This window comes from Fundulus heteroclitus, chromosome 14 (genome assembly GCF_011125445.2).
Source record: "Fundulus heteroclitus isolate FHET01 chromosome 14, MU-UCD_Fhet_4.1, whole genome shotgun sequence".
NCBI lineage: Eukaryota > Metazoa > Chordata > Actinopteri > Cyprinodontiformes > Fundulidae > Fundulus > Fundulus heteroclitus.
This window is the reverse complement of record NC_046374.1, coordinates 31,001,488-31,145,666: the sequence shown is the minus strand read 5'-3', so window position 1 is coordinate 31,145,666 and position 144,179 is coordinate 31,001,488. Positions and strand designations below refer to the sequence as shown.

Sequence of the window (144,179 nt, the reverse complement as noted above, 5' to 3'; positions counted from 1 at the left end):
GGATGGTGAGGAAGTAAAGCTCAGTGAGATATCATGGAGCTCCATCTACGTATTCTGGGTATCTGCAATGAAGAGAAGGTAATGCCTGAAAACTACGTACTTTACAACAAGACAAGGCAAGTTTATTTGTAAAGCACATTTCAGTAACAAGACAATTCACAGTTGTGACGGGATTCTTCTATGCTTGGTCAAACATAAATGACTGGCCAAGGCCGGAGATCACTTTAGTGGAATTTATTCAGTTTTTCTTTCAGGTGAGCCAAAGATGGCAGGTGCAGAATATATACAAGAACATCCAGGCAGGTTAAATAAACAAAAAACAAAAAAACAGTACCTTCCATGTTACAGTCATTCACCCTCCGTGTGAATTCTCTGGAGTCTAACCACAGACTGCCTCCATGTGGAGCAGAGCCCTGCTTTTAAAGCCACAGGCTCCGCCCACAGGAAGTCCAAACAAGCAAACAAACAAACAAACTAGAACAACTAAGCAATTACTTCTAACTCAAATAAATTAAAGTATACAAAATAATAATGAGTAAAATTAAATAAACTTACAATCAAAAATACAGTACCCAATTTAACAAAACACTCAGTACTTCTGATGACATCACGTCATCATGTGACTCCTTCCCAGCACACCACAGTCCAGCAATAAGCCTGCTTGAAAACAGAACGGGGAAAATGTTTGAAACTGAAAATAAAAGGTTAGGATGAATGCTAACTGAAGCAGGAACACCGTGTGTGCACCCACGATGAACCGCATTAGTTTAGCTGCAACAAAAGGTAAGTTAGAGATGGTGTATGTGCCTATGTATATGTGTGTGCAGGTGTGCTCGCATGCTGACGCGGACTTATAACTACGTCCCGGCTCGTGACGGCTCCTCCGTCACAACAGTGCTGGACATGAACAGAACATAAGAAAAGAAAACACACAGAGGAAAGCGCATGGCAGTGGAATAGCAGCAGTAGGTCAAGATAGGTTGCACTACAGACTTAATCTAAGGGAGTTTCAGTGAACTACACCAGGCAACCCTAAACAAATAAGTTGTAAACCTTCATAAAGAACTCGGGTAGAATTCTGGGAGTTTGCTCCAGAAAAGTGGAGCATAAAACCTAAATGCTGCTTCTCCATGTTTGGTTCTGGTTCTGGGTATGCAGAGTAGACCAGAGCCAGAAGTCTACTCAGTTGAAGTGCCAAACTGGCTTTTACAGCTGGTCTATCACCTGTTTCTAGTAGCATTACCCTACTGCTCATGATCCCAGCAGGCCACTCAGGACCTTCAAGGATCAAGAAATGTTAGTTTTGAACTCCTGCAGGAACAATGACAATGAGTGGCGTCTTCTCTCTAGGGATCTGGGCTGTGTGCCAAAGATAAACCAGTTGTTACATTAGTCATCCAGGTTATTTAAAACAAAACAAAAAAAAATTTAAATGTCACTATGCCTGAAATCATCATTTCTGGGAGTGATCTATGAACTAGAAAACTGTAAAACATGTTTTATTATTATTGTTATTACAACAGTTTTACAAGAAACTGAAGATATTTGCTGCTTTTCTTTATATAGATCATCTATATGGTTAGTGTATCAATACACAGGGCACTCCAGTGCATTTTTGTCTTTACTGTTTATTTAATTATTAACACATAATCAGTGCCATCAATCACGGTGACAGCCACCTATTGTCAGCCTGGCTGTCACGCTGCACCACTGCTGGAGTGCATGTATGTGTGCGTTTGCAAGGGGAGTATAAACAACAAAAAAAGAGAGAGGAAGCAAGAAGATCTCATTAATAAAACTGGAACAAAAAAACAGCAGCGTGACGACAGAAGATGAAGCGAACGGATTAAGGAAGAAAAAGAGATGTCTCAAGGAACGGACATAGTGTCGGTAAAATTTGGCATTTTAGAAGGAGTGGTGTCAAACTGAGGCCCTGCGTCGTGTTTTTATGTAATAAGGATCATCATGCTGGTGAGAGGCAACGGTGGCGCAAGAGTTAGGGAGTTGGTCCTGTAACTGGGGAGTTGCTGGTTTGAGCCCCCGTTCCGACCGTCTTGGTCATTGTGTCCTTGGGCAAGAACCTTCGCCCGGTGGCGCCGATGTACAGCAGCCTCGCCTCTGGCTCCAGGGCAGCTGTGGCTGATAACATAGCTCACCACCGTCAGGGTGTGAATGGGTGAATGACTGAACGTAGTGTAAAGCGCTTTGGGGTCGTCAGACTTGATAGGTAAAAGCCGTTAACCGTCACGGATTTGGTGAAACTGAAATCTCGGAGGCCACTGAAAGCAAGTTTTTACCTTTCCTTAGACATTTTCCTATAAAGAAGAACATTTCTATGCGCAACTCTCACAGTTCTTCCTCTAAATGTGTCCTCTGACAAAGATTTTGATGCCAACCTATAATCTTCTTAGTGATGAATAAAACCAGTGGAGGAAAAAAAGCTGGAACTCCGGATGAAAGCTAGAACTCGAACTACAAACTGGGTTTTGATGTCCGCCTTTGACTCTAGAAGTGAGGCTGAATCAATGTAAGATTTACTTTAATTAAAGCTGAACACAAAGCAGTTAGAACAAGTTGGAAATGTGTGGCAAGAGAGAATTCACTGTTTAAAATACTTCAGTGTAAGATGACAATATCACATAATGGATATTGGAACAATAGAATTGCTCTATTTAAACAACAGAAAGCTTTAGGATACACTGGACTATTTTTTTGTCGGTTTATTTGGCAGGGAAAATGCACAAAATACATTATTCTTTTAAAAAAAAGATGCTTTGTACCAGATTTAGCTATTGCTAGTTTACATCTGGAGTCCCTGCGCAGGTTTATGACATTAAAAAAACACATTACATTATAAAAATGACATTTAAAATATTATACATTATATCTGTACAACATGACTAACATGTCTAAGTTAAAAGGAGATCATGATTTGTAAAATAAATAAATAGATAACAGTACTTGTAGTTAAGTACATAAATATTATTTGCCTGGATGGATGCAGACAGAATGGTTTTTCACTTAAATATTTCTGTAAGTTTTTAGAAAAAGTTTTTAGAAAAAGGTTTCTAGTCAGCAGACAGCTTCACACTGACTGGGAGCTGATTCCACTGTTTGATGGCTATATATGACGTCTGAGTCGTCTGTTCAGGATAAAGTTTAACAAATATATTTCATTTTACATTCATCAACTCTGTGTGGCAACAGAAACGATTGCCTGCATTGGAGCTCCACTCGACTCCTTTCACTTAAAGGCCCTCTTAGTGCAGCGAAGGCTCCACGACTGGAGTCCTGCCGCGTGGGAACATTTTTGTGTCTTTAGGTCTTGATTTATTCACATTTTGGCCCAACACCCGCTGCTTTTTCTAATACGGATGTGCCGGTTTAGACACTGTTGCCTGTTTTTTAGCCGCTACAGGAAGTGTCAACAGTCGTGAAACCTTTTATTTCTCATTGATCCCATTTATATAAACTCTGTTTGAACCAGGAATCAGACTTTTATTTGGACTTACACCCGATGTTACGGGAAGCGAAGCCCACTTTTGTAAAAGTTCCACTTCTGCCTTGGTAGTCCAGTGAATCCCTCCATCCATCCATTACCATAACCCTCTTATCCATGCAGGGTTGGGGTTGGGGGGGGGGGGGGGGGGCACAATCGAGCTCTGATTCGGACCGAAAAAGCGAAACCCTAGGTCTCGGCTCGGTCTAACTGAACTCGGCAGCGGTTCGGATACATATGTGAATGCCAAGCGGACCAGAGGCCGCTTCACAGTATACAGCTTCCGTGTATATATCCTTTTTCTTCTTATTTCACTGTATTCTTATTTTTTGTCTGCACCATCACTACCAAAGTCAAATTCCTTGTAAGTGCAAACCTACTTGGCGATTAAACTTGATTCTGATTCTCATTCTGATTCAAAAACAGGAAGCGAACTACAGCGCAGGGCAACCTGGGTAACTGCGAATATGATTGAGCAAAAATGCTAATGAAGTAATTCATACATTCTAAATACCTCGCTGGACTTTTCTGTAAGCGTTACATCAGCTCAATGAAGCCGTATGCCCTCCTGCTGTCACACAGAGCCGTCTCACCTGCCTCGTTCTGTGGTGTTTTATCACCTCCAGTGGTCGGTGCTCTGTTGGAATCATTTTGGCCGTCTCTGGGACGGTTTTCCATCTGCTCTCTACTTGTGGACATAATTTCTCTCTGCTGTTTGCTGGAGTCACAAAGCCTTGGACGTGGTTCTGTTCTAGATGTTGGGACTTCCTACAGATTGGAACCACATATGTTGCTCCTTGAGACCTTTTGGCCTACTTCGTGTCGTCAGAGAGGATCCTGTGAGATGATTCATTGTTGTTGTTTTTTCACACTGGTTTGGGCTGGATTTTAGTCGGGTCATTTTTTTGTCTAATATTTATTCTAAGTGCCACAAAACACCAGATAGTGTGTGGGCCAGACACTTTTTCACAACTCCAAATAATTTATCAGAAGGAAGTAAGGAACAGAAAGCTTTCAAAAATAAATAAATGTTTGTTTGAAGAAATCGCCCTTGAGTGCAGCATTCAACCTTGTAGATACGCAGTAAAACCATTGATGCCAAACTGGGAACACTGTAAAAAAAAAAAAAAAAAAAAAAGAAGCAAAGGAAAACTACCTTCAGCGGAATAAATCAAAACCAAAGCTGGCTCGCTGGGATCAGGTGGGGGTCACTTTGGGCCCCCAGGAGGGGGGCTGCTGTTTTCATTTCCTCAAAACTACAATAATTAAATTAATAAAAACTCAATGGGGGACAGGGAAATGGCAAAGGAAGAAGGAAAGCATCTGGACCGAAGCTCCGATTACGGATTCGCCTCGGAAAACCGTATTGATCCGAGTGCCAAACAGAATTATGGAAACGAACGGGGGGGGGGGGGAGCTTTGAAGAGAAGTTTCTCTGTCGTTATCGTAAGCTGCTATAATCCATCATATCTGGGAATCAAATTAACATATATTTACATGAGCATACACACACACACACACACACACACACTGTTTTAATGCTCACACGTAATTTCTCCGTCTCTTTGGCGCGCGCCGCCACACACAAACACAGGGGCCAAATCATTACTGTAGGTTAATTAGTGTTATAATTAATAACCCAGCCGACGCGCACGCGCGTGTGTGTTTGGTGTGTGTGTGTGTGTGTGTAAGGAGGGGTCGGGAGTTAAATCATATTAATTTCAACATTGATTAAGCAATAAAAAAAAAAAAGACTTTTAACTAGCAGGGGTGTATATCACTACGCCACGCAGGCATCGCGGTTTAAATCTATGTATTAATTAAAACGTGCGTGAGTGTGTGTGAGAGTGTGTGTGTGTTTCGCATAAGCTTGACGCTGTGGTTCCTGGAGCAAAAAGGGATCAACACTCTTTAACTGAGATAAAGCAGATTTGAGGGGTAGTGACAGCAAATTGTGGATCTGATTCAGAGAGAGGGAGGAAAGAGCGGGATGTAAGAAGGAACGAGGAAGAGGAGGAGGAGGGGAGTGGGATCGAGGGAAAGCGTGAGAGGTAGAGATAAATTGGGGGGGAAAAAGGAACAAAAAGGAGGGAGAGAGAAGCTGACTGCTGTGTGATTGGATAAGCAACAGTGACTCTTTGAAAGTGCGATCTCCTCAGATAATGCAGTTCAACATATAGCTTAACTTTTCCCATATAGATAACGGCCTCGTTAGCCGTAAAACTTCGTTAGCCCGTTGCCGACTTGAAAGCGTTTTGCGGCTTTAATCGCCAAGACAGGAGCTGGGAGGGGGGATTGATCAGCGGAGAGGAGGTTTTTAAGCCGCTGAAAGTTGGCGCTCGCGTGGCAGAGACTCTGAGGTTTCCTCCGGCGCTGCTGGGGACGCAACCGAGGCAGAAAATAATTGAGTCTTAACGGCGTTGCTGGAGAGCCGCGGTGAGTTATTGGCTGTGTTAGGCTGCCAAGGCTTCCCCGAAGGCCCTGCCGGGCCTCTCTGAAGGTGAGCTCCATAAAACACAGCGGCCTGGAAAGCCGCACCTGCGGCAGGTGAGATTTCTAGACGGGAGGCGTCCTTGTTTCACCAGCTCGAATCACAAAGACTGCAGACGGGACAGGCTTTGATCCCCGTTTACAAAGCTGCGCTAACTTTAAACGGGGAGAAATATACTCTCAAAGGAGCGAGCGATTCAAACGGTGCCAAAAACGTCAAAGCAAGCTGAGAACCAGCTAAACCGAGAGCAGAAGGTGGAGAAACTCTTAGAGACGACACTGATAGTGGCATAGTGGCGCCCGGTTGGTGTCGCCCATGTCCTGCTGCCGTTCAAAGAAGGCCGCACCCTTCAAGGTCGTTGAAAAGTCTCCGAACAAAGATCCTCTGCTCCTCTTTTTTCGCTGACAGAAGCTGCTGAAGGTACCAGAGAAACTTCAGCACCAAACCCAGAAGGGTGAGCATGCAGAGAGCACACTTGGTCAAATGTTTGGTCAACCAAACATTTCATCGTGTTTTATGGCAATTTCAGGTGACAGACCCACAGAAAAGTGCTGCGTAGTTCTGAGATGGGAAGTAATGGATCCTTGTTTTATTTTCCTAATATAAAATCTTAAATGTCCAATGTGGATTTATATCCCGTCAACATTTTTGTAAAGCTACCTTTTCACTGCAATTACAGGAGATCTCGCCACATATTCTTATCGGTTTCTAGGTCTGGACCTTGGACTTTTACATTAGCTCTGTCTGGCTGTTTCTGGTGGTTGTTCTGCTGGGAAGGCAACCTTCACCTCAGTCTCAGTTCACTACCAGATTGTCTTCCAGTTTTTGCCCTGAATTTAGCTCCAACATTTGCCCAACAGCTCTGACCGGGTTCCTCCTCTGGTCTGAATACGAGCCTCCCTGAAGCATCGAGCTTACACCGTGATCCACGGCTGGACAAGGATGTGAAGGGTTAGAGTTCTGCCACATATAGCAATGAAACCCTACACAGATAAGCAGGTATACAGGTGATGAATAAATGTCTTTTTATATTTTGCGCACCATACAGGTCCACAGTCTTCCATTTACTTTACTGCAAAAACAGAACTAAAATAAGTTAAAAATTTCTTGAAATGAGTGTATTTGTACTGTGTTTGAGCAGGTAAAGCAGATAATCTGCCAATGAAATAATATTTTTGCACTTAAAATAGGAACAACTCATCTCCATCAACTTATTTCAAGTGAATTATATCTAATTATCTTATTTTAGGGGTAAAAATTACTCTCTCCATTGGCAGATAATCATGTTTACCTGCTCAAATCAAAGACAAATGCACTAATTTCAAGAACATTTTTACTTATTTTTAGTTCTATTTAGAGAGACTTAGACTTAGACTTTCTTTATTGTCATTTTGTATACACAGAGTGCATACAGAACGAAATTTCGTTTTTCACACAGCTCAGAAATATTGCAGTAACTTTACAGGATACCTTGCAGTGAATTACAGTACAGGAAAAGTGCAGTGATCAATCGCAGTCACTTACAGGATAAATTTCAATTTACTTCCGGATAAAGTGCAGCAGTGAACAGTAGGCAGTTGAAATGTAAACAATGTAAACCAAATGTAGACAAATATGCAGTAGGGTGCAGCAGTGATTTAAAAGTAGACAGTTGCATTGTACACGGTTTTGCGGTACGTTTCCGGTTAAGGTGCAGCATCAATTTTGCAGAATACGATACAATGTGCAAATGTGCAAATCAGCGAATCTACTGTGGTACACTTTTATACTTCAGCAGTTCAACAGTCTGATGGCAGCAGGGAAAAAGCTTTTGCAGAACCTAGTGGACCTGCAGCGGATGCTGCGGAACCTCTTTCCAGAGGGCAGCAGGGAGAATTTCTGCAGTGTTTAGACGACTTTGACTTAGGTCAGGCTCAGGTCAGGTCAACTTAGGTCAGTTTTCTCATTAAACATGGTTATGCTTTTGTTAGTATGATTTTTGCATTTTATTTTGATTGCATTGTAACTAATTCATGGGGTATGTGACTTATTGCTGTTTTCCTGGTTATTTCATTCCAGTTAGTGTGGCATTTAACTTCCCTCCATCCATTTTCTATACCCACTTAGGGGGGATGGCGGGGGGGGGGGGGGGCACCTTGGACAGCTCACCAGCAGCCCATCGCAGGGCATCTTCCTAAATACTGGAGACTGCTTGTTAGCCCTTCATCCAACAAAATCTTCCTTTTCAGGGGGACAAAAATGCTGCCAAGGCCCGGAAAAGGTCAAAAACGTGTCGCTACGCGCTCATCTAGGAGGATCGAATGCAGCAAGTCAACGTCTGAGTGCAATCTGCTGGGTTTCCTTCTATAGAAAGCTTTTAAACCATCAGTAATCAGTCTGTATGATTTGATAGAATTGACCTTGTAAAGTGTCTCCAGACGACGCGTGTCGTGAACTGGCCCCAGATAAATAAAGGTGAACTGAACTGGAAAACCGTACAGAGCCAAGCCTGCCTTTTCCGTATTTTAATCACGGTATTATCACAGACGAGCACGTTTAAGCGGCGAGAACGCCAACATTTTCAGGTGACACGGAAAGTAAAAGGGAGGTTTGAGGACGCACAAACACGTGCGGATCCCTCACTTTTCCGTGGCGTTTACACAAACAGTCACTGCGGGGTGTTGAAGGGAAAACTGATGAGAAGATCAATCATCTGCCGTCAACAGCAGCTAATAGAGTATGAGAACAACATATTAACAATATTGGTTGGATTAACACACACACACACACTTGCATACATACTTGAAATCATCGAAATACCAATTAAAGGGTTGATTATTGATTAATAATCAACTATTAGCTATTAATAGTTTAATAGATTGATTGGATTAAGCGACGATACAGTTTTGCAGCAAAAAGCAGAAAGAAACAGAAAGTCAGGGCGTTATCCCCTTGTTTTTAGTGGTAAACAGATTGTTCTCCATGGTGAGAGACTGGCACCACTGCAGGGTTTCCTTAACTTGCATATCAGTAACAGAAAAAACATCTGATTTTTTAGGGTGTTTTGGTTTTACTGGTAATTTTAACACAGGAATCGAGAAAAAGCCCATTGGTGGAAACAGTGAAGGCTCAGAGCAAAGAAAGCGGACTATAAATGTAGTTAGTAGTTAAGGAGATCTCTACCAGCGCTCTTGGACAACTCCTTGGACCATGACCCAGAAGTTCTGTTCACTTCTGGGTCATGGCTCCAGCGTCGCTCTCTGGAATATCCAGAAGTTTAAGAAAGGTAGCCATAAACAATGTAAAACTTTTGTGCAACATTAACTTTGTTTTACTAATCGTACCAATTCTTTTGTTGAATAAAAATTTTTCAGGGCCCGTCATTTAACATTAAACCAGCTAATATTGATTTGCACATTTTTATCCCTTTTGCACATCCTATTCTACTTTTATATTAATCAATTTAGCAACATTTGTTCACTGTTTCACTCCATAATTTTCATCCACAGCTTAATTTTTGGACCGTTTTTCTTTGATGTCTTGGGATGTGTGGATTAATTGGACTGTTGTCGGCAACTGGTGTAAATTTCATGTCAAATTGAAAAATTGGCAACATATTTACAGAAAACAGCGTACCCACTAAGTATTTAACCTTTCAGTACCACTATTACATCATAATATATAAGTATTAGCAGAACTTCATATCATAAACTGGGTGGATAAACTGAACAGTGTAGCTTTTATCTCCATTGGAATCAAGTTAGCAAAAACATGAACTAGACCACTAGTGGATAGTCACAGGAGGACACTATTGTTTTTGTCTCAATCCCGTGGAATTGTTCTGTTTGCAACTTATTTATTATGTCCTGGGATCATGCTTTCTTGTTTTTTCATCCTTTAGTGTTTGTTTACTCTTATTCTAGTAATATTAGTTAGCAGATGCTGTTAAGGATTATGTAATCACAGAGGCTGGAGTTGTAAAAGGCGGTTAACAGTAAATCAGCAGATTACTCACAGACGCCAAGGACTTCACAGATGTGGCACGCATAAACAAATGAACAGTTATCTCTGGGCAGAATGAACACGTGGATTTCCCTGGAACCAGGCTCTATCAGGCTAGCAGTGATACGTATCCCAAAGGCAACATGGGAAGAATGGACCAATCCTGGAGCAGGTCTTTGCTGATCTGTATAAACTGACGTAACCCCTCTCGCTTCCGTATGTCTACCGTCTCGCATTGTTGTGTATGTGAGTCCAGTAATGGAGCTGTAAACATCCCTCTGCCTTGTTAGATTAAATATGTTAAAGTATAGTTTCTGGTTCAAGACTCTTTTTTATTACTACAGAAGTCTATAATAGAGAAAACCACTTTTTACAGGTGAAAAACCTGGGAGAACCGCAACAGGGTGCGGTTAATTCATAACAATGGCGTTAGTTTGTAACTTGTTTCTGTTAGAGTTCTGCGTTTCGTCCCTGTCTGTCTATCATTCTACCTCAGTTCGTTACCTTCATCGCTCTCACCTTAATGTCCCATAATAATCTGATTCCCTCCACCTGCTTCCCACGCCCTGTTTCCCTCTCTCCTCCTTGGTGTTTAAGCAGTCGAAGTTTGTTACCCTGGCTCTGCTGCGCGCTGTAAGTCGTATTTCTCTTTCATCAAAGATAAAGATGCACTTCACCTCTACTGCGGTCTGTTCTGGTCCTCCTTCACACAACATCACCCCCCCCCCCAAATACACGTCTCGAACAACAGCTAATGATCTGTTTCTGCAAAATATTATTTGAAATGATTCAGCGCTTTCTGTTTGGCTTTTATCATGCTGGCCTTTTCTCTAGGGTATGAAAGAGGATTAGGGCCACTCAAAAAAAGTCTACTAAATTCTGACTTTTTTTCTCAGAATTCTGAGATTAAAGTCACCAGAATTCTGAGAAAAAAGTCAGAATTGAGTAGACTTTCTTTTTTTTGAGTGGCCCTAATCCTCTTCCTTACCAGGGAGTTTGTTGCTCTACATCATCTTGTGTATTTTCAGGCGGACTTTTGTATTTTTACGCCAAGGGACTGGCAAGATGGAAGCTAGCCTTGGGCTATAGTCTGGCACACTTACAAACACTGTGTTTTTGTTCAATAATTTGCAGGGCCTATCCCTCTTTAAGACAAAATAATCTAATAAACTAACAATTTTTTATTCTTATAACATAGGAAAACATACATGAGGGGTATTGATCAAAGGAGCAGTGGTGCATTTGTGTTTTACCCCTAGTGTTGTCTAATCCAGGTTAGACACTGACTATTGATAAAAACTCCACCAAACCATGCTTCAAGCTACGCCTTTAAGTTAAAAATGTAGTTCAGTTGTACAGAAACTGAGCATTGACATTTGACTGATCACCAGCTGCTTCTTTCCTGTCAAGGTTGTTAGAAGAGTAGCAATTATTAGACGTCATGTCCTCATTTTCTTCCAGGCTCCAGCTCTCTCGCAAATAAATATAAACTTGGACGTCCAAGTTGGCGGTGCGCGGGGAAACTAGTTTTAATGAAGAATAAATAAATAAACAAATAAGAAGGCTAAAAATACGACTGGTTGTTCGACGGGGAAACTAAGGCAGATCTCCTTTCTTTGACCTCCTTAATGATCCACCGTGGGCGTGTGTGAGTGTGTGTGTGTGTAGGTGTGTGTGTGCTGACCTTTTCCCAGTGTTAGCCAGTCTGAGCCATCACAGGAGGTATTAATGGACTAATCACATTAAACAGAGAATCATTAATCATCTCCCCTCAGCGCTGTCACTTCCACGCAACGCCTAATCAACTCTATTGTTTACACGCACACACACACACACACACACACAAGCTGGCATACGCCTGGCACACACACACACGCACACACACACAAACACAGGAAAACGAGTGTGTGCAGCTGTGCATGCAAGACATAAAAAGCAGCTGCTTAAAAAAAAGCATCCAAAGTTCCAAATTTTACTCCTTTTCTTTGCGGTTGATTATATTTTCTCATTGATTTTATCTTCTCCTTATATCCTGTCCATCTCTGCGTCCGGCTCTCCTCCTTCCATCACCCTGGCTCTTTTTTTTTTTTTTTTTTTTGCTTATTCAGCAGGGGCGTCATTAGGATGCGGGCTAAAAGGCAGAGATGCACACACTTTGCATCTTTAATGATCAAACACATGGCTGGAAGTGACACGGTGCTGAACCAAGCTAAAAAACCCTTCCGTCGTAATCCCTCCTCAAAAAGCGCCTCCTTTGACTTGCTTTTTTAATCAGGCGTCCAGCGGCGTTACTTATCGGCTGTCACGGGCCTGAAGGGCCCCTGTTGTCCTGAAAGCACATCGTCAGAGATGTTTGACGAACGCACACTGATCGGGCTGCTGCCGTTTGACCGGCTGTAGTTTTTTTTAGGAAAGTTTCACCCCAAACACGACACCTTCAATGTTTTATCTCAATGCAACCACAGATGCCTCGTCATGACAAGGTCAGCACAAAATTTTCATTTCTTAAAAGAAATCCTCAATCGTGAGGCTTTCCCCAGTTTAACTGAAAGACAACGTAATGAACAAAGATGAAGAATGTGGTTTAGATGAAACAACGCTCTTTGAAGCAGAAAGGTTTTGGTGTTTTACATGTTTTCTTTTCTTTCTGTGTAAAGCACTTTGAGTTGAGTTTGAGTGATGCTGTGTAATATTGTTTAAATACTGTAAAATGTAATTACAGCAAATATGGATAATTGAGACAAGATGGATATAAATGCTGTGAAAAAGTAACAGAATTGATGCACAATTATTGCAAGATAAGTTAAGGGGCAGATATCATAATATTGCTCTTCTCTCTGCTCCTTTTCATTCAAGATGCATTGATTTGCTAGTGTTGTGTGTGTGAATTTTAAAGCTATTTTTGAGTGAATTAAATAAATAATAAAAAAAAAAATTGTTTTTGTTTTTCTCGTTGGCTTTTCTGTGAGGGCTCCTCTGATTGGTCGACAGCGTCTTCCCTGAAGCAGACCTCTGTCCTGACTTGGTCAAGAACCATGAAAAGAACCAGAACCAGAAGCAGCAGCAGCAGAAACAGGAAACAGGCCGGATCAGATTTTCTACATCTGAGTAATTTAATGTCAAATACCTGTTAGTTTTCGTTTCACTGCTCCTTCCTATGATCCAGTTCCAAATCTTACTGGAGGAGACCAAACCGAACCAGAACCAACTGGGTTCCCGTCTCTGACCGATCCTCCAGCTGAAGCCGCGGCTGCTGTGCTGAGAAACGGGAGCTGCGTGACACCAAACCACCATAAGGCGCTCAGCTTTCCCCTTAAAGACGGTTCTGGAAACTGATTTTGAAACTTTGACTCCCTCACTGATTGTCCCACATCTAATGTTAGGGACCAAAGCATGGATTTCCCTGCCGTAAAAACAACTTCTTTTTTTAATTCCTGACAGAGCAAAAAAAAATGTTTGATAATAGTTAGACTTTCAATCAGCTCAGATAATGATTTGAATGTTTTTTTATTTGGCAACAGTGGCCTTTATTTGACAGTTAGCTGAAAGGAAATGAAACGTGGGACAGGAAATTATCCCTTTTTATAGTAAAAATATCTGGGAAGCCTAAAGTCAGTCCCATTCTTGTATAGACGTGTCTTTTTTTACGTTGCTTTAGTATCAGATGAACTGTGCGCCATATGGAGGCTTACGGTTGTTTGCTTGTTTCGATGTACAGCACATTTATTTCATAAGCCTCTAAAGTTCTCTATTATTTAGTTTGTCGCTTACCTAAGCAAAGCAACAAGAGGCGTAGTTATGTATTTACAGCTATTTGAATAATCAGAAACAACGTTATCGGGAGACGGCGGAGCTCCCTGTCAGAAAGCCTCTGATCAGGATGCATCAGAGCAGCAGAGGCCTGAAGGAGGCCCAGCGTGTGAACAGCGCCCTCTTCCTGTCGCTCCCTGCAGTCCCGCTGACCTCAAGGCCCAGCCTGGCCAGTGAAATATCAGTGGACGGCTTTAAACAGGGTTTCCTGGCTTCACATATTACAGCAGGAAACACAGCACACAGAGGTTTTAAATCTGCTTTTGGATTGTAAGGAAGCTCCGTCCCTCTCTCTCTCCCCTTCAGTCTCTGAGGAGGTGCTTTACACGGTTAGCACAGCTCAGATAGTTTTCCGCTACCTGTTTTTTTTTTTTTTTCCTCACATCACCCAATCTCAACCATCAAAGTCCTGGAAAGCGAGCGTGAAAGATTAGACGTGGAGGAGGGAAATTCCTCGGCTGCAGATGTGAAGTGGTTGCCCCGACCTACGGAGATGAAAAAAAATAATTAAAAAAAATGATCCAAAGAGAGATGTAACGAAACGGGAGGCGGGAAGGAACGGAGCAGGAGGTCCGAGGAGAAGAAGGGCAGTCAGTGGAAACACAACAAAAGCATAGAAATTAAAGAAGAAAGGGTGACTAGAGCCCCAATGGGATTTAGGAAAACTAAAAAACATGAACAAATGAGCCCAATGTAAGATATTTAACTTTTTTAAAATAAGTCATGGCCTGTTTAGAGAGTAACACGCTGACATTTTGAAACAATTTCCCACACAATATATCCCTAATTTAGAAGACTTAAGCCATACAAAGTCGCCCTGTGAAAGTCCCACTCAGCTGAAAGTGACTTTTTAAATCTCTCTTTCTATTCCCTCCCTCTGTTATGCTTAAAAACGTTGAGGTCACGCTTAGGAGCAAACACGACATCCAGATGATCATACTTCAGTACATTTGTAATAAAAAAATAAAGAGTAATACCTGGAATCTGCAAAATTAAACTTTTCTGCTTCTACAAATAAAGTCTCATATGCTTTAGCTGCATAAAAACTAACATTATGTAAAGCTAAAAGTCATTCAGCCTGATTTGGACAATACTGGTTATTTCAAATATCAAATGAAAAGAAGCAACACGTATTGACTGAGCATATTTCTAAGGTTGAATATTTATTATAGCTGGTCGGGTTTTTTGATCTTTGATCCGTTCGGAATAGGAATAAATAAACTGTCACACCAAACAAAATGCAGTTAAACACGACCGCAGCCGTCAGTCCAATTAAAAAGTGTTGTTTAGTCCATCTGAAGTTGTAATCATAATAAAATATTACTGTCGTGCTAACGCCGCATCAAAAGGTTATTCAAGCCCCACTCTACCTTTTTTTTCAATATTTAATCACATTAGAGCCTCAAACTTCTACATATTTTATTGTGCTTTTATGTCATAATGCAAGAAACTGTGGAATGCAAACACATCTAACCCCCTTTTAACCCAATGCTGTTAATAAAATCCCAAAACAACTTCACAAATTACCTAATTAGTAAAGCGAGTTAACTTCAGCGATCTTAAATACAGATCTTCTGCCTAGGTTTGTTCGACAACATCTGGGAGCATCGGGAAGACCAAGCAGGCCGTTCAGGGATAAAATCTATCGGAAAGACTGCGAGGCAACTACAAACCTGCAGAGATAGCCCTGTCCCCCTGAACGAGTAGGGAGTAATCCTGGGGGAGCTGCTGAGTTCCGCGGCTCGGGTGGGGAAAGTGTGGCAAGTTGAAAACCATCAGAAGTCCTGTTTGCTTGTAGATGACACGGCAGACAGGCGGGAGGAGGCGCTCTGCTCAGACAAGATCAAAATGTACGTTTTTGGCCCGCATGCCAAACACCATCACCCTGAGCACACCACCCCAGCAGTGGAGATTTAAGACCTGGGGGGAGGTTCCCCTTCCAGCACGATACACTATGGGATGGTTTAGATCAGGGATTCTTAAACTTTTAAAGCCTGCGACCTCCAAAATTATTTTTTTTCTTGTTTTGGAAATGATGAGAATAAAGTAATATTTGTGTAGGAACTCCTACAGAAAGCTGCAGCCTTTCCCCTGCAATAAAACGAGGAATGCGGAGTTAGTAATACTTTGATCGGTTTCACAATTAAGTAAATACAAAATCTTCGTGTGCACATCAGCATCAAAATCATCCTGAACCCCAAGAGATGTCTCATGACCCCCCCATCCCCCCACCCCTCCGAGGGGTTCCCGACCCCCACTTTGGAACCCATTATTTAGATCAAAGCATATTCATGTGCAAAAATGGCCCAGTCAAAGTCCAGACCTAAATCTAATTGAGAATCTAAGACATCGATGATTTCCATCTAGTCTAGTTTCCAATTAGGGATGGTCAAAAACGTCTCCAGACGTGCAAAGCTAGCAGTGACATGCACAGCTCTGTGCTAAAAGAGGACCATGACCATCAAATGTGAAATCACCATGAATATCATGTCCCAACAGGTCCAGGGTTCAGTTTTCTTCCTTTAATTTAGACACTAAAACAGCACAAACTGAACGTATCCATTGACGCTCTCGCTAAAGGTCTGAGAGATGAAACAAGCCGCTTAGCGAAGAAACAAAGCCAAAGGCAGAGCGAGGAGCGAAGAGAAAGGAGGAAGAAACCGGCGGGAAGGAGCGGATCAAAGTGTATTAATAGCCGCCGTGTCCTTATAGCTAACGTCTAATTTGTAAGATGAGAGACAGAGAGCTAACCAAGTGGAAAACACCATCTAGAAAACTATGATTAAACCCATCCACGGTAATAATGAGATGTGCTCCAATCCTTTTAACACATCCTTCACACACACGCTTGAATCCAAGGTTTTTTTAAACCATGGAAATTTAAGGTCAGATGTATAATTTGTGTCAGTTTTTAGTGTTTTAATCACTTCGTAGGTTTTTAGAGAGTGTGTAAGAGTATTACTCAAGACGTGACACAATGGCAGAGGGGCCGGGGGGGGGGGGGGGGGGGGGGGGGGGGGGGGGGGGTGACAGCCTAAGACGTGATATTAAATCATGGGCACTTCAGGAAAGGAGACGTAGATTTCTATACAGAAACTGATCAGAGGGACAGTTCTGACAACAAAGACAATTAAAATCAGTGAATGTACTGGATTAGATTTACTAAATTAATATAAAAAAAGAGCTGAAGAAACCAAAACTGTTTGGTTAAGACCGTTAATCTACCCACAGTATTGTTAGGTGATCTAAATTAAACCCTAACGATCAAAAGCTAGATACTAGTGCTGCCAATTGGGTGTTAGCAATTTATTACATTTTCTGACTCTGGATATAGATATAGGTAAAAAAAAAAAAAAAAAGGCAATATGTTTTTTTACCTGTTTTATTACATTTAAATTTGAACCTTATTTTATTTGATTGTATCTGCCAAAAATAGTCTAAGTAGATAGGTATCCGCCCACATCGCTGTGAAATTCCCATGTATGGAGGAAGGCGTTCAGGTCAGATGAGACTAAAATGGAACTTTTTGGTACCAAGAAAAACAAAATCTAACCAGTCGCATCCCATCATCCTATGAACACCATTATGGTGGTGGCAGCATCATGCTGTGGGGGTGTCTTTCAGCAGTGGGGACAGAAAAACTGGTCCGCTTTGAGGGACAGATGGACGATGCTATGAATGCAGGGATGTGTTCTGGAGCAGAGCCTGTGTCAGTCCGCCTGTGATTTGGGACTGGGACAGAGGTTCAGCTTCCAGCAGGACAATGACCCAAAGCATACTGAAAGCAGCATTCTGATGGTTTAAGGATAAACTGTTAAATGTGTTGAAATGGCCTAGTCAAAGTCCAGACCTCAATCCGACTGAGAATCTGTGGCTAGATTTGAAGATTGCTGTTCACAGGTGAAAATCATCCAACATGGAGGAGCTGGAGCAGTTTAGTCATGAGCCATGGGTAAAAATCCTAGCGGCAAGATGTGGCTCATACGGACTTAAAGGGGCAGCGGTGGCTCAAAAGCCAGGAGTTCATCCTGTATATGGTGGGCTGACGGTCATTGAATGTTGTTTACATCACTTTGGAGTTGTCAGACTTCATAAAGAGCTGTACAAGCCCTTTACTATTCATCCAAAGCCACTTGCAGCTGGAATTGCTGCAAACTGTGACTCTACAAAGTTCTGACTTCAGGGGGGTGAACAGTCATGCAAGCTGAAGTTTTTTTGTCATATGGCGGGACATACAGCTATGCTTCTTGCTTTCATTCGTCCCAGATGAAAGCAAGAAGCATGGTGCCGAGCCAAAATAAACCTGGCAGCGCAGGTTTGTGAAAAGGGCACAGGAGCGCCTGTACTTCCTGCGGAGGATGAGGACAGCCCACCTACCCCCGCCCATCCTCACGACCTTCTACAGAAGCACCATAGAGAGTATTCTGACCAGCTGTCTCTTGGTGTGGGGTGGAAGCTGCAGCGCCTCCGACTGGAAGAACGTGAGGAGAGTGGTGAGGAAAGCAGAATGGATCATCGGGGCTCCATTTCGTCCCAGCGCTGCGTGTCTTGAGCCCATAACATCATCAGAGACCCCTCACATCCCCACCATGGACTGTTCTCCCTGCTGCCTTCTGGGAAGAGATTCCGCAGCATCTGCTGCAGGTCCACCAGGTTCTGCAAAAGCTTTCTCCCTGTTGCCATCAGACTGTTGAACTGCTGAACTATAAACTGGACTCTGCACCACATTTGCACATTTGCATCACTGCATCTCTATCCAGCATTACAAATGCTGCCGAACTTTTAGTCTCTAAATGCATTTTTGCACATACAAATGGTTTAAATCTGCTCCTGTACACTATGATCGCACACTGTTTCTTTCTCCTGCATTGTTTACATTTGAATTGTTTACTTTTTAATCACTGCTGCACTTTATACTGTAATTTACAAGCTGTATGCAACGAAATTCCATTCTGTATGCACTCTGTACATGCAAAATGACAAATAAAGTTGTCTAAGTCTAAGGAGGACGCACGGTAGCTGCTGCTATCACATCTGTTGTCGGAATCCACGGTCGTCACAAGCGTCACCACCCAAACAAGCACTCCTTGACCAGCGTAACTTGCTGTGGTATCAAATGGCAGCTGCAGCTTACGATATTGTCATTTGATACCGTGATTGGCTAAAAGCAACCTTTGGTAGGCGGGCTCTAGGTGTTGCTTTGCACAATCAGCTTGGCAAATTCTGCTGAATGTCCCTCCTTTCCCCAAGCGGATTTAAAGGGAGCAGACCCAGATTGATAATGCGCAGAATAGAGAGTGCTACACATACCAGGTTAAGGGTCTAAAATCCCTCACGAGAGGCGTGTAAACTTGGTGACCAACCTTGGAATCCTGCATCGGTTTGGGAGAGTCTGGATCAAATCTGAGAGCTCAAAAGGTCACGCTCAAAACAAATTCCTAAAACTTTGCATTAAACATACGGACGCATCAACAAGGCATTGTCAGACAAGGTTTTGTTCTCTACATGGACATGTAAATTTATTGCATTCTGCTCTACCTCGACATGTCCAACAAGCAAACTACCAAGAAGTCTGGATCCTTAAACGCTTGTTAACACTAGCATTACCAGGGTTTTCGACCTCCCCCCTGAAGTCCTGAAAGAGGGTCAAAAGACCCTGAGTCCAAACTGACGACTCTGGTGGCTCAAATTAGCATCCCTTGTTCAATTGTAAATAGGGCCATTGCCTGAGGAATCAGCAAGGGGGGAGGAGAGCCGAACTCACAAAAGCTTTCCGCACTTCTGTACTGTCAGGCCAGAAGGTACGTGTGAATAGTCCATGTTGGGGGTGGGTGCGATCTATGATGGAGGCAGCTCTACAGTAGAAAACTAACCAAATTAGCAACACGGGTTGGCATTCAAAGTTACTGCAGGACTATCATTGGATGGGGTTAAATAATAATAATAAAAAAAGACACATTTTACTGTAGGCAACCCGTGTTTACCTTACAAGTTTTCCTTGAAAATTAAGGAGCTGTTTGCTGATTTCATACATCAGAACACCCAAGAAAACAACTTTTATTTCATTAGATTATAATTGCACTGCATTTAACAAGGTCCCCTTTTTTTACTCTGACCAGTTTCCCCGTATCTAGTGAATATAGCATCCCCCAAAGAATAAAAGCAACCAACACTATCACTTTACAACTATTACCCTGCAGTGTGGATAAAACTAAATACTATAATAATAAACAATTGTTTGTTATTAGCAAAGTGCAGCATTTTTGGGATACAAAATCTCTAAAACCATCGTGTATGGTTTATTATGTATGTATGTTATATTATAAATCAACTAGCTGCTTGGGAGTCAGGGTAGAAAAATAAGCCTACTCTGTGCTACCATCACAAACAAGGTAGTTCTGAAAATTATTTTAAAGAAGGAGATGTTTGTCTGAGTGATACCCTGTCAGTTTAGGCTGATGACCATGTCCTGGTCATGTCTAAGTATGCCCCTCTCTTTCCGATTTCAATCGAACAATAACAAGCTTATTGTTTCAATCGAACAGTAAGTTTTGTGTTGACTAGAATTTAGTAATTAAGCAATTTTTTTTTAATCTAGGATTGTCAGGCCCTGAATACAAATGCAGTCCACACTTTTTCAGATTTGCCTTTGAAAACCACTTTTTAAACCACAGATCCTTTTCTATTCACATTACAATTATGCACTAATTTGTACGAGTCAATGTCATAAAATACCAATGAAATACACTGATGTTTGTAATCATAATTTAACAAAATGCAAAACAGTTCAAGTAGTACGAATACCAAATTGTCCAAATTGCCATTGCCTCTTATACCTTTGTCTATTTCTCATGCTGGAATTTCAGTCCTCTTGACTTAGACACAAATACTTCTGGTCATTGCTCACAGCTGTACCTGGCAGTTAGTAGGGAGTTAAGCTTCCCCCTTCCTTTGGTGCACCAGTAATGGCCTTATTTACAGAACAAAAGCACCGGTTCACAACTGCTTATAGGATGCTAATTAAAATCCTTCAGGTCAGTCGACCCGTCTCTGGGCTCCAAAGGTAGAAATGTTAAATGACCCTTCTCTGGTAATTCTAGTGTTAAAGCTGAATATTGGGCGGGAAAAATAAGGTACTTTCAATCGGGGCCCAAAAGAGCCAACAAGAGACAATGAGAACAGCTTGTGTGAAATCTGACATTATTCTGCACATCAAAGCTAAATGTCTTGAAGAAGTCTCATTTCCTCGGTGTGAAATCGTCCGTTTGATTCCTCTAACTGGCTTAAAGATTAGTCTTTGGTGTCTCTTCTTGTCAGCTTCCAAAGAAAAGGAGAATAATCTCTGTGGCAATGAGTAAATTGAATCAAGTGTTGTGCAGACATAATTAGGCTTTTTTCCCGTCTAATCTTTCCATTCTGTTGTGATTGTGGCTCTATTTCCTCAGTGTGAAATAAGCGGTTTTAAAATCCTAACTGGCTTATGACTGCTCTCCTCTGACTCAAAGGCAAATCCTGTTTTCTGCCTTTAAAATTAAAGAAAAGGATTCCACCTCCCAAAGTAATGTCAGTTTTTGTCCTTTCTGCTGCTGCTGTTTCAAACACACTGCAGGGCTTCACTTTTTCAGGTTAATTTCATGGCTCAATTACACATTAGTTTGTTGGGATAAAATGTTCCAAGCGTTCTGATGAGACAACATTCATCAAAGTTAAAACTTGAGTTATTTTTACTTTGTGCAGCCCTCGTCATTTCACTCGAGACTGTTTTGCTATTATTGTTCTTAGGGTTTATCTAAACTTCAGTTTTGCTGGTTCAGCGATCTTGATGCAAATCGGCAGTGATTAGGCCAATTGCAAATCTGACGACATAAAGTAAACTCTAGACTGCCCTTGGTTTCCTTACAAGAATGACAAACACTAATTGGTGCTTACTCAAGAGAAGGGATGATGGTAGAGAAGTTTAGAAATGCTCAAAACAGAATCTGGGAAGGCCATTTCAACAGGCCTGATGCTTTTATGCGCTGCAATTTGAATCCTTGTCTTGTTGGGACACCCGGTTGGGTCCAAGATTCAACCTTGGGAGCCAAACTGTCAGACTAAGGCATGGGAAGTATATTTGTGTAGCATGTTTCAGTAACAAGACCATTCAAAGTGCTGTACATGAACAGAACATAAGAAAACATTACAGAGGAAAGCCCATTGCAGTGAAATAGTAACAATAGGTCAAGATAGGTTGTACTACAGACTTAATTTAAGGAAGTTTCAGTGAACAACAGCTGGAATTGAACATTAACATTTAAAGGCAACTCTAAACAAATGTATTTTTAACCTTGATTTAAAGGAACTCAGGGTTTCAGCACGTTTACAGTCTCCTGGGAGTTTGTTCCAGAAAAGTGCAGCATAAGAACCAAATGCTGCTTCTCCATGTTTGGTTCTGATTCTGGTTCTGGGTGTAGACTTGAACCAGAAGACCTTAGTGGCCTGATCAGTGGTTACTAGCTAAAGGACATCCAAAAAAATGTCACTGTGTGTGTGCTGGCTGTTTAACATGTTGAGTAAAGCCAAAATTTCTAAGTGTGTGACACAGTTCTTTGCACATCTGTCTTCAGGACTGTCAGCGTGAATGTTTAAGTCTCCCATAATGATTAAACAGTCGTAATCAACACATATCATGGACAGGAGGTAAGCCTTTAAAAAGTTCGCTTTGGACTTTGGGGGCATGTAAACATTCCAGGGCATAGTTTGTACTGGTCTCTTTACCTGGAGAGACTAAGATAAAACGCAGTTGCTTAAGCTCCTATCACAATGTTAATTTTGCCATTTATGTTGGCATAGGTGGCAAAACAAACAAAAAACATTATTAAATGGGTCTAAATGTGAGGAAACGAGGTGCATTGTGTTAAATGTCATGTCTAATCAGTTTAGTGACCTGCACACAGCCTATAAGTTCCCCCAACTGTAATCAATCAAGGTTTGGACCCAGTAATTTTGCTGAGACACAAGGAGCAATTTAAGAGTTTTATCAAAGCAACAGGTGTAGATGGGCTGGAAACCGGCTGACACGTACACAGGAACCACTAGAAGGAAAAGGAAGAGGTTAGCGGCTGCAGGACACAGAATGGATGGTTGTGTACACTGAGAAAGCCAATAACATTTCTTCTATCCTGGAGGTGGCGTTGAATACAAGTTGTGGGTCCGAGCAGCTTACTGGATGGAGTAGCAGTGAGCCAGTGACAGTTGGCAGTTTGAGGGTTATCCAGAAAACAGTCCAGGGTCATACACAGGAGAACAGAGGCAGGCTGAGGTACCACAGGGGCAATCCAAGGGTCTTTATCCAGAAACAGTCCTAGTTTGTGATCCACAAAGATGCACTCACAGACAGAGGTCACAGGGGGTTAGGCAGAGACAGGAGTGAGGCACACAGGCAGGAATCCACCGAGCAATCTCAGATCTTTCGAGAATCTGGCGGTTACACACTGGGAGAGACGGGATTATATAGAGCTCCTCCCTGGTGCAGCAGCTCTCAGTAATAAAAGGTGCCGCAGATGTAGGCACCCAGAACTACTTGCCAGTTTGTCACAGGGAGCAGGGAGTGAAGTCCTGCAAACAGCAGCAGAGAGACCAAAACAAACAGCCTCAGGCTGTTACAGTTCACCAAGTAATGGTATATCAGCTAAATTAACCAGAAACAAGTCCTACTGTGATGAAGTGAGAAGATGTTCATCAGTGCAAACAGATCATTTTTGTAGCGTGGCATAAGATTACGTAGCAGTAATATTGAGTCGTTCTGTCAGACTGGGTGCATATAGCACTCCAGTGTTGTAGTACTCGAGTCCGAGACTCGAACTCGAGTCCGAGTCATTAGCTAAATTTAAAGACTCGTGACTTGACTTGGACTTGAGCACTGATGACTCGAACTTGGACTCGGACTCCTACATTCAGATCATTCTGACTCGGAGATTGAGAAAAAGACTCGACTTTTTTTAATATCATTAGGCTATAATTTTAATATGTCATTAGAATATTATTTGATGTATGATTTTAATATCTAAATGTCGTACCGCGCACGTGACGTCACCATCTCATGAGCAACGCCCCTTGCCGCTAAGGTTGGGCAAACAGTGTGAGAGCACTCGTAGCAACCAGCCGTTACACATGCAACAGATAAAACTATATGACCGACTTTACAGCTGTTAAACTTTCACAAGAGGATGTCCAGGCGCCTATTTTACTGGTAGAACTGTGGAACAACATACCAGCGTTCAGCTCAAACGATGGCTTGAGTGTCGAGGGAAACGGGAAAGACTGGGAAACGGGCCGAGTTGATAGAAAGGTAAGTCGATGTTTTTCTCCTGCTCGGCCATCATTGCGTCATCGGCCGTTTTTTTTTCTGTTTGTAGTCACCGTCCAGGAATCGGTATAAATTTTCCGGCCCGCCGAACAATTTAGTCCGGTCCGGTGGCGAAATGCATTATCATTATCCAACGGCTGTATCTCCTCGCTGCATCGACCGATCTTCTCCAGATTTGTTGTGAGTAATGGGGGAACGCTGCCGAACGCGTTTGTGGGAATCGCCCGGTGGACGGGCGAGGAAAATGCGTAACAGCATCTGCGGTGGCGGGCGGCCGGCGGTGCGCGAACCCAGCCGGCCGGCCGGAGCCGCGGCGGTGCGCGAACCCCGCCCGCCGGCCGGAGCCGCGGCGGTGTCCCGCACCGCCGGCCGGAGCCGCGGCGGAGCGCGAACACCGCCCGCCGGCCGGAGCCGCGGCGGTGTCCCGCACCGCCGGCCGGAGCCGCGGCGGAGCGCGAACACCGCCCGCCGGCCGGAGCCGCGGCGGTGTCCCGCACCGCCGGCCGGAGCCGCGGCGGAGCGCGAACACCGCCCGCCGGCCGGCACCGCGGCGGTGGCCAATAGGCCGGAGTGCGCTTGGCTGCGAGGGCCGATCGACGCCGCTTGCGGCTTTAACATCCTTCATATGTGGCCTATCAGCGTACCTCGAGTCGCTGTTGCACGTTCCATAACAACAATATTTAAAAACCATGGTTAGGAGACGTCTTAGACTTGGAAAAAGCGGTAGTTTTACCGAGTAAAACCAAGGGTAACTACAGCGAAAGAGTTATTAGTGCAATGGAATGTTACTGCTTCATGTCATACATCACACGTCACGGCAAGTTCCTACAACGAACTTGGATCAATAGTGACTCGACTCGGACTCGACTCGGATGAGTAGTGGACTCGACTCGGACTCGACTCGGATTTTTTTTTTAATGACTTGGACTTGACTCGGACTTGAACACTGGTGACTCGAACCTGGACTCGGACTCGAGGCATAGTGACTTGACTACAACACTGTAGCACTCAGACGTTGAAAGACGTAACCTCCATGTCCTGATCGAAAGATGTATGTTTCAGTGTCAGATCTATAGAAAGGCATTGTCGGATTGTCATTTATTTATTTATACACATATTGTTTTTGTGTGTGAAACCCATAGCAGACACACAATAGTGTAATGGGGTATGGCTCAAGTCTGCCATGCATGCCATGAGGTTTACGTCGCTGTGATTGGAGAGCCTTCTTTCCCCCCAAAGGACCACTCTCATGCCTTCAGGAAAACAAAAATTTTACAGAAAAAGACTGAGCTGTATTTACGTTTGAAGGACTCAACCAGAGGCTTGTAAAGCTAGTAAAGCTAGGAACACTGTACCAGTTGTGAAGCAGCATCATTTAACCATTTTGCAAAGTAAGTACTTTAGCGACAGCTACCACGTCAAGATGGTTAGAGTCTTACTTGAAGGGCTGATCCCGTGTTGGGGTGATGGTGCTGTATCTCAATCGTGAGCCCATGTGGACCGTCCTGCTTCAAACTCTCAGTGGCCACGTCATGCCATTATTTGTGGGCCGCAAATCATGAACACAACCCCACCTTTTCACCCGGCGAAGTTAACTCGCCATGTGCAAACCTCTGCCCAGGACCGTGACATGCCAACACAAAATAATAAACCAGCTGAACGTTTTTGGAACCTCAGAAAACTCCCGTACGCCATCTTAGGGGACCTTAACAATGTGCAAGAACAAGGTTTTTCCAGCACAGCTGCAAAGGCTGAGTTCCTGCGGCCATAGTAGGGTCATGTCCAGTTTAGTTGTAGCATGGTGTGCAGAAAAAAAAAAGTACACCATGGCTCTCAGTAAAATGGATCTGAAGATAAGTCTGGAATAGAGAGATGTAGTATTATCTCAGGTGCACACAGTAACTTAGCCGATCATTTGATGTTATTTAGAGTGATAGTGAAATGTTTAAACATTTACTTACAGCAGTTTACTGTACTCCACTAAACATGCACTACTCACTAAATCTCATAGAAAATGGAAACATGATTATTTCTGAGGTTTCCACACAAACTTTGTCACGAGTGAATTCTCAGCAGCAGTTTTTTTTTTTTTTGTCATGACTAACAAAAACTACAAGTGCACATCACAGTAGATTTAAATGCGGTGCGTCTATGGGGATGGACGTTCTTCTTTAAAACTTAAGAAAAAAAAAAACTGGCTGTTTATCTATTTTAATTACAGGGAAACTGGGCCAGTTGGACAAAAAAACAGCAGCCGAGCCTGCCAGCGCTGCTCGTACTGTATCTGCCTTCGCAACCCACACGGACAACAGAGAGCTGGTACTTTTCGATGGGAGCCTGAAGGTTTGACAATCACACAGTAATCAGGAAGCTCTCCTTTCTGTTTGTACCTCAACAGCAAACAGACATTCTCACAACAAGCTCCGCTCTCTGCCGAGTTAAAACCTGTCCCTTTTAATCTCTGTTGTTGTCAGAGTGAAGCCTTTTAACTAATGTCTAACACCCACTTTCATTTCCTCAGCGTGAAACGGGCCCTGCAGTCGTCTTAACTGGCTTACAGACGTCCTCCTCTCTTTCTGACATAAATCCCATTTTCAGCCCTCGTCAGTCAAGAGCAGACACAAGGACGACTCTGTTCCACTGACTCGTTTAGGATAGCAAGCCATTCCCACACCGAGTTAAACACATTTTCTCAAATTAGTAACATTAATACTGAGCAATATCAGACATTTTAAAGTAAGTGGCTATATTGTTCCATAATCTATGTATCCAGGCACCCCACAACCCCGTTAGGGCTTTGAGGTCCAGTGATCAAGACCTGCTGGAGGTCCCCCACGCTAACTTGAAGACCAAGGGGGCTAGAGCTCTGAGATCAGCAGGTTCAGTGGTTTCTATTAGAAAACATTCCTTTTTAAATCAGCTTTCGTTTAACCTTGTCATAAATAAAGTTTTTCTTACTTAATGTCTATGGCTGCTTAAACTGTTTTATTCATCCGTCCGTCCGTCCGTCCGTCTTCTTCTGCTTATCCGGGGTCGGGTCGCGGGGGTAGCAGCTTCAGTAGGGAGGCCCAGACGTCCCTCTCCCCAGCCACTTGGGCCAGCTCCTCAGGAGGAATCCCAAGGCGTTCCCTGCAGAGAGACATAGTCCCTCCAGCGTGTCCTGGGTCTTCCCCTGGGTCTCCTCCCGGTGGGATGTGCCCGGAACACCTCACCAGGGAGGCGTCCAGGAGGCATCCTGACCAGATGCCCGAGCCACCTCAACTGGCTCCTCTCGACGTGGAGGAGCAGCGGCTCTACTCTGAGTCCTCCCCGGATGACTGAGCTCCGGACTTTATTCATTAAAAAGAAAAATTAAACCAGCCAAATCTCAAGTCAATCCTATATTTTCCACATTTTAAGTGAAATCACAAAATCAAACAGTTCAGAAAATTAAATCTGAGTGTGTGTAGGTGTGTATAACTCATCACATACGGCAGCAGCATCACCAACCTACTCCCAGCATGCATTATGGGAAGGAAGGAAGGAAGGAAGGAAGGAAGGAAGGAAGGAAGGAAGGAAGGAAGGAAGGAAGCGAAGGTAAGGAACCGCGACAGGACGGAAGGAAGGAAGGAAGGAAGGAAGGAAGGAAGGAAGGAAGGAAGGAAGGAAGGAAGGAAGGAAGGAAGGAAGGAAGAGGAAGGAAGGAAGGAAGGAAGGAAGGAAGGAAGGAAGGAAGGAAGGAAGGAAGGAAGGAAGGAAGGAAGGAAGGAAGGAGAGGAAGGAAGGAAGGAAGGAAGGAAGGAAGGAAGGAAGGAAAGAAAGGAAGGAAGGAAGGAAGGAAGGAAGGAAGGAAGGCGGGAGGGAAGAAGGAGGGAGGGATTGAAGAAGAAAGGAAGGAAGGAAGGAAGGAGAGACTGAAGGAAGGAAAGAGGGAGGCAGGGACTGAAGGAGGGAGGGACTGAAGAAGGAAGGAAGGAAGGAAGGAAGGAGGGAGGGATTGAAGAAGAAAGCAAGGAAGGAAGGAAGGAAGGAGGGAAGGAAGGAGGGAGGGACTGAAGAAGAAAGCAAGGAAGGAAGGAAGGAGGGAAGGAAGGAGGGAGGGACTGAAGAAGGAAGCAAGGAAGAAAGGAGGGATTAGGGAAAGAAAGAAAGAAAGAAAGAAAGAACCTGAGTTTTAAATCTGAAAACAAGTCATTAAATACAACAAATCAATAAATGAAAACCAAAGATGCTTCAACAACTGAACACAAAACATAATTAATATGTTGCTAACTAACAAAGATGTGTGAATTCTTTATCAACGTAAAAACTCCATCCCACATAAACATTGAGTCATTCCTTGATACCCATAATGCAAGCTTTGCATTCAGGAAAGAAAAAGTAGAAAAGAAACAGAGGGAACAGTAGTTCTGTTTTTCCCAGAAGATAGAATCTCGTTCATCAGCTTCCTCCCTCTTTTTCCACATCAGATCCAACGTGCAGCACATTACAATCAGACCTCGATTATCTTCCATTAACCAGCCTGGAAACTCTGACTTTCTCCCCACCTTCTCCAGCCACTAACGGCTCAGTCTGACGCCTCTTACAAGCATGTGACATAATCCCAGATATGTTTTAGAAACCAACTTCGTCCATTCCCATTCAGAGCAGGAAATGATTCAGACTCATCCATCACTGTCACAGAAAAACATCCAATCACAGCGAGATTAGTTTCTGGGACGGCAGTCGCATTAAGTCTATGAACTGCGAGTCATTCTCTAGTGGTCATTTAATGTCCCGTACAACTTTCAGCAGCTTTTAAAGCTGCCTTTGTCCAAAGAATAATAAAAAAAACAGAGATAAAATATATAAAGTGATTTTCTTGTTGTTGACAACGTTTATTAACCGTAGGATGAAGGAAACTCAACTCTAAATATCAGTCCACAGTCCAGTTCCCAGACTGAGCTGATATAAAGTTCAATTTTATAATTTACTTTCTAATAACAACTAGGGATGTCATGATAGTAAAATCTTAAAGCAATACAATGAAAACTACTCAACACCCAATACCATTGAGTGTTGAGTAGTTTACCCATTGGCTATTTCTGGTTAAGAGGAAAAAATATGATTAATCATTACGATATGACAAACTTAACTTTGACTTCCTTAATTAGGACAAAACCAATAAGTAGGGGACCATCTGGCCTCGTTTAGAAGTGTCACTTCCTTCTTTGGATAAAACATTAGACCCGATTAGCACTTATTGGTGCTAAGTGTCCTTTAAAGATTCACTCATGTGATTCTTTTATTTTATTAGAATTGCTTTGATGTGGCAACATGTGCTTCCAGTTGTCTGTCAATTTGCTGATGACACATGTTACTCGTAAGGGGCAGATACAGAATTATTCTATATTAATTAATTTAATTCAATTCAATTTCATTTATATAGCGCCAATTCATGAAACATGTCATCTCAAGACATTGATCCAGGAATCCTTTCTATGTTAAGAGGGTAATAGTTGATGATCTGTCTTCCCTAGATTATGTCACAGCTAACAGAACGCCAGACCAGGTGTACCTTCTATGAAGAGAAAACAGAAAGAGAAAAAAAGTTAAAAGACGAAATGACAACAATCAATGCAGCTCAGCAGAGTGAGCGAAATAGAGTTAAATTGTTTGCCAAAACAAAAATTAATCTGTTGCATCCAAAGCATATTTTTACAATGTAAACAAAGACCTGGCCCATGCAAAATATACCCAGCAGCAGAAGACCTGTACAATTTCTGTCTTTTTTGGTAACTCTGCATTATATTTTCTTTAGCGATCAACTACAGCAGGAGGGTAGGTTGCAACTTCTGTTTGCCCCAATGCCGGCTTCAATCCGGTTTATCCATAACCTGTGTTATTATTAGCCACATTAGCCTAGGCACATTAGTGCCTATAAGACTAATGGAGATGGGGGGCACCGGTTCGTTTTGCTGCTTCACCTTTCATTAGCTGACTGAACCATCAGCTGACTGAAATCTTTCCTGTGTTTATACCGCATGATGGAGAGGAAGCGTATCTCGATGGAGCTCAGATCGACAGGGCACAGTCACCGAGCTGTCAGCGTCCATGAAGCCTATATTAAAACGCAGAGCGTTAGTTTATGCTGACCAGGAGGTTTTTGCTACTTTGCTTTTGCAGATCCAGGAGCTTTTCCTGACCTTTTAAGTTGCTCTCAAACATCAGTGTTGTAGCATTAGCTTGTAGCGTAAACACAGCTAAGGCTTGTCCGTCTGCTCTATAGAGAAAGTTCCTTCAAACGACTCTTAGGTTTGTATTGTTGATAAAGAGGGCCACATTAGTTTTTATGGCTGTACTCAACATGTTGGCAAAGTTTAGTCTCCTAGTGATGCTTAAATTATATATTTCACTAGACGAGGGTTAAATGGTCTCCTGCCTATTGGTTTTGCTAATAAGTAGGAATAAATAATAAGAAGAACTGAATTTAAAGTTAAGTTTGTTATTTGTCAATCAATCACAACATTAAACATTAGAAACTCCTTTAAAAATATTTCAAATAATACTGTTTCCTATCCAAAAACACCATTCAGATATGGTGGAAAAGCTGCATAAGATAATTTTACCGAACATGTGGATCACTACAGACAGGTTTGAACAATCTAAGGAAGACGGGCAACAAAGGAAAAGTGGAAAACAAGCCTAAAAAAGGTACAATCATGAAAAAAATCAAAGTAAATTTTATCTCCTTAAGAGCCTCTTTTTTTCATTTGAGCAACGTTCCCAACAGCTGCTTCAGCTAACAGGAACAGGAACATTTAACTTCCTGATCTACTGCATCGCTCTCATTGGACGGAGGGGGGGTAAAACATGAACCTGCCAACAAGCTGCTGCTGCTGCTGCTGTTGAGGAGTTTGTGTGTTTGGGTCTCAGGAGGGAGGCAGCAGCGTGAAGATGCCAGATGCTTCGGAGGCAGGCAGGTTAGATCTGTGTGTGTGAGAGAGAGAGAGAGAGAAGGAGAGAAAGTGAGACGGCTGAAGAGGGGAGATTGAGACGAGGGATGGAAAAATGAAAGGTGTGTGTGTGTGTGTGTGTGTGTGTGTGTGTGTGTGTGTGTGTGTGTGCGTGTGTGCGTGTGTGTGTGTGTGTGTGTGTGTGTGTGTGTGTGTGTGTGTGTGTGTGTGTGAGTGGCAGATGGTGAGTGGAGAGACCGAGAGAAGCGGGTTCAAGTTTCAGTATCAGAATAACGACTGGAGTTAAGTCTCTGTGGGTGCGCTGCCTGTTTATCCCTGTGAGGATACTTCTGACTCTCCCTGTAGCTTTTAAGAAATACTGCTTTAGGTTTTTAACATTTTCCCCAAACCCCCCCAAAATTGTCTTTTTGCCTTTTATTTCTTTTTTCTTCCAACAGGATCAAATGTCGGAGTCTGTGCGGCTAAACAGAAGAAGCCAAGGACTAATTGAACCGAGCAAACTGATTCCAACCTGCTCCCATCTGTCCCATTTCTGCCTGTACTTACACTCACTGCACAATAACTCTGCTCTAACGCGCGTTACTGTGGCTTACTATGGCTAAACCTCTTCTCTACTATTTTCTAGATGGATGTATTGCAGTGGGTTAAGGGGGATTACGTTTCCTGAAGGCAGTTATCAGAAAACAGGACCAAATAATAAACCTGAAAGTTAAAAGCTCAGACGTATTTGATTGACCCTTCTCTGTTCCTGTAGTGGACAAATTGCTGCACGTGTCGACGTTTTTCTCCTAAACAGCTACCAGAACATGTCAACGTGGGCTTTTCCCTTTCTGTGAGCGTGTTTAGACAAGTCAAAATAAATTGTTTGTTTTTGAAGATCTACTTTTTACACATCTTTTAATGTTCAGGACAAAATGCAGTGTTTTTTAAAGGCAAGGGCTGAGGTTTTAGAGGTAGGCCGTAGTGAAATATTCTGCAACTGAGCTATGGTATGGTTAGTATTGTTGAGGAAATGAAGTTAGCGTACTTGAGTTTAGGGGCCTCTGACTAGTTTGTCTGGATGTAAACTGCATTTCCCCCTTTAATGAAAGTAGAAGCTTGCACTAAACGCAGAGGGCATTCGGTTTGAAGGGGAAAGCAAAGGCATAAAGAAGAAACAGCGCCTCCTAAAGGCAACGTATATATTGGTCGCCTGAAAAGGTTTTGTTTTTTTTGTTCCACAGAGCAAGAGATTCTATGGTCGTTGTATTCATAGACATAATATAAGAGTAGACGTGTCATTGGGCGGGTTCTGCCTATGCTGCGATGCGTCAGAGCGTCCGCCATCTTAAATGTGGCAAATCTGCAGTTACTCAGTCACTTAAACAGTATCAGAGGGACTTTAATCTCTGAATATACTTTGTATTGGTAGTATTTTTGTTTTTGTAATATTACAAGTTTATTTTCGTATCCCTTTAGCTTCATTCTCCTGCATGTATTCTCCTAAAGAATAAAAATATTTAAAATAATCTAACCTGGCCTTATTACTCCAGGAGTGAAATAATTCTGCAAACTGTGACTATTCTGGAAATGTTCCCCCTTAATTCTCATAATATGATGTTTTTATCATAACATTATCACTTTTATGTTTGTTTTTTTTTTTTTTACTTTATTGACCTAGGACTTTTTTTCCCCTCATATTATTAATTTTACCTCTTTAATACTCCCCCAAAAAGTCTGTTCCTAAAGGTTCACATGTGACACGGTTTTATAAAATAATGAAGATCACAATGTTTAGATTTAACAAATTGATCCTTATATTCATAACACATACACACACAAATTGATCCTTATATTCATATATATATATATATATATATATATATATATATATATATATATATATATATATATATATATATGTGTGTGTGTGTGTGTGTGTATGTGTGTGTATTCTTCTCTGATTCACGTTCACAATAACAGAACTCAATTATTTTCTGCCACATACAATATGGCGGTGACGTTGGCGTGCGAACCTGCGCCCTATGACGTATATGATGTCTGTGGTTGTATTAATATATGTGTTTCGTGATGTTATATGTTCAGAATATTTCAAATGGAAAGAAAGGAAACAAAATTTTTTCTCCCCATCTGTTTTAAAAGTGGCTCATATTTCAATATTATATTGTGATTTTGTAAGCAAACACGTGTTTTAATATTAACAACTATTATTATTATTATTATTATTATTATTATTATTATTATTGAGCTACCTTGACTATAGGATGTGTTCTTAAAGGCAATAGGTCCCACAGATTTTCTCCCACCACATAATTCCAAGTTGTCATGTTCAACATATATATTTTTTATCTAATTTTGATGCTTTATATATATATATATATATATATATATATATATATATATATATATACGAACAAAATATAATTAAACCAGTTTTATTTTTCTGCTTCTTTCTTAGTTTTTGACCCCAAAAGCAGAATTTCTTCTTCTATTTTGAACAATATGTTGAAACAGAAATCATTTAGGTATTTGTCTGCTGTTGTGTCAGTGATCTTATTTTCTCTTTAAGAAAGCCTTGTTGATTTGTGTGTTTCTTTCTGGCAAACGCTTTGCTCCATTTCTGTCCCGTTCTAAATCATGAACGATATGTCAGGTTGAAAGACGTTAGATTTCAGGATTTAGCAAAAAAAAATAATAAAATGTTTAACAGAAGTTATACCAAAAACCTAAATTGTGTTAAGATTTTCTCAAATAAAAAGGAGATCACAAACCTGCTGCTTTTAACTCCTTCCTGGTGAACTACAGTTCCCATGAATCAAGCAATAGTTATAACAACAGCCTAAAAATGTACCCCTTTGTCATTGTACGTGCTCTATTGGGCATTTCAGACCTAAACAGGACTTTGCAACAGTCTGTGCATACAATGTAATGTTTTTATTAAAGTTATCAACATCAAATTATGTTCATGTTTAAAAAGGTTCTGTGTAATCCCTTTTTAGATCATATTTAGCTCTTTATCTCTATCTAGTGGCGAAATTAGGAAACTGACAAAAACAGAAAAAAGATTTTATCATGGAGCTGAACTTAAGACAAGCTCTTCCTGTCATTTAGAAGAACCCATTAAACACATTAAATGCATTGGAAAATCATATGTATATACAGGAAAACATGAAAAAAAAACAAATAGGTATAGTTAAACTGCAATGTCCTGCTCTCACCAAACAACCGGCCGTTCCCTCATGGCACTTTTTTTGTTGTAAACAATTAGGCTATAAACATGATTCCAGATGTTTTCTAACAACATATTTATTTCATAAAACTGGCCTTATATTTAAGGACAACAAATAACTTGTATGAATACACCATAGTTATCATGATCATGTTCTTTTCATGCAATCACGTGTAATCTGACCCACTTCCCTGAGAAAATAGCTGAAGCACTAAACTAAAGATGCATCGTATGTGTAAACCTGGAGGAGAAATCTCACACTGCACATCAGCATAGCGCTTTCATCTAAAAAGACCTTCATCCAAACCATCCAGACCAGGAGGCCCCAGGATGCTTTAATCACGTTTCTAACAAACAAGATGGAAACCCGTTGTTAGCATGGAAATATTTCCAAATATCTGCCGTCTGTAACTCGGTCCTTTATGTGGCAGCTCAGAACACCAAGGATGTTGTGGACAAGGCGAAAGGGCGTCATCATGAGGGGTACCACTCCCACAGATCAGTGGTTGGGGTTTGACTTCCATCACCCACAAGCACAAGTTAGGAGTTAGATTCTATCAGTAACTCTTCACGCGTCTCTTGGAGAAGAGAAGTTTCAACTAAGAAGAACCCATCCAGAGTACCTGTTCAATTTATTCATTTTTTGTTTTTATTTTCCTTATTCTATCTTCTTACTCTGATGCTGTTCTTTTACCACTGAGCTCTTTCACTTGTAAAGCACTTTGTGCAGCCAGAGCTGTCGTCAACGAGCTACATAAATAAACTTGACCTTGACTTAATCTCGGTGAGATCCAGATCTGGCCTTGACCAAACCCAGGACATTCAATTTTTGATTGTATTTTATCCCAGAAGGTCTTTGGAGTAATTACTGGTATGTTGCGGGTCATTGTCGTGTTGCAGGTCCAGCTCTGCATGGCAGAATTCATGGTGCATCCAGTGATGATGAGGTTAGGTCTGGCTCCAACAGAGCTACCCCAGGACCATGACACTTCCAGCTCCGTGCTTCAAAGCTGGTATGAGGATGTTTCTCTGCACTGACATGTGTGGCTTATGCCAAACATTTCCTCTGCTCTGGTGTCCAAAATGTTCAGTTTTAGACTCATCTGTTCAAAGGAAACTATTCCAGAAGTCTTTGCTTACGTTCTCCGTGAAACCAGAGGAAGGCTCTCCTTAACGTTTCTCTGAGGCCGAGCCGAGCCATCCTATGAGAGAAGCTCGTTTCAGCCGCTTGTGTACAGAATCTCATTCCTTCCAGATTCCACGACCTTAGGTGAAAGCTGGAACACGGACCTGCATGTCCACGTACACTGAAAGCACTGTTTCTTGGTAAACATGGAGAAATGAACTATGATGATATGGTGGGTGACAGTGTGTGATTTACTTACCTCTAACATCAGAACTTGGATCTGACAATAACATAAAGCCTATTTCAGTTCAAGATTTAAAAAAAAATGTTTTTTTAAGTTTCTATGAAACTTCTGAAATTTGCAGATGGGGCTACTGTCATAAAACTGATCCGGGACGGTGAGGAGTCTGCAAACAGATCAGACCAGATCAGCTGGTCCACTGGAGCTAAACCACTTGGAGCTAAATGGTGGACTTCAGAAGAACCCTTCCCACTCTCAACCCAACACATCCTCTTCAAAGGTTCTTCAGACTTTTACCTTCAGCTCTGCGCTACAGAGCGCCGATGGCTAAAAGAGCCGACACAGAACCAGTGTAAATTCCCAGGCTGATGAACACTTTACAGTCAGGGTAGCCAGCTACGCTGCAGGAAACAATAAGCATTTTTGCACTAATTTTGCAGATACTTACAGATATGTATGTATGGGGAAAAAAAAGAAAAAAAAAACTCCCCTGTACTGCTTCTGTTTTATATTGCAGTTGTTGTACCACTTGTCCGTCGTTTTTATGCTGTTCGAGTGTTGAAATCTAAAGTCAAATTCCTTGTTTGTAGCCACAAATTCTGATTTAATACATTTTTCCTCCAAAAGTAAAAGAGATCATTGTGATCAACTGCGTTAATTCTAGTTCCACCAGACCATTGGACATTTCTATTGAAGTTAGGGTCATTGTCCCAAGTTCATTGGCAAACTGTTATCTGTGTTAATTGGCTTCTTCCTCTCTGAGCGGCATTTCAGCCCATGCAAGTAGAAACATCTGTTTCATTGTGTACAATGAGGATCTTACCAGCTTCAGCAGGTCTTCTGCTTTTGTTCGGAGGGTAACACTCGTTTCCCCCACACCAATGCTCATCTCTGCAACACAGAATCCATCACCTGAATGGAACAATGCGGGACTTATACTTCCATCTAAATGTTTCAACCTTGTTCAGTTGTCTTCTATAGTCTTGGTTGGTTGCCTGTATTTATTTGACACCCACATAAATACAGACTAGAACCACAGCGCTAGGTCTGTTGGACCTCGGCGCATCATTTGACACTGTTGACCATGATATATTATTAAAGCGACTGGAGAGCTGGGTCAGACTCTCTGGTACAGCGCTTAGTTGGTTCAAATCCTACCTAAAGAACGGCGACTTCTTTGTCTCATCAGAACAGACAAAAGTCACATGTGGGGTACCCCAAGGTTCGAAGCTCGGACCCCTTCTATTCAATATATGCTCCCACTAGCTGAGGTTATAACAAGAAACAAAATTAGTTACCGTAACTACGCAGATGATACACAGCTCTACATTACCAGTGTTGTTTTTGGCAGCCATGTTAGTTTTAGTCTTAGTGTTTTTGGACTAAAATGCTTATAGTTTTAAGTCAGTTTTAGTTAAAAAAAAAATTAATTTACCAAATTAGGTCAATAAGTATTGGAAACCAGACTCAAATTTGACAGGCTGTATCAAATCTTGCAATTCATTAAATGGATTCAGGTGGTCTAATCACTTCTATGGCTGCAGGTGTATAAACTTTGATGTAGAGAAACTTGACATCATGAGCTCGCAGATCGGTCATATTCATCCAAAAATTACAACAATAAAGGAATGGTTTTAGATATACACGGCTTCTATCAAACAGCAAATACTTCTAGATTGAGGATTATGTATTAAACACAGGTAAACTGGAAACAAAAAAAAAAAAAAAAAAAAACATTCTTACTTTGGCAGTTATGCCTTTAATACTGAATATTTGCAAGAACAATGAACAAACATGAGCAATGGATGAGGAACAGATATGCAAAACCTGACGTTTTATGCCAGTTATGGTTTCTGGGATCTGGATAAAGAAGACAGAAAAATTGGGGATAATATAGCTCTATCTCTGCAGACAGTTCACCTTAGGTGAATATGACACAATCAAATGCAGGTTATGATTAATGACATCACTGACATACCCTTGTGGCTTTAAGCCAGCAGACGCTAAGTATAAAAACAAAATGTGTATAAATTGACCTGTTTAATATATGGCAAAGTAATGACACAACATAAAAACACCCTAATCTAAATCTACACTTCAGCCCTAAACTCCTAGTCAGGTTCCTAGAAAACAACGTTGGCTCAGTAGGACTTTACACGCAGTGAGTACTTCTGGTCTCAACGAGGTCAGTAATCGCATAAGGAAATGTCCCTGTGAGGTAACAAAACCATGTGTGCGTACAGACACACACTCTCATGGGCTCAAACATTAAGTACCCAATCGTCAACGCAGCTGCAGGCGGTATGAGGGAGCTGCACTACTGGCCTACTTTTGGACAGGTCAGTGCTCTGAAAGCATCCACCCACCATGAAATTCATATTATTCTTATGGAGGACACACACACACACACACTGTGGCCTCACATAGAGCTTTTCAGAGCCACAGATGTTCAGATGCTGCTGTAATAGTCAATGTGACGGAGTAATTTAACTGGGCTGTTGGTCAAAATTGTCTAGTTTCAGTGCTTTTTAGGTAGGATTTTCTTATCCTATGGTTGCTTTAAAGCAGCAGCACCTAACAGAGTAGTGAAATTACATTAAGATATCTAATTTTATCATATATTAAGTAATTTGCCCTAACCCGTTGGTTATGTTTTCTATTTGATTTACAAAATAATGACTTTAAACTGATGTGATTTAATAGTAAAAACAAAGAGAAAAATCTACATTTTAAAGCATGTGCTCTGAATCAGATCGTGCCTTAAGACAGACACATCCTTACAAATTAAATATAATTTTTTAAACAAATATTCAGCCAACACATGTAGAACAAGCTTTGAACATAAGATCACTTGTGTCTTGTTACATCAGTTTTAGCCAACTTAGCACTAATGTGTCGTTTTAAATTGAACAAAAATATGTTTGTGTTTAAAATATTAGCAAGATTTTAAAGTAGAAAAGGAAAAAAAAGCTACTGATAAGAAAACAAAAACATCAGAAGTGATAAAGAAAGAAGGTACATTACGCCTCACAGTTGAAATGTTTTTGGCGCTTAAATACATTTATTTGCCAAAAAAGTACAAAAGCTTGTAAGTTATTATGACAAATACATAGATATAAAGTAACAGAAATTAAAGCTATTCAATAGGCCAAAACATCCAAGCTTCTTAGTGAAGAAAAAATAAATAAATAATAGAACATGTGGTTACAATGAGCGAGTTTTCTGTAAATGTTTTTCCTCGAAGCAAAAAACTATCAAAGAAACATGAAGCTGATTTATTGGGCCTGAAAATCTGGCTTTAAGATACATTGTTCACTATTTACTTAGGAGCATAGATGTATTATTCTAAATAAATTTAGGTTTTAACAAAAATTTTAATTTTGCTTGTACACTTCTTACAGATTTTTTTTTATCTTTATGATTTCTAAAGTTCCTATTTTCTGTGTAAAGTTGGATCCGCAGAGCGCCTCGTGCGGCTCTCACAGGTGCTGAAGACATTTTGGGCTCTCTTCCTTCGGCAGCTCCTCAGACTCTGATCAGCGGCTCAGGGCGTCTGCCGCGTGCCATGACGCATCCGGAGAGCGCGCGCTCCATCAGCAGCACCAACTCCAGCCTGCGCCGCGGACCACCGGAGCAGCCGCGAGGATGAGGGCGGAGAGGAGCGCGTGAAGCTCTCTCTGTGCGCGCTTTGACTCTCATTAAGATGGATTTAAAGACGACTTACTGTTGCTGCTGTTTGTCCTGAGAAAGGCGGGGGCCTCAGAGGGCGATGGGGGACCAACACCGGCGGACACGAACTCTAGGAGGTCTCGCGACCAAGTCGCGGGTCTCCAAGGAGACCAAGCTCCGGCTGCGCGTGATCTTCCTGGACGACAGCGAGCGCACGTTCGAGGTGGAGGTAAACGCACACCTTTTCCTTTGAGCAAACCCTACAACTGATTGAAACATGACACACGCTGATGTTTAAACAGCTTAAACCGTCTGGATTTGTCACAATAAACATCATAAAGTTTATCCGTATATAAAAGCTGTTTCAGTCTCAACCCTACAATCATTGTTAATGCAGATTTACCAGATATACTGACACAGTTTAACCTGTATTGCATTTGTAAAAAATGTCCACACTTAGTAGTTTTTGTTATAATGTTTTTCCATATTTTTTTATATAAACAACATCAAGTTGATTAATGTTTTCCTAATGCTCAAACCTCAGGGCTGGTACTGGGCTGGATGAATACGTATTTAATGGCCCACCAGAGAAATCAGCATGCTCTAAATATGTGTTTGGTAAAAAAAAGGATGCAACAAGAGTGCACAAACTGGTTAAACATGGTGGTTAAGAAGCAAAACCATGAGACACACAATAATTGTACGTAATGCTGGGCTGGATTACCTACTAAAAGGTGCCAAAAGTTCCACTCCATGCAATACAAGCTGCTTTAAGATCATCCTTTCCTTCTGTGTTTATTACACCTTGTGATCAGCTGAAAGATCCCAAAATAGAGTAGAATCAGAATCAGCTAAAATCACCAAGTTTGTGCACACAAACAAGGAATTTCACTTTGGTTTCACTTTGGTCTCAGTTGAGACATTTTAACCATGAATATGTCAAAAGGGAAAAAACTATCTCTTTTGCTACTGGTTTTGTAACTAGCACTCTGTTGTGGGTCAAAGTCTTAACCAGGAGTGTCCAAACTTTTTGGCTCGTGAGCCGAAATGACCACTTGAGGGCCAAAAAAAAAAAAAAAAGAGCAAACAATTGCTGGGATTTTTTTTTTTTGGTTTTGTTTTACCTGCTCTACAGAATATGATCGTTTTAAATAAGCAAATTAGAGTATCTGTACTTTGCCAATTTTAATAATTGACATCCAATCAGATTTTAATGCACTGTATGATTATTAAAAGACAAATGTTTTGTGTTATACCCAACATTCAATTGTAACATCTTAACTCTAATTAAAAGTAAAACATGCTGGTTGGCCACAAAATCAGCACAGGGGCCGCAAATAACCCCCCCCCCCCCCCCCTTCGGGCCACACTTTGGACCGGCCTGGTCTAAACAGTGTGTTTCCTAGGTGTTGCTGGTTGTCTGCGGAGATATTAGCTGCCCCTTGTTCTGACCCTAAACCTGTACAAGTCCTGGATGGAGGGAAGGTCGGCACCATTGATCCTCTCTGAAGACCTAATAGTTTGCGACAGGTTGGACTTGTCCTGTTTTGTGAATTAGCCAAACAACACAGTGATGGAAATGGGCAAAACAGACGGAATAACGGTGGTTTAGAAGATGACCAGCAGCTGCTGTGAAAGGTTGTACTTCTTAAGTTGCCGCAGGAAGTACAGCCTCTGCTGAGCCTCAAACAGTGTCTGTGTGTGAGGACCGCGTCAGGTACCGAGAAAGGAAAGGATCTCCTACAATATGGAAGTTAACCACAGAAGACACAGTGTTGTTGTTGACGACAAAGAAAGGCAATGCGGGGGTTGTTCTCAGGAAGCGCGGTAGACTCTGGGTGGTTCTGACTGCACCAGTGGGACAACCAACCCACTGCCTGTCTGTACGGAGATTCATCGCCGTCCTGGTCAGGACCGTTGACAGGGGTACCGTCTGCAAACTTCAGGAGTTTGCCCAGAAAGGTTGGCTAAGGTGCAGGGAGAAGAGGACACACCCTGGCGCTGACGGTTCTTGAGCGGAAGAAGGTCCTCCTTTGCGTCACCTGTTGATGCCGGTCAGTCATGAAGACGGTGACCCACTGACGGGTGGAATCTGGTGCACTGAGCTGGGTGAGCTCCTGGTGGAGGATGTCTGGGTTGACTGCGTTGATGGCCGAGCTAAGATCCATAAACAGGTGGTCGAGGTTGTATTGGATAAAATGTAGTCCCAGCTGGACTACATATCTGCTGATCTGTTTGCACCGTAAGTACATTACAGGGGGTCCAACAAAGGGCTGTGATGTCCTTCAGATGAGACCAGTTGCTCAAAGGATTGTATAACCACAGACATCAGGGCTACAGGTCCGGTCATTTAAACCTGTTATGGTGCATTTCCTGAAGACCGTGATGACGGTGGAGCATTTAAAGCACAAGGGAACCTCACACAGGTCTAGAGTCTTGTTACGCTGAGACGGATCGGATGGTTTGGTGTGTTTCTGCCTTGAGATGTGGATGAGTTGGTGGAGGACATGAATTGCAGCTATTCAACCCTGTAGGGGAAACTGTTAAGGTCATCTGCCAGAAAAAGATTCTGCTCAGGGTGATGGGAGGATGGGTTCTTGTAGGTAATTATGTTTTTTAAATTATTCCCAACTGCAGCTGGGTTGTTAGCTAAGAAGGGTTTTTGTTACCTTCTCATAGTAGCTTCTTTTAGCTACTCTGATCTCTTTTGTCAGTTTGTTTCTGGCCTGCTTATACAGGGCCTGGTCTCCACTCCCATAAGCCATTTTCCTACACATCTTCCTCAGGTGTCAATTGAACTGTGGTTGACTGTTGTATGTGTGAAAGGTCTTGGTCTGCACACACAATGTCCTCACAAAAATTGATGTATTAACTGACAGTTTCAGCAACAATCCAATCTGCGGCGTCAGAGCAGGCCTGTAAAAATCTGCTTCCTTTCAGTCCGATCCACAAAAACCTTTCAATTTCTGCCTATAGGTAGAAATTAAATCAAGCAGACAGTGATCAGAATGCCTCAAAGTGGCCCTGGTGAAAGCACAATGTGAATCTTTAAAAATCTGTGTAATACTGGTCTAGGTAACAAACTGAAGTTAACTCAAAAATAACATGTGCCTGTAAAACGATTCTGAACTGTAAGGGGTAATATGGGATTGCAGACATCAGGTACAGCCACCCAGTGCAAAGACCTCAGGTTATCCTCCAATGTTCGTCTGATCTGACAAAGATGTCCATTGACATAACACCATGTTGATAATAACTAAGCTTGTATTTAAAGCACTGAAAGACCTTGGACGACCTACCTGCAGGGCGACCTGCTGTGTGGGAGTTTCCATTTGGGTTCAATCCCACGTGTCTTATGCAGGTGAATAATGGGATTTGTCAGCCATGTCTGTTTGGTTGAAACCATGTCTGCATGAGCTGAAAGCACACAGGGTCCTGGATCTTGGTGGACCAACTTGAACTAAGCGAAAGCACAAAGTGATCCATAATGTATTGTCCGCAGTATTGCATTTATTGTACAGTTATGATCTGAAACGGGCACCAGGTGTAGAGCATTTCTCAGAAACGGCGACTAAGTTAAATATTAGCTTAGCGATCCACAAAGCTAAATCGTCAAGTGTTTCTAGCTGAAACAGTAAATGTTGGGGAAAATGCAGACACTTCTTTTCTTTAACAGGCTAACAGGCTTCCTCAAGTGTCTTTGAGTGACAATTAATTTGGTAACATTTTCTTCGTGTTCTGATTTGGCATAAAACGTGCCATGTTCCCTCTCCATTTGTGTGTAAAGAAATAAACATCATTATAAGAATCTTAAGAGAAAACGCAGCCTTTTTTAAACACAACTGTACATGAAGTCCATCTTTCTTCAGATGTTTAAGAGACCAAACAGCCTCTTAACATGCAAGCAACAGAACAACGTGGTGCCCTTAGTTATCTTTATAGCACTCTGGTCAGCAGTGTCGCTCCCACAGCATGTATTCAGTCTCCATGGTAACCATCTGCTGTATCCGCAGATGGCTAGCAGTCCCCACCTCGTTACTGCTTTAGGTTTTTTTTTTTTACCGCTGATATGAACCATGGTATAAGGATATGCCAGTAGTTCTTTGACTGCACAGAATGATGAATTCAGAAAAGGTTGCTCTTGGGCAGAGTCATAAAACAAAAATACAGCCTCTTATTTGCAGGTGTAAATGATTTGTGTGTAAATCCATCCATCCATCCATCCATCCATCCATTTTCTAACACGTCTATCCCTTGTGGCGTCACGAGGGTTGCTGGTGCCTATCTCCAGCTGTCAAATGGCGAGAGGCGGTGTACACCCTGGACAGGTTGCCAGTCTATTTATTGTGTGTGTAAATCCAATAGTAAACAAACCTACCTGTTATATGCAGAATGAATATTAGCAAGAAAAAAATCACTGTGTAGGAGTAAATCAATGAATTACTTCCCCTACTGTTATTGCTACCTGATGGATGGTCAACTTCCCTCCCAATCAGGGGATAACGAGTAGCATCCCGTGTTTTATTTATGTATTTTTTTAACAACAGGGAGGCACCAGTGCAGTTTCAAAACCAGATTCTCTGACTGCGTATCTGTCTGCGTGTACAGCTTGCGTTGTTGTGTTTGCAAAGTGGCTCCATTTTCAACGGCCAAGCCTTGTGTCAGTGTTCCTGTTTGCCTCTGGGACATCAGTGGCGTCTTAACAATGGGAGGCAAGAGGGATGGGGGAAGACCAAATTACATAGTAAAAAAAGAGAAACTATGAAGAGAAGAATGGATGGATGGGCTGGAGCAAAAAATAAACTGGCAAATATAGTTTATCTGGTTAAAGGGGACGGTAATGAGAGCTACCCAACAAACACACGCTGCAGTATCCAAAATAGAAGTGGAGCTGCTTCTTCCTGTTTATTTCTAATTACTAGTTTGAATTTTAAGATTTGTAGGAGTACTGCTCCAACACTCCAAAGAGATGTTGTAATAATCTTCTTCAGCTCAAAAATCAGGTTTGTTATGCCAACGGTGGTTCTTCCAAAGACAGAAGCTCAGACATTTACTCGGTAGACGAGAGGAAATAGGTTTTCTCCTCTGACCCCGATCCTTCAACCTCCGGGGCAAAAACACAATTAATGAAAAGAAAAAAAAAGAAGACATGGATGTAAAGAGTGAACATGAACAAGCTATACTGCATGTAGGATGGGAGTTCCTTCTATGGGGGGCAGCTTGTTGTGGTTTCAGAAACTATATGTTATAAACAAACGAGATTTAAAAAAAAAAAGAGGGGGTTTCCCTGTATCTTTTCTTTAACCCTTAAAGCCTCCAACAGCTTATATATTATGTTGGACCTGATAAAGTTATTTCCCAAACATAAGATGCCCTGTTGTGACCCATTCATTCTTACCAAGTGCTCTACAATTTAAAGCAGAACGATGTCCATAACCATATATAATCCATATATACCACACTTAGTCAAGGGTTAACAAATAAAATATCTTGTTGTTCAAAAACTTAAAGCTATAGTTGGTAACCCTGTTCAGAAACACTTTTTGTTATGCTAAGTGAAATGTTCCTTCCATTCTGAGAGTAGTCAACTCATCATGTATTTAGAAACACTGACTAAGGATTGGTCCTGCCCACAAACCGTCTGTCCCTCCAGTTCCGAGGGGATCACCTTATCAATTGGTTGTCCCACACGCCAATCACTGTGACGTGCACACGTAACACCAGTCTGCATGCTCGTTCCTTGCTAGCTATCGTGTGCTGGCTGCGCATGCACACTTTTCCTGTTTATGTATCCAGTTAGCTTTGGTGTTAAGGTACTACCTGGAAAAATAGACAATGACGTAATGGAATACATTAAGTTCTGTGTGGGAAATGTGGCTATAGACCTACAGCCTGGCAGTGGTCAGTCTGCCCAAAAGGCAGCTGTAGCTACTAACATAGCTCACCACCGTCAGGGTGTGAATGTGCGTGTGAATGGGTGAATGACTAAACTGTAGTGTAAAGCGCTTAGGAGGTCGTCAAGACTAGTTAAAAGTGCTATACAAGTACAAGCCATTTGCCATTTACTATTTACCTACACATCTGGGTTTTCCCTTGACAGAAAGCCTGGATAACCAGTCGTGATGCTGCCTTCAGGACAGGCAAGAGCACCCTGTATAGTGCTACTCCGACTGACCTGAGACGAGGGATTTAAAAAACGCCAAGGTGAACTATAAGGGTGCATTCGCACCACCCCTGTTTGGTCCGCTTTAATCAGACTGGCTTTTTTGCTCAGAAAGTTTGGTTAGTTTGGGGAATTGGGAATGTCCTGTTGAACTCTGATGTGAGCCAAAAAAAGCGAGCTAGGGTCCGCCTCAGGGACCCAGAAACTGCCACTCTGGGTCCCTGAGCAAAACCCTTAAACCGAGATTGCTCCCCGGGCGCCGCACAGTGGCAGCCCACTGCTCCCCACTGGGATGGGTTAAGATGCAGAGAACAAATTTCGTTGGAATGAATGTTGCAATGACAATAAAGATGATTAATTTTATTGTTTGCTGCTGCCATCCTACAGAGTAGCATATAACAGTCTCCATGGTCCTGTCCCTCGTCCTCCGCTCATGCTGAGCCCCACTGTTGAGTTGTGCTTGTCCGGCACACTTGCCAAAGACAGCATTGCAATAACACGGCTAAAATCTCAAGACGTTATGTTTCGTTTACGTTTTCCCGGTTAAAGGAAGTGGTGCTGTGTTGCTGGCCAGCCTCTTTCCTTCTGTGTGTCTTGGTGCAGCGCCACCACAGGTGAGGGGTTGGATAGGTTGGTCAAAAGGTTTGGTTCATTTGATAAAGTGCAGTCTGAAATCAATCCGCACCAGAGTCTGCCGGACGATCGGGCGTAAAAACAACCTAAGAAGAGAATATATATGACCTGGGCACCAGCAGGAGGTGTAGCAGGGTATTAAAAACATGACTTAACTGGATCTTTGCTCGCTTTGAGACATCAATGCAACACTAATCTGCTCAAACCCTGGCCCCGCCCCTTTGCCACCCCTCTATAAGGATGTGCACTAGAATGGAGGGATGCCTAAGTTTGATAACTAACAAAGGTTATAAAACCAGATACCATTAGGAAAACGACCAACTTAGAACATCACCATAATAAAACAAGTACCCCTTTAAAGCAAAGTACTACACCAGCCAGCCTTATTTCTTAACTGCACTCCTCTTTGCCTTTAGGAGGGCAAAAAGAAACAAAAAAAATCCATTATCCTAGACCATTAAGTCATATTTACTGCACACAAAAGAGGAAAACATAACTTAACATTCTTTAGGATCTCTGCTTAAACTGCAGTAAGCCAACATGCACACAGTTCAATTCAGTCAAGTTTAGTAATCACAAGACCTCGAAGACGGGGCAAAAAACAAAAAAACAACATTGCAGATCTGTTTAGAAAATAGTTTTTCCATCTTCAGTCCAAACCTCAACTACATGTCTATACTTGTCCAAACGTATGCTGATTTATGACCAATTCTCCAACTTATTCTTTTTTCAACCCTCTTCACTGCCTCTGGTAGCTTATCTTATTGATTGTTTTTATTTGTTGAATTTCTTCACTTAAACAGTATCAGAGAGACTTTAATCTCAGAATATACTCTATATTCGTAATGTTTTTATTTTTGTAATATTACAAGTTCATTTTCGTATCCCTTTGGCTTCATTCTCCTGACTTTATTCTCGTTAAGAATAAAAATAATTATAAGAATCTAACCTGGCCCTATTACTCCAGGACTAAAATAGTTCTGCAAACTGTGACTATTTTGGAAATGTTCCCCCTTAATTGTCATAATATGACGTTTTTCTCATATTACCACTTTTGTGTTTTTTTTTAAACTTTATTCTACTATGACTTTTTTTCTCATATTAGTAATTTTATCTCTGTCTCTCATAGATAGATAGATAGATAGATAGAGAGAGAGAGAGAGAGAGAGAGAGAGAGAGAGAGAGAGAGAGAGAGAGAGAGAGAGAGAGAGAGAGAGAGAGAGAGAGAGAGATAGATAGATAGATAGATAGATAGATAGATAGATAGATAGATAGATAGATCTTTCTATCTGAATAATTTAAACATACACACAGGGAACATAGACGTTCACTATTTTCTGCCACATACAACATGGTGGTGACGTTGACGTGCAAACTTGCGCCCAATGAGGCGTCTACGTATATATGTGTGTGACTACAGCCTTCAACTACTATATTCTATGTATTAGTTTTATTCTTTGTAAAAATCACAACAAAACTTTATTTATAATCCTGATTTCCTCCCTTTCCCCCTCTGTTCCTAATCCTTTTGGACTCCATTCTGTCTCCTATTCTTCACCCCCTAGTTCCTAGAGGTTGGTAAAAGGTGTGCATTACCGCCACCATCTGGTTGGAGTGCGTTTTTTGATCATTTGTATATTGAGTATGTATGGAGGGAAAATTGTCTGTTTATTATTCCAACAAATAAAAAGTAATTTTTATCAAAATAAATATGTGTGATCAAAGAATGAAAAAATGAAAATATTGTTTAATCAAAATAGATATGTGTGATGAAAACAAAATTCGCTCTCTATGTACATTCATATACACATACTAGAAAAATCTATTTCTATCATCCTTTTGTATTATTTTTAATTAACTTGTGTTTGCTCCATGAGGTAAATTAATACATAATTTTTTTTTAAATTCTAGCCTGAATCCTTTTTCATGCTGATATTTCAGACATACCAAGATAACAAGTTCTACTGTTTCATGCTCCCCACGGTGGTCACAGCTACCCATATTATGCTTTTGTATTGTAAAAAGTATAATTAAGTGTAGTTATGATTAGGTCCTGCCTTTTTGATCCTATAAAGCCATAAAACCATCTTCCTGTTCAGACCACTGGGATTCTTACTTCAGATTCTAACACAATCTAAAGTAGTTTATTGTTGGAAATAGTAAAACGTCGCTGGAAGTTGGAAGCAAATAAAACACGGTTAATAAAAGATAATATATTTTCTGTTGGACCCAACATATTTCCATTTACTTTGGATAACCTGGATCTAAACTGTGCTGCTAAATTGCTAAATCGATGTTGCAGTCGTACTTAACATGAGAGTACTTGACCGTACACAGAACAGCAAATGTTCTACGGATGATTTCCCGTCGTACACTTGATGTAACTCGGTTCCTCCGCTGTCACTAACTGCCTCCAGGACGGTCATTTGTTTCCAGTAATCATCACTTTGTCCTCTGATCTCTCTATAATCGGCAGCAACTGCTCCGTCCCTCCTCCTCTTACTCCTCCTCTGTGACGAGTTAATGAGGGTCTCCTGGTGACCCACGCCGATGTGTTAAACACCAGGGAGAGGCCAGCCAACGCTAAAATAAGCCTCTGCGTGTAACGCTGTGTAATTAGAGAGATGGGAGAGGAAGAGGGACAGATGTGCAGATGTAACACGAGGGAAACAAATGTTTTAAAGATGTTCAGCGGAACTGTGAACAGTGTTTTTTGGGTGAAAAGATGTCTTAACCGCCTAAACCACCCAGGCTAAAGTCATGGTAATGTTGATCTCTAAAATCTCATTGGAACTGGACCTGCACAAATTATTGATTTACAGTTCATGTAATATACATTTTTGCAGTACTCTTTATTTGAATCTCTTTGTGTTTTATCCATACACCGGATCACAGATTTCTGGGTTTAAACGCATGAATGGCGGTGTGTACATCACATTGAGGACAATTCTGGTAAATTGCAATTAATATTATTGCAGTATTTGAAACTAATGAATGCGTTTGCATCTTTTTTCTAAAGTAGTGATGTATTCAGAATTAATATACTTCCAACATAGAGGGTCAAAATAAAGTTCAGTACTATGAAACACTTAACATCTTCTCCTGAGCTAACCTACAGAAGTATTACTATAATATAAAAATGTAATGTAATTTCATAGTGTGGAATTTCATGATGGAAATTATAATCCATGTTGTCGCTCTTTTTTGCAATAAAAAACGTATATATATATATATATATATATATATATTAATTCTTTACCTTTTAAAACACATCCCGTGTATCAATAGAGGATGGAAACCTCAGTTTTGCTACCCTTTTCATGTTTTTAAACGTTTAGCACGTATTACACCTTATCCCAGCAGTAAATGTGCAATTTTTTGTTAAAAATATGAAGAACAGGAAAAAAAGTGCATTAGAAACCAGAATAATTCTTGTTAACTGAAGCAGTTATACAAAGTCTCAAAATTAAGGCCCGGTAATTAAAGTAACTAAGCGTTTGTATTTTTTTGCCTTCTGATTAAAGACATCTCAATTATAGAAGCCCCACTTATCCCCTCTCTCTCTAACACCCATTTTAATTTCTGCTCTTTTTTTTTCTTTTTACAGCAAAACGTTTTAGGTGGAGACTTCTTCAACAAAGTTTGCGGTCATCTTAAACTGCTGGAGAAGGAGTACTTTGGACTGGAGTTCAGACACCACAGTGGCCATTACGTAAGAAACAAGCAGTAAGACAGACGTGGACTTTTTACATGCTGCTGCATCTCTGAACATGTCTCTGTTGCAGGTTTGGTTGGAACTTCTTAAGCCCCTAGTCAAACAGATTAAATGTAAGTCGTTTTCTCCCGTTTAAGACCAAACACCTAAAGGTGTTCGTTGGAGCTATTCTGAGACTGCTTTGACGTAAATAAAATTAACTAAAAATCCAGTTTCTATTCACATAATACAAGTGGACTTTTAACAGACATTAAATGTTTATGAATAGATTGTTTAGTTCACATTATTGTTGCTTATTGTTCTGTTAAAACAAACTTAAAAAAAAAAAAATCTAACCTTCTTCTGTTTCTCAGACACCAATGACTTATTCTTTAGGTTTATAGTCAAGTTCTTCCCACCAGACCCGGGGCAACTAAAGAGAGGCCTTACAAGGTAAAATTTTATCAGATAAGACATCAGTAATACAAATATCTAAAATGTGTTATAACCGAGCCCAAAGCCTTAATGTGGTCCCCATAAAACCATAATAAACCCTCTCACCTATGCTATGAGCCTGACCTGGAAATGAGCCCCATGATAAAACTGCTTAGGAACATTAAACTGTAACCTCTTATATTTTATGTTAGCTAGCATTTTATAAATAACATCAGCTCTCAAAGTGAACAAACTCAAAACGCACCTCCCATCCTGGTTAACTGCTCTGTATGTGCAGGTATCTTTTTGCCTTACAGATAAAGCAGGACTTGTCTAACGGCAGTCTAACGTGCAACGACAACAGCGCCGCCCTGCTGGTATCACACATACTACAGTGTAAGTACGCCAGACACAGCTTCACATCTGAAGCTAACTTTAGTTGTTTGTTATTTTCTAAGATAGATTTGATAATAATTCTGGAGGCTTTGAATGGATTTAGTCAACAAATGATGAAAAACAGACGAAGAAAGAAATGCGCACGTCTCTGTGTCTTATAGCTGAGATAGGGGACTATGACGAGGAGCTGGACTATCAGCACTTGGAGATGAAGCACTATGTCCCTAACCAGGAGTATCTGGACCACAAAATAATCAAGCTTCACAAAAGACACAGGTATAAAGAGACATGATCTGTGCACACAGAGACAGCTGTTGTTTCCTAATCCTATTTCCATGGACAAAAAAATCCATGCATAATATGGATATTACATGTCTATAATACCACTGTAAGTTATTTGAATTTAGCTTTTAATATTTATTAACTCCTAATGCTGTGTGTTTAGTAGGTTTTTTTTACCGTCTCTGTCCTTAGAGGAGTCTCTCCAGCAGACTCGGACGTCCAGCTGCTGGAGGTGGCGAGGAAGCTTGACATGTACGGCATCAGGCCTCACTCGGCCAGCGACGGCGAGGGAATGAGGATCAACCTGGCCGTCACGCACTCCGGAGTGTTGGTCTTTCAGGCATGTGCTTCATGGTTTTTAAATGAAAACTGGCAACATGTTCACATAGAGCTTCCCACCAGGGATTATTATTTTTTTATTGAGAGTAATTTATTGAATATCTTGAGACCTTATATTATAAAAAACAGATTACAGAGACTGGCAGGTATTTAGTGCCACCAACAGGTCACCCTTTGCTCTTTGGCACAGACATGAACTTAAATAAAATGAATGAATACCAGTAAAACACAAGGCTTTAAAAAATGTTTACACACTTTTTCAGATTCTATTGAACTATTTAGGGTATTTCCTATATAGTTAAATAGCTTTATTTATTCTGAGATTAAAGTGAACTCAGATGGACTCTATTTACTAACTAGAAAAAGCTATTCCTGTGTAACAGCGAGTGAGAATGCTAATCTGCAGAATGATTTGAGCAGAAAATGCAGAAGGTCCCTGCAGAAGACAAAAAGTAGCTGAAAAGCATTGCAATCAGATTTGAATAATTTGTAAAAATTGCAGAATTTGAAAAATTTGAAAAAATTGAATTAGAAGAAATAGAAGAATGTGAAGAATTTGAAAAATTTGAAGGAATGTGAAGGATTTGAAAAAATGTAAAGGAATTTGAAAAAGTTAAAGAATTAATTTTTTTGAAGAATTTGAAAAAAAAAAAGAAATTGAAAAATTTGAAGAATTAGAAGAATTGGAAGAATTTGAAGAATTGTGAAGAATTTGAATGATTTTTTATCAATTTGCATTGATTTCAATGGGAACAGCCAAAAAAAAAATAAAAATAAAAAAAAAAATCGCACAAAAAGTGAAATATTTTAAAAAGAGTAAAAGTTAGCATTACCATGAGGCAGGCATGCCGAACGAGCCGAACGTTTTGATACCAAAATTGTTGAAATCGGTTGGAGTATGCGGGAGTAGTTAGATGCCTACGGAATAATAATAATAAAGAAAAACAGGAAAACAATCAGTGAGAATGCTGTATAGCATTCTCATTGATTAAGTGACTTTCAAAAGCAGTTGGTGGCGCTGTATTTTATTTCAGGATATAATCAAAATCCTGGGCTTAATATATATGCATGCCACACTTTTCAGATTTTTATTTGTAGAACATTTTCAAAAAAACATTTATCATTTTCTCCCCTCCCACACTTAAAAATTATGCCCTTGTTTGTGTTGCTTAAGCACACAAACACAAAAATAAATCAAAACCCTGGTAGTTTATAGAGGTTTGTAGCACAAAATGTGAACGTGATTCAGAGGCATGCATATTTTTTGCTATTCACTGCATGTCTTCATATTACATTGGAACACCTTTCATATTAAACTGATGTCATGTAGTTATGGAGATATTTATTCACTTTAGGAGTTTTATCTTTTTTTTCCAGGGAAACACCAAAATCAACACGTTCAGCTGGGCAAAGATCCGCAAACTGAGCTTCAAACGCAAACATTTCCTCATTAAACTTTACGATCAAGTTGGGGTAAGAAATCTTTGTCATCTTATTTTTCTATTACTCCTCAGAATATTGACAAAACATTTTTTTTGACTGTAGGTCTTTACAGGAACAGCAGAACACTGTGATAATCACTTAAAAAGAAAGAATGGTCCTTTGAAGGTAACATGGTGGATTTATAGACCACAGACTTGTAATTTATTTTCATTTTCAGGGAGATGGCTCGTCTGAAACTGGCGACCAATGACGAAATTAATGGTTAAAATATTATTGAAAATTGTATTTACTTCTGTAACTCCATCTCTAGGTGAAACAAATTGTACAGATTATCTTCACACGAATGTTTTCAAGCCTTTATGCCCCAATAAAAACAAAAAATAAATAAAAATTCAGATAAATAGCACTACCTGAACAGAGTGATTTTGATTGTGGTTGGAGTCAGTAATACGTTGTTTGCCAAACGCCCCCAACAAAGACATAAGAACAAAATATTTTTAGGATTATTTATTTCTTTTTTTTTCATATTTTTAATAATCGCTAGGATTAATCATTCATTCTGACAACACTGTCTGCTGTATACAGACAACCATATAAGGGTAATTGTTATAACAGGGCAATGCACTCATTTTCATGTGCAGCTTTGTTATCTTACATCTGTTGCCCTCATCGGTTCCTGCAGCTACGCTTGGATGTTCATTTGTATTCCAATAATAATAAGTCAAAGGTTACTGATAAATGTCTCTGAAGTTTGACTTTTCGCACCAATACTTATAGACAACCAGACATCAGATTTCTTGATCCATGAAACTCATGTTGATGCTCAGTATTGATTTACTATATGCATCTTTAATGTTCATATTGTACTAAATAGTTTGTTTTCAATGCATATATATGTCAATATATGTGCATTTCTTTTCAATAACAACATCATACTATACAATTATACTACTCTAGTACTTTAAGTAGTTTTATATCCAGGACTTTTATAACTTTACTTGAGGAAAAGGTTGGAGTTGATACTTCTTCTTACACAGAAGTATTTTTAAACCCTAGTATCTATACTTCTACTTCACTAATAGAAGTGAATACTTTTGACACCTCTGGCCTCTCAGACGTCTGTACCCGACATGTAGGGCAGCTGAATATTTCACCACCACATGAACAATACAACGTCTATCAAAGTACCAAGTGCCGGCAGCACTGCCCTTTGCACACGCAAACATGCATCAACATTCGTTGAGACAGTTTTAAATTTGAAATACACCTCCACATCAGCCACCACAGGCTTACTTCTTGATCAGATGGTGTTGATTTGGAGGGATTTCAGGTTAAAAAAACTGGCTGCAATGTTTGGTTCATCAGCCTAAAACGGGTTTTTGTTCCCCGTCCATCCAGGCATCATGCAAGGATACTCTGGAGTTTGCCATGGCGAGCCGCGACGTTTGTAAATCGTTCTGGAAGATGTGCGTGGAGTATCACGCTTTCTTCAAGCTGGCCGAGGAACCGGAGCCCATTCACAAAACGCTCCTCTCCTGCAAAGGCTCCAGGTTCAGATACAGGTAGAAGACACAGAGGCATGCAGTGATTGAAGTGTAAAGGCAAGGAAGGATCCTGTTAATCCTAAATGCTAGAACAGAGCTCTGCTGTATTTTGAAGACACTGACAGAATTGCTGATGTCAGGATTAAACATTTAAGTGACAAGTAAATAAAAAAAAGGTTTTTGAAGTCACATGAGTCACGGAACCACCTGTTCTTCCTGCCAGCTGTTGTCCGCCAGTCACTTTTATAGCACTATCTATAGCACTCATTTTACATATTAATACTTCTGTTTTTTAAATATACATTTTTATGGTGTTTTTTTATTTAAAATTATTATTAATCCCATCATTTACCAATTTTAAACCCTAATAAAAAATAAAAATTAAAGTTGTTCCCCCCCTCAGAAAAATAAAACACGTTAAGTAATTTTCTTTTCCATTTTTTTAATTTGGGTTTGGATCTGAGCCTAGGAATGTCCAAAATATATATATTTTTTCCTTTTGATATTTGTGTAAATTTGTTAAAAGATGCTAAATTTAGAGTTTTGTTCATGAATAAAATGTCTTGACTTCTGGAGAAGAAAAAAAACTGGGATTATTAACTATTGTGATGGGCTGGCGACCAGGTGGATCCTGCTTGTGGATATGGATGATGGATGGATAATTATTAACTAATATTAGAGCCAGATTGAAATCAGAGACTATTCAGGAAAAATATTTTGATTAAGAATCAATTGCATAAGAATTGTTGAAGGAACAAACACAGATTTCCCAATTTAGTTTAAGAAGCAGATGAAAAATTTGAAGAAAAAAAAATCTTGAAACAGGGGAATTTATCCCAAAATAAAAAACCTGGCCATATCTTATACTACCTGCATCAATCCAGGTAAAGTTAGACAAAATGTCTAGGGACATTGAAGAGCTAAATGTAAATTTGTATAATTGATGACGATTAAATGTCATTGTTTTGTCAGCGGGAGAACTCAGAAACAGCTGCTGGAATGTATGGGATCAGGAGATAAGAAGCCTTCACACTATGAAAGGTAAGAATCATGTGTTTTATTATATATTTCTCACTGAATTCAAATTTCAGTGACCCTTCTCATTAATGGAAAATCTTTCAAAATTGGAGAAAATAAATATATTTGTTTTTTAATTTTTAAAGAGAATTTGTAAAAGAAATGTACTTGTTTTGCTCACTTTATTATATTGTTGCTTAAGAACGTGAACAGGCAAGCCTTTCAATACATACGGGAATATATGGCTAAGAAGGGATTTGTGTCATCCCTGAAATGTGGTCTTTTGTTTCTTTTTGTGTGCTGAGGACCTACGGTCAGTCAGACTACGACCCCAGACAGTGTCGGTCGTCTCCTGATCTCCTCACTGACGTTTCCAAAGAGGTAACCTGACTTTAATCTTTATTTCACCAAACATTTATAACAAGATGAGCTGCACCTTTAACAGTACAATGAAGAAGAACGAGTAGACGTTAAAGAAAGAAACATGTTATCCTAGGATTTAATTACTTCCTTTAAGGCTTTGAGCATGTGACGCCTTGTAGTCTAGACCTCTGTGTGTAAACTGCAACAGTATAACTGATAATAAACGAGGGTTTTTCCCCTCCAGTTATACGAACAGACCCGCCCGCTTCCTCGGACCAGTCGTGCTCTGGCGGTTCACAGTCAGGATGAGATGGACGTACGCCGCCGAGGACTAAATAACGCGGACCTCGGCGAAGGAGGGGCTAAGCGCAGCCAATCGTCCAGCGAGGTCAATCAACGGCCACACTCCCTCGCTCAAGTCACCCCCCTCTCTCCGTGGCTCCACCAGTCGACCCCCTCGCCAAAGTTCAGATCCTCCTCTGTGTCTCTGACGGAGGACGTGAGGGCGGGACGGAACGGGGCGCAGCGACAAGCCCAGAGGCTGGCGGGGGTCTATGGCAATCGCTCGAGACGCCGGCCCAACCCGCAGCCGCACCCAGATGCTGCTCAGCAGCTGGTTCTTCTCTACCCCAACAGCCCCGCCTACCAGTACCACCCTGTCCTCCCGTCGTTTCCATTCGCCGCCCCCTCTCCTCTAAACCGACACCCCTACCTGTCAGATTACGTCACCATTTCCTCTCTGGAGCGTTTCCCCCATGTAAGGAGGCAGGAGTACGTGCCGATAGATGGCCTTTCGCGACCCGCTTTCTACCCCTTAGCCCATGATTCGCCGTCCATCTCACCGATCAGGAGGAACTTTCGCCCCTGTGGTTCAGGGGGCTTGGGACTGGCAAGGGTCTACCAAACGGGAAGCAATGGAGGGAGGCTATTGGGCGTTGGACACACAGAGGCGGGGCATTACAGTGACGACTCCAGCTTCTTGCCTGGGCTACCTCGCCGTGTGGCCAGCCAACCAGATGTGAAGTTCCATCTATCCAGAAGCGCAAACCCGGCCTTCAACCCCGCCTCTGAGTTTAGACCCCTCGGCTACTACCCTCACCTGACGAGGCCCTCCAGACCCACCTATCTCCCGCTTAACTCCTCCCCTCTGCCTGAGCGGCCCGCCTCTATGTGCATGATCGGCGGCGCCGCCGGCAGCTACAGTGACTCCGACCCGGAGGTTTTCTACCCGTATTACTGCCCACCTCGTCAGCTGGGCAAGGTGGTGGGGTCCGCCGGCTTGGCCAGGATGCGGTTTTCCTCCGGAAGTCTTCAGCTGGACGAAGAGGACGAGGGGGAGGAGGAAGAGCAGGAGAGGACGGGCGTCGCTAGAACAGAGTCCAAGGTTGAACAGGACAAGAAGGAAACCAGCGAGGGAGGGAAGGCGAAAGGAGCGGCAAAGATTACTCAAGTCACTCTATGAAGGCTTTTTACTCTCTAAAGGTTGACTGTGAGATCACAGTGAAGTCCCGCAGGTTGCATTTCAAAAGACGTCAACTGTGGGTCGTTAGGAGGACCATAAATGTTATAAAAGCTTAGGTGGATACAAAATGCATTGTTGCCTTGTTTTAATGTTTCTTAGAAGTGACTGATGTTTGGTAACTGTATAATTCAGTGAAGGCTGATTTTCTTTGTTTACATCAATGTGAATTACAACTGTGACGAATCTTGCTTCTAAGTGTGGTCTTATATTTCAGTCTAAGGTCAGCCTGTATTGGTTGAAGAAGTTAGGAATTTTAGGACCTCAAATACCCCCAACCCTTCAAATACTTAATACCTCAGACATGGGGTGCTCCTGCAGCTTTTTCCCCCATTTAGTCACGTTACAATTACAACCCTGTAAATCAATACGCTGGAATACTTTGGGGCATTTCTCTCCCAGCTTTGCACTTCTAGAAACTGAAATCTTTGTCGATTCCTTTTAACATAATAGCCCAGGTAAACACAGTCGGGTCGCCACAGATTGTGACCTGGATTTAAGTCTGGACTTTGACTAGGCCATCCTATCATGAATATATTTATCTTAATAATTATATTGTAGCCCCTGCTGCATGTTTAGGGTCTTAGTCCTGGTGGAAGGGGAACCTCTGCCCAGTCTCAAGTCTTTTACAGCCCGTAGCAGGTTATTCTCAGATCGCCCAGTATTTAGCTCTGTCTTAACATCAACTGATTGGCTTCAATCGACCTACAGAAGAAAAATATCCCCACAGCAGTATTTAAATATGGTGTTTTGTGTCTGGAAATAAGTGCTTTTCAACTTTTTTTTTTCCATTTTGGATCAAATGGGAGGCACCTTTCCATGATGAAAATGTTTTTATGGAATACCTTCCTAAATGGCCTTTTGGTCTCATAAGTTTCTTTTGCATTTGGGTTTACTAAACTCTCTAAATAATGTGCGAAATCCAGAGAAAGCTTCAAGCAAAGCATGTTTTCCACCTATGCTACAACACATTCAACAAGCAGGCAACTGTGATGGTTTGTTCTCTTTCTGAATGGAAAAGTTTTACAGTATTGATCTCCATGTCTTAAACATTCTTATAAGCAATTTTTGCAAAACGTTAGGAAGTTCTTACTTTGAAGTTCCTTCATGTAACACAAGGCTCCTGCAAACTTAACCCTTGAAACATCACAATTGTGACAAAATAAATGTAGACAGAAATTACTAAGGACAGATTGTACTAGTGTCAAAGATCAGCGTTCATTTGATCTTTAGGTTCTCAGTTGGCATTAAATTAATGAATCCAAGTCAACAAGTGGTTTTTATGCTCCAAGTGAACAATTTTCCATCAACAGCATTACTGTGAACCCAAGTGATATTGAATATTTTCTAACATAATTTCTGTCCCAAAAACTGATGGGTATCGGCTATTAAAATAAGGCAATAAAATATATTTACATGAACCACCTACTACCTTGGCAGTTTAAGGCATCCAAAAAGAGGTAAAACACAGTTTTTTCCCCCCAATCAGGTTTAAATATTTATTCATAAAACTCTAAAGTCCAGCTACAAAAAAAAACTATGTTAATGTAAAATCTTACATCTGAAATTTTACAATTCCCCCTTTAACAAGCATTGTTAAATCCCTTATGATGCATATATACGTATATAAAAAGAAGCAAATTTACAGAGACCGAGCCTTATAGTGTCTTTGGTACAAACAGTCAGTAATACGTTTAATTACAGTTCCCAGCACTATCCTCGGGGAAAATGATAAATATTTAACACAACGAATAGTGTATAACTTTCTGACAACATTTCTCAACAGCGATTATCCACACTGAAAGTCTGACTTTGGAAGACATTTCTTTCTAAATAACCTCCTGAATAAGACAAATCAAAAAAGCTTTCACAGTAAAATAATTGTACACAACCTAAAGCAAACACAAAAGAACTAAGCAAAAATAAGCCAAAAATATATATATATGTAAGAAAAAAACAAATCGGGATTTGTACCTACACAGTTTTACTTCATTTACAGTAATACAAATTTACTAGTTAGCTTAAGAGGCTAATTAAGCTACTTAGCAATCTGTAGCAAGCCACTAGCTGCCTAGCTCGGCTAGTTTTAGTTGGCTTCACTCATAACCCTGATCGGTTGTCAAATATGGCTCTCCCTGAAAAAAAAAACCTGGACATAAAACTGTCTCAAAAATTCTAAAATATTTTAGCAGAACAAGCCTAGTTTGTTTTTGTGCATTTAGCTTTAATATCTTTGTTTTCTTTCTTCATTTTTGGACAGTTTCTGTTGTAAGCCATAGGATCAAATTGACCAAATATATTGAAACAATATTGTTTTGGAATGTTTTAAAACATCAAGAGTTTTCACTTTGTCTACATTAGCCCATTTACCAGATAGCTTGAGAGGCTACATTAGCTAGCTAGCATTCTGCTAGCTGCCTAGCTCAGCTAGTTTCCATTAGCTCTCAAAAATGATTGGATTTTTAACCCTGATGAATTTTTAAATTGGACTCTCCCTGGGAAAAGATGAACATAAAACTCACAAATTTCAAAATGTTTAGGACAGCTTGAATGGCAAACGGCTAATTTAGGACATATTTTGATCTTCGTTGTGAAAACTGAGGTTAATAACATGGGTTATTCTGACCTTGACTGAGTTTTAGTTTAGGGAACTGCAATTAAACAGCATTACTGAGAACTCAAGACAAATGTATTGGCATAAGATCTGTCCCAAGTGCTACTGAACAAACATACAGACATTTACAAACTTAAAGCAAGTCAGGAAAACAAAAAGGCTACTGCTACTGAAGGACAAGAACCGTCTTCTGTGTTGTATTTCTACTTTTGTTGAAAAAGGAATTGATGAAAAAAGGGAAAGTCTTGCTAGAAAATGATTTAAAAAAAAATGTAAGGCACATGATGGTATTTTCATAAATCTGCATATTTCTATACCCCCCCCCCTCCAAAAAAAAGACCAAAAAACATCTGTATTTCAAATTAAACTAGAAGGGGGTAACATGTCCTCAATCAGCAGCAGTAAATATATAAAACATAGTGTATATATTACATTATTAGTGTGTGATGAGAAGTGTGTACAAGGAGGAGACATCGCACTGCGAATCGTCTCCGTTTTCATCATTCGTCTCCGCACAGGGAGACAGTCTCTTCCTACTTTCCTTTAATTAATCCATCCATCCGGCTGTCCGTATATCAGTTTGTTGTATATCTGCAACAGAAGGAGATTTGGTGGATAAATTATAAGAATGATCCAGGTGACGGAATAAAGAACACTAAACACTCAAAGGTGATAAGCATTTATTGGTTTTTGTTTCTACTTAGTGAGTTAAAAGGCTTTCTTGTATGTAAAATTGTAGTTTATTTGAAAACTAAAGAAAGTCCATTTGTTTCTGCTTCTTAGTGATATCAAAATATTTAGCTACTAACTGCCTAGATGTGGGTTTTCTAAAACTAAAATGATAATGAACTTTCACCAGGCTAATGAAAGTTGTAAAGTCTGGTAACCGAAGCATGTCTGAATTTATATCTTTATAATTTACCTTTCCTCGGTTGTGTTTTGAAATTCTGCAGATTTCTACAGTCCCTTGAGACAGTTCACCTACAGAAACCACAGGGTTTCTTGTGTCATTCCTGCAAAATGCGACTTAATGTCGCTGGTCTGTTTTTACAGACATTCTGAACATCCGTCTGTGTTTTTGAAAACGTTGAACGGAGGAACAGCGGCGCAAACCTGTTCCAACCGGTTTCTAAACAATGGCTGGTTATATTGAAACACCAGACAATGGTTATTAATGCAATCACCAACACTGTTTAGAAATTACAGGTCTCTCTCCTAAATGATAATGAGATTGCTTATCCAGATTTAAAAAAAAAAAGTAAATAATATTCAGGTGAGAACAGTGATTGGAAGTTCCAAAAAAAGTAAAAAACAAAGCAACTGGACTTGTCTTCAACTACGGAAAACAAGTCCAGTTGCTTTGTTTTTTACTTTTTTTGGAATGACCATGACCTGGATGACTGAGAATCTTCACCAGCAGTGATTGGAGGTGCGCATCCTAAAAAAAGTATATTGAAATCAGATCAAAAAGCTAATCTGACTTTTTTAATCATAGAAGCTCCACATTTCTGTTATTTTGTCTTAAATTATGGTGATTAAAACATAATTGACATAGTATTTAAACATGATGCTAAATATATATAGACCAGAACTTTTTTTTCCCCCAACAGAGACTTTTACTGTTTAAGAGATTGAGAAGTTTTAATTCCAAGATAGAAATGGTTTTTGAATACATTAAAAAAATGTGCCAGTAAGGTAGGGACATTATAGAGATGAGGCTCAAGAAAGACAGGAAGTAGAGAGTTTCACCCATAAGCTAACATCAGGCCCCTTTATAGAGCAAAGAAAACAATTAATTTTATTATACACACCCCAAAAAAAAGCCTGAGCCTGTAAAAATGACAGCTTAAACAATGAAGAGAACAGGATAGCAAATGATCAAAGCAGGGCGCAGAGAGAGGAAGCCCATCCAGTGATGACGGAGGTGTTGCTGGTACCTGGCGATGATGTGCGTGACCATCCGGTCCGTGATGCCCGGACACACTTTCTCAGCCACCTGAATGTTCCTCTCCAGCTCTTCAATCGCCTGCCTCTGCTCAGATTGCTCCTTGTGCTGCAGCTTCAGCTGCGGACGAGCAAAAGGCACGAGTTAACGGACGCACGATCAAAGCAATTTAACTCCACCGGCCCCATCCTGGTGGACAACATTCATCACGGTAAGGCAACCTCGTTTCCTTACAGTAGACTATAAACAGCCTATAAAAAAAATGATGTCATCAACATGCTCGTTTCTGGTATGTTGTACGGCTAAGAGCCACCAAGGCTTAACACGGCTACGTGAGCAGCATCCCTTGAAGGCATACCAACCTCAGAGAAGATGGGAGCGATGATTGTGGACAAACTGGAGGATTTACTCAGCTGGTCCTGGCTCTACGGAGACGAAGACAAAAAGAAACACAGCAGAGTTTATCTTTATGCAGCTCTGCTGACCTCATCGATTAATTAATTAGGCTAAGCTAAACTCTCTTCTAATCAGCCATTCTGCCTCTGCCCATCATTTGGGACCACTTTTCATCTCGTGGGCCGAAACTGTCAAAAGCCAAAAGCATTTGAGGGCCAAAAAAAAAAAACAAGGAATAAAACAAAATAACATAACCAAACAATTGTGACTTTTTTTTTACCTGCTCTACAAAATATGATCATTTTAAATAATCAAATTAATCAGGTTTTAGTGCACCAAAGTCTGCATTTGAGTTAAAGTCACTGGATAGATGTAGTCCTATTTGAAATTAAAGAGAATATGTAGTTATTAAGACAATTTTTTGTGTTGTACCCAACATTGAATTGGAAGTTTTTAACTTGTCTGTAATAATTATAAACAGTAAAGTACTATTTGGCCCAAATCTTTCTCAAAATGCAACTGGGGGCGGGGGGTGGGGGGGGGGGGGGGGGCGCACAGAATCAGCACAGGGGCTGCAAATGGCCCCTGGGCTGCACTTTGGACACCCCTGATTTAGCTTCTGGGTGCGTACACTGCAAAAACGGATCTAAAAACAAGTAAAATGTTCTTAAAGTTAGTCTATTCGTCCGTTATATGAGCCAGTAGATAAGATTATCTGCCAATAGAATGAGTATCTTTGCCCCTAAAATAAGATAATTAGATATGCTGCACTTGAAATAAGATGATGGAGATTAATTGTTCGTATTTTAAGTGGAAAAATCTCATTCCATTAGCAAATCATCTCATTTACCTGCTCAAATCAAGGACAAATGCACTCATTTAAAGAAATTTTTACTTATTTTTAGTTCTGTTTTTGCAGTGTATTTAAGTAGCCGACTTCTGGTAAAACCAGACTGCTGAATAAAAGAGGCGTAGACTGACCGTCCCGTTGAGAACCTTCCTGCCCTCCGGCTTCTTCTTCCGCACCGTGGTGAACGACCACTCGGGAGACTCGCTGTTCTCTTTGTTGCTGGATTCGCTACGCGGGAAAACAAACAGACCCCGGCTGGGTTATTGCGGCTCGCGGCCCAAGCAGCCCCGACACCTTTGAGCGAAGCTGCGGGTCGGCTCACCTGTCCGAGTCGTCGGAGCTGCTGTCGCTGTGGCCCGCCTCCCTCCACCGCCGGTACCGGTCGATCAGCTCGCTGAGGTAGGACGTCTTCTTGCAGTGCTTGACGATGAACTTGTGTTTGAGCAGCTCCTTCGCTGTGGGACGCTGCGACAGCAGAGAGGATACATTTACAGATAAATGTAAGAGTTTGCTTAGATTTAGAGAGGAAAAAGATCCATAAAAACAGACATGTGGCTGCATTCAGCTCTAGCTTTATGAATGACAACAAATCCATCTACCAAGCCATTATTTTAACATAAAAGAAAGGGAGGTCGTACTTTAGGCCACTAGATGGCAGCAAAAGCCAGCTTTAGCGGCACAAAACAAGGAAGCTGTGCTTTAAATACATAAAATAAAGCAGCCAAACTTTTCCTAACCCCAACAAAACTACATAAGATGATGGACTGACTAAGGGAGGAAATGATATTAGTTACTCCAGAGGAGCTGATTACCTGCACCTGAACAGTTTATGCTTAAAGTGCTTATTTAGTAAAGCTTTCATTTATTCACGTCTTTTCATAAACAAACATTGCATGCTGGGCTTTTGAACCATGTTACTAACCTTAACGTGTTAGATCGGGGGCTCCGCCTCCCCATTGGTCTGATCTTACATCTTAAATGACTCAGACTTGATTAAAAATCTAGATTTGAAGCTTTCATTATAAATATAACTCCAACTATGAGAAAACAAGACCTTCCAGCTACTGCCAGTGTCAAATTTCAGAGATTCATCATGTGATCATGTTCTGTCCATTTAATTAAATTTAATAGGGAAACTCATAATTCACACAGTGGCGTATTTCAATGAGTTTTTTAAATAGGCTATTAATAAAATGAGGATTTTTAACTGAGAAACGTGATGTTTCGGCCGTCATGATGAAGACCAGAATTCTGTGACACCCTGCACAGGGAACACTGCAAAACCGGAACTAAACATAAGTAAAATGTTCTTAAAATGAATGTATTTTTCCTTTATTTGAGCAAGTAAATAAGATGATCTGCCAATAGATTTGCATTTAAAATAGTAACAACTCATCTCCATCGTCTTATTTCAAGTGCAGTATATCTAATTATCTTATTTTAGGGGTAAAAATACTCCTTCCATTGGCAGACAATCTTATTTACCTGCTCAAATCAAGGACAAAAACACTAATTTTAAGAACATTTTACATATTTTTAGATTCGTGTTTTGCAGTGAAGGCAAGCCACATAACGTCATTGTTTCAGAAGCTGGTCTTTTAAAGAGTTGTATCCAAGAAAGTTAATGGAAAGTTGAGTGGAAGGAAAAAGTGAGGGGATAATTCAGCTTTATCCCGCCAATATCCTATATTTCACTAAAGGATGTTTCCATACAGACTGTGGCTGTCGGTGAGAGATTAGCTGGAAAATGCCACCAAACATGAGACCTGGATCCACATCATGGCCGTCTAATAGCTACACTGCAAAAACGGACTTAAAAAAGGTAAAATGTTCTTAAAATTTGTGTTTTTGTCTTTGATTTGAGCAGGTAAATTGTATTATCTGCCAATGGAGTGAGTATTTTGATCCATAAAATAAGATAATTAGACATCCTGCATTTGAAATAAGATGATGAAGATGAGTTGTTCCTATTTTAAGTGCAAAGATCTTATTCCATTGGCAGATCATCTTATTTACCTGCTCAAATCAAGGACAGATACACTAATTTTAAGAAACTTTTACTTATTTCTAGTTCCATTTTTGCAGTGTAGAACAGAATCCCAAGTTTAGGTGCTGATAAGGGGGTGAAGGTTCTTCAGATTCTAAACGTGTTGCCGTGTGACTTACAAAGGAGGGGTCCTTGTTGAGGCAGGCCTCCGTAAACTCCTTGAAGCTCTTTGAGAAATCTCCCGTCAGGATCGGAGGAGGAGATTTGGGAATGTGGAAGAGCACTCTCATCGGGTGCATGTCGGAGTTGGGAGGCTCTCCTTTGGCGAGCTCGATGGCGGTGATGCCCAGAGACCAGATGTCCGCCTGCAGGGAGAGAAGCAGCTTCTGTTTCTTACTGGGTTCCTACGCAGAGCTTCTGGTCCTCTCCCCTTAAAAACACCTTCACTGGAAAGGTTTAGCAACGATTTCTACAGCAGGGGGTGTTTAAATAAATAAATAATCTGCAAAAAACATTAAACATGGAAGGAAGGAAGGACACAAGGAAGGAGGGGAGGTAGAAAACAAGGAAGGAAAGGAGGAAGTACGAGGATTCAAGGATTAAAGGGATGTAAGGAAAGAAGGACACAAGGAAGATCAGGGGAGGACACTAGGACTATAAGGAGAGAAGGAAGGAAGGAGTGACGGATGAAAGGAAGGATGGAAGGAAGGCAAGAGGACACAAGGAAGATCGGGGAGGACACTAGGACTAGAAGGAAGGAAGGAAGGAAGGAAGGAAGGAAGGAAGGAAACGAAGGCAGGAAGGGAGGAAGGAAACGAAGGCAGGAAGGAAGGAAGGAAACGAAGGCAGGAAGGAAGGAAGGAAGGAAGGAAGGAAGGCAAGAGGACACAAGGAAGCTTGGGGAGGAAACTAGGGCTAGAAGGAAGGAAGGAAGGAAGGAAGGAAGGAAGGAAGGAAGGAAGGAAGGAAGGAAGGAAGGAAGGAAGGAAGGAAGGAAGGAAGGCAAGAGGACACAAGGAAGCTTGGGGAGGAAACTAGGACTAGAAGGAAGGAAGGAAGGAAGGAAGGAAGGAAGGAAGGAAGGAAGGAAGGAAGGAAGGAAGGAAGGCAAGAGGACACAAGGAAGCTTGGGGAGGAAACTAGGACTAGAAGGAAGGAAGGAAGGAAGGAAAGAGGACACAAGGAAGCTTGGGGAGGAAACTAGGACTAGAAGGAAGGAAGGAAGGAAGGAAGGAAGGAAGGAAGGAAGGAAGGAAGGAAGGAAGGAAGGAAGGAAGGAAGGAAGGAAGACACAAGGAAGCTTGGGGAGGAAACTAGGTCTAGAAGGAAGGAAGGAAGGAAGGAAGGAAGGCAGGAAAGAAGGAAGGAAGATCGGGGAGGACACTAGGACTATAAGGAAGGAAGGAAAGAAGGAAGGAAGGAAGGAAAGGAGAGAAGGGAGAAAAGAAACGAAGGCAGGAAAGAAGGAATTACACGAGGGACAAGGGAAGGACACAGACAAGGGGATAAAGGCTGGAAAAACTACATTTTCCACATTAAAAAGACTAAAATTAAACTCCGCTCCACCCGGGGAGCCTGTTGTCAGACGGATTAACACGCAGCGACCATATGCCGCCCAGTGAAACCCCACACAGGGGAGACGCACACCAACACATGCGCTGCAGTAAAAACATAACGGCGGCAGACAGACGGCGCACGGCTCAGGTGTCCCGTCTTCTCGTCTTGCCGCGGCAGCGGCGCGTCGTCCAGGTGAGAAACAGACGTCCTCACACACACAGCGGCGGCCTGGTGTCGCGTTACGGCAGGGCGCTCGCTTAACGTCCGAGCTCCGATACGATCAAACGCAGCCAGCGTCTGGCGGCAGGAAGCAGCAGACACGTGACCACGTGGTGGAAAGAGGTGAAGGACCCAAACTTCTACAGGATCCAAACCCGATCAGACGCCTCTGAGGGACTCATGGTTGGTTCACAGCCTGCAAGCTCAACCCAAACCAAACAAGCCGGAAACAACGCGCTCTAACCTTTGGCACAGATTAACAGAATTAACCGGTGAGCGTTTGGGCCGAGAAACAACATCAAGTTAAGGAGAAAACCAAAGCAAGCGAGCTGGATTCCTCCCTCTGCTTCAGGCCGAACCCGCTGAGAAACTGGGATCAAACATTTCAACCCGTAATTTCCCACAAAACGTCAGAAACTTTCCTGCATCTCTGGTCTGGGTTTCTGAAAGTTTACTGACTCGGGGGGGCGCAACGCCTCCACGGCTTTATTCCGTCAAGACATTCCAGTTAAGTGGGTGAGAAAATAAAAATACAAGAGCTAACAGATGGTGAAACTGCCCTCAAACCCAACTTTGTCGATTCATTTCCCTGCAGGACATATAACGCATTTTAAAAGTCGCCTTGCTGAAGTTCATACTGAGCATCAGAATGTGGGAGAGAACGGGGACTTAAATGTGAAATTTACTGTTTTAAATAGTCCTCGTTTACAAACACCTTTATCTACAGGCCATTTTTGTTGCTTGTGGTTAATGCAGAGAAAAGTCAATATTAATATATCTAATATCTATATCTAATATTATCTTCTATCCGCTTCTCTTACTGGCTTCCATGTTAGCAGGCTGCTGCCCGTTTGCCAAGGTAAAATACCAAATGCTGTGCTCTGTGTTGGCAATCCTGGGAACTCTCATGTGATTGGATGAGGAACCAGGAAGTAAACACGAGCCACACTGAACTGAAGTAGTTCCTGACCGTACCTCTAGGTCTGAAAGGAGAAAAACGTGACTAAGACATTGTTGATGGGGAGAATTGAATGTTTATAGAGAATGTTGCTTCCATTATGGGTGAGAAATGAGAATAATTTAGGTTGATTTTACAGTAAATATCTTACTTACAGCTCCTATAAGATTATAAGATTATAAGATAGGCTTTATTTATCTCACATTGGAGAAATTCATAACCTGTATTTCATTCAGAAAATTGGACTTGGGTAAAAATGCATAAATAAATAACAAAAAGACTAACATGGATTTTAGAGGACCCTTAAAATGTGCTTAAAAGCCACAGAGGCGACATTTTTATGCACACCATGTATGATCATCCTCGGAAGGGGAAATCTGAGCAGAAAGGGTTTTGTTCCTTTTGTAAACTTGTTCTGAAGGCTCGGGTTTTGCACAAGAGCCCGTCGTTGCCAAACCATCTGGCATTGCAACAAGTTGCAGTTCGTCTCCCTGCGCTTTAGAAAGGAAAGGAAACACCCTCCTCCTCCTAACGACCCATAAAAGCCGAATAAAAGCAGGCCTGAAACTCAGAAACGTGGCTGAGACGGATAATAAAGCTTCTGCGCATATCAAACTACGCTTGCTCTAAATACAAACCGAGATTTTATAACTATTGGATCATTTCAGAGCAACAAATGTAGGTTTTCACTCCTCTGACGTCAGCGTATTCCCATCACAGGCCACGCCGGGAGACGGCGAGCGACACGCCCTGCTGGATTTGCCTGGCTCTGGCTCACACGCCCTCTGCAGACGTCACCCTGCTTTGTGACGCCGCCCCGGCCTCTGTTTACCTCGCCATTCATCGGCAGGACCGCCGCCGTTTGAAGCCGCCGATGAATGCGCGCGTTTTATCCCGAGATGGGGCTCATTGTCGTATAAACACGGGCGTGGCGGAGGCAGCTGGCCCCCCCGAGTCGTCCGCGCCCAACAAAAGAGGCGGTGGCGTGGAGGGAATCCCGGTAAACAGCAGAGGCTCATTATGTGCAGAGCAGAATCAGGTGCAGCCAGACGGCCGGTTGGTGGGGGGGGGGGGATGCAAATAAAAAATGCAAAACGACCCCAGAGACCTGCACGGCGCAGCAGAGTCGCATGGCTGGGGTTACTGCGGCAACAAGCAAACTAAGCGAAAAAGAAGGCAGGAAACGCCCAGAAGGACGCAGTTTATTTTTAGAGCGCCTCTCTACAAGAGAAAAAATAATAAAAAAGCCGTAAAACCGACGTCGTTCGAAGCGAACGAGGACAGCTTGGCGAGTCGCAGCAGCTTCCTTGTGGAAGCGAAAGTAAACAGGCGATGGAAGGGAGCAGCTTTATTAACCGGCTGCTGCTGCTGGTTAATAAAAAGAGGCCTCAGCTTCAGATTATTCATTATTCACGTGGTGAAATGAAGTCCTAGCGACACAAAGAGAAACGTCTGACCTTTGAGTCGTAGGCCGACTGCTGGATGACCTCCGGCGCCATCCAGAAGGGCGTCCCCACGAAGGTCTCCCTCTTGATCTGCGTGTCGGTGAGCTGGCCCGCCACGCCGAAGTCGGCCAGCTTCACCTCGCCGTGCTCGGACAGCAGGACGTTGGCGGCTGCGGAGAAACGGCGTCATCGTCACTTTCTTTTCCGTCTATTCAAAACTTGGACATTATCTGAGGATAAACTTGTCAGACATGTGCAACAAACTGCTGGGACTTTATATTTTTATATATTTAAACTGGCAGTAAAATCTGATGACAGAAAACCATCCCGTGTTACTGTGAGGTTTGGAGGCCATTAGACCAATCCAGACGCAGAAGAAGAAGCAAAACAGCAAAATCCTCCTTCAAGATGTCACATTTCTGAATGATTGCTTAGTAAGTTGGTTAGAAAATGTTGGCACCTAAGTTAGAAGCACTAAATGAATCCATTTATATTCCAAAGAGTTAGATTTAACTCAATTTTGGGCCAGAAAAAAAAGAGAGAAAATTAGAAAAAATGTCCAACAAAACCCAGACTCAGCGTTTCCAAAGTTTTTGTTCTACACTGACGTTCAAATATTTAGTGAAAACTCATAAAGGTTTTATTGCATATCTCTTAAAATCAAAACCAAAACAAAGTTATTTTATTTAGCTTTAAGCGGTGGTGAAATTGGACAAAGTTATTTCTACCGTTTTTATAAATCCTGTTCTGTCGTAATGTTTGCCTCAGTCCATTTAGGATTAACACTTCCCGTTTTTACATTCTTTCCTACATAATTTATTTTGCATTTATGCGTCACCTACAATGAAAAAAAAGAAACACCTCAGTAGGAGCTTCTTGCTCCTTTAAAGGCTAAATAACCAACATTAATCTGATTTAATTCTACCTCCTACATTGAACCGTCTATGACGTCTAATGCTGAATAAACCTTAAAGTCCAGCTTTTGCGGCACAGCGCTCAGCACCTTTGATGTCTCTGTGGATCTTCTTCTCCGTGTGAAGGTAGTCGAGCCCCTTCAGGATCTCCTTCAGCATGGTGGCGATCTGCGCCTCGTCGAACGGGCCGGCCTTCAGCTGCACGGACACACACACACGACAGGAGATGATGCTGGTAAAGGCGGCCATGTTTCATTAGACCGTCCCCCGCTCACAACGGGCGCCATGAGCAGCCGCCGGAGGACCGACGATGGGCTGGCAGGTTGATGGTCCACTTCTCCATGTGGACAACCAGCTTTGATTGTCACCGTTAAACTTGTGCTGGTGAAGATTCTCAGTCATCCAGGTCATGGTCGTTCCAAAAAGAGTAAAAAACAAAGCAACTGGACTTGTTTTCCGTAGTTTGAAGACGTTTCGCTTCCTTAATGACTTTAACGACCGCCCATTACTAAGGGGGTGGACCTGTTTCTGTTGAATTTGCATGTTATCTAAGCCATTACAAGGCCTCTGTTTGGGCAGCAGTATAAAGCTTGGTACTCCACATTACTCCAGACTTTTAGAATTGAGAAAGCTTCATGGAGAGGAAGCGAAACGTCTTCAACTACGGAAAACAAGTCCAGTTTTATTTTTTACTCTTTATGGAACACTGTTAAACTTGTTTTTCCGCTGCACGACTGCAGTGCTCATGAGGCCGGTCCAAAAAAGGTTAAAAAATAAAAACAACTGGACTTCTGTTCTGAAGGTGAAAACGTTCTGCCTCCCACCCAGGAAGCTTTCTCAGTTCTAAATGTCTGGAATGTGGATTCCTAAGCTTTATAGACCTGCAGGCCTCCTTGGAGCTTAGATTCACATGGAGATGATCGGCCCAACAATGGAGAGTCCTTAGGCTCATTAATAGTCCAAGTTGTTATATTTAAACCTTTTTCACATGGATCATGATCTGGATGACTGAGGATCTTCACCAACCTTTGAGTCTGAGTTTCCCTACAGCTCTACAGACTGACCACGTCTCTTGGAGAGAAGACAGGAACATTTCAGCAACCTGTCCAGAGGACCTGCTCAGCTTTGCCAAAGGCAGCCTGGTCCTGGTTTCCTCTCAGCTTCAGCGCACATGATCCAAAAAGAACACTCTAAATCTTACTGAGACCGTTTTCTACCTTCCCGTCGGATGTGGTGATGAGGTATGGATCACGACAGAAGGAGAGGAAACCCAGGATGCTAAAGGAGCCTCATCCAGAGGGAGGCTGGGCTCCGCTGTAGAGAGAAAGGATGAGGAGCTCTGTTATCTGGGGGGAGCTCAAAGTTGAGGGGGTTTGGACATCTGATCAGGAGACCCCCCCCCGGGCGCCTCCCTCTGGGGGTTTCTGGGCTTCTCCCACAGGGAGGAGACCCCGGGAAAGACCCAGAACTTGCTTGAGGGGTTTTACATCCTTTCTGGCCTGGGAACGCCTTGAGGTCCTCCAGAATGAGCTGGAGGATGTCGCCGGGACGAGGGATGTCTGCTTTTTCTCTCCTGAACCCGTTTCCCCCGCGGCCCAAACGGGGGAAGACAAAGGATGGACGGAGGGATGTTTTCATTTGTTAATAAAGCAACAAATGTGGTCCTTTAACCTTTATCTCAAGCGCTCAACATATGCATATCTTTTTTAAAAAAAGGTACCACTGTGCTTTGGTTAACACACAAATGTCTAAGCTGAAGCATAAAATTCAAGTTACATAATAAAACAAAACAGAAAAACAGGTAAAATCTCAATATGTGTAATTAAAATAAAACCCTGCCCTAAGTGTTGCTACGAACAGCCATGCTCTACATCTCCGTCTGAAACGTGTCTGCAGACTCACCAAGTCCAGCGCCGAGCCGCCACCCAGGTACTCCATGATGATCCACAGTTTGCTGCCCTGAACAACAGACAAGCGTCACGTTACAGAAGCTACTGTCCATCGCAGCGGCTAACATCACCAAAACCTTTCTCTGTCCCAGTTACACGTCCCACCAGGCAGAACTCATACAGAGACATTAAGACACGGCGATGTTGACGGTCGCCAACGCTCTCGTTAAAAGCTAAGGGGAGTTAGCTGTTCAATTCAAGCAGAATATAGGAAGGTTAGCTGAACGGGAAAAAGGTAACATTTTGGTTTCCACAGTCAGAGAGGATCTATAGACAGCTGCTGCGGTTGGGAGACACCAGAACCAACAATGTAGGTGACCAGGACACCGTTTTAAAAGACACCTGGGCTTTAGGGCTGGACGATAATTCAATAAATGATAATAATTATATAACAATAATTGAATTGATTAAAAAAATCTATCAATTGACGTATATCGATGATAGAAAGAAAAGGTCAAGAAAAAGTTCAATCAAATAAAAGTTTTCTTTCCTTTTGCATTCTAGCCTATCATATAGGTTAATATTACAGTCATTACATCCTCACAACCAATCACAACGCAGACCCAGAAACCTTTTTTCTTTTTTTAAAACTTTTAGTTTTGGTAAAAAAAAAAATTGGTTGGATAAAGCTTTGAGTATGAATTCAGTGTTTGTGTGTTCTGTATCTAAAAATAAATCGTTAAGCAGCATAAAATGTTCAGGGCTGCCCTTAAAATACATGTTTTTAATTTGTTGATAATTATCAATATCGATCAATATGGTTTCTATCATATCAATAAGCTTCATTTCTATATCGTCCAGCCCTGCTGGGCTTCCAGAACCTCCATGCCACGCCGCACTGATGCAGTAATTCATGCAGGAGAACCTAGAGCCAGTATTGCAGAAACTGGACCGTAGTTCTCTGTGGTCTGACATTTCAGCTTTAGAACCCAGTTTAGAACCCAGTTTAGAACACATTTTTGGGCTTTTCATAATCTGCAAGTGATAATATGGTCATATAGATAAATAAATGACTAAAACACACGACAGTGAGCTGAAAAATATGCGCGGTCTGAGTTTGATCACTAATATAAATGAACCGGTTCGCGTGAACTCCCAGTTAAAGAAATGTCGGCACAACGTCCCACGTGTCGGGGGGGAAATGGCGGAAGCTGCTATCTGAGGTTAAACACATTCCTTCAAAAGGCAGCCGCTCTGCTTCCCGTCAAACACCGTTTCACCCTCTCATCACCGGCAGATGTTCCTGCAGATTTCCTTCAAACTCAGACTGAGCTCTGCCCGGCGGAGAGGAGGTCGCCTGATTACCTTCAGGAAGGAGCCGAAGTACTTGGTGATGTACGGGCTGTCGCACTGGCTGAGCACGGTGATCTCCTGCTGGATGTCCTCGATCTCATCTTCGGCCTCCTCCAGATCGATGGTCTTGATGGCCACCACGCTCTGGCTGCGATTGTCGATGCCTTTGAAAACCTGCGGGACAAAATAAAGGCGAGGTGACGAGAGACGAACCTCCCCGGAAGGTGCTGGACAGCCTAAAGGAAAAAGGATTTTCGGAAAAGTGCCGCAAGTGGAGCCCCGAAACGGGACATGAAAGAGAAAGCTGAGGTGAGAACTGACATGAAAATAGGAAACAGGATCCGTAAGAGCAAAAAAGAAAAGATGTTGAGTGAAAGAAAATGGACCCACCTCTCCGAACGATCCTTTCCCGATTCGATCCAATTTAGTGAACAGCTCCTCCGGATCAATCTGGGTACTCTGAAAGGAGCAGAAAGACAAGCAAACACCATAAATTTCTGCTTCTCCCTGCAGGAGATCAGACGGATAAAACCCATTTTCATCGGTAATTACCTTTCATAGACAAAAGCATTTCTACGTAACTGTGTTTATGCATCAAAGCATATTTTATTGCTCAGTTTTTACGTGATATTTCTTCAGTTTTCTCATCTCTGACGTTCTGTTGTTTTCAAACGTTAGAGCAGGCAACCAAACGGTCACGCTTTTGCTCTGTGGGAGGAAGCTGGAGGACCCAGAGAGAGTCCGTACCTGCACAGGTAGAACAACGCGTCTCCCTGCAGGAATACCCCAGCGTAGCACCGCTGCAGACCAACGATAGTCTTTCCTCTCATGCTAAAGGATCATCTCAAAAATCGCTTTGATAAGAGTGTCAAAATTGCTGGAAGTGTCATCTTTTCCTGTATGCATTTCTCCAAAAACTATCAACACATTCTCATAGCCCCCCCCCCCCCCCCCCCCCCCGTTTCCTCATGTGAGCCGTCACACACAGAAAAGTCCATAAAAACACAGAAGGAAATGAGCGTGACAGTTAAAGATAACAGGAACCAAACACACAGAAACGCCACGCTCATCTCCCAGGACTGATACTCATTTCCCAAACAACAGCTGCAGGAGGTTTTCGTCAAACTGTTGCACTTTAACTTCAACATGCGAGGCCCTAAGCCGCTCCTGGGGGGAGTTTTTAGCCCCGCAGTCCGTTTACTTTGGTCCGACTCGGCTTGAGTTTGTTGACTTGGAACTTTTTCCAGATAGTTTGCCTTCTTTTCACAAAGAGAAATCTGCAGGCGAGCCAAAAAGCATGTCACTTGAAACCACGCTGGAAAATACAGCCTGTTTATTGGTCAGATGCGTGGTGGGCGGGGCAAACAGAGGAAGCAGAGCTGGTGGAAACATAGATTTTCTGAGAACTTCAAATGATGCCGAAGAAACGTCGTGAATGTTTTGCGGGGCTTTATGCTTCACGAAAAACACGCGCCGCCATTGTTTATTAGTCTATTTCCTCCGCCACGTCCCATAATGCAATGCAAACCTAGCTACAGGAAGTTGTTTGGATGAAGATCGGGTGCTTTGCTAAGCGCCTCCAGTGTGAAAACGGCTCAAATGTTTACTGAATTATTTATTAAAGCCGCTAACAGTGTGCTTCAGCATAAACAGCACAGGTGCGATACTAAACAGAAAGCAGTGCATTGTTTTAGCTCTCAGAGTTAGGGTAGATTCAAGGCAAGGCAAGTTTATTTGTATAGCACATTTCAGTACAAAGTCATGTAAAGTGCTTTACATGATTAAAACATTGGAAAATAAAACCAGAGTAAAAGCAAGCTGGAATAAAATGTAGAAACAGAATAAAATATGGGAGAATAGAAACAAAAAGCAAATATTAAAAACAGTTGGACTACAAAGTTGAACTAATGATGTTTCGGTCATGTCATGCTTTTCATCGTGAAATCAAACTTTCCACCCTGGGGAAAGGGTCGAGTTGAAACAAACAGAAATATGTTTAAATTATATTCTCTGTCGTGAAATGACCTTTTTTTCCTGATCTGACGCTGGACGAATAAAGTCAATTCAACTTTACTGGAACTAAATGGAGCTCATAAAGAAAATAAAGGTCAGTAAAAACATGTAAGCTCGTTTTTCCGTAAACCTCAAAAAGGAAATAAACAGATCATAACGGGAGGGAAAGTTAGTTTAGAGAGAAATATTGTGTTGGGCAGTCAAACATTTTTTTTTAATAAAATATACACCTTTACTGCCTTTGCTCTTGTCACTTATTTGACGTCGCTGGCCCAGAACGAGCACACCTGCGGATCAAAACACGTCTGGAGACCCGACTGTGAGCTCACCACAGCTCACATATACAGTGTTGGAGGATTCATTTAGTCTACAGACACGCTTCGTATTATCTGCGTCTGGGATGGGTGCGTTTTGCAGCTGTGGTGGAAGTTTCCTCCATGTTCCTGCCAGCAGAGGAGCATCGGAGAGAGCCTGGCTGGATTCAGGTCAAAGCTCTGAGAGATCAGCTTCAACACTTTGTGAAGAACTCTGTAAAGTCCGTTTAACTCAGAAGAAAGTCAGACAGCCGGACGGAGACGTTATTTTTCCGCAAGGTTTGGGTTGTCTTGTCATTCGGGTTAAAAACTCCATCAAATAAGATTTGCTTCAATTAGTCAGTCAACAAATAAACAAATTCCCACCACATCACCACTATTTGCATCTGCTAATGATCAACCGGTGAAGTTGGTTTTCCTGCTTCTTAGTCTATTACTTTGTTATCTCATTATATTTTTTTATTTTTCTGACACAAAAAGCAGCTTGTCTGTCATTTTGTGGTTACATTAAGCCGATCACATAAACGTGTAGTAAGCATCCCCAGCTATACACAGATAGTCAGTGGTTCTGTTCACACGTAGCCTAAACATGAGCACCATTCTTAGACAAATTCATCTTCATCTACAGACGAACTGCAGCTCTCGTTTTTGTCATTAGATGTGCATCAAAAGCTTTATCTAGTTTGAAAATAATATTCTGGTGTATAAAACTGAAATGTTTTTACCACACAACAACAACATGCTGTTTTATTCGTTTTATAAATGTTCCTTTCATAACTGGGCTGCTGGGTAATCGCTGTCGGGTGGTACGTTGGGTTATTTTGACCAAAAACTGGTTAAAAATTAATAAATAAAATAAAACCCAACCCTGCTGGGCTGAACCCACCCAGGGTTGGCCCAGATCTGGATTAAAAATTAACTGGATTAAAAATTAGGTTATTTTAAACCCAGGAAGGAGGTAAAGGACCAGAACACTAGGAGAAATAAAAGAGCCTGACAGTCTCCAAATAGTTCCTCAAAGATTTAAATAGAGAGGCTCTTCACACATTTTATTTTCTCATTTAAACATTTTTGTTTTTTGCTGCAAGATTCATTTTGTTACTGTCTCTTTAACAACAACTTTAGAGCTCCCTGAAAAAGTTCATCTGAAAAGGAGTAAAATGTCAAGAAAACATTGGGTTTTGTCCTTCTGAAGCCCGTCACGTGACTCTAAAAATCCACACAGACCATGTGTGACACGCGCCGACGTTTTGCCCTCAGACGTCCAGAAGTGGCGAGGGAATATTTAATAAACGCCCTCACAGAAGCGTATGATATTCCTGTGATGCTGCATGAGTTCTCCTCTCCGGGCTATAAAAAGAGCCGCTGGGCAGCCGCAGCGTGGCCCCGCCCTGTGAGCAAACACAGCGCTTCACTGTCTGCCGAGACGCTCGGCTGGGCGCAGACGCACCCAAAATAACGACGAGGGGCGGCGAGCCCAGAGGGAACGCAGACGACTGGACAAAGTCTCCCAACAACGGCAGAAAAAGCCGAGTCATGACGATTCAGGACCTAAAGCCGATGTGACGGAGTCGTCATCTTAGGACTTCTTAGGTTTTGTTTAAACAACTGTATCAACTGTAGCGAGCCTGAGCTGATGATGAAATAAAACAACTTCCTCCTTCGTCGCAGACAAAATAATGAATGTATCCCGCTGTGCAAATTGTTAAAGATGGCTCTGATTGGGCCAGAGAATCTGGGTTTGCTCAGAGCAAACATTCGGTGATGACTACCGCCCGCGGTGCGTGTCGACGACCACAAGCAGAGTCTGCCAGGATTGAGACACGCGTCTGGTTCCTGGAGGCCAGCAGGAGACAAAGCTGGGAACAACAGGCCCACCTTCACAAATACAACCAGAGCAGAACTCTGGGGGAAACCCACTCCAGTGCCATAAAACGGTGAGCTCCACGTCAAACATCTCAGTTTCACGATCGACGTCGGGCACCGCGAGAGACGGAGCTGACGGTGAGGGCTTTGGGTCAGTTTGTTCGCTGTGATTGGAAACACCAGAGAATCCGTCAACCAGAGAAGGTCAGGCCTGAGAAGGAGCCATCCGTCCGTCCCTCAGCTCCCATTCTGGCATTTAGCCATTCATTTCTACATCTTCTGTACATCTGTCCATCATCCACCTGTCCATCAGCTTTCAATCCATCCATCTGAATGTCTACATGTCCATTAACCTCATCGTCTGTCTAGCCGTCCAATCCACCACCTGCCTGAACGTCCATCCGTTTGGCATCCATCCATCAGTCTTTGTACATATGTTAGTTCTTCTATCCAATCACAACTAAGTAGTACGTCTGTCCATCAGTCTCTCCCTCTATGCCTCTGTTTATCCATCCATCCATTTAACTGCCAGTCTGTCCGTCTATCTGACTGCCTGTTGGTCACAACACTGTCAACCCATCCATCCACCACAGTTGTCCGTCCGTCCGTCCAGATGTCCGCCAAACCATCCGACGGTGTGTCCGTACGTCCGGATCACACTGTCCCTGTGTCCAAAAGCAGCTTAACATTGTATTAGGGCTGGGCGATATGGATTAAAAACTAAATTTCCGATTTTATCATACCAAATCCGATTAATCGATTTTTTTCCTCCTTTTTGTTTCATAAAAAGAAATTAAAGAAATTATTTTAAAACCTTGCTTTTTATGTCAAGTATTTTGTCAGGGAGTTGACCTGAATTCAAAGTGCAACTAAAAACAAGCTGTGAAACATGTAAAACAAGATGGTAGCCGTGCCATTATAAACAATGAAAATATAACAAAACATTTGCTGCTAGTGGTATTACACATTGAGCTAAGAACAGGCTTCACTGCACTTGTGAACTTCAAACTAAGTTAAAAAAAAAGTAAATGAAGTACCTCGTATTATGGTAAAAAAAAAAAGTTTCCACTTAACAATATTTTGATAATAATTTTGCCTAAACATATATTCAGCATCACATGCTGTTCTCTTCATGGAAACCCAATGAGTGTATTGGCAAAATAAAATCCAGATTTTCCAAAAATGAAATCTTAAAGAATTGTAAATTCAAATTAATCGATTAAATCGATTTACAGCCCAGCCCTACACTGTATCTAAAAAGTAAACTTTGTCATTAAAAGTGTGAAGGAACCCGGTTGATTATTGAGTTTTGTCCCCCCCTCCAAGTTGTTCTTGGTCATTTTACCAACCAAAAAAGAAGATTACCAATATTATAAGGAGCAGGGTTACCACCTCAGTATTATAAGCCTGGTGCCCCCTCAGCTAAGCATTGTATGTTTATTTTAATTGACTCGATGTTTGAGAGCAACATAAAATGGGAGAAAACTTCCCGGTCAAAATAAGCTAATGCTAGCTGTTATTAGCTTGACGCACGCTACGGTACACGACACCTACCACAAGGACTACCCGTTTCTCTGGGGGAAACTCTGCTTAGAAATAAACATTAATGAAGTGTTACAGTAATTACATTTATGCTATACAATAACTATAATATACTTTGAAAATAATCATCTGGTTTGACCTCAGCAGACAAAAAAATAAAAAATAAAACCTGTATTTTTCTTTGTGCGTCTGCGTCATTCAGGACAAACATAATCAGCTGCTTGTTTTATAATGCACTTCAGGCCAAAAGAAAATACTGAAACCAGCTGACAAGATATAATTCAAGATGTAATGATCTAATAAGCAACAACAGGGACTCCACAGAAAACCAAAGAGCCTTTTGCTTTCCCACTGGCTAGATCTGATAGCCACTGGTTCAAGTACAGGCAAACATGCCACATAAGAACTGCCAGGACCTGATTGTAGAAGAATACTTAATACATTTTGCAAAGAAGCTGAGTTTTGTGCTGCTTGATTTGGCTCTAGATCTGGAGATACATACTCAACCATGACGCAAACACAGAGGTTCTCATTGCACCAAGAAGTTCTAGCAGCATTACAGAGAAAAGCTTAGTTTACCATTGTTGTCCTCTAAGACTAACACGGGCCATGTTACTGTAATCTGTCCTAAAATACTTTCCCCAGCTAAATGTGTGAGACACGTTTTCACATGGGCTTCCTCAGCTGTGACTAAATCAACAATGACCAAGCTGAGGAACGAAGCGCTGCAGAAAGGCCGGTGTAAATATAGAGCCCTCCCTCATTACAAACACAAGACAATCGACTTTTATTTTCGCTCTTCAGACCTGCTCTGTCTGAAGAGGAACATTAAAACGTGTTTCGAATCTAGACGGTGAACAGAGAAGCACATCAACGGTGATTCAGGAAACTGCACAGTTGCAGGAAATGATTATTTCATGGAAACCTGAGGCAAACGCTTTGACCTTTCACCATCGCTGTAGCGTAAGAACAACGGCTTCTGTAAAAAGCTTGGGTCCTCCAGGAACCCTCCAGGGCGCGCGATCTTCTTCGGTTCCACTTAATGTTCCACTGAAGGCCTGCTTCGACTCGCAGTCTGGGAATCTTAATGACGTTGTATCACTCGCAGACATTCAGCAACAACAACACATGCCGACCACTTAATCTAACCCGGATTTAAAATACACGGCTCGCGTCTAAGCAAACACAAGTTTCTCAGATGTGTTGAGACGGCGCTAATCAACCGCTGTTTGCTATAAACTGGCAAGTAGCTGGTTTACTGGTACTGATGCAACGTGGACCGGAGAACATCTGATCTGAGCATCTGTCGTTCTCCTTGATGGTCGGCTTTATTAAAGGGTACTGAAGTCAGACTTAGTGGTTACTGATGTTTTGTCTGCATCTTACTGTACCCTTGAAGGATAATGTATAAATAGGGCTGGACGATATAGAAAAAAAAGCATATTGATCGATATTGATAATTATCTACAAATTCAAACCATATATTTTAGGTGCAGCCCTGAACATTTATGATGTTGTTTAGCAACTTATTTAGCAACACACAAAGAAACCCTGAATTCAAACTCAACCCTTAATTCAACCAATTTTTTACCAAAACAACAAGTTTTTAAAAAGAAGAAAAAAATAACACGTGCTCTCTGAACTCTTCAAAGGGGGCGTGGCTTGGTTCCTGGGTCTGTGTTGTGATTGGTTGGGAGAATATAACCACTGTAATATTAACCTACATGATAGGCTAGAATGCAAAAGGAACTTTTATTCTATTGAACTTTTATTGACCATTTTTTCCCTATCATCGATATACGTCTATCGATCGATATCTATTGTTATTGAATTATCGTCCAGTTTAGTAGGAAAAACCTAAAGTACAAAGATATTAACATTGTCTTGTAATATGTCACTTCTTAAAAATAACACAGAGTCCTACATCAAGCACATCGATGCCTCCATGCATGTCAAACAGACATGCATGGAGGCAGTCAGTACTGTCGACTGGCACATCCAGGAAGAAAGATTCACTAATCCGATAGGTCAAGTCTGCCAGAGCTACAGGCGCCGTGTCAAAGGCGCTGCTGTTTGCATGTAGACGGCTCTCAGAGCTTAGATCTGCAACTAGAACCTGAACTCGTCTCTTGGCGCTCAAAAGGCTTGACCCACCTTTGTATCCCAGTTTTAAAGTCACAGTTTGGTGCCTTTTCAATAGGTTATAACGTTACTATATGATATGTTGCACCTGGATGCACCACTGAAGAGCAACTAGTGGGGAAAACCCCTGTTGTTCAGGTCTGCCATTGAATTTAGGGCCGTTTGACTGCAACAGAGAGCTGAATTTGGACCTTATACTGTTACTCTTGATTAAACTCGGCTCGTCATTGTTGGAGCGCCGTAATTAATCATTCAAGCTTCCTTGATCTTATCCCTGCTGAAAAGCGTCGGCACAAAGCCTTAGCCGTCTCTTCCCATCACCACTGTAGCTAAATAAGAAACCGTAATGTCACCTACAAGCAAACTTTAGTGGTAACAGGAAGTCTCGCTTTGGTTCCTTTTAATAAAATTTGCACAGCGGAGCGTGTAACTTTGCTCTTTAAGGTTGTATATTGCCTAGATGGTCAACAAGCGTGCAGGTTTAAAACACTTTATCCATTCAGTAAACGAGCGTGCCAGACCAAAAGCTCTGTACTGAAATATTCCACACATAAAAAAAAAAAACATATTGTATTGTTGTATCTCTAGTAGTTTTTACCTATAGATAAAAGTGGGCCTGAGCGTCCACCGGTTCATTAAACCTGGCACAATCACTAGAGCGCTACCCTTGTATGCAGGCCCTGGTCCTTGACACAGCCGGCCCAGGTTTAAGTCTTCCCCCTCTCTTTCAACCCTCTGTCAAATAAAGACCACTAGTGCCACAAAATAAAACCGTTTTTCTAGACCAACCTGACTCCGCCAGATGGATTTGCTCCGCATATCCATCTGGTAATCTTCCGTTGAAGTAATTTTGGGAAGGGGCGAAAATACTGGTTAGCTAATTGGCCTATGTTGGTGATAGACGGGCCAAATGAACCAATCAGATCAACGAAGCATATGACGTACTAACAGCGACGACGAAAACACAACCACAAGGTCTTGCCGAAACCAGTCGGGAGAAGAGCAAAAACATCTTTTCCTCTGAGAAAAGCCTCCAGATCAGTGTTTTGCTCTTCTTTCAGCGAAGAAATACTCTGTAATTCCGATAAAACTTGCTCGATAGCCACGCTAACGCTAGTTTCATCGGCTGAAGCCGCCATGTTCTTTAGACTGAACTGTCGCGCTTCTCGTTGCGTCACACCTCAACCCGCCTCAAAGCCAACGCTCATTGGACGTTCGTTTGGTGAACTGCTCCAAATTTTCTTTAACGGAAAGTAGCCAGACTGATCTGCGAGTGAAACCTTGAAAGCTCGCGAGATCAGGATGTTCTCACGAGGCTAGGAAAAAAAATCTATTGACCGAGACCAAATTCTGGAAATTGTCGTTCTTTTTTTTACTGACTAACATGCCCGAAAGGTGGTTTATGGTTCTCTGATTTTTCAGATCCCTTCTCCACAAAAAAATGTTATTTCATTAAAATATTTCAGATTTTTCTGTTTTTAAATTTGATGATTTTGACTCATACTTCAAACCTTTTTGCCCTCCACTGGTTTAGGTCATACAACCTTTGCTTGACAAGGTTCTAGTGATCCTCAAAGCTGCTTTACCGTGTCAAAAATAGTCGTCTGTCTGCCAACAGAGCGCGTGAGGAAGCAGAGGCTGACGTTTTCCAGCTGCAGCAGGTATGCTGTTCCCTCACAGAAAGCTCAGACGGAGACAACGTCGGCTTCAGAGGTCGCCGACCTCTGCCCGCTTCGTCAAACACACAAACACGGCGCTTCTGGTGAAGCCATTTGTGCCGCGGAGGAACGGAGCGAGAGAGAGAGACCCGCGTTTTTTTTTTTTTTCAGCCACGGTTCAAACATCTGCACAAAAAGCTCTGTGTGCGTTAGAGGTCAGAGGTCGCAGCTGCTCCGAGAGAAAAATCCAAACACGTTCGGTAAAGTGACCTTTGCGGAGCGGCGTCACGTGAAAGCCTCGCTGCCCTTTAAACGCTTCCTGTTGCTCCGGCATCGCAGCACGACGTGCGGAGTCATTCTGCACGAGAGAACTGGCAAAAACAAAAGCTCTGATTCATCAGAGGAGGAATTCATCAGTAAATATTCACCGCCGGGCTTAATGTTACACAGAAATGTTTACTCTGCCACCGTTTTCACAAAGGATGCTGTTAGAGCTATTTTTGCCTGGTGGTGCGAAGTCAAGGAAAGAGATTTTTTGAATTAAATAATCAGAAAAATAGTAGGACAGGTAAGTTTTTACTGTCAATGTTTGAAATTACAGCATTAAAAATGAGAAAAGGGTAGCTTCGGTTCACGTTTATCCATAAATTACAGCCATTCGTCCCGATAATTAATCTTAAACAGCGCTTTAAGATTGAAAATGTTGCATGTGCACTAAAACCAAGAGATTGTCTAACCTCGCTTAATGTAATAAAAGAAAATGCTCAAAAAAATAGAACCTGCGCCCAATAAACGCTCCCTCCTTCTTCCAGAGAACTTTTCTAAAATAGAAAAAAAAACATAATTAGCTGAGAGAAAACATTTTTGCAACATGCTTTTTGAGGCAGACGAATAGTTTAGTAATTCAGACTGAAAAGCAGAAGTCGGCCCAGACAATAGGAACAATGATGGGCTGCTGGCTGACTGCTAAAACGTCTCCTCTGTTTGCTCTTCTGTAGCACTCTCAAAGCCTCCAAGTGATATATTACCATAGGTAAACATGACATTTTAAAGAATAGCCTGCTGTGCACATTCTCACAGCCATGTGCGCAACAGCCTTATTGATGGGCCAATTAAAACTCGTCATTACTGTTGTGTTGGACAGGATCTAATTAAATTAAAAGCAAGTTGTGCTGTGCTCAGAGGCCAGATATTGATGGGTGTTAACAGGCTCTTTCAATCAGAGTCAACAGAACGGTCTGTGAAAAACGAATAAAGTTATTCTGAATGGGTCTGAAAACCTGTTCTGCATGTGCTCTACGTATATCTAAGGTAAACCATTTTCCTGCTTCTACTCAACCTCTTTGCATTTGATTTGATTTGTTGCCTTCCTGGGAAGTCGGAGATGATGCGATCTCAGAGCTAACAGCGCTAAAGTTCTGCAAGTAGCAAACAAACATGGACGCTCGCACCAAAGCCACTGTTAAATGTACAAATACAGACAACCTGAGTCTGGGAAGGCTTTTTAAACTCACTTTATATTTTTCTAAGCGGTGCTGAACTGTTCGATTGAACGTGAAACGTTTAACAATAGGTAGCGATTCTTCATTGTTCCTTGAGGCCATATGGCCGCTGTTAACACGTAAAACGATAAGAATGGCAACAGCACTGGTCTACGTGGTATTTGGTGCATGTAAACTTCCCCTCTGATGAACACTGAAAAACCCGTACGTATGCAACTGACTAAATGTTATATAAATAATAGTGAACTGCTAAAAACAGCCAAACCATGAAGCTTCACCCTATGTTGCTGCGAGTAGAAGCCATCTTGAATGCAGAAGTCAACTTTGATCCTGTCGCTCCGACTTTCCCGACTCATAATTCCGACTTCTGGGGCTGTACCGAGTGGTTTCGTAATTCAAGTACAACTGGAATGCAGCACTAATATTCAAACTATTTGAAACACAACTTGTTGAAAATACTTCAGTGCAACTCCATATGAAACCAGTATGTCATCGATCCACACCAACATGCCTGTAAGTGTGATTTAAACGGTTATTAAGCCAGCAGTCGCTGGTCAGCACACTCTGGACATTACCATTGTCACTGTGTTCTTTAAAACCTTTTAAAAGCAAAAAATATATAATAATAATAATAATAATAATAATAAAAGCAATGACAAAGTACAGCAGTTCAGTGACAAGGTTGCTGTTAAAAAAAGGTAAACTGCCTCCCTTCACTATTTGCAATACAATAAATGTGTCCTATTCCTTAAGATTATTGCATAAAACATAAGACTAGGGCCGATAATCAACATAGTCATCTGTGATTTAATTGCACCTTTTTACTAGAGGTGCACCGATCTAAATTAAGTGGTGGATTTCTGGTTGTTGGAAAGTTTTAACTTGCAGGACCAGCCGACTAAAATAAACTAAAATACAAAAACAAACAACATTTTTAGCTCTAGCCCTCCGGGCCATGAGTGGCCACAGGTTATGTAACAATAAGCGTGAGGGAGAAGTTCCTGCAAAAAAAAAAAAAAAGGGAAAAAAAGGAAAATTGTTTTAAAACAAAGAAAAAATTTATGGGGGTGGTATTTTAAACTGACTTTAGTGTTAAAAACGTGATTAATGTCGCTAATCATCCTGTCAGCAAATGTAGTCCCTTAAGAATCTGGACCATTACGTTACGTTTGAGAGGCTGTAACATTTTTTGTAACAAACAGAGCCTGAAAGCTCAAAAGGACAAAAAAAGAGAAAGTCTGCTGTACTCCTGTCAGCCTTCCTGTTATCTGCTTTAAGTTTTGCTCTCTCTCACTTTTGCAGCTCCAATGAAACAGCTTCAATATGTTGTAGGAACTAGCTTCCTTTTAAAGTAAATTTTGGTGCTTTCTTCTTCTTTTTAAGCCTTGTATCAACTCAAAACAGCCAACTTTGACTCTTCATTCATAACATCTACACTGAGGAGGGTTTCCGCTAGGACGACCTTGGGTTTGGTGCTCTAACTGATCAGGTAAAAAAAGATCAGATCTTTGAGTTTCCATCCGACCGGAACATGATTAGAAATGAGGAATTTCAAAAATGGCAGACTCAGCCAATTTTTCTGAGCACCCTCACCTATAAGATAAAGTTTTGAAGATTAAAAACACGATATATAAATATTTACACGTACAACTAGACTCAATCATGAAAAATAGCCATAGCAGTAGGGCTGGACAATAATTCAATAACGATATTGATCGATTGATAGACGTATATCGATGATAGAAAAAAAGGGTCAAAAGGTTCAATGGAATAAAGGTTTTCCTTTTTTTATGCATTCTAGTCATGTAGGTTAATATTACAGTCATTACATCCTCCTAACCAATCACAACACAGACCCAGGAACTCTACATCACTAAGCTCCGCCCCTTTCAAAGAGTTCAGAGAGCAGGCGTTTTTTTTTTATTAAAAAAAAACTTGCAGTTTTTGTAAAAAGTTGGTTGAATAAAGGGTTGAGTTTGAATTCAGTGTCTGTATCTAAAAATTGGTTGTTAAGCAACAGCATAAAATGGTCAGGGCTGCACTTAAAGTTTAGGTGTTGAATTTGTTGATAATTATCGATATCGATCACTATGATTTCTATTTCATCGATATGTTTTTTTTTTCTCCAGCCCTACGCAGCAGTGTTCAAAACTTACTTTGCCATCACCATCAGCTGATTTCTACGTCTCTGGCTGTTCGTTTGGCCGAACCTGGCATTTCATCTTGAATGGCGAGTAACACCAACAGCTCGGGTTATGTAACTTTCAGGCTGACCTGCCAGTTGTGTTGCTAAAACTCCAGCCAACACAGCAGCTACTCGTGCCGTCATGTGCTTTTACTTTAAACTGGGGGGGGGGGGGAGAAACTGAGGGCCGGGTCTAAAAATGGTCCCCCGGCGTCTTATCCAGCCCACAGAAAATCTGACTCACACACCATAATCAAAACTTGCCGGCAGCTGGCTGCGGCCTGCTGATAGTTTCTCACCCAGCAGCTCAGAACTCTCCCCTTGTTTCTAAAGTTTGGCTTTGGTGGAGCCTGTGATTACGTACGCGGCGATTAGTGCTGCAGCTTGCAAGAGGCCGACAAAAAAGAGCGACACTCCCGGGTTTTTGATCAGGTCCGACTCTGTCAAGCGCGCCCAGAGCCGCGTCTGCAACAGCCTGAGGTCAAAGGGCGTCCATCGTCGTCCCGGCCGTAGAATCCGGACAGACTTAAACTGCCGGGTTCAGCGTAAGAGCGCGGGAAAGCCCGACTGGAACCAAAGAGCCGACCCCCTGCCGGAGCCACACCGGATGTCATGTTTTCTTTATCAAGCGGGGTCGGGAACATCAACCCCCGAATCCTGCAGAGAGAGCGAGTCTCATCTGCTTTTGCTTTCTGCTGAGATTTCTGCTCCACAGTCTGAAAAACAACAACATGTTCAGTCATCGGTTCGATTTAAAATGATTACGACGAATTAACTTTGATCTAGCGGCCCTGCTGGAGCTCAAACGTCTCTTGACAAAAGATTTATTGACCTCAAACAAACCGTTTCAGTTCTCCCATTCAGCCACATGATAAATTAGAAGCTTTTTATAGCAACGTTAGAAAGGGCAGGGTCCGCCGCGCTGAGAGAGTCAACATGAATGGACGACGCCGGGCAGGACACCACCCAGCAGGGGCCTCGCTTCTGCATCCAGGGTACGTCACTGTCTAGAAAAGTCAGTTTAAAGAAAGTTTACAGTCTTCTCAGCTCATTTTTGTAATATGAATGGAGCAGAGGTCTCCCTCCCCCACCTACTGCTGTTAGCTGTCAATCAGTTGTGTGCTATCACCAAAAAAGGCAAAGCGTGGATCTTTTTTTCCCGCATTAAAAAGTTAGTAAACATCTAAATACATTTTATAATAAAGATAAATGTTGCAAGAGAAGTTAGAATGACCACTACAGGTCCGCTTCTGGCACGATACAAAAGGTAATTTACATTAACTAGGGCTGAACAATTAATCACATTTTCAATATAATCGCAATATAAAAAAACGCAATTTCCAAATCGCAGAGTCTGCAATTTTTGGCTATGTAACAATTAGGGAATTAGACGTGTCCTTTAGGTGTCAGTAAAATGTTTAAAGTGGGTTTGCCTCCACATGGAAGGGAAGACCGTTGCAGCAGTGAGATAATCTAATTGTATTACTTGTTTTAGAGTTTATATAATCATACATAGCATTAAATACTGGTCAATCAGTTTAATACATAGACTTGCTTGTTGGTTGCGCTTTATGTTCAACAAGGATTGATGTCCAAATCAACTAAAAGCTGTTCTCTTGAATAATATTCTGATTAATAGAAACATTAAAAGTTCTTGTTTTGAATAATCCTTGTTTACAAACATCTTTATTTAGAGGCCATTTTTGTTGCTTGTGGTTAATGCAGAGAAAAGTCAAAATTGCAATTTTGGTTGAAATATATTGTAGGCAGAACGCAATCATTACTGCTGAGTTTAGATGCTGTGGGTCTTTTAGCAACTAATCTGCACAGCGAGGAAACAAATTGATTTGTTGTTTGTATATGTTTAAAAAGACATGATAAATTAAACTGGGGGGGGGGAAAAATTGCATTAAATCACAATATTAAGAAAAAAAAAATCGCAATTAGATTATTTTCCAAAATCGTTCAGCCCTAACATTAACAGGCTGTAATTAACTCGTAAAATTCAAGACAGAACAATGAAGATTCTGCACATCAAGGCACAGTTATTTAAATCCTGCTATGTGTTCTGATACCGATTCTCCATCACTGACACTAGAAAACAAAAAGCAATCAGATTGAATTGAACTTAATGCAATTTGATGTTTTTTTTTTTTCAAGCAAAGTGTTGCACAATATGGCACTGTGCGCGCCAGATCCACAGGTCTGCGGCGCCGGGAACGGGAAGCGGCAAAATTAAGCGTGAACAGCGCGTGAAGGGAGCACGGCAGATGATGTGCGTCGCCTCAGGTGACGACTGCGCGCCCACACCTGTGCTCAGAGCGGGTGGTATCAGCAGCAGGACAACAGTACCTCCAGCTGCTCGCGTCGACGTCCTGCTTTCTGTTCCTGCGGCGGGTCTCTCAACGACAGGCTTTTACGAGCACTACGGCAGAAACCCGTTTATAAGAGCGAGAAAAAGCGCGGCCGGATTCACGACGTCAAGCCGGTTACTTTAGAGGCGCAGACGGTTCAGCGCTTAGTGGAATGGTGGCCACAGGAAAATTAGAACGCAAATAACCACTGGAAATACGCACGCAAAAATTAGAGTCAAAATTAACGCTGAGCGTCAGGGCTGGGGCTGAACAATGATGAGAAAATGTGCAGTCATGATAGGGCTGGACGATTATTCAATAATATGGTCGATCGATAGACGTATATCGACGAAAAAAGGTCAATAAAATGTTCCATAGATTAAAAGTTTTCCTTCCTTTGGCATTCTAGCCATGTAGGTTAATATTAATCATTACATCCTCTCTACCAATCACAACGCAGACCCATGAACCAAGCTCCGCCCCCTTCAAAGAGTTCAGAGAGCACATGTTCTTTTTTTAATTTTTAAAAACTTTGGTTTTTAAAAACAAAGTTTTGGTAAAAAGTTGGTTGAATAAAGGATTGAGTTTGAATTCAGCAATTGTGTGTTCTGTATCTAAAAATTGGTTGCTAAGCAACAGTATACAATGTCTAGGGCTGCACTTAAAATCTATGTTTTGATTTTGTTGATAATTATCAATATCAATCAATATGATTTATATTTTATTGATATGCTTTTTTTTTTACTATATCGTCCAACCCTAAGTTATGATGGTAGTGTTGAAAAAGGCGCTGATGACGTTGATTCCACACGTCTGACGCCGGCATTACAGACGCCTGGAGCCCAGGAAACCGGCCAAAAACATGATCTATAACAACAGGTGTGGATCTGTGACACTTGAAATACTTTTTTTGGACTAAATATCGCATCTACTGCGACGATGTAGTTATCCTGCGATGACGACTGAAAAAAAATAAAAATAAATCTACGTATCGTGCAGCTCTGATCTAGACTGGGGGCTTGAACTATTACTACAAATATACATGAAAACACTAATCTAATTTTATTGGCAACCATTTTTTCCTTCAAGATAAAACTCGTTTAATATAAAAAAGAAGGTACTGAGAAACCCCGATGTTAACGTGCATCATCACATGCAAACATGAATCATCATCATTTCTTATTTGCTCAACTACTTGATAAAAAAAAGAAACAAAAAACAGGAAACTCCACTAACTACGTCCCTGACATCAATAAAAAAAAGTACCCGAACACGCCAAAAGCGCCGGGTTTCCTGTCAGCACAGCCATCAATGGGCGAACGCCATGAAAAAAAACAACCACATCACGCTGCTTCAAATCAGCTGAGTCCACACGTTTCCCCCCCGCCAGATTACAACCAGCGGCTCCGACCGGGCTTCCTGTAAGCGGCGCCGACGTCACGGCCACCGGCAGAACCTGCAGCTCTCTGCTGGCTTCAGCTCCGAGAGGCCCAAGCTGCACTCCTCGCTCAGCGCGAGAGAGAGAGAGAGAGAGAGAGAGAGAGAGAGAGAGAGAGAGAGAAAGAGAGAGAGAGAGAGAGAGAAAGAGAAAGAGAAAGAGAAAGAGAGAGAGAGAGAGAGAGAGAGAGAGAGAGACAGAGAGAGAGAGAGAGAGAGAGAGAGACAGAGAGAGAGAGAGAGAGAGAGAGAGAGAGAGAGAGAGAGAGGAGAGAAGACAGAGAGGATAGAAGAAGAGAGAGAGAGAGAGAGAGAGAGAGAGAGAGAGAGAGAGAGAGAGAGAGAGAGAGAGAGAGAGAGAGAGAGAGAGAGAGAGAGATGACGACGGCAGGACTGGTTTCCACGATATTGGGCTTTTTGCGCGGCGACAGGAAGCAGCGACGCATACGTGGGCCTCACACACGCAGGCTGTGCAACATCTCTGAGGATCGGGTAGCTGTCAGAAAGGAGTCCATCGAACAGGAAATTAACGCGTTCTACTCTCAGAAAAGTTCCCACACACACACATACAAGGAATTTTGCATATTTTCATTTCAGCTTTATGCAAATCTAGAGGAGAAGAGCGTTCAGCCTGTGAAGCCTCACAGTTAAAAGGCGTTTGCGGGGCTGAAGGAGTCCCTGGCTGGTCTGTGCGGCCGCAGGCAGCAAATGTTACGGTCCGACAATAAACCTATTTATGACAGAGCAGAAATGGATGATCGGTAATGAAGTCAGATGGGGAACCTTGTGTAATACCGTCCCCTCTTTCGACATTACATCAGGCTATTTTTTTGTTTCCACGTTATGTAACGCGTCTTGGAAAAGGAGAAGTGAATCAGTCGAGGGTGAGAAAACGCTCGGCTAAACGTTCGGGGTGTAGGAAGGCTGGCCATGGGCTGGCACCCCATTTCTGATAGAAAAGCTTTTATTTAAGAGAAGAAAGGCATGTTTTGTTTTAAAAACATGTTTCTTCAGACTAGAGAGAATAGTTAATGTTTTGCACTCGTCGAGTTAGAGTTCAGACAGGTAATCTGTGGAGGGAGCTACAGAGTAATTCAATTAAATTCAATTTTTTTTAATTCAGCACCAATTCATGAAACATGTCATCTCGAGGCACTTTCCAAAGTCAAATCCAATCAGATTATACAGATTGGTCATAAATCTTCCCATCTAAGGAAATTAGGGTGATGGCATGGAGGCCTTCCTACCTAAACGACCTGGAGCTCATAACCAAAGACAGATGATGAAAAACACCAGGAGGGCGGAGAAAGAAGCTGGTCAGCCATTATAAGGAGGTTTTGATGCTGGAATCAACATTTTTCCATCATTTACTGTGAAGGCGGCGTATAAACAACTCTCAGAAGCCATCCCTGCATCCTCGTCTACACCGGCTTAACCGTGCAGGGTATCAGGGGGGATTTAACGTTTCCCCTCTCTCAGTAACGCGTTGGAAAAAAATAATTCAAGTCTCTTTTTCTGTCAGAAACAAACTGGCTGAATGACAAAAATGTCAACTCTGTATCCGCCAGTGTTGTGAATAATTCAGATGTAAATTTAAATTGTATAATTATATAAGGTAATATGCAAAATAGTCCCGCTGAATGTGGATAAGTTGGTATTTTCTGAAGACGCTGAATCTCGCTCTGTTCCTGTTTGTTTTGCCTCTGATCCCAGCTTAAAACACCAAAATATCCCAGCAGCCTCCTCCACTTCATTATTGGGGTTGTATAACCACATTTCCTTACAGTAGGCTAGGAGTGCTTCAAAGTGTCGGTAACCAAAGTGGAAAGGAAATAGAACCAGGCAGGCAGGGATGGCGTAGCGCTGGCAGGAACGTCCCACAGTCGGTACGACAGCCCCGTACGATACTCGGGCGAAAGAAATAGCTGAAACTGTACGAGCCGCAAAACAGCCCGAAAGGCAAGGCGGGTTCATTTTTGTGAAGCACGTCTCCAGACAATCCAAAGTGCTGTACATGTGAACAGAACAAAAGGAATTTAATCTCCTCCGCTGACTGACGACGCCGATCCTGCCAGACCTGAAACGCCTCATTTGTAGTCCCCGGTTTCAGGCCTTTCGACTCACAGCTCGCTCTTTAAGCCGTCTGACGCGAAGCCACGGGGGAACCATTTCTTTACGGCAACCAATCGGAGCGTGGGGGGGGGATTTCTTAAAGTGACGGTAGCTAAAATGGACAGAGAGTAACGAGGGCGGCTGGGGGTTATTTCTACAAAGAGGAATATATGAGGAGAATCGTTACGTTTTTATGTATAAAGGCCGAGCAAAACTTCTCCAAAAGAACCCCAGAGCAGAATCCCACACCTGAAGATTGACCCACAGCAGCACGTACCTCCTAAATTTAACCATTTATCTCCAGAAGCCGCTTGTTCTCCTGCCCACCCAGCCTGAATTAGCCAAACAGAAACCCTAGTTTAGCAGCTTTCTCAAAATAGCACTAAAGTCTCTTCTTAAATTGTTTTGTTGGACTGTTTATACCTCTCAACTTGTTGCCATAGTTACAACAACATACACTCCTGATTGGCTGACTCGTCCCTGGCGACGACTCCACTCCCAGAGGCTTTAGCAGACGAGAGGCAGACCCAGAAACCTTTATGCATGTAGCTGGGCCAGACCAGGTCAGAACCAGGACTGAAGTAATCAACCAGTCTGGAGTGTATTTAGTTAAATTTCAAATCGTAACGCTACAGTATGAGGTCTGTGTTTGAGCCAAGGGTAAGGTCAGAGGTCAGCAGCCATTACGACCCGCAGAGCCATTTTTACCCTCGGTCCAGCTAAACAAATGATGTTTAGAGCCACAAAAGTTACACATCTCTTTAAAACAAGAGCTTGTTTTTTTAGTGTACTATAGGACATTTGTTTATTTTATTTAATTACAGATCAACAGTTTTTATTATTCAACCAACAGTATTTTTATGTTTAGGTTTAATGCATTTTCTTCAATAAGACATTTGATTTTTATAGCCAATGGCATCAAAATTATGAGATAAATCAAGATACTTAATTTATCAATAGTAAAATATTCTACACGCCATTAGTTTCTTTCTTTCTGGAAATGTTATTCCAGAACTAAATGCATCCTAAAGCTCGCAATTTTAAATTACCTTTACATTTAGAAACATTGACCAAATTTTTAAGAGCCAAAGCTGAAGGTGTAAAGAGCCACAGGTTGCAGACCCCTGGGTTAGGTGAACGTCTGAATGGATGGTTTATGGGTTTTTTATGTTCCGTACTCATATTTAAGCTTTCAGTAGTTTTTGCCAAGCACTGGCTCCAGGTTCAAAGAGAGACGTCCTCGAGGATCCGGTGCAAACCAGAAAGGCACCGTCCTAACAGCCGTCTGTCCCAAAAGAAGGTCAACCAGCATCGTTGGGTGTGGAACCGTAACATCTGGAGAAAAGCAACCCGGCCCAAGAAAAAGAGACGCGACCGGCGGCATGCGTCGCACCAAAATAACACACTCTTTTATCTAATAATTACCCGTTTTGGTTACCCCGATGCCCCTTCTAGTGATTACTGTAGTTAAATTAATAAGAAGATTGTAGGGTTAGTTTGATTCTCTTTGGTTTGGTTTCTTTGGTTCATCTGCAGCAAGTAGAAAGTTTATTTTTAAGCAAACCTGATTCTTACTTCTTGCTTCATAACAGACTTGTTTCTCCATTTACAATCTCTCAAAGGCACTGATAAATAAACAGAAAGATTTTTTCGTATGAATACTTTGAATAAATGTATTGGAAAAAACATTTTGCGAGGCTTTACTTTACATGAATCCTGAGCAAATATAGATATATAATATTTCTTATTGTTTGAAACGTAACTTAACGCAACAGGGAGGTAAAGAATTCAACAGATTTATGGTGGATTAATAAATAATGAAAATGTGTAAGTGGAAAATAATATGGCATAATTGTAATAAATGTAGGTTATCAATGCTATGACAGCTAGCTCTTAAAATGACAGAAAATAAGAAAACGGTGCAAACGTGGAGCAACTATCTAATGTTTTACCGTAAACCAGTTCTACATGTTATCATAAACATACACGAGCTTCCTGAATGTGGAGTTTTGGATGCTTAAAGGCATTTTGTAATTTCCAGGTTGCTTAACTCCCCAGTCCTCTGCCTGCCTGCTCGTGCATATGAGCTCTAGATGAAGCCAATAAAAATAAATAAAAAACATGCCGTGGCAAATTCGTCAGCACAAACCGTGTCAACTCCCTCTCCATTAGGTCAGGCACTTTGATAAGAACCATTAAACTCCTGACAGGGACCTTTTTGGAAGGTCCACGACCAGCGAGATAAAAGTATTTATTGCAGCGCGTTCCCGCTGATGTGCTCGTTGGCCCCGATTACCTAATTACATTAGCAGAAAGCCATTTACATGAAGCCATTTGTTGTGTTCGCTGCAAAAACCGATTTAAAATGAAGTAAAATGTTCTTAAACTTAGTGTATTTTTCCTCGATTTGAGCAGGTAAATAAGACTATCTGCCAACGGAACGAGTATTTTTACCCCTAAAATAAGATAATTAGACATCCTGTACTTAAAATAAGATGATGAAGATGAATTGTTCCTATTTTAATTGCAAAAAATCTTATTCCATTGGCAAATCATCTTATTTATCTGCTCAAATCAAGGACAAATACACTGATTTTAAGAACATTTTACTTATTTCTGGTTCCGTTTTTGCAGTGTTTACAATATCCAAATGGAACACTTTAAAATAAGAACTATGCTTTAACACACTTAGTCTCCTTTTTTTTTTAACGTACATTTTGAAGCATCCATTGTACTTTAATAGCAGGAATGCTGATGTTGGAGGCGTGTCAAAGAAGAATTTCTCAACAGAGAAAGGTTTTCTATTCTAATCCGTGTCATTTTCAGGTAACTTAAACGTCTTACACTGCATTTTATAAAGAAATAAATAAAAACAACTAGCTGCAGAAGCACCGTACTGTACATCTGAGCCTAAAAAAAATCTATTAAACAAAAACCTCTAACACTCAATCAACACACTCCAATAGGCATGACTGCTCTTCTTGGCAGGTAAAGCAGGTGTAGCGCCAGCCTCGCCGTCGCATCAGCTGCCGGGTGTCAGGTGCGTGTTGACAGCGCGGCGGACCCGCCCACCTGGAACAAACGGAGCATGCAGAAGGAGCAGGTCCCACAGGTAGACACGCCTGAGAGCCGGCCAAACAGGAGGCCCCGAAGACGAGCCTCGGCACTCACAACCTCCACCGTAAACCTCCTTACCGGCAGAAACGCCCACTTTAGCTACTCATTTACAGCGCGGCTCGCCTACGGTGCATGTCACCGCCTGTGCTGGGAAGTTACGTAAAGATATATAGAACACTAAAAGCCCAGAAAGGTCCAATAAAAAAAACGTGTAACAAATGCAGCTGAGAAAGGTTGGAAACAAACCGGGTTACCGAGCTCAGACACACCTAGCGTCTTATCTTTAACCCATATCACGCAGTGGATACGCCGCCTGAGCTATAAATACACCAGGTGGTCACTATGGAAATGTTACCAACAAATATTAAAGGGCCATGAGCTCATTTTAACACCATTACGAGATAAAACTATAAAAAGGAGGACAAAGGATAACCGGCTTCAGATGACAAGCTGCTTTAAGAGAGTCACTGGTGTGACGTAAGATATTCAGGCAGTGCAAGAGAAAGCAAACTCCAAACAAGAGAATCAGGGCCATAGTCTAAATTATATGTGTGAAATAAGACATAAAAATGCACAAAAACTAAACTGGGTAGTGCGTTATACAATTTCGAATCCACATTTTTCTATAAAAACCCTTTAAAAAGTTTGAAAGATTTCAAAACAAATCTAATCTGCTTCACTCAGTTTACGGCAGCTCCTTCTAGGTTTGGGACCGTTTTCAGGCTCATGCTACACCAAGGTTTTAAAAGGTTATGGTGTCCTAGCGCTAAAACGTCTTTTTAATGAGACGCCATGGACAGTAGTTTCAACTTTTAGCTTTATGTTCTGTTTTTTTCTCGTCATAGTAGCTACATCTGGCCTGGCGTTCTGTTTAGCTGCGACACTAACTTCCTGTCCTCCTGTAGATGATCCACTTGGTCCTGTCTCTCTCAGAGAGTCTAACCCTGTTTCTCTATTGGCTGAACTTTTACTGTAACTAACCGCATCTGCCCTCTTTTGTCCTCTAGGCCTGAAAACTGGCACAGAACCTCTCCGTGTCACCTAACTGGTGGTTCCAAGAGCTTCTAAAAGTAGAATGGGAGGCTGATCTTTTAATTATCAGGCTCCTCTCCTGTGGAACCAACTCCCAGTTTTGGTCCGCGAGGCTGACACCCTGTCTACTTTTAAGACTAATCTTAAAACTTTCCTTTGTGACAAAGCTTATAGTTAGAGTGTCTCATGTTACCCTGAGCTATCTCTATAGTTATGCTACTATAGGCTTAGGCTACAAGAGGACATCAGAGTCTATTTCTCTCACTCTACTGAGTTCTCCTACTGTTCTCCAATTTGCATTGTTTGTTGTTATTTCATCTTTTACCTTTTTGCTCCCTCTCTTTTTTCTTCATAGTAGGTACACCTGGTCTGCCTTTCTGTTAGCTGTGACGTCATCCAGGGGAGGCAGATCACCTGCTATTACCATATAGCATAGAAAGTACTCCTGGGTCAATGTGAGCTTCTGTGCTTTCTGTGTCTCTGCTCTGTCTTCTCTAACCCCGAGTCAGTTGAGGCAGATGAGCGTTCACTCTGAGCCTGGTTCTGGTTCTGCTGGAGGTTTTCCTCCCTGTTAAAGAGGAAATCAAGAGGAAATCTCCACTGTCGCTTCATGCATGCTCAGTATGAGGGATTGCTGCAAAGCCATCAACAATGCAGACGACTGTCCTCTGTGGCTCTACGCTCTTTCAGGAGGAGTGAATGCTGCTTGGAGAGACTTGATGCAACCTGCTGGGTTTCCTTAGAGAAGACATTGTTTGACCAATCTGTATAATCTGATTGAATCTGACTTTGTAAAGTGCCTTAAAATGACATGTATCATGAATTGGCGCTATATAAATAACATTTAATTGTCCAGAAATGTTTCTTTCCTGGATAAAGCCACCTGTAGCACTAGTCTGCCATGACCCTTTGATTTTTTGCCAAAATAGAAAGGATTCCTGGGTCAATGTGTGCTTCTGTGTTGTTTTTGTGACTATACTCTGTCTTCTCTAACCCCTAGTCGGTCGAGGCAGACGACTGTTCACAATGAGCCTGGTTCTCCTGGAGGTTTCTTCCGGCTAAAGGGGAGTTTTCCTCCCCACTGTCACGGCATGCATGCATGCATGCTCGGTAGGAGGTATTGCTGCCAAGTCAACGACAATGCAGACGACTGTCCCCTGTGGCTACACGCTCATGAATGCAGTGAATGCTGCAAACCAAAGACTTGATGTACTGGGTTTACGTAGATAGAATGTTTTCAACCCATCAGTCTGTATGAATTGATTGAATTGAACTGGAGCCATGTAAATAAAGTGAATTGAACTGAACAAGGAAGACGTTCAGCTATTTGTGTGTGCAAACTGCGAATATTCCCGGATACAGATAGCCTGGCTAATTCACCAGCCAACATCTGTTTGTCGAAACTCACGTCACAAGAAAACTACTCCTACATTTTACCGCTGTTTATTCTACATTTTAAGTGGGTTTACCAAATGTTACATATAATTAATATATAAATAAATACTATAAATAACATAATAGTTCAATCAATAGTATATTCTATGGAACCAGGAAGAATAATTGTTTTTCTATTATGAATAAAAGCTTAGATTATCTTACACTGTCCAAATACATTGAAAATGTGGTCAGAAATGTCTAAGTTAGCACACGGTGAGAATTTCGTACCGGCTCATGCTAAACTTCATCAAACTTTAATTCATTACAGTATAATTCACACTATTAGGAGCTGTCTATTGATTGTTAAACACTTTATTCAGCCTGTAAACTCAAATTATGGGCAGGCAAAATGAGTAAATCTATTAAGTTGCAATAAACTCTAACTTTCATTGCAAATCACAGAATAAACAGACATCAGATGAGACCTTAGCTCTGTAAACTTACTAGAGCTCAGTCTGGAGAAGCTACAACCGTATCGTCTGACTGTTAAAAGAGAGTTGTTCCTCTCTACTGTTCCCCTGTGCTTGCTCAGGATAGAAGTCAGATATTCAATTTAATCTGTAGGTTTTCTTTGGCCCGCTGTTCATAAATTGACATTTTAAGAGCATTTCTCCATCGTCCGATATGACTGGATGCAGAGCTGTTTATAATTGGGTTTGAACGCAAATCTGATGGTATTATAATGAACTGGACTAAATCCAGCCGAATTGTACGTGATAAATATCGGACCTACTCAGTCCAGCAAAACAACGCAATCTTTTTTGTTGTGAATTGGTGTAAGACCCACAAATTGAATGAAACCAACATAAGAACATATTATTCAAAACCTCAGGATGGAGTTAACAAACCAAAACCTGACTTATTAAAAGGCGTAGGACAGGTCTGCTTGAGTGAAACAAACCCTCAGGGGCCCCTTTAACACAACCACTGAGGCCCTGAGTCAGATTAGACATCTTGAAGAGGGCAACTATTTGAGCATAAAGGCCCCAAAAAACTCACTTTAAAGCCAGAACAGAGAAACCCGGGGAAGGGTGTAAGTTTTAGAGCTCAGTCAGTATTTAGAGGACCTGTGTGAATGCAAAGCTTTTTGTTCCACGCTGGGTGTGGAGGGCGGACGGCTCGTTTCAATACAGGTTTTGTCTTCAGGTGATGACAGTGGAAACGGCCTGGAGTTGCACAATCCCTTCTTCCTTGTTGCCAGACCGCTTGTTTTTTTTTTAACTCGTTTAAATCCCGGTGGAGGGTTGCGAAAAAAAAGTCCAATAAAGTAATAAAAACGAGCTGAAAAACGAACCACCTCCGTCCACCTTTAACACTTACCTGCATACCAGGGACCTCCATGGTGACTCCGAGCTCTTTTCCTCCTCCTGGCTCCTCCGCGTTTCGCTCTTCTGTTTTAAACTCCTGCTTTCTTATTTGCTCCTCTTCGGCTCTTTTAATCCTCAACGCTCCGTTTGGGGGGAGGAAAAAAAAAAAAAAAAAGAAGAAGGGCCAAACCGGTTCGACTTGGAGGCGAGGAAAGGGCTTCTTTCCAGAAGGTAGACAGGCTCGTTTGCAGCAGAATGCCAAACTCCAGAAACTCACAGCGTCACACAGAGAGAGAGACAGAGAGAGAGAGAGAGAGAGAGAGAGAGAAAGAGGGGAGGGGAAAAATGCTGTTGAGCAAACAGACGAGGAGGACGAGCTGGTTGCTGCCTCTCTGAGGGAGGAGCGACAGAAGGGAGCAGGAGGTGTAGCAGGAGGCTGCTGCCACCCTCTGCTGGCTGTCCCTGCTTTCCCTCAACAGGTGTCTTGTTTTTACTTTTTTACTCAAATAAACCCTCCTAATTTTAGACCAAAATAATAATAATAAAAAAAGATTGATTAAAAAATGCTGTTTTCATATTTTCAGGAGGAAATAAAAGATATAAAGAAAAACTCCTATATTTGGTTCAGTCAAGCAACGAGTCTGTTAACATCTGAGGAGGCACTTTAGTCCGCTCTTCCCAGCAGAGATGCTTTAATTAAAAAAACATTGGCGGGGGTTTATTTTTTTAGCATAATTAAGCTCAAGATCAAATCTGATTTAAGTCAAGACCTCGACAAGGCCGCTCCAAAACGGTTGACCTCAAGGTCACAAAAGCGCCAGAATTTTCTGGTAGATGAAATAATTAATATTTCGATAAATCGAGACGTGTTGTCCAGGTCCTGAAGCAGGTCCAGTTTGCCATACTGCCACCACCATGTTTAACTGCTGCCATGATCCTTTTTTTTTTTTTTTTTACTAATGATGGACATTTGGACTATTTTGTTGTGATGTGCCATTTGGGCTTACCAACAGGGGGGGCTGTTAAGGATTGTGCGATCACAGAGGCTGGTGATGCAGAAAGCAGTTAACAGGGAAACCAGCAGATAACCCACGGATGCCAAGGACTTCACAGATGTGGCATACATAAATATACGGACGGTTAGTAGAATGGATACGTGTATATCACTGGACTCGGGCTGGTGCTGGCACATCTCAAAAGACAACATGGGAAGAATCGACCAATCCTGGAGCAGGTCTTCGCTGATCCATTTGAGCTGATGTAAGCGGGAGCGTTGGCACTCTGGGGTCTAGATTTCTACCCGTCTCGCATTGTTTTATGTATGAGAGTCCGGTACTGAAGCTGTAAACATCCCCCTGCTTTGTTAGCTTAAATATATCAAAGTATAGTTTCTTTGTTTGCTTAAGGGGAAAATAGCAGAGGGTCCACCAGGCTGTTTAAGCACCAGCAGAGTGCACTGATTTACAACACTAAAATCCTTTATTAGATATATTACATGCAATAGGATGCACATCTTTCTTTTTTGTCTCATCTGTCCACAGAATATTTCCCTAAATTGTTGAAAACTATTAAGATGCTTCTGTTTGGTTTTTTTTGGACACATTTTTTTTATTTACTAGTCTTTGTGTTCTTTTTGTTTTTTGTTGAGTCAGGAACACTGACTTTAACTGAGGCTAGTGAGGGCTGCAGTGTTTCAAATGTAGTTCTGGATTCCTTTGTGCTCTCCTGGATGAGTTTGTCACGCACTCTTGGATTATTCAGTAGTTGTATTTTTTTGTTTTTGTTTTGTATTTGGTTTGTTGGCAGGCCGGCCACTCCTGTGATGGTTCACCACCATTTGTTGGAGACCCAACGCCATTACTTTGTAATCCTTTGTAATTCTTTCTCACCTGTTCTTGTATTGCTTTAGAGAGGCATGGTGTGTAGATTTTGGAGATTTTAGCCTAATTTATGTTGTCAGTCAGGTTTCATGCAAGTTATTTTGATAATCTGGAGTGGTGGCAGTAATCAGGTATGGGTGTGGTTGGTGGAATTGAACTCAGCTTATCAAAAATATGATTTATCACAGTAAAGACATTATTCTAACAATAGCTCAACAGCCTTTTCATTCAAGGTCACATTGGTTCTTATACCCACCTACCTGGCTACATGCTTACATGTCTATTAGCTTGCCTGTATGTCTACCTATCTGTCACAGAAACGCTTGAGACTCTTTTCAAGTATTTGCTGCCAACAAAGTTCAAGCCATACGTCAGAGTTAAAAGCCAAAGATCTCACTGATATTGCATCACTTCTGAAGTCACAAAGCCAAACAAGACTTGATAAAAAAAAATATAAATAAATAAATAATTTTTAAACCTGTTTTTTTAAAACTGGTACGTTTGAAACAAGAACATTTCAGCTTTTCAATTAATATATCTTAATAGCACTGTAAAAACTGTTTAAAATGCTATTTCTGATACTTTGCTCATCAATAAGTGATTCATTTAAACCAGACACATGTTGCTGAGAAACAAAACGTATTCGTTGAACTGCTATTTCTTTATTTTCTGTTTAGCGTAAAAAAATATATATATAGAAGTATTTTTTTAAGCTAATATTGGACTGTACGACGGTCCCTGAACGCAGCGGCAGATTTTCCCTCTGACGTAACTGTTGGACGTCAGAGGGGGCGGAGCCCGGCGGAAAGATGGCGTCTTTACGCTGCAAGAGAGATCCCTGTGGCGTTATCTGCTTGATTTTAACGTATTTCAGCGTGTTCTACGCGGACTACGTGGTCATACAGTACGTGCTCATCCCCGCCTACGCTGACAGGTCAGTTCTAGGAGTTTTAACACCGATAAAAGCGCTAAAAACAGCCGACATGGCGTCTGTCTCTGCCCCCTCCATTCATTTAGCAAAAACAGGTCTGACAGCATCCTTAAGACGCTGGGTTTTTAACGCAAACATCATGGTTTGGGGTGAATTTAAGGCGTATATTTGTAACATTTATCATTTATACAAACACGTCTTGTATTTGTCTACTTCCGAGGCATTTTAATCCGCTCAAAAACGAAACATTTAGCCGCGTGTGCTAATTAGGTTTACCTGATCTCACCCTGTTGTTGTTTTTTAGACTCAAAAAAGGATCTAAGATGTGAGATAGAAAAAAAATCTAGTTGAAAGCAGCTAAGCTTTTTTTAATTATTATTATTATTATTATTATTATTATTATTATTATTATTATTATGCCATTTGTTGTCATTTGAGAATTAAAGCAACAGTTTTGAACGTTTTAAGATGTCAGTAGAAGAAATTGCGCAATGACACCTTAGCCTGTGAGATCAGAATGACGGCACATCTGCTTTAGTTACTCTGAGATCTAAATAAATTGGTCTTTATAAGGGTCTGAAATGTCAGGAAACGATGATGCCCAGGAGGGAAAAGCTCATTAGAGACCGAACTGTTGCTGAATCTGCTGAAGCTTGGCCCAGAATCTACCTCAGAAGGGCTGAGAAGGAGGAGAATCCAGGTGCCAGAGAGGCAAAAAACAGCATCTCCACCTCGGTCTGTCTGAAAGGCAGCGATCTGACCTTAAGAAACACACATCTGTGTCCATCGGTAAACCAGAACGGTGATTTAAAGAGCGGACTCCATCACGATGTGAGCGACAAAGTCGTCTATCTGAGAGCTGGTGCTGTAAAAGCTGAGAGTGTACTAAGTCCTCGCACTGCTTTTAATCTGGAGTTCACAGTTAAATCATTTGCATAATACCCTGATACATGAAGGTGTGCTTTGTTTGCTTTGTTTGACTCATTTTTTCCTTTTCCACACACATCCGTGACTTCATTAGAGCTGAAACAGAGGCGGCTTTTGAGCGTTTTTATAGACGAACGAATGAACTTTTGGCCTCTCCGCTCTCTCCGACAGCGTGTGGGGGACTCTGCACGGATCCCTGTTCAACCTGGTGCTGCTGCTGCTGCTGGCCTGCCACTCCAAAGCCGTCTTCTCGGATCCCGGTGGGTCGCCGCTCTTAAACTTCTCGGTGGGCTCGCTCGCTCACTTGTTTGTGGATCGGTTAACGTTCTGCAGCTTAAAGCCTGAAACATAGGGCTGGACGATAATTCAATAACAATATATACTGATCGATAGATGTGTTTCATTGATAGAAAGAAGGTTCAATAAAAAGTTCAATAGAATAAAGCTTTTCCTTCCTTATGCATTTTAGCCATGTAGGTTAATATAACAGTCATTATTACATCTAATCAATCACAACACAAACCCCGTCCCTTCAAAGAGTTCAGAGAACACGTGTTCTTTTTTTTTTGTGTGCTAAAAAGTTCGTTGAATAAAGGGTTGAGTTTGAATTCAGTGTTTGTGTGTTCTGTATCTAAAAATAGGTTGCCAAGCAACAGCATAAAATGGCCAGGGCTGCACTTTAAATATATGTTTTGAATTTGTTGATAATTATCAATATCGAACAATATGATATCTATTTTATCAACATGTTTTTTTTTCTATATCGTCCAGCCCTACTGAAACACGTCGTCAGTTTCTGAAAACAAAGTTTCCAGAGGAGCCGGAGCAGAGTTTAAAGTGAACTAGATGCATAAAGGAATGACTCACTTCTGCTAAATTTAGATTTTTGTAACATTTGCTGCTGTTTTGTAGAGTTGATCAGTGTTTTTCTCATCTATTTAACTTGTTGTTTCAGTGTTAGGTCCATCCGGTTAATAGGTAAACTCTAAAAATGCTTCTAAACTAGGAGGAAGGGCTTCTTGTATGTGAAGATTTGTCTTCTCCGTCTCCTCTCTGTGTCTCCAGGCATGGTGCCCCTCCCAGACACGGCTCTGGACTTCTCAGACCTGCGCTCTCAGTCGTCTCGGATGAACGAGCGGGTCGGTTCATTTTATTTATTTATTTATTTTAAAGTCTAAGCCCGTCCTGCTTCTCTAGATCATTACTTAACCCTGACCCTGAAAGTAGCTGTAGGTCTTTATCGATTATTACCATTTCTCATGAAAAGCACAGGAGGTTCTGTTCACTGCAGATGAATTTCCCCAAAGGAAAGCTTTGGGTCGGCGGGATAAAATTAAGCCCCAGCAGTTTGGATGTCCTGAACTCTGAAACAGAAACCAGGGTGTGAGTTTGTAGGTGAGAAATCAGGAAAACGGCGGAGCCACCCTTTATTCTGTTTTTATTTTCCTGTATTCTAATCATGTAAAGTACTTTGCATTGTCCTTGTACTGACATGTGCTATACAAATAAATTTGCCTTGCCTTCGTGTGTCTACGCACATTTAAATCCTGCAGAACTGAAGGGAAGAGGGAATGCTTTGGGCTTTGGTCTAAAATAATAAGACTCGCACTCCATCAAGCGCCGAAAGGAAATATCTTCCTTTAGATGTAAAGTATTGTTTTAAATTCTCACCAACACGTTTTTTTTTTATTTTTTCCCCAGCCCTGAAGTGATATGAATGTTTTGGAGTCCAGACATGAATCAGAAACATCAGGATTTTTCTAAAAGTAGAAAAATGCCGCTCTAAGACGAGTTTTATTGCTGCAGCAGCTGCTCCAACCGTCGTCTCTCTCAACTGGCTCCTTTCGATGCGGAGAAGCGGGGGCTCTACTTTAAGCTCCGCCCCTTATCTCTGAGGCTGAGGCCGGCCACCTCTGCAGAAAGCTCGTTTCAGCCGCCTGTATCCAGGATCTCACTCTTTCCCGTCACCATCCAGACTCAGAAATCAGTTCCTTTTACATAGTTTCCCTGTCAGAAACAAACTTCCTGTTTGAATGAAACTAATTTGAAATTCAAATCTTCCAGCACTACAAGCAGCTTTAGGCTCCAGTGTTTGTTTTTGTTTCCCTTTTGCTGCGTTTAGCAGCATCACATTCTGTGTAAAGCGTGAACACCTCTGGAGCTGCTTTGGGACCACTGAACATTTATATCTATGGACTTTGTAGGACCTGGTCAGGTTCTCGGTTCTGTTTACGTTCCAAAGCTGGATTCTACAGGAGCAGCTGTTCCCTGCTCTGTTATTATCAGCTGTAACTGTGTTTATCAGAGCGTCTCTGTGTTTACGGCTGCATCACTCGTGTTAGAAGCTGTTATTTTGGGCTCAGGAGCTCTGTGAGAGGCTTCAGGTAACGATTATCAATAGTAAATGCTTAAACAGGTTTAAGGTTTTACTTGCTTTTTTTTTTATTTCCAGACCTAAATGATGCTTAGTCTTGTTTTAATGCATTTCTTTAGCAGGAAGTACATTTATTTATCTCATTTTAGCTTCTCAGAATTGGTTAATTCTGGTTAATTAAAGGAAGAATAGCTTCCTCATGTAATTCTGATCGATCAGGAATGAACCCGTTTAGGTTGGCTTGTAAAAAGTGACTGACACCTCCGTGTTTTAGCGGCTGGTGAAATAAAATCCAAGCGTTGAACGTGAGGCGGCGTGTTTGACTCCTTCCTGCAGAAGAGCAGCAGCAGAGGTGTTCAGCCTGTGGCTCCGTCTGAACCAGGCGCCACCTTCAGCGTGACGTTGAAGCCTGGGATGTGGTGCGTTCGCCTCGTTGTCGGTATCTGAGGTTCTGTCTTCCTGTTCCTGTTCTCAGGGCTGTGAGGGCTGGACGGTGTGCAGCCGCTGTGAGACCTACAGACCTCCCAGAGCGCATCACTGCAGGGTCTGCCAGAGGTGCATACGCCGCATGGACCATCACTGCCCCTGGTAGGAGGGACAGGGAGACGTTCTCACACCCATCCATTCATCCATCCATCCATCCATCCATCCATCCATCCATCTGTTTATCCATCCATCCATTTATTCATCCATCCATCCTTCCATCCATCCATCCATCCATTCGTTTATCCATCCATCCATCCATCCATCTGTTTATCCATCCATCTGTTTATCCCTCTATCTATTCATTTATTCATCCATCAATCCATTTATCCCTCTATCCATCCATCTGTTTATCCCTCTATCCATCCATACATCCATCTATCTGTTTATCTATCTCACCATCAATCCATCTATCTGTTTATCCATCTATCCATCAATCAATCCATCTGTTTATCCATCCATCCATCCATCTGTTTATTTATCCATCCCTCCATCCATCCATCCATCCATCCATCTGTTTATCCATCCATCCATTTATCTGTTTATCTATCCATCCATCTATCTGTTTATCCATCCATCCATCTATCTGTTTATCCAGTTATCCATCCATCCATCTATCTGTTTATCCAGTTATCCATCCATCCATCCGTTTATCCAGTTATCCATCCATCCATCCATCCGTTTATCCAGTTATCCATCCATCCATCCATCTATCTGTTTATCCAGTTATCCATCCATCCATCTGTTTATCCAGTTATCCATCAATCCATCCTTCTGTTTATCCATCCTTCCATCCATCCATCCATTTATTCATCCCTCCATCCATCCATCCATCCATCCATCCATCCATCCATCCATCCGTTTATCCATCCATCCATTTATCTGTTTATCCATCCATCCATCTGTTTATCCAGTTATCTATCCATCCATCCTTCTGTTTATCCATCCATCCATCCATCCATCCATCCATCCATCTATCTGTTTATCCAGTTATCCATCAATCCATCCTTCTGTTTATCCATCCATCCATCCATCCATCCATCCATCCATTTATTCATCCATCCATCCCTCCATCCACCCATCCGTTTATCAATCCATTTATCCATCCATTTATTCATCCATCCATCCGTCCTTCCATCCATCCATCCATCCATCCATTTATCCATCCATCCATCCATCCATCCATTTATCCATTTATCCATCCATCCATCCATCCATCCATTTATCCATTTATTCATCCATCCATCCATCCATCCATCCGTTTATCCATCCATCCATCCATCCATCCATCCATCCATCCATCCATTTATCTGTCTGTTTATCCATCCCTCCAGTCAAACCAAACTTTTCCCCCTATCTATAAATCTTCTGACCCGTGTTCTCATGTTCTCATGTTCTCGTGTTTCCAGGATCAATAACTGCGTTGGGGAGTTGAACCAGAAGTATTTCATCCAGTTTCTCTTCTACACAGGCGAGTCCGTTCACTCTTTATTCACTGTGAAAAAAAAAAAAACAGTTCTTCCACGTTTCATCACCTGACAGAGGCACACAGATCCACCGTGAGCTGAAGGCCGCTTCAGCCTCACGTCTTTAGAGATGAGACGACTGTCCCTCTCTTTAAACCGGCCGTGTGTGGTGTGCCTGCAGGCGTGGCCAGCCTGTACTCCATGCTGCTGGTGGTGTGGGCGTGGGTGTGGAGGATACGCAACGAGAGGCAAGGCGACGCGGACAAGGAAGGGGAGGAGTCACCGAGCAAACACCTGATAGTGTGAGTCCAGCAGACAGCAGCGGCTGTAATTTCAGCCTGCAGGGCGTGGTCGGCCGCCTGTTTACCCGTTTCTGTCTCTGTCAGCGCGCATTACATCATCCTGCTGGTGGAGTCGGTGCTGTTCGGCGTCTTCGTCATGGTCATCTTCTACGACCAGGTAGGACCGCTCGCCTCCTCTGAGCCAATGGTGGCGCGGCTTCCTGGATCTGAACCCCTCAGTGCGTCAGTCTGCTGGGTTTCAGCTTCATCTGATTAACATTCTCTTTTAATATGAGACATATCCTGTACCAGTCTTTGTATCTTTTAAATGGTTTTTATTCTGGGTTTCCACTTTGTTTCTGACACTTATGTGTTTTTATCTTTTTTGTACCGTGACTTCAGTCTCCAGAAAGGCGCCTTTTAAATAAAATGTATTATTATTATTATTATTATTATTATTATTATTATTATTATGACATGACTTTAGTGTTTTAGACATAATAGGCTTGGTTTATTAAACATTACATCACTGCAGCTGCTTTAATGCATTAAGTGGATTAGATCTAAGATATTCATTGGTGACTTTTTCTAGATTGTGTCTCGCTGAAACCACAAATGTTATTTAAATGTATTTTTTTAATAGATGGACAAAAATGATTCCATTAGTTTGAAAATTGTCCCTGTGTTTTTGTCAAATATAATCATATATTATATTGTCCCCTAAATTAATGCTCTTTATAAACACCCATGCCTGCTGGTGTTCCCACAGCATGATGCTGCCGCTGCCATGTTTTAATAACTGGTTAGTATTTCACATGCAGGTCAAAAAAAGAAAATTTACCTGATCAGAGGACCTTCTTCCACACATTTCTCGTCCACAGATTGTAACTATTTAGGATTTATTCTTGCTGCTGTTCAGTAAAATGTAGAGATGGTTATCCTGCTGACAGATTGAGCTGTAGATCTCTGCAGCTCCTCCAGAGCTACCGCGGCTCCTTGTCTAACGTTTTAGGCGGCCATGTCGTGGCTGATGAGCTCCTAAAAGCTTTCAGCATCATTTTTTTACCCTAACCCTGCTTTAAACCGTCTGCGGTGCTCCTCGGTCCTCATGACGCCGATTGTTCGCTGATGTTCTCTAACGAACCTCTGAGGCCAGAAACGGAGCAGCCAGGGTTCAGATGGACTCTGCGTACTGTCTGGGTGGTAGGGCTGGGTGATATGGATTAAAAAATAAATCTCAGATTTTATCATACCAAATCCGATTAATCGATTTTTTTACTCCTTTTTGTTTCATAAAAAGAAATAATTTTAAAACCTTGCTTTTTATGTCAAGCATTTCGTCAGGGAGTTGACCTGAATTCAAAGTGCAACTAAAAACAAGCTGTGAAACATGCTTGTAAAACAAGATGGCAGCCGTGCCATTATAAACAATGAAAATATAACAAAACATTTGCTGCTAGTGGTATTACACATTGAGCTAAGAACAGGCTTCACTGCACTTGTGAACTTCAAACTAAGTAAAAAAAAATTAAATGAAGTACCTCGTATTATGGTAAAAAAAGTTTCTACTTAACAATATTTTGACAATATATTTGCCTAAACATATATTCAGCATCACATGCTGTTCTCTTCATGGAAACCCAATGAGTGTATTGGCAAAATAAAATGCAGATTTTCCTAAAATGAAATCTTAAAGAATTGTAAATTCGAATTAATCGATAAAATCGATTTATCGCCCAGCCCTACTGGGTGGGGCTTTGAAGGCCATCGGTTGCTCTGGGTTTTACGTCGGGCTTGCCAGAGTAGTTTTAAAACCTTTAATCTTCATCAGCTACGGTGGAAGCAGGGCGAAGGAAAGACGGGCGACCTGTTTCCAGGAAAAAGTTCTCTCACAGCTTCGCCGTCTCCCCTCAGCTGGTCTCCATCATCACGGACGAAACGCCCATCGAGCAGATGAAGAACAGGCTGATGATCAAAGACAGGAGCGCCTCCTTCTCCTCCTCCTCCTCTTCCTCCTCGCTACCCTCGCAGCAGCCGCCCCATCACCTCCCGCACGCCACCCGGAAGCCCAAGATGGCGCTGCTGAGGGAGGTCTTCGGTAGAGGTGGGTGTCCAGCTTTTCTCTCCGCTGCTCCTCTCTCCGCTAACAGCGCCGCCCGACTCATCCGCTCCTCCTCCTCCTCCTCCTCCCCCCCGTCCCGTCCAGGTTCGGTCTTCTGCTGGCTGCTCCCGCTCCACTCCAGCCTGCCGTCGGTCGGGGGGATCTCCTACTCCGCCCTGCCTGACTACGACGTCTGATTCCCCGCGCCGGGAGCCGAGGAGGGAACGTCTGCGTGTGAAGGACTGACTTTACTGCCTAAAAACGTCGTCTCCTCTGTAAACTGAGGTGAAACCGAGGGACGGTTGAGTGGAGCGAGTTAACATGATGAATGAATGAATGAATGAGTGAGTCCTAACGATCTTACCCTGTAGGACCTAAAGAAGCAGCTCGGCTTCACACTGAGATCCTTTCCACCGATCTGAACTCCTACGACCAGCAGTCCTCCAACCCTTTTTGTATATTTATTTATCCAGATGCACTGTGGGCACGCAGGGACGCTCAGCCTCCCGTCCAGAACGTGAAGGGCCGATGCCGCACACACACGTGCCCTTCTGGTGGTTTAGACGCTCTGGATGATTGTTCTGCAGCGCAACAAGCCGACATCTTTCAGCTTCAGGTTCAATTTTCGTAAACAAATATCGGCGACCACCAACTTTAAATGCTCAACGCTCCAGGTAAAGGGTTATTGTTTACGCTCTCTAAGCCCTCACGTCTTGACAGATGACTCCTTTCTACTCTGGTTTGGACGACACCGTCAGCCTGATGGAGGCAGAGAAACCTTTCAGTTTCATATTTCAGTCCTCTGCCTCCTGATCATTGCAGCTCCAGCTTCTAAACCGCTGAGAAGTTAACCAGGTTTGGCTTCTTGTTTCAGTTTCCTTCTAAATTCGTCTCTGCAGCGCCCTCTGCTGTCCAAAGTTATTTTTCCCCCCAGATTTGTTTAAAAATATTTTTGTTTTAGATTTTACAAACCAAAAGCTTATCGAACTTCTATAAACTATAAGACGAATGTGTGTCTAAAAAATCTTACACATAAATATCAGTAAAATGTGTAGTTTTTAATTTCTAAAAAAATCATTTTATTTCCAATAACTTTTGAAGTAAACAATTATTATTCTGTCAAGGTTAACGAAAGCAATCTTAATTGATCGTTGCGATTATACATTCCAACACAGTTGTGTCTTCTGCATTGAACCCGTCTCTCAGGGAGCAGTGCGCAGCTTTCCCAGCGTCTGGGGAGCAATCTGAGGTTGAGGGTCTTGCTCAGGGCCCCATGGCAGTCTGCGGGGATTGAACCGTTAACCTGCAGCCTTCTCTGAACGCAGGCGCGCTGCTCTAGTCACTCTAGGCCAGCAAGTCAAGTCCCGTTGAACTTAGACGTCTGGTTTAATTGGAGGAAAGGGTCACTTAAAAGCGGACTTCAGCCAGAAGCCGACCTTTAAGGCGTCTCATTAAAACGTTTGTCGCATGGCTCAGATACTGAGCAGCTTATTTTATGTGGTAAAGAGCTGATGCGTTAGTCACTTATCCATGTTTGGGTTTAAAAACCCTTTAAAAGGATGGTAGGGTTTTAGGAAATATTCAAAAATTTCTATAAAACTGACATAACCAGATTTTGTTTTCACATTCTGTTGTTTTTCTCATATTTTTATTGTTTTTAAGGCAGGCGGGGATATTTTATATCTTTATTAAGGCCTACGGCAAGAACTATAGCACTTATACTAAAGGTAGTAAACGACGTGTGGCACCCACAGCCTAAGTTAAAAGTGAGGTATGTGGACAAAAAACCCCGCCCTGCTAAAGTTACTACGCAGTTTTAGAAACTTTGGAAAAATATGACATTTGATTTTTAGAAAAAAATTGGGAAAAGAAATCTTGAGTATAGAAAAGTGTTTCCAGACTGTATTTCTGTATTCCACTAACAGTCTAATTACTAAAAGGTAATGGGCTCTAAAAAGATTATTTCATATTTAAATTACACTCATTTACAAATAAAAAACGTAGACTTAGACAACTTTATTTGTCATTTTGTATGTACAGAGTGCATACAGAATGAAATGTGGTTGCATACAGCTTGTAAATTACAGTATAAAGTGTAATAGTGATTAAAAAGTAAACAATTGAAATGTAAACGATTCAGGAGAAAGAGACAGTGTGCGATCACAGTTTACAGGAGAATATTTAAAACCATTTGTATGTGCAGAAATTATGGTGCAAAAAGGCATTTGTGCAAAAATGCATTTAGAAAGTAAAAGTTCGGCAGCATTTGTAATGGTGGTTTTACAGTATTCTTGACCTCCAGACCCTTTTAAATCTGATTTTACACCGAAATTGCCGTGTTTCTTCAGATACCAAACTAAGAAATCACTGAAACTGCGATTTTTAGTGATTTTGTGTCACATGTCACAAACTGTGCTTTAAAGAAGCAGTGTGGTTCTGGTTGGAGCCGCTCTGAGCAAACATAAACAAGCATAAGACCATCCCAGCTTTTAGCATTGTGGTATTTCTGATCTCAAAGCCATGCAGAAATATCATGAAAAATACTTGACCAGGTAATTCTTTCTTCTTTCAGCAGTTTGGTTCCCATTTTAAATCTGAACTCAGATGTTAATAATGGATGTTTGGCTCAAAATTTTCATCCCAAAGCTTTGCGCAAACCCGTCCAGTCCTTCTAAATCTAACGATGAATCTTTAACTTTCCTGTTCGCCTGGTAAAAATTACGTTTCTTCCAAAATATACAAGTCAAATGTGACTTGTGCGAATTTTCTAACCGATGGTGCCCGCCCTAACCAGCAATCTGCAGGCGTTTGGATTATACTTTTGTTTGTTTAATCAGCAAACCTTAAGATAAATCACAAAACAGGAGGCCACTGGATTTTCGCTCAGTTTTTCTGAAAACGTCTCAACACCTATGAAGGAGTCTGTTAGTTCTGGTGGCTCGCACCTTAGCAACCTGCAGTTTTTAAGAGTTATTTAGATAAAACGCATTTAAATTAATTTTCTATTAAATCATAACTACTGTTAGTTGATGACTGATTGTTAGTTGATTATAATCTGTATGCAGAACGTGTTTTCTGAGTTTGTGTTGATTCCTGGGAAAGGGAAATTGTTGAGTTTCCACAAACTAATCTCTACAGTTTCTTCTCTTAATGATATGTCCTTTAATCCTGTGTTTGATTGCAAAAAGCTTTTATATGTTACTAACTAAACAGAACGACATTTACATTCATACGAAACACAAATGGGTGCAATTTAACATACATGAAGAACATTGTTTCCTACTGTTATTTTTACTATTTGTGACATTTGCTCCGTCACTCGGAATACTCTCCTTTAGCATTCTGTTACAGCACTGAAGAGACCAATATTTGTAACTTCTAACTCTTAACTACTAATGTGTATTTTTATGTAAGGGGTGAAGTTGCCTTTCTACAGCACAAAAGCATTTAAGGTTCTGCTTATTTCATGAGGAACGAGTTCTGCCCATTGGGGTTCTAGTAATTTCAACCTCTCCGTGTCGTACATTTGTGGTTTTTTTTGTCATTTTGTTCCCAACTAACACAGGATGTTTCACACAGTGTTCATTTCGTCGAGTAACACTATGACAAATATTTAGTCAACTGACTTTTTTTTCCCCACAAAAAAAAATCTAATAGGCATTCTTAGGGCATCTAACTTTTACTTTTAGCTTTAATTCAGCTAGCATTTCTTGGTTATTATAGGCCTACAGAGTTTTAGCTTATATGCTCTCATTCCCAAGTTAATAACTAGTGTTCTTATACATTATTAGTATTTCCAGACTTTAACCAAAGATTTAGGTGTAGTGAATTCCTTAGTTTGTGTTTTGAATAGCATACCAAAGCTAGTCATTGGTAGAGATGATAAGCTAGCTTTTCTTCGTTAGCTGCCTGGATTGCTAACGCTACAGCTAAGATACCTAAAAAGCATTTAAAAAATAGGCTACAGTATTTCAATGGTATTAATGAAAAAACAAAACAAAAATGAAAGTCAAAGACACAATGTGGATTTAAGAGTAAATAATTTATTTTAAACATTAGTAAATGTTTATTTTGTGCAGTTAAATATCAAGGAAAACAATGAAGCAATTTCTGTAGCTAGCCAAGTGGTGCTAGCTATCAGTTAGCTATAACTTTTCATTCAAACCAGCCATTTTTGCCCTTGGTCCAATGAAAACCCAGTATTTGTTGGTGTTAACTCACATTTAAAAGTTATAACCTGTAAAAATGGGCGATGTTAGTAATAATTAACAGAAGCTGTTAGATAAATGTTGCAATATATACCCCTATCAGGTTCCTCAGATACTGAAATAGATTTTTGGAAATGAAAATGTTTCAACACGCAAAGGCAACTTCATCCCCTTTGTGCTTTTATATTTATGTGTTTATACTTATTTTGAATTGTGTGTCCAGCCTGGGCTCAACAGTTTCAGACACACTGGTGCTTTACGGGATCGTATGAATTATTCTCCGCTGTTTGGATCATGAGAAGAACAGCTGGTTTAAAAAAAAAAAGATTGAATAATTTTACCCTGACAAATCTTTTTCTTCATTAATGAATTATGTGAATTTGATCACTTTAGCCTTTCATCTACATCATGTCACTCAGCATAAAAATGTGGTGACTATATTGGAAAGAAATTAGGAGAGACTTGCAGAGATGTCAAAATCCTATTAATGTTGCACTGAGGGTGAGAACCCACGTCTTTTGCCTGAGCTTCAAGCCTTGATGGTGACTGATTTGATAGAAACATTTTATAACTTAATTCTTTCAGAGTATTGCTAAATCCTTGCTTAAAATACTAATCAAATAAATTAGATCCACTAAAATCGGACACTATACTATTTTATTCCCAACAAGCAGGTTAACATACTGTAAATTAAAAGAAAACAGGTTTGAAAGATGAAATCAGAGGTTTTGTTACATGTTTCCATCCTTTTATAAAAAGCTAAGAATTACTGATTTTGGAGAGAAAATCTCAGGTTTTAGAGGGACGTTTTCCAACAATGGTTAGGTTTTAACACTTTAAGGGCTTTTTATGTACTACTACGTAAGTTTGGGGTTTTTATGAGAAACGGACAGATGCAACATTTAAGATGTAAAAAGTGCTTGAAGTTCAGTTCAGGCGGTAATTTTACATTTTAATTTACCTGCTTATAGACTGTGCAATTCTCAGTCTTCCTTTCAAAGCCGTCGATGCTCAGTGATGCCTGTAGTGTGAATTCACATTAATTTGGGGAAAGAGAAGCTGCTTTACTGTAGTTTGAATAATCTCAACAGGATTGGAGTAGAAATGATGACGTTCTCTGAGGGTTTCTCCTAACGTCTCTCCACAGTGGCGTCCCCGGCCCAGGTCTGGTTGTGTGTGTACATACGAAAGTCCACGTGCAATCCTTATGAAGGGAAACATTACTGAATCTCAGATATATTTATTATTATTTGCAACATTATCTTTGTGTAAGAAGATGGAAATGTTTATACTGAACGGAAGTTCAGTATAAACATTTCAGTATTCAGTATAAACCACCTCATTTAGTCAAGCACCTAAAGATGATTGTTTTTGCCCCGATGTGTGTATGTATTTATGTATATGTGTGTGTGTGTGTGTGTGTGTGTGTAATTATCAGGGTGCTGGCTTCCTTGGTTTTGAGAAATGCGGTTGATATTTTCCCATTTTTTCTCTGCTGCATTTAGGGTGCGCTTGTTTCGCCTTACCTCCTCTGCCTCTAAACCACCAATCCAACCGAGGCGAACAAAGCAAGCGCACTCTAGCTTCTGTGTTGTCAGACAGCGTGAAGGAATGTCTGCCCAAACAGAGAAAGGCCTGAAACTAACCGTTAGCCGTCAGTCGAAACGCTGTCAGGGGTCCAGTATGGGATCTGCTGCAGTTTTTAGGATCACAAAGTTTTTATTTTATATAATGAAGAAACCTTTACAAAAAATATCAGATCTAGAACTGTTTTCAAACATGAAAACCAATAAAAAAAAAAATTTATTTGGAAAACTAATGACAAAGAACTTATTTAAACTGTAGAAGCGATTTTGAAGATGACAGAATGTCTTTTTATACCCGTCAGCATTCATATTTTTCTCTTGCTCATCTGATAGACTCAAACGGTTAATTTCAAGGCCTGCAAAGGAAAAAGCGAGTCTGATATGTGGTTTCTTGATGAACCAGTTTACTACTGAACTATGTTTGCTCTATGACGTGTTACAATCTTGAAAACCGTGACCTGTGTATTTATTTTCTTCTTGATATGCTGCTCGTTAAAAATCCAAATAAAACCGATGTCTTTTAATCTATTCTGTTTCTCTTTGTTTTCCTTTTTCACATGGATTTACGTACTTCAAATTCTGCTGATAGAAATATACAGTAAATCATTGTTTTGTTATAATCTAGTCGATCATTCAGTTCACACGGAGCATATAAAGAAAACTGAGCTTCAAAAGAGACTCGTCACAGAAAAGCCAGCTCTACATGCAAAACAAAAAAAAAGATGCAAACGCAGTACTCTCACCCCAGATTTCTTGTTTATATGCTAAGACTCCCAAAGCATCAGAAATGGCTTTACTACCCTCTCTAGAGAGATTGATGCCTGTTCAATATCCTAAGATTGGGGCTTCATGTGTTGCTTTTTAAATTTTTTTCCTGCTTACTTCATGCTGTCTTACAAGTTCTTCTTAAGTGACTAAATTTTACAAAAATCTGTCTGTCATCAGGCCCGGGTGTAGCAAGAGAAAACAAACTAGAAAATTCAGTCGCGCTCATGATTTATCAAGGGCAACAACCACTGCGTCTAATATGGCCAGGCTGGTTTGGGAAGTTTTTGCACTCTGTTTTTAATGAATTAATTTTGAACAACTCAGATGTTAGATTTGAATGGTTGTGATATTAAGTCATTATATATATATATATATATATATATATATATATATATATATATATATATATATATGAGCCAATTATTTTTGTTATTAATTAAATTAGTATTTTTGTGTATAATCTAGTTAAGGTTATTTATTTTACTTTATTGTTTGATATTTGTTTTGAGATTATGTGTTGGTTATTTAGTTTTCTTTGCTTCTGGTTAGTTATGAGCAATTTGGGTGGATTAAGTTTATAAATAGGCTGTCAGTGGTAGGACCAGCATGCATCTGGGTGGGCGTATGGTTTTTTACCCGCGCAAGAGAAGCACGGAGGAAAATGTTTGTCAATTTCTGTTTGCTTCCTTGCAAAAGAGAAATAAATCACAAACTAAACGACTTTACCTGGAAAATGGATTCATTTTTGCCTGCGTAAATTACTCGTCCAAGGTGCATCTGTGGATTTTTTGGAGATGTCAGATGTTCAGAAAGATCTCTCAGCCCTGGCTGCTGGTTAGAGTAGATTAAAAATACCTTTTCAATATTTACACCCGTCTGGAAGCAGCTTAATCATCACTGGTGTCATTGATGCATCGGATGGTGTAATTAACAATGCTGCTTAGATTAAAATTAGTCAATTCAGTTAATTTGGTTTCAACCAAATTAACTGAATTGACTTAATGCCCCTGCAAATAAAAAAGGCTCCTTCACTGCCCACTTTTAAAACTCGCCTTAAAACCCACTATTATTCTTTGGCTTTTACCTCGAGTGAGACTTGGTTTTCATTTTTAATTGGTTTTATTGTTTTGTTTCCTTTTAGCGTATTCATGCATTATCTTTTAATTTATTTTATTAATTGTGTTTTAGCTTGTAGCAATGTACAGCACTTTGTTTCAGCTGTTGGCTGTTTTTCAGCCCTTTAAAAATAAAGATGGTAGTTATAACCTATTCACGACAAACATCTCACGGCATTTAAAGCATTAATGAGATACATTGACCTTTAAGAATTATTGTACCTAACAATGTAATCTGTCTCAATCCAGCAAAATTTTATTTGAAGGAGGAATTGTCTCCTAATCCAGTGTTATAATAAATATTATTCTGAAGTCACTACCACTCGGACATAGGAGGCCTGGAGACCTGATGTCTGTGTATAAGTTCCACTGTTTGCCGAGTGCAAGGCTGAATGCTGCGTAGAATGATTATTGTCTATGATAGACTGTCTTTGTTATGTCTCAAACCAAGGCCACTGTGCAGTATTAGGGGAAGCCGGAAAGCGAGGCAGGCAGAGACAGGGCAGACGTAGACTGCAGCGGAACCGTGGGGTGTGATTACTTTCCATCTATGTGAATCTCTGCTCTGTTTCTCAATAAAAGTGCTGGAACTATATCACCACCGTCTTCTCATTTAGTAAAGATGGGAACTCAGTTATTTTTGCTTAGAATTCCAACTACAATTCCCATAACATCCAGAAGCACATATGAAAGAAAAAAGTAAGATTTAGCATTTATCGAAATTTAAGATTCATTGAAAAAAATTAACTTACATGACACAGTATATTTATTAAGTCATTCCTAAAAACGTAGGTTCTAACCATGTCTGACCCGGGCCCCCACCATCTTGGTGGTTCCTCACTTTGGATTCAAAAGTAAACTTCCTGGTTGAACTGAAGCCTGTATCTCCACTTGAGTGTTAGTCCTAATTATATTTTAAGGCTGTCAAATTTCTAAATTATACAAATAAGATCATTTATATTTAAAGGACACTATGAAACATATTGACAGGCTTCCAAACAGCCTTTGAGCAGAAAAGGCGTGGATTTTCTTGCCGTTGTTAAAGGTCTGTCAGTGCCCTCGTTAACCATCTTATTTATAATTCATCTTTTTGAGGGAAAAAAAAAATCCCAATTTATTCACACAATCACTTATCTAAGATGAAAGTTTGAAAGTATTTCTCACAACCTCACAATGGGCTGTTAGATATTAAATGAGGCTACAGGTGATTGGAGCCGCTGAAAACAGCTACTGGGGAAACCACTGTGGACGTCAGAGAGTCATTTCCTACTAAAAAAGTTATTTCTTGAATATATGACCAGGGTAACAGTCTGGACAGGGCGCAGATGTGCCTAACCGCCGAGAGGGGGCGGTAGCCATTAATAGGACAGAGACAACTTTGGGAAGAGGTTCTGGTCCAACAGTTAGGTAACTTCTTTGTAAAGGACCCTCTATTATTAACCACATACAAAATAATGTCCGCTCTACAGAGAACACTGAAGCGTCAAAAGATTTGTTTAGGTTTCGTTTGACTAAATGTGTCTTTTTGTATGATTCAGCTCTTTGTTTATTTATTTAGTTTGACAGTATCATGGAAAACCAAGGTAATTAATTGTACAGAATGACAGAAAAAATTGTTTTTACAGGAAGCTTCTTCTTTGATTTGTACATGTTTCCATTTAAATTTCTGTAGGCATATCAGTGGAGTTGTTTTCCAAAATTTCTTCTGTTCATTTCTCTTCTAAACATTGATCCTACGGCTTTGTTAATTTGATCTATGCCTGGGAATCCTTTTCAGTTTACTCCAAATCCGAGGTTTGATTATCTTAAAATATTGCTGAAGTATTAAAGTCCAAACACAAGACGGAGAAAGTCTGTAGGAAGTCAGAAACGCTGGTAATTTATTGTGATCACATTCAATAGTATATAAAAGTAAGTAAAGTTCTCTGCCCAGGTAAATTTATTGATGCTTAAAACTATACTGTATGACTTATCAGATTCCAAGCACATAAATTAAAAATCTAATAAAACACATGTTCCATTATAGGATAACAACTAAACACCTAAATTGTGGCTTAAAACAGTAAATGCAAGGATGAAACACCTGAAGGCGGCAGCAGTAAGCCTCCTGAAATGAGATAAGGAAGAGAAGACCCATGTTACAGGAAATATACAGTAACTGAAAGTAAAAAACACACACGTTTACCTGCAGGGATATGATGCACTTTTCTCGATTAAACACCGGGTATAGTTGTGTTGACTAACACGCTGTGACTTTTCAGAAGATTCAGAGTGGTGTTTGAAGGCAGCCCCAGTCTCACCAGCTCTTCTTTAATCTAGGAGAATACATATATATATATATATATATATATATATAAACATATATATAAACACATTTATATATATATATATATATAAACATAAAAATTGTATATAAATATAAAGTTATGTATCAGAAACAATGACGTGATGAATGGTGTATGAATGACTTGGACAAAATATGAATTGTAGAACTACAGCTGTTCATTTTTTGACTGTTTAATATCAGAAACAGTACTTCATAGTATTGATCACAATTGATTGGTGCACTATCCTCTGTGTTATGCTTATCGATTAAATAAACGGAAGAAGAAAGCAAAAGTCTCTGCAGAGTTGGAGAAAAACTCACCTCTTGCAGAAGGGCATGATTGACGTTGCCTCCAGATGTCAACGAAGAAAAAACTTTCATGTTCACTCTGGCTAAAACATCTAAATTACAGCAAATGGACATTACAGTGTAGGTTAGTGAACCTTTTTAACTGGCATAGATTTCTAACCATTTTCTTCCACTGGCTAATAAACACACTTATCTTCATTAAGGCTTGTTTCATCATATAATGGACACACTAATATATCAGGATGAGAATAGGGAGTTTACTCACTGTATCCGACCTGCACAATGACACATCGGAGCTCGGAGTGATACTTGGCAGAACTATGAAAAGAAAAAAAAATAGAGTATTAATATGATGAAGAAATAGTAGATAACTCAACTTCCTTACAGGAAGTTGAATATAATTCTCTAAATGTTATAACTAGGGCTGTAAATCAATTAAAAAAATGAATCTAATTAATTACATACTCTGTAATTAATTAATCTAAATTAATCGCATATAATTTTTGCTGTGAAAGTATTTTAAATATTTAAATTCAAATGATTCAATGAATAATCAGCATTAGATACATTAAAGTTCAAAAACTCTTATTCATATTTCATGCCTTCAGACGTTTTAACATGTGTCGTTGTGGCATATGTGGCACACAGTAACATAGGGGACACAATGAAAATAAATGAACACTCCCCTCAATATCAACACTTTACAACAGTAAAGTGATGTCCGCGCTACTTCCGGATTACGCCGGTAGGCAAAAGCTGTTCTCGCCAAACACGGTGACAAAACGGGTGATTTAGAGCGTGCTTTTAGTTTGTTTATTTTTGGAATCTAAATAATGCCTACGACTTGTTGTGCTCCCAGTTGCACAGAGAGGCATTCCAAATCGTCAGATGTATGTTTCTTTCGTTTACCGAAGGACGAAGAAAGACGAAAGAAATGGATAATTTCAATAAAAAGGATGCAGGCAGACAATCCCAATCGACTGTGGAAGCCATCATACCCCGACAGAATTTGCAGTCTACACTTCATCTCCGGTAAATACAACTTAATTTTGCACTGGTCATTGTTCTGCTTAAATAATTAAAGCCGCAAGCGGCATTGATCAGCCCTGCAGCCTAGCGCCTTCGCGCACCGCCGGTTGCCAGCCACCGCAGAAGCTGTCACTCATTTTCTCCGCCCGTCCACCGGGCGATACACACGATCGCGTTGGGCAGCGCTCGCCCACGACTCACAAAAAATCTAGTGCAGATCGGTCGATGCAGCGAGGAGATACAGCCGTTAAATAATGATAATGCATTTGGCCACCGGGCCGGACTAAATCGTTTGGCCAGCATTCACAGACTCGCTATCTGGATGGTATCTGCCAATCTGATACCATCAACCATCAACTTACTCTTAAAACAATCTTGTGATACATTATCTAAAGAAGAAAAATACGTTGAGAACTCATCGTTTGCTCTGTTTGCGTCTGCCACTGTGCTCGCCTTCTGCCTCCCAGTCTGGCACGCAGGCGCGAAAAACCCGGATGAAAACAATAGCAGTGAACTACCCAATACCACATTGATTAATATGCATTATTTTTTTTAATCCTTTATTTTTTTTTTTTATTAATTCATCGAAATTAACGCGTTATTTTGACAGCCCTAGTTATAACTCATTTAGCAGAGGGGGCTAATATGGCAAGAAGGTGACAAAAAGTCAGGTGATAACCTTAATTCTGTTTCAAATCAAATCTTTACCCTTGCACAGTTGCAGCAGAGGTGATGGGAAATGTTCAGTCCCCATGTTTGGTGTGGATCTGAAAGGTTTTTTGTCAATGTCTCTAAAAGTCCTTTTGTAGGGGTGCAGTAGCAGATTTGAGTTCTAGGAAGGCTTTCAAAGACTATCTGGTTCTGGTACTAAAACAATAACTTTGTCTGTATTCTTGGCACAAAGTCGAGCTTGTGCCCCGTCACAGGATGTGTCCTCCATCCTGCTTGCAGTGTTCACAGTGTGGCTTAAATTGATGTTCTCTGTTAGATGGCAGAATTTTAGACCTAGTATAAGAAGCTCGGAGCAGAGTCTCTGCTCCTTCACATTAAAGGGAATCAGCAGAAGTGGATTTGGTTTGGATGCCTGTCATTTGTCTCATTTTGAGGATCTTCTGCTCATGTCTCACTGGGATAAATCCTGGGGCCGGGCCCAAAACCTCCTGCAAACACTATATATTTAATCTGTGCTGGGAGCGCCTTTGGAAGGATCTGAAAGTATCGCGGGGGAGAGGGATGTCCTGTTACCCCTTTGCTTAAGTGGCAGAAAAGGAAAGGATGTTCTGCTTCAAAAAAATTTATTGGCCTGTTTATTTAAAAAATATGTTTTTTTCGTTATTCACCGAACAGCACATTTCATTTGTGTGGGATTTGTTAAATACTTTCAGTGGTTATTTATATATACAGTATAGTTTAAAGAGTTCAACTGTTGTTTCACAAAAAGATACTGACTATGATTTTGCCTGGACAACAAAACAGACGGGGTGGCTTTCTCCTTCTTCTCTCGCCGATGGTGTCCATCTCAGTGTGAAGTTTCCTGATCCAAATGAGTTCTTGACCATACCGGACGGCCCGCTGAACAGGAGCTCAGAGATCCTTCACCAGAGAAACGCAACAGTAAATTTCCCAAAATATAAAAAATATACAAATGAAGACATGTCCCTTAAGATGACAGCCTTACTACCAGTCGTACATAATATTTGCTTTGTGTTTCAGAAGATGTTTTAATAAAAAAATGTAATGGAAATATGTGGTTGGTATGAAAATCTAAATAATGAATAAACATGAACAATGATCATTATTAACCCTTTGTGATTCCTAATCTTGCTTTAACCTTTACTTCAGGGCAGACAACTGTGAAAAGTTGTTTTCTGGATAACTTTAGGTCTGTATCATTCCAGTAAACATTTTAATATTGAAAGATTTTCAAATACTGCAATGCTTTCACACCTTCTTACAACCTTGAAAAAAATTCAAAGCAATTAGACATACCAGATGACATTTTCCCTGAAACAGGGCAAGGTCAAGGCTGATTAAATTTTTTTTATTTTAAAAGTTCCAAGAAAAACTCCAGACAAACCAGTCATGAAACTGTTTCCTGCTACTCCCGTAAACTATAGCTGTGGGTTGTACTTCTCATCAGACCAGAGACAGCTTTTCCAAAAATACAATTGATGGTCCGACCATCACAGGGACCGAATGGCTGACAAAGGGCAGAACAGTCCTGATAATGAAAGACCCCCAGAAGGATTATGACTCCTACTAACTATTGTCTTTCCACAGTATGGAAGCTTCTGTCAGGCATCATAGGCGGTAAAGAGGAGGAGCCAAACACCAGCTGCAGGTTGACAGAACCTGCAGCTGGAGTCGCCCTAGACTCCAAAAGCAAACAAACAAACCTGTGTACAGCATGGATTGATTACAAGAAAGCCTGTGATTCAATGCCACACACATGGATGCTGGAAAGCCTGAAGCTGTACAAGGTCAACAGCACTCTGAAAACCTTCATTGCAAACTCCATGAGGCTGTGGAAAACCTCCCTTGAGGCCATCTTCAAGCCATTTGCACAACTCTCCATCAAATGTGGAAAACACCAAGGAGATGCTCTGTCCCCTGTGCTGTTCTGCATAGGCCTGAACCCCCTCAGCCACATAATCAACAAGTCTGGCTATGGATACCGACTCGGAAATGCCACTATCAGCCACCTCCTGTACATGGATGACATAAGTGGCGGCCCTCAGGTTTGGGGCGGGTTCCCGGGTGGGTGCTGGCCCATTCCTGGCGACTGCTTCGCGGGGCCTGGCCCCCCGGGGCTCCCGCCGGGGGGCGGGGCATCGCTAGGGCCTCTGGGCCCTGGGGCCCATGGCCGGTGCCACTTCAGCATAGCTGGCTGCCGGCGGAGCCCACAGGCTCGCCCCCGCGGCTCCTGGGAGCTTCGGCATTGCGGTGGCTGGGGGATTTCCTCGGGGTCGTCTCTCCTCTTTCCTTGGAGGGGGGGCAAATTTCCTGTGTTGGCCCCTCTTGGGCGCCCTGCTTTGGGGGTCCGGGGTTATGGGTCCCCTAGCGCCTGCCTTGGTGCTCGGGGAAGGCGGGCCTTTGGTTCCTCACAACCACTATTGAGCATTATACTTGTCAGTTTAAATAATAATACATATGATTTAACAATGGTATCAAGGTTTTACTCTATTGTATCTGTTATACTATGTCCGTTGATTGTGCTGTTCTTTTTACATCTCTCTTTCCAGGTGATGAAGCAGACGGAGGACGTTTTATCATTCTTTCCCTTTTATCTCTTCTTTCTTTCACCTCTTCTCTTTCTTTTTTTCTCTTCTTGTTCTTCCTTTACTCTCATACTTTCCCATTGCAGTGTCCACATAATTTGAAATTCTCCCCACAGGAATCACAATAAAAGTGGAGCACTACGGCGAATGCTGTTTGCTCCACTTGTGAAAGCAAAATCTGTTGAGCTCTATTTGGCATTAAGACATCAATTCTTATTGCCACATTGCTAGACAGGACACTGGGGAAAAAAAGTGTGAGCGAGACATTGACTTGCCGATCCACAACACCACAGCGGGGAGATCGGACTGTCTTTCGCGCTGGAGAAATGTGGCTGGATGGTGACAAAGAGAGGCAAGGTAATCCACACAGACGTGATTGCATTCCCAGAAGGGAGAATAGCAGATGTTCAAAGGAGCTATAAATGCTGTGAAATACCTCAAGCAAATACCTGCAACAAGGCAAGTTCTGAGAAGTCAGCTCAGTAGCAAGAACAAGGGCCGGGCAAAACATGGAATGCCTTAACCAAGTGGCTGGTATAGTGTACAGGAACATCTGTTCAGAATACCAACTGGAGACTCCCAGCTCACAATGGGAATCACCTCCCAAGGTGGTAGAGAATGACGGAGCTAAGATCCTTTGGGACTTCCAGATACAAACAGACAAAATGGTAATGGCCAACCAACCGGACATTGTGATTATTGATAAGGAGAAGAAGACAGACGGTCAATGTGGCCATACTGAGGGATGGAAACATCAGGAAATAGAGCACAAGATACTGGAGAAATACCAAGAACTCAGGGAGGAACTACAAAGAGGCTGGAGGGTGAAGACCACAGTAGTGCCCGTGGTCATCGGAGCACTCTGGGCAGTAAATTAAACACCAGCTGCTGGTTTACAGAACAGTCCAGACCTAGTCTGCAAAAGCAGACAAACAAACCTGTGTACTGCATGGATTGATTACAATAAAGCCTATGATTCAATGCCACACACATGGATCCTGGAATGTCTGAAGCTGTATAAGGTCAACAGCACTCTGAGAGCCTTCATTGCAAACTCAATGAGGCTGTGGAAAACCTCCCTTGAGGCCGTCTTCAAACCATTTGCACAACTCTCCATCAAATGTGGAAAACACCAAGGAGATGCTCTGTCCCCTGTGCTGTTCTGCATAGGCCTGAACCACCATAGCCAAATAAGTCTGGCTATAGATAGTGCACAGGTTTATGTCATCTATGTACAGGACGTGGCTGATAGTGGCAAAATTCCTGAATCAGTAAGAGTGGGCGAGACATTAACTCGCTGATCCACACCACCAGGATCCACAGCCGGGAGGTCAGGCTGTCATTCGGGCTGGAGAAATGTGGCCGGATGGTGACAAAGAGAGGCAAGGTAATCCACACTGAGGTGATTGCATTCCCAGAAGGGAGAATAGCAGATGTTCAAAGGAGCTATAAATGCTGTGAAATACCTCAATCAAATGGCAACGACCAAGAGGCCAAACGCAAAGCAGCAAGAGCCAAATACCTGCAACAAGTAAGGCAAGTTCTGAGAAGTCAGCTCATTAGCAACAACAAGGGCCGGGCAAAACATGGAATGCCATAACCAAGTGGCTTTTATAGTGTACAGGAACATCTGTTCAGAATACCAACTGGAGACTCCCAGGTCACGATGGGAATCATCAATTCAATTATTAATATTTAATGTTTTTTCACCCTTAAAATCGTAAGAGATAGAACTATTCAATATCTCTCGATGTGTCACATTTCAAGGGTAACCAGTGTCACCCGTCTTGCCGTTACCAGCTAACGTTTGAGGGAGCTCAATGATTTAGAACAATCAGGCTATTTGACCGGTATCTTTTGATAGGTGTCCTATAACACTTTTTAGACTGACACCCTTCAGCGAATCAGAATCGAGGAATTCTTCAAGATCATTTTGCCTTTCAAAAATCAAACTGCACTTTTAAAACATAGGATGTCCAGAGTCTTATATCTTTACTAAAGAAGGATAGACATCCTCCACTAGTAAATAAATGTGAAAACTGAGCTCAGATATTTTTAAAGTAATTTTCTAAACAGAGGAGATGTATTTGTTTTGTGTTTTTCACTTACATGGTATTTTCGGCCTCTGCATTGATGCTAATTTCCAATGCTTGATTCCCCCTGGTGAACAACTGAGCTCTGTTTTCTGGAGTTGGAGGCAGAAACTTTGGGAGATATATTCCTTCTGTGCATGATGGTACCACAGGGTCCACTAGAATTAAGCAGAAAAGTGTCAAAATAAAATAAAAAGCAGTTTGACAGGACTGCTGGACCAAGCTTTCTAAAAATGGGAAAAATGGATTCCAGAGAGTAGGGATGTAACAGTATGCATACTTGTACCAAAAATATCTTGTGCATCCCTACTGGTTCTGTTTGCATATGTACCAAACAAATATGTTACCTGAACACATGCAACGTTCTGGAGGGGAATGTTAATGTTGCCCTAAAGTTGATAACTTTATTAAAAATATTATTATATTAAAAATACATCAAGTCAAATTTCCAGTCAGTTCTATAGTGGCCATTTTTTTAACTTATTTTCCTTGACTGAAGAGAATTGAAAATGTACAGAAGTGTTATTTTTTAGTAACGTTACATCCTTACTGGTGAGTGAAGAAAGATTGTGGCTGTGAACTGCTCATACTGGGAAACTCTTACCTTGTAAAACAAACTGGAGTGGTATTTTGCTGATTGCCTGATTGGCTGTTTTGGTTTCTTGAAGCCCACTGACATTATATAATGTAATGTCGTGCCGTGGAAAGTCCTCCATTACCAGCTGCACTGCATACGGACCTTCTTTGATGCTGCTGGTTGCGTTGATGCTGCTGGTTGCGTTGATGCTGCTGGTTGCGTTGATGCTGCTGGTTGTGTTGATGCTGCTGGTTTCGTTGATGCTATTGGTTCCGTTGAAGGAAAGAGTACAAGACTGCACAAGAAAAAAACTGATTAGTCTGAGGAAACAGGCTATGCTGTGTGAATATTTGTATGTCCCACATGCAGGTAGAAGCTATGGGCCACTTACTGATGACAGGTCTAGGACAGATGGTGGTGCACAGGGGTTACACTCAGACAGTGAATCGGAACCAAATCTGCATTTAACGTTGTCTCCATCTGGGTCAAACGCCAACAGGTTGAAGTCTCTCTGACAGTTTGAAGGAACTCTGAAAGAGAAAGGTTATGTGTCAATCCAGCTTTCGCCACTGAGCTTCGACCTCCTTCTCCTCATCATCTTTCTTTTCTCTGAGCGTCTGGTTTTCCCAGAGTTCTACGGGTTCTGCCACATTACTCTGAGGTAAAACCCTTATTCCTGAGTTTGTTTCTTTCATTCTATCATTTGCTTTTGGTCTGATCCTTACGGACATCCGTAACCATCTTTTCCCTCCTCAAACCATAAGCAAGTTGTTTTTTTCAGCTTCCCTTGTCTTCATCTGTCAAAGTCCGGCTACAGAAGCCTAGACAAGATCAAAAGAATAGCGTATTCCACATTTCCATCCAGTCACTGTCCTATTGTTGTACATATCTGTAAAAACTCTATTTATGGTAATATCCACCTGTATATCATATTCAGTACATATTCAGCTGTACATTTAGTTCACAATACTAGTTATCTATATATTATATTCATAGGACAAATCTATCCATAAAATTATGTTTACAATTGTATTCATCTCGATATTTATTCAGTACATATCCATGTCCTGTACTTATGGAACCATTGTTTATCCTGCACTTGCTGCTATTGCACTTCTGGATAGACCTAAACTGCATTTTGTGGCCTTGAACCTGTGTAATGACAATAAAGTTTAATCTAATCTGAATCTAATCTAACTAGTTAGTTAGTTAGTTATTGTTAGTAACTTGACTCACAGGTTCCTCAAGGTGATCATCAAGGAGGATTTTGTTGAAATGAAAGGTAAACAACTGTTATCCCTAGTTAGGCTTCATTCACAGAATATGCAGAGGGAAGATGCCTACCTCACTAATGGCAGGATGGTGCTCTGAGGGGAATTGTTTGCTCTCCCGGTGTCAGATCGTTTCCTCAGTTCAACGTCAGTCAAAGCTTGCCAAGAGACAACGCCATTTTGGATGTTGTCTATCCAGTTACCACCCGCCAACCTTTAGTGGAAAGAGAAGTCCAAAACTCTTTATTCTGTAATCAAATGGGGGTGATCAAGCTTCTGGTCGTCAAAATGATCACTGAGTTTGATGTTGAATATTGCTCTCCTGAGCTTTTCCCTTTTTCCCTGAAAAATAATACTAAGTAGGATTTGCATATTCCAGAAAAGTTTTAATAAGATTGGATTTTTACATTGAAAAAAAAAGGCAGATAGACAAAAGCAAAACATATAGATAATTATCAAAAACAACTGCAATAGGCATTTTCAAAGCTCCCTTACCTAAACTGGATGTCAAAGAATGGAAAAATAACCGGAGTCATTAATCCCTCTCGCTGACACCACTCTCCACTGGGCTCCAGGTCAATCTCTTCTAGTGTGACATCCGAACTCCCACAGTAACCCCTGCAATACCATGTGTCAGAGTGGGAGCAGGATCGGAAGTTTAGCTTGTAACGTATAAACACCTGCGGGGTTAAAGGCGAAAAGGTTTAACAAAAAACAATCCCATGTCTAGATGCTTCTCAACCGTGTATATACGTACCGTCACGGATCCATCTGCATGGGTTTGTTTTGGGTAGTAGGTCATCACTGTGCCCAAAAAGTGAGTAGCTTGTGTGCTGCTGAGCAGCAGCAGCAGAAGCACAGACAGCAGCATAGTGGATGTCTGAGCCCGTCTGCAAAAACAATGGATTAGATGAACAAGTCTCAGTTAAAAGACACCTTTCCTTCTGCCCCGCCTTCTTAAATCAAGTTCCAGGACACAGGCGCACACTGAACAGTCTGGAATGACAAGACATTAATTGTTTTGAAATTAAAAGGGCATTGCAGTATCAGTTGGCATTATTGGCATTGTTTGGTCTCTGTACAGGTTTTGGACCAGGCAGTAATCCAGTAATTAGAACTGATGTAGTGAAGCAATGGGGAACGGTCCTCTACAGATCAGCAGACAGGTAGTGTGTCCACAGGTAGTTGAGCCGCTGGTGGTCTTTTCTAATGCAGACAGTTTGAGTTTCTCATTTGAGCTCTGCTGTGACGTGGATTCCTGGAAATTACAGACTGAGACTACCTCGATAAGTTTTCATACCAGTGTTAGCTTGAAGCAGAAGGAATTGTTTCAATAACAATGATAATATTTCCAATGTGCCAAAATTAGTTGTGCGTGTTCACACATTCATTGCATACGTTCACTGAAAACATAAATTAACATTTGTGTTTGTCTACTTAACTGTTAGCAGTGCTCCTGCAGTTGCTAAACTATTTTGGAAGGACACAGAGAGGAGTCGGGTTAAATAGGAACTGGATTGTACCAGTGACTGCACTCCTTTGAAGATTACTCCCACTTTATATGTTAACCCAGAATGTATAAAAGCTTAGTGTGTTCTTTTTCTTGTTGCTCTGTTTTCCTGACTGCGTTGGGGGGCAGACACATTCAAACGCTCATGCCTTTGAATTAAAAAACCTTAAATAACAACCGATGCATTATTTGTTTTCATGAGTGGTGTGCTCACTTAATTGATAATTATTAATATCCATTACAAAGGCTCAACAGTTTCAGACACACTGGTGCTTTATGGGATTGTATTAATTATTCACCGCTGTTTGGATCATGAGAAGAACACCTGGTTTAAAAAAAACAAAATTGAATAATTTTACCTTGACAAATCTTTTTCTTCATTAATGAATTATGTGAATTTTATCACTTTAGCCTTTCATTTACATCATGTCACTCAGCATAAAAAAGTGGTGACTATACTGGAAAGAAATTAGGAGAGACTTGCAGAGATGTCCAAATCCTTTTAATGTTGCACTGAGGGTGAGAACCCCCGTCTTTTGCCTGAGCTTCAAGCCTTGATGGTCACTGATTTTATAACTTAATTCTTTCAGAGTATCGCTAAATCCTTGCTTAAAATACTAATCAAATAAATGAGATCCACTAAAACATTATACTATTTTATTCCCAACAAGCAGGTTAACATACTGTAAATAAAAAGAAAACAGGTTTGAAAGATGAAATCAGAGGTTTTTGTTACATGTTTCCATCCTTTTATAAAAAGCTAAGAATAACTGATTTTGGAGAGAAAATCTCAGGTTTTAGGGGGATGTTTTCCAACAATGATTAGGTTTTAAAACTTTAAGGGCTTTTTATGTACTACTAAGTAAGTTTGGGGTTTTTCCGAAAAATGGACAGATGCAACATTTAAGATGTAAAACGCGTTTGAAGTTCAGTTCAGGCGATAATTTTACATTTTAATTTACCTGCTTATTGACTGTGCAATTCTCAGTCCTCCTTTCAAAGCCGTCGATGCTCAGTGATGCCTGTAGTGTGAATTCACATTAATGTGGGAAAGAGAGGCTGCCTTACTGTAGTTTGACTAATCTCAACAGGATTGGAGTAGAAATGATGGTGTTCTCTGAGGGTTTCTCCTAACGTCTCTCCACTGTTATGCCATTTCATGATGGACAGACCACATTTCCCATGATGCAATATGGTCAAAATGGCTACCAACTCCCATTATGCAACACAGTCAAAATGGCCACCAGCCTTAGCAAAGAGATAATGTTGCTATGAGACCATATAAAAAGAGCCCGCAAGCTCCATTCTATCTTAACCGCTGGCATTACGCCAAATTGAGGAGACATACAGCTGTTTCATCCCGTTGGGAGATTCCCCCACGTGGCAAGTGCTCGAGTTCTCGCTGGACCGAGAACTTCCGAACTTCCGAAGCAAACTCATCCCTGCTTTCCCTATGGAGGAGGTCGACTTTAAGAAGTGCTTTGAATCCACTTCGATCAGAGACTGAGAGCCGCTTATCTCCCAGTGATCGTCGGAACCTCGCTTTTGTTTAGCCGAACAATGCTTCTAAAAAAGCCCGGAGACTGTGTGGTCCCCCCCCCCTCTTTCTGCCCTTCACCGACGTGCCGACACCGCAGCTGCAGGATGCCGGGAGAGACGGGACAATCCCAAGGAGACAACACAAGTAACGGGATTTCCCCCTTTTATTTCTCTTTTTCACCCATAAAGTGACATTTTGTGCCTGGGCAGAAACTATTAGGAATTAGTTTAATGCTTAATTACTCCGAGACGGAGTTTGTTTTAACTGCTGGATATTTCTGATGTATGTGCATGCATTTTGTAAGGGATTTTGGCTGTGTTTGGTTTGTGGTTTTTATAAGCTGATCCCGCCGAGGGTCAATCTTCACTTTTCCCCTTTTCATCCTTATCTTCAGTTCAATCTCTTGTCTGTAACTTTCCAGTTTTGTGCACTTTCTTTGAATTCTTTGCTCAGGAGGAGGAGAGACCACCTCCCGGTCAAAGCCCACCCACACTAGCGGGTGCGCTAAATACATCATTAAGACCACCCCCTCTCGCATCACGCATCATGCAAAATTGTAGCTTATGTGTCGTCATAGCTGCCATTATGGGAAAGTGCAGCATAGCTAAGCTGTTAGCTAGCTTGTTGTGAAACACAGAAGCATCCATCCAGTTTCTCAAAGCTATTTGTGTCTTTCAATGCTGCTATGTCAAGTGCCAACGTCTTGAATGTGATGTTTAAACAACTTTGAGTTGAACTAAGAATTTCTACCTCTCATTTTAATCCATTTTTGACTTGTTTATTTTCATTTATTTTTGTTTTGCATGTTTATTTCAGTAGTGAGTAGAGTTTCCTAGGTTATTGAATTAGAATAATTACTGTAACAGGGAATTGTTTTGGTTTAATAAATAATAATGTGTGGAATAGTAATTGCCTGTGTTTATTTTGATCCAGAGTTGCATGGCCTTTCAGAATACAGAATTACCTCTTTTTGAGTTAACAACAGAAATCAACTGAGACATTTTCATTGGTATGTGGTAAAGGAGCAAGGATTAAACTCTAATTGCAGTTATAATTTGAGTAATCAACGCTTGCTGGATAAATCTCATCGATCAGAAACCGATCAGGCCTCCTGTTCCAGCATAAATGAGTTCATAACAGCTAATTAATAAATGCATTATTGGTATTAATCATTACAAGTGTTGAAGCTGTCTTGCTTCTCCGGGTTCGTTGATTCATTGTGCAGGACTTAAAACAACACTCAGCCAGGACACAGAATTCAGTTTCGCGAAGGGAGAGCAGGTGCATCCGCTGCATCTGCGGGCCGCGACTCCGACTCTCTCCCCCGTTCAGGCTAATTTTATTAATTACAAAAAAAGGAGGATTTCACAGATTCACACAAAGCAAATGACACACACATCTTATTGGTTGTTACTCCCTCAAGATTATCTTCTTCCATATATGGAGATGTTGTTCTCCCCTGCTGCCTGGGAACTAGCCTTGAGACTCTTTTCTGCTACTTTTGCTCCCACACAGCGCATTTTTACCCTAATCTACTCACATTCTACTAATCTACTCACATTCTACTCCTCGTGACCAACAAGCGCGGCCTTGAAGCATATTAAGGCATATAGAAGCAGATAAAAGCATGTTAAACCTTCATAAAAGTGTATAAAAACGGATCAAAGTTAATACATTCCACAATTTCCCCTTTTGAACTTTTTTTTAAAGTTCACCCATATACTATTGCAGTAGAAAACCCTAAATTTACTGGTTTGTTATGACACATTTGGTAAATACTTGATTGTATTGTAACGACAAGAAGTAGTAAAAGAAAAACACATATTTTCCCAAAAAGCAATAATACTTCTAGTTAAATCTTATACATGCATCAGCTCAAACCCAGTGTCCTCGTTCTCATCCTCAGGTGCTGTGACTAACAAAGGCATCATGACTCTGGGGTCCTGTCTCTCAGTGGTGGAGGATATGAGACGGACTGTCAATGAGCGAATGCATGGAATGCAACAACAACCACATGTAATCAATATTGCTACAAATACTGCAGGAGAGATAAAAAGAGACATAATCAGACTTTTCCACTTGCCCAACACACTGGTCATCCACTCCTCGGACGGATTAGAGATTCCTGAGTGCTCGTGCATGGTTTCTGAGAGCGTGCACAATCCTTCTAATGCTTTTATTACTGATCCATCAAGCGCTGTGTTGTTGGGGATAAATGTACAACACATGTCTCCAAACATAGCACAAATACCCCCTTTTTCAGCTAGTAACATATGGGAAAAATGGCCGCTATCAAGGGTATGTTTGTTAGGAGGCTATGGTCAACACAATGATAGTACAATCCAGATGTAGCCATTTGAATAATTCTTAAACTGCTCTATGCTTACATCACGTATATTTACATTTTGGTGCAAAATTAATTTCTTTTAGCGGTGTCCCCTATTTCATCTCATGAATGTTGTATTTTGCGAAGCTTATTGTATCTTAAAGGTGCCTCTTTGAATCTTATTAAAACCCTTTGTGGGTTTATTAAACTGCAAAACATATCTATATATGTATTAGATGAGTTAAGTAGAAAGTAAAATCCCTCATATAAGGAGCCTAATCCCAAATGTTTTCAGACCAAAAACTCTTGTCCAAGTGTGTTTGACCCTCTTATAGCTCACTAATAACAGCTCTGACATAAAACAATTAACATCCTAGGGGTTTAATAATAATCTTGATTGTTTTTAATCTGAAAGTTTTCTCCTAATTGCATCTGCCAATGTGTGTGTTTCTAATTTGTGTTTTGTTTTTTAGTTGTGTACAGGAAAATTCGAAGTGAAATGCAGAAGGGGTGTCTGCCAACTCATCTTTTTTTTAATTATCTGCTCCACTGTCCATAATTATTTTTACTACCGCACTTTATGATATCACATAGGTTGACCTAGAAGGTGGTGGTCGCCCCCAGAGTGTAATTTAATTCCACTTCGCCATATTGTTTTAAGCACTAGTCATTGGATGCTGCTGTAATAGCGCGTTTTGTGGTCTTTTTAGGTGGATCAGCTGGACATGTTTGGAATGGAAGGTCGCAAAAATACCACAATATGCTTGTAATAACGACAACAGATAATAATAAACCTCCTGCAACCCAACCCTTAGGGGGTTTGGTCACAATTCTTCCTACCCACATCTTACTTTGTTGCAAATGTTTAAATGATTAATGAGTAAAGTTAAAATAAAAATTAACAAAAATTAAAATGAATATTAAAAGATTTTTTTTTTTAAATGTCCATGGTATCTTTACCTGGTGTCTTCTGGAGTAGAGGAGAAGCTCACCACTCATGGTGTGAGGGAAACTCTCAACCTCTGCCTCTTCTCTTTTATGCTTCTTTCTTCTTTCCTGGAGCAGAAGAGCAACTCACTGCCCTGTGGTCCGAAAGTGACCACTCTTCCGCCTCTTCTGTCCCCCTGAAGCAGGAGAGCAACTTACTGCTTGAAGGTCAGGAAAATGACCTTTCTTCCGCCTCTTCCTCTTGTGTTGTTGTTTCCTCGCTCCTCTTCAGGCTTCAGGGGTAGACTACCCTTGAGCCTAGTAACCACTCTGCGGGGTTACTAGGACCCTTGTTGGGTAGAGGGTTCAGAAACTGACGTCATTTCCTCTGTGGAAGTGTTGTCTTTCAGATCCTGGTTAACCTGCATTCGGGACCTCTGAGGCTCCTCCGCTGCTGCACACTGGCTCCAGTGGTACCAGGTGTTGCCTTTTCCTTTGAGCCTGACTGCGTGCGAAGTGCGTTCCACCACTTGGTACAGGCCGGTCCACCTTGATTCTGACCACTTTCTTTTGATGCCTTTCAGGAGTTCCCACTCTGGATCTGCACTGGTCTCGGTGTTTCCTTTGGCACCCTGTGGTGGGACCTGTTTGGTGAAAGCTGAAACAATACTGTGGAGAGTACTGTAATAACCACGATGGGACATTGATGTTTCATTCATTGGTTGACATGGTAACCTGGTGTGTGGACCTGGAAAAGGTCTTCCTGTGTGTAACTCATGTGGTGTCAGTCCCCAGCTCTGAATTACAGAACTTCTGACTGACATCAGTGGTAATGGTAAAGCATCAACCCAATCCATTTTTGTCTGTGCACAGATTCTTGCCAATTTGGTTTTGAGTGTTCGATTCATCCTTTCAACTTTACCTTGGGACTGATGATGATAAATTGTCCCAAAAGAGTGTTTCAACCCCAAAACACATTCCACCTCCTGTAGTTCTTGGTTTTTAAAACGTCTGCCATTGTCTGATTTTATTTTCATAGGAGAACCATGTCTTGGAATGTAATGATTGATTAAACCTTTTACCACAGTTTTGCTGTCTTCTTTTCTGGTTGGCCATGCTTCTGGTGATCCAGTGAATGCATCCACACAAACCAACAAACAAGTACTTAAAAACCTCTGAAAGGGATCTCCATGTCTGTAGAATCAAGAATTATTTAATTCTGGTTGCACCTTTTCCATCCTAGACACCAGTTACTCACACTAATAGAATCAGACTTATTTGCATTACGTTGCCAACAGTTTTTCTATTTTCATAACACTATCTTCACTCCCCCTTTAAAAAAAACTAATTTTGTTCCAGAAACATCAACAGAGAATAGTAAGAAGTCGTCAAAGACTCAATTCAACTGCAAAGGCTACTCTTTGGTGAAGTAGGAAAAAACACTTCCTCGTATCCTGAATCCAAATAAAAATATTATTCAAGTTTATCATACCTGATATTTTCACAAGGTCCCTCAAAGGTTGCGTGAGATCAACATACCCACAATGTAGTTGTGACAGCAGCCATTTAGTCACAAAACAATAACGTGTCATTCACGCACTGTAGTTTGGGTTTGTTTTGCTGGAGGACACATTGGTTGTTCCTCCGTGGACCTTCTGCTCATAATTGTGATGGCAAGTACAACTTCTGGTGCTTAATGATGATCAGTACGTTTCCGGCATTGGTAACATATCAAACTCCGGTTTAAAATAAACTTATCAGTTACATCACAGACAATTTAATAGGTATTAGTATATTTTCAAAACAGCATACCTGCACACTGGTAGGAGCCCAATCAGTTGCCTGAAGGGGACGTTTAACCATGCCCCTAATTATTTTACCTGGTGCTCAACATGGAGGGAAAGAGAAATATGTGAAATCGTTTCATCCGACATCATATATCGTTATAAATTGTTCACCAGTAGCAGCTGTTAAACAGGCAGGTGCCACATACCACATACATATTCCTAGAAATGACTGTCTGTGTTTTACCTTAAAGAATCTTGATACCAGTCTGTGTGGTTCCTGTCGTAGAACAGAGTGACATGTGGCGGGTCAGGTGTGAAGAAGAGCAGGAACCCAGACGTTGCATCTTCCATAGCTGGAGAGAACACAAGTTGTAGCAGGCTCTTGTGGAGGTGAGGTCATGTTAGGATTTAATTGCTCCATACAAGGCTGACCTGCTGGCGGGGTGCAACAGCCCAAAGTTGTCCAATGTCCAGGACAATCACAATCGTATGTCGATGGGTGCTATGTCCACTATATCAGCTCCAAACACTCATCTATCACGCCCTGGTTCGACGCCACACTGACCACCAAACTGTCATCTGCTTCCACGTTCAGGAACAACAGACCTGTAAATATATAAAGAATAGAGAAAAGGAGGCAATAGGCAAGCCTCCTCCTTGGAGTTAATTAAACTGAGGTGACACCTTCGGGGTTGAAGATCCAACTGTTGATACCATAAATTGTTCACTTTTTATTTTCATCACTTTCTGTTTTGTTCCCGGTAATTACAATTTAAATAACGGATCTTGTAATACCTTTTTTTTCTTTATTTTCTCTTCCTCTCCCCATCCTGAGCCACACTGGAAAATGATGAACCAAATGTTTTGTCCCACGAGCATAATCACAATCAGGCCTATAACGGTTAAGTTTCATCAGCTGTAATACTGAAGAGGACACACCTTTCAAGACTATTTCTCTAAATAATTTACCGCTGTTGTGGGTCCCAGTCAAATTTAGGAACCACTGCTGGGGTGTTAAGGGAAAATGCTGTGTAACTGCATCTTCAAAGTAAGAAATTACTAAAGACAATAAAGTTTCATCTAGCATGTGGAACGTTCAAGCATCATTTTCAATATCATTTTGCAGCAGAAGAGGGCCGTATAGCTGTACTAATAAGGAACATATTTCTCTGCTCCTAAATTATTTTGTAACAAGAGCATCTGCATTTTAGTGGGACTTTAAGAACGTGTCTACACGTGCGCTGGGGGGCCTCGGGGCCTATTGAGCGGGTAGTGGGGCATGGTCATTAACATTTCAGGGCAGATGCTCTTCCCTTTCTTTGGGTTGGCACTCTGCTAGTGGGGGGAGGGGAGGGAGGGGGAGTAGTGACTTACCCAGCCTGAATGTCTACTGTCGAATGTATGGTGAGATGTTTGAATGTTAGTGTTGGGGAGGGGTTAATTCTATAATTAGGGGGGTGGGGGGTGGACGTTTTGGTGGGCTTGTGTCCGGCCCCCTGTCCTGGTCCTGGTCCGTGTGGTCTCCCGGTGCGGGTTTCGCCTGGGGGGTGGGGTTTGGGATGGCTCGTGCGGGCTGGCTGGCCAGGGTCCCCCTATCTTATTAATTTATTTGTTTATTTATTTTTAATTATTTATATATAAAAATATATTATTATTATTATTACTATTACTATTATTATTATTTTTTTTGGGGGGGGGGGGGTTAAAGCCAGTAGGCTTGGTGGGTGGGCTGGGGGAGGTGGAGGTGTTGGTCCTGGTGGGTGGTTGGCTGGTGTGCCCTGCGGCCTCTCCCCAGCCCCCGGGCTACGGTGGTGCCGCTGGAGGGGCCCCTTTCTCCGGGTGGGGCTTTCGGGGAGCAGGGGTGCCTTTTGGAGTCAGTAGGGGAGCTGGCTCCCTGGGTTGGCTCCCCAGTCATTTGCTCCCCATCCCCGGACTCCTCCCTCTGCCTGCTCCATCACGCCGCCACACATGTAGGTCCTTGAGGTGGGAGAGTTACTGGAGGTTGCCACTCTCTGGTGACGTCCCTCTCCCCAATTTTATCATGCATTTTAGACACTCTCACTTCAAACATTTTCATAACGCACATTCATGTAGGCCAAGATATGGGGGGGGGAGATGCCTGGGGGGGGGGGGGGGGGCGGGGTCTTATGTTGTGTGAGCCTCTCTTCGGACGGCTCCATTCACCCCCTCTCGCATTTAGACATTGAGGGTTCTGGGTAGTTGCTTGGAGGGGGGGCGCTGGCACCAGCTTCCTTCCGGAGGAGGGTGGGCTGTGCCGTGCACCCCCTTCGGCGCTCCCAGTTTTTAAACACACCTGAGTTCAACATGCAACAACACAACATCTGAGCGGGCGTAGGGAGGATCGGGGTCTTCTGCACACCCCCGTTCTCCGATGGCGGCAAGGAGTCTGGGGCCTGGAGGAGGTGCGGGCCACTGTGTCCGGGGTCTTGGCGGGGAGCTGCAACGGGTAGTCAGCGGATTGCCAGGTCTGGGGCTGACGCCTCCGCTCCCCCCAGGAGGGGCGGGGGGCAGGGGTGGCTAGGGTAAGGTGGGGGAGGAAGGGGGTTTATTAGGTATTTAGGGGGTGAGGGGGGTTCTGGCTGGGTGGCTCGTACGGGTCATGTTGGCCCGCCGTCTTTGGGGGGCCCGGTCCGGGGTGCGTCTGGTCTGGGGGCGGGGGTCGGGCACAAGCAGTCGTATAGTCGATTTGGGGTGACCCCCCCTCTGGTCAGTGTTGGATGCGAGTGTTATGTGGGAATGTGTGTACAGCGTCTTTTTTTTTTTTTAAATCTGTGTGTGGTAAGTGGGGCACAAGGGAGGGATGGTGGTGTTTTTTTTCCCCCCAGGTATGGGTATGGTCCACTCCCTCTCCCAAGAACATCTCAAGTCTCCGCTAGGTGCGGAGCCCATCCCCCCACGTCCTGCCCTCTTCCGCTGCGCTGGCGGGCGCCTTGGCCCTCTGGCGCATTGACGGTCCTCGGGTTTGGGGCGGGTTCCCGGGTGGGCGCCGGCCCATTCTCGGGGGCGGCTTCGCGGGGCCTGGTCCCCGGGGGGCGGCCGGGGCCCCTGCTGCGGGGGCGGGTTTTCTTTCACTTTCTTTTTTAAGGTATCACATTACACATGTCAGCTTAAATAATAATACATTTAGCAATGGTATCAAGGTGTTACTCGATTGTATCTGTTGCTTTATGTCCGTTGGTTGTGCTGTTCTTTTTGCGTCTCTTTCCAGGTGATGGAGCAGACAGAGGACGTTTTATCATTCTCTTCCTTTTATCTCTTCTTTCTTTTACCTCTTCTCTTTCTTTTTTTTTTCTCATCTTGTTCTTCCTTTACTCTCCCACTTTCCCATTGTAGTGTCCATATAATTTGAAATTCTTCCTGCAGGAATAACAATAAAGCTATTTACATGCACAAATCAAGCGGAGCATTATGGCGAAAGCTGTTTGCTCTACTTGTGAAAGCAAAATCTGTCGAGCTCTATTTGGCATTAAGACATCAATTCTTATTGCCACATTGCTAGACAGGACACTGGGGGAAAAAAAAGAACGTGTCTACACAAAAGTAATACTTTGAGATCTGTCCTTTAAAATTTTTCCAAATCCATTTTCATTCCTGTGGATTTCTGCCGCTCTGCAAAAGTTTAACTTCTGTAGTAAAACGATTTAAACCAGTAACATTCATCATACATTCTTAAACATCAGCAACTCCATCTGAGGATAACTCCAAAACTGATGTATGACTAGACCTAGGGCTGATAAAATCTAATCAACCGGGTTGTACTCTTACCAAACAACTTTAAGCTCCATTTTAACCTTTAACTTTTATCATTTGGTTCTATTGACTGGTGATTCCTTGAACTACAATTAGCAGAATTTGTTAGTTAACTAATTCCTGCTTTTTTATTTTTTTTATTGTTCTTCAACCAGATATAAGTCTGGTGTATTATCTCTAAACTTGGGCTATCAAACTATTAAAAAATTGTAATCTCAATTAATCTTGTATTTTATCTTTTTTATTTCTGAAAGTGTAAAAACCCATTTGGCCATTTTTATATGCAATTTTGCAATAAATGACACTAGTTAAAATTATGCTTTTCAGAATTGGAATGACAACATCCTGGTACCATAAAATGATCAATTCTAGCCAATAATGGGCTAAATCGCAAATCACAATGCCCTGATGTTTACAGAATGTATAAACAAATGTGTAAGTAAATAAATATTTCATGCTGAAATATTTTTTGACTCTTAAACAAAGATATAAATGGTATTAAGCATTTACATATACATTAATACATTTTTCATTTAGATAAAATCACAAGTTTTATTGTTCATTTATTTTTATATATATACTTCTGAGCGGTCCCTCAGTTTGTCAAATGCAGAGACAGAAAGTCTGCCCCTGGAGGGGAGGGCCGCGCACTGAGCAGCAGGCGGGACATATCAACATATCAACTATTTTTGTATCAGTAGGTGACTTTACATCAGAAATGACAAAAATCACATGTGGGGATCCCCAAGGAACCATTCTGGGTCCCCTCCTGTTCAACATCTACATGCTCCCTCTTGCTCAGACCATAAAAAACAACCACATCAGCTACCATAACTACGCAGATGACACACAGCTTTACATCCCCATGTCACAAGGTGACTATGAACCAGTTCAGGCACTGAGTAAATGCCTAGAAGAAATCAATGCTTGGATGTACCAAAATTTTCTTCAATTGAATAAAAACAAAACAGAAGTAATGATATTTGGACCAATAGAGGAGAGATTAAAAGTTAGCACACAGCTTCAGTCGCTTCAGCTAAAAATCACTGATCAGGCCCGAAACCTGGGAGTAGTGATGGACCCAGACCTGAACCTCCAAAAGCATCTAAAGACAGTTACAAGGTCAGCTTTCTATCACCTGAGGAACATTTCCAGGATTAAAGGACTAATGTCTCAAAAGGATCTGGAAAGACTAATCCATGCGTTTATTTATTTCCATCCTCACTAAGACCAAGAAAGTAGAGCTCATCACCCCAGTTCTAAAGTCCTTACACTGGCTCCCTGTATCTCAGAGGATAGACTTTAAAATACTTCTGTTAGTCTATAAATCCCTAAATGGCTTAGCTCCTAAATACATCACAGACTTGTTATCAGTGTATCAACCATCCAGAGCACTAAGGTCTTCTGGCTCCAGCCTTCTCTGCATATCTAGAACCAGAACTAAACAAAGAGAAGCAGCATTTAGTTCCTATGCTCCACTTATCTGGAACAAACTTCCAGAAAACTGTAAAAGTGTGGAAAACATGAGTTATTTTAAATCAAGATTAAAAACACATTTGTTTAGGACTGTTTTTGACTGTTCTAGTTAAACTGTTCTACTGAAACAAAGCAAGCGCACTCTAGCTTCTGTGTTGTCAGACAGCGTGAAGGAATGTCTGCACAAACAGAGAAGGCCTGAAACTAACCGTTAGCCGTCAGTCGAACGCTGTCAGGGGTCCAGTTTGGGATCTGCTGCATGTTTTAGGATCACAAAGCTTTTATTTTATTTTATGAAGAAACCTTTACAAAAAAATCAGATTTAGAGCTGTTTTCAAACATGTAAACTAATAAAAAAAAGTTTTTATTTGGAAAACTAATGACAAAAACTTATTTAAACTGTAGAAGGGATTTTGAAAATGACAGAATGTCTTTTTGTACCCATCAGCATTCATATTTTTCTCTTGCTCATCTGATCGGCTTAAACGGTTAATTTCAAGGTCTGCAAAGTAAAAAGCGAGTGTGATATGTGGTTTCTTGATGAACCAGTTTACTACTGAACTATGTTTGCTCTATGACGTGTTACAATCTTGAAACCGTGACCTGTGTATTTATTTTCTTCTTGAAAAATCCAAATAAAACCAATGTCTTTTAATCTATTCTAAGGGGTTCCCGCGAACCCCTTAAGTGTCCCAACATGAGCAGCGCTGTTTGTACGCGCTGCACCATCCAAAGAGACTGGCCGCTCAGTTTAAGCTTGTAAAAACTTTAGGCCCGAATTCAATTGTCCCTCTACTGACGTACACGACGTGAAGCGAGGAAGGAGTTGGAGAGACATTTGTCATTGGTTTGCAATTCACTCGTCTGTTGCCTCCAATTCCCTGGTTTCAGCCAACTGAGCATATTTGCGAAAATGAATGAAGTGGAGGGCACAAGCTGCTTCTTCTACGCATTGAAGCATAATGCGTAGAAGAAGATAAATTCATCTTAAAATGAAGCGTAGAACAAGAATTTTTTAAATAAACAGACTTACATGTCAATACATTTTATTTATTTATTAAATTTGCTGTTTTTATTTTAGTTTCCACAAAGGAAATGTTTATTTACATGTCTTTATGGTGTGGGGAAAAAACACTGTCAAACCGCTGTTGTGCAATTATGCACTGTTTAAAGTAATTTAATGTTTCATAAATAACTCTCTGTCTGTTAAGTATTGTCTGGTGATGATCAGCTCTTAAGCAGATATCAAGACAATGGTTGAAAGGGATGAATTCGAGCACTAGCGATCTTTTAACAGCAAAACTTGCACGCACGTAAAATAAAGTAGTGACAACTTCTTTTCAAGTTAAATAATTTAATAACAGAAATAAAATGAACATCCAGAGAACATCACTATGTAATGCTGTTTAACTGAATTAACACAATATTTCGATTAATAAATCCTCTCTACTAGGCTAGTGAAACTTAACTAAACTACTAAGCAAAATGAAAATAAAAAGAAGCTAAGCTAAGGAACTATTTACGTGCAAAAACAAACAAAAGACAAACAAGAGTGGTTGATCATGATCAGAATAACTCAGTGAATCCTTGTTCACTGAAGGTCTGATTCCAAAAACATGGAATGGAGTTAAAACATTTGCCATGTATTTCAATCCATTCACAATGCAAAGCCCAAGTTAAACAAAACATTATTTGTTGAAATAATATTCTGAGGACCGGTTTGTACTGCAAAATCATTTAATTCAGAATTGTTTGCCTTTTTTTATGCAATTCTACCTCTGGGCGCTAGGGGTTGCTGTAGCAACTCAGTGGCTAAGAGGTTACAACATAAAGTTATCAAAATTGCCTTGAAAACCGGCATTAATATACCATATTGATGCGGGAATAAGGCTCATAACACCATCGGAAGATGGCGGAGCAGAACAGTTACGATTTATGCATTAAAACAAACTCCTTTTGAAATGTCCGAAACCGGATGTTAGCAAAGCTAATAGCATGTTGGCTAGCGCGAGCTACTGGTTAGCCCTTTTGTTCTAAACACCATGGTTTACAAACATTTCCCGATAAACCTTTTAACTTCACCCGCTGCCCAAACCTGTCCTTCATCTCGTGTCAGTTATGTCCAGTTTGGCCATTCATGGAAGGAGCATTGAAGGAGGGAGAACCGTTGGTTTCTTCTTGGCAGGCTAGGGTTTAGCTCTGAAGCTCAGAGCTAACTAAACAGCATGGTCGGGCAGCTTGGCAACGCATGTTTTTTTTTTTTTGTTTTTTTTTTTGGGATTTTTTGCGGCTCTAGTGGCTCGCTTTTTCCAAAAGTAGGCTTACAGGAAGGAGGGTAGAAGAGTGGGAGAGACATTCGGCAAAGGACCGCAGGTCAGATTCGAACCCGGGTCGACCGCGTCGAGGACTAAGGCCTCCGTATATGGGTCGCGCTACCCGCTGCGCCACATGCGCGCCCCGAGGCCATGTTCTTTGACCGGGATGCAGTCCGATTTGAGCAGGGGTTTTCCTCAGCATACAGCATGGGCTCTGCTGCT

At 41.4% G+C, this 144,179-nt stretch overlaps 4 protein-coding genes and 1 long non-coding RNA gene across 6 annotated transcripts; 2 read left to right on the top strand and 3 right to left on the bottom strand.

Annotated features, from left to right (window-relative positions):
• Positions 1-39,152: 39,152 nt before the first annotated feature.
• On the top strand, positions 39,153-57,295 carry LOC105915452 (FERM domain-containing protein 7). The gene is made up of 12 exons (XM_036146717.1): positions 39,153-39,558; positions 49,733-49,837; positions 49,911-49,953; positions 50,194-50,272; positions 50,553-50,650; positions 50,812-50,926; positions 51,125-51,272; positions 52,649-52,744; positions 54,113-54,276; positions 55,231-55,299; positions 55,581-55,656; positions 55,883-57,295. Exons 1-12 carry the CDS (start codon positions 39,430-39,432, stop codon positions 57,098-57,100), a joined length of 2,340 nt encoding a protein of 779 aa, XP_036002610.1. The 5' UTR covers positions 39,153-39,429; the 3' UTR covers positions 57,101-57,295.
• A 2,789-nt stretch (positions 57,296-60,084) lies between these two features.
• On the bottom strand, positions 60,085-99,592 carry stk26 (serine/threonine protein kinase 26). The gene is made up of 12 exons (XM_012849568.3): positions 99,316-99,592; positions 73,675-73,743; positions 73,297-73,458; positions 71,945-72,001; positions 70,132-70,240; positions 69,141-69,298; positions 65,129-65,314; positions 63,285-63,427; positions 63,094-63,190; positions 62,079-62,141; positions 61,709-61,836; positions 60,085-60,362 (listed from the first exon to the last, which is right to left on the bottom strand). Exons 1-12 carry the CDS (start codon positions 99,334-99,336, stop codon positions 60,347-60,349), a joined length of 1,209 nt encoding a protein of 402 aa, XP_012705022.1. The 5' UTR covers positions 99,337-99,592; the 3' UTR covers positions 60,085-60,346.
• Positions 99,593-101,972: 2,380 nt separating this feature from the next.
• Positions 101,973-110,806, top strand: zgc:77880 (zf-DHHC domain-containing protein). Of its 2 annotated transcripts, none has more exons than XM_036146716.1 (9): positions 101,973-102,116; positions 103,212-103,300; positions 104,106-104,179; positions 105,890-105,969; positions 107,307-107,368; positions 107,545-107,665; positions 107,750-107,822; positions 109,559-109,748; positions 109,851-110,806. In XM_036146716.1, the coding sequence occupies exons 1-9, from the start codon at positions 101,992-101,994 to the stop codon at positions 109,940-109,942; spliced, it is 906 nt and encodes a 301-aa protein (XP_036002609.1). In that variant the 5' UTR covers positions 101,973-101,991; the 3' UTR covers positions 109,943-110,806. The 2 variants fall into 2 exon arrangements, with proteins under 2 accessions (XP_036002609.1, XP_012705023.2); XM_012849569.3 differs by having other exon boundaries at positions 105,890-106,002.
• Positions 110,807-119,356: 8,550 nt separating this feature from the next.
• On the bottom strand, positions 119,357-126,584 carry LOC118565769. Its single transcript, XR_004932594.1, has 6 exons — positions 126,474-126,584; positions 122,536-122,679; positions 120,323-120,375; positions 120,070-120,149; positions 119,608-119,737; positions 119,357-119,529 (listed from the first exon to the last, which is right to left on the bottom strand). It is a non-coding gene; the product is annotated as an uncharacterized LOC118565769 (long non-coding RNA).
• A 457-nt stretch (positions 126,585-127,041) lies between these two features.
• Positions 127,042-128,902, bottom strand: LOC118565951. Its single transcript, XM_036147056.1, has 4 exons — positions 128,801-128,902; positions 128,379-128,519; positions 127,426-127,564; positions 127,042-127,329 (listed from the first exon to the last, which is right to left on the bottom strand). Exons 1-4 carry the CDS (start codon positions 128,839-128,841, stop codon positions 127,042-127,044), a joined length of 609 nt encoding a protein of 202 aa, XP_036002949.1. The 5' UTR covers positions 128,842-128,902.
• Between the last annotated feature and the right edge of the window lie 15,277 nt (positions 128,903-144,179).

What these genes read in the sequence shown, in the direction of transcription:
- LOC105915452 (XM_036146717.1), top strand. Translation starts at nt 39,430, where the DNA reads ATGGGGGACCAACACCGGCGGACACGAACTCTAGGAGGTCTCGCGACC. An exon ending in AGCGCACGTTCGAGGTGGAG is followed by an intron (nt 39,559 to 49,732) that starts GTAAACGCACAC and finishes TTCTTTTTACAG; the next exon opens with CAAAACGTTTTAGGTGGAGA. An exon ending in CTAAAGAGAGGCCTTACAAG is followed by an intron (nt 50,273 to 50,552) that starts GTAAAATTTTAT and finishes CTGTATGTGCAG; the next exon opens with GTATCTTTTTGCCTTACAGA.
- stk26 (XM_012849568.3), bottom strand. Translation starts at nt 99,336, where the DNA reads ATGGAGGTCCCTGGTATGCAG. An exon ending in ACTTCGGCTCCTTCCTGAAG is followed by an intron (nt 72,002 to 73,296) that starts GTAATCAGGCGA and finishes TCTGTTGTTCAG; the next exon opens with GGCAGCAAACTGTGGATCAT. An exon ending in TCGCTCCCATCTTCTCTGAG is followed by an intron (nt 61,837 to 62,078) that starts GTTGGTATGCCT and finishes GCTCGTCCGCAG; the next exon opens with CTGAAGCTGCAGCACAAGGA.
- zgc:77880 (XM_012849569.3), top strand. Translation starts at nt 101,992, where the DNA reads ATGGCGTCTTTACGCTGCAAGAGAGATCCCTGTGGCGTTATCTGCTTG. An exon ending in ATCCCCGCCTACGCTGACAG is followed by an intron (nt 102,117 to 103,211) that starts GTCAGTTCTAGG and finishes TCTCTCCGACAG; the next exon opens with CGTGTGGGGGACTCTGCACG. An exon ending in CGTCTCGGATGAACGAGCGG is followed by an intron (nt 104,180 to 105,889) that starts GTCGGTTCATTT and finishes TCCTGTTCTCAG; the next exon opens with GGCTGTGAGGGCTGGACGGT.
- LOC118565951 (XM_036147056.1), bottom strand. Translation starts at nt 128,841, where the DNA reads ATGACTCCGGTTATTTTTCCATTCTTTGACATCCAGTTTAG. An exon ending in TTCTTTGACATCCAGTTTAG is followed by an intron (nt 128,520 to 128,800) that starts GTAAGGGAGCTT and finishes TTTCCACTAAAG; the next exon opens with GTTGGCGGGTGGTAACTGGA. An exon ending in CTGTCCTAGACCTGTCATCA is followed by an intron (nt 127,330 to 127,425) that starts GTAAGTGGCCCA and finishes TTTCTTGTGCAG; the next exon opens with TCTTGTACTCTTTCCTTCAA.